At 40.5% G+C, this 136,971-nt stretch overlaps 7 pseudogenes; 2 read left to right on the forward strand and 5 right to left on the reverse strand.

Moving 5' to 3' along the window:
* Positions 1–2,474: 2,474 nt before the first annotated feature.
* LOC140500446 (ferritin heavy chain-like) lies at positions 2,475–5,461 on the reverse strand (annotated as a pseudogene).
* Positions 5,462–18,340: 12,879 nt separating this feature from the next.
* LOC140502302 (ferritin heavy chain pseudogene) lies at positions 18,341–20,017 on the reverse strand (annotated as a pseudogene).
* Positions 20,018–34,863: 14,846 nt separating this feature from the next.
* LOC140500448 (pleckstrin homology domain-containing family B member 2 pseudogene) lies at positions 34,864–35,389 on the forward strand (annotated as a pseudogene).
* A 25,723-nt stretch (positions 35,390–61,112) lies between these two features.
* Positions 61,113–94,937, reverse strand: LOC140500451 (ferritin heavy chain-like; annotated as a pseudogene).
* LOC140500449 (ferritin heavy chain-like) lies at positions 93,804–102,228 on the reverse strand (annotated as a pseudogene).
* Positions 102,229–106,011: 3,783 nt separating this feature from the next.
* LOC140500452 (ferritin heavy chain-like) lies at positions 106,012–118,686 on the reverse strand (annotated as a pseudogene).
* A 15,839-nt stretch (positions 118,687–134,525) lies between these two features.
* Positions 134,526–136,971, forward strand: part of LOC140500454 (pleckstrin homology domain-containing family B member 2 pseudogene) — a 3,479-nt pseudogene continuing 1,033 nt past the window's right edge.

Raw genomic sequence — 136,971 nt, forward strand, 5'->3', positions numbered from 1 at the left:
TTGAGGTCTTGCGGGGCCTGTGACCAATTTATATTTTTCTTGCAGGCTTTGGACATAGGAGTTTTGACTTTGTTGTCTTCATCTGGTTGTACGTTTTGATCTTCTTTGTTACAAAAGTAGGATTCTGTGCTTTTTGATTTTGTTACTACGTTACTCCAGTTATAAGATTTACTTTTTTGCTTACTTTGTAGGTATATTCTTTTTACATGCTGATTCCCTTTATTACTACTATTACTACTTCTACTACTATTACTAGTACTACTACTATTAATATTACTACTACTACTATGACTTCTACTACTACTACTACTACTACTACTACTACTAATACTACTACTACTACTACTATTACTAGTACTACTACTATTAATATTACTACTACTACTATGACTTCTACTACTATTACTACTACTACTTCTACTATTACTACTTCTACTACTATTACTACTACTACTGCTGCGGCTATTGCTGCTGCTGCTGCTACATCAGCTAGCATTTATATAGAGCATAAAGATTTGGAAGCACTTTTTGCATGTGAAATCATGGATCTTTTCAACATCTTTGTATGTTGGGGCATACTATTTCATTTCTGCAGATGAGCAAAGTGAGACTAAGAAAGTTTAAGTGCCTTCATTGTGGTCACATCAATAATTGTCTGGAGAAGGATTTTGTACTCAAGTCATACTGACTCCAAATCTATCTCCTCATAAACTGCATCATCTCATGCTACCATTTATAGGTTTACTTTCCTTACAGATTTCCTCCTTTAACCACTCTTCCCTCCATGTTCTCTATTTCCTTTATGGGTTGATTCACTTTACTTTTTCAGCTTTTAAAAACTTGACAGTCACACCTAACTATTTTCTCTCAGTTCTCCAAGCAGCAGAGAGCAGGCTCGTCCAATTTTTCTCTTTCTTCTATTCTTACCATTGTCTTTCACTTTCTTTTTCTTATGTGATGTACTTTCTGCCTTTCCCTCAGTATTTTTCCTCCCCTTAGACACTTTTTCCCGAATGCTTCTCCAGCTGGAGACCTCATTGGATGGAGTCTACCTCTTCTTCCATCATCTCAAGTCAATCTTCAATTTTTCCTCCAATTTTCCTAAATTTAACCTCCCCAAATTCAGTCTCTGGCCTTCTTCACTCATCTATCTAAAGTCTTCCCTGTCTTCTTTTTATTCCTTTTATCTTTTTTATTTTCTAGTCTTTTCTGTCTTGCTCCATTGGAAGCTGGGTTCCTGGGGTTGTTGTGGTTACCATATTCCAGTTTATTGGTTGGAAATATTGTTTCCCATCACCACTTGCTGCATCTGGAGAAACTTTTGAGTCATGCTCTCTAAAAAATGCTGCTGCTCTTAAATCAATAACTGTCAAAGTGTTCCTGATTCAATTAGCAGACCTCTCATATGACCTGGGATTTTTCCTTCTCTCAGATGGAGGACATTGTATTTTCTTCCCATCTTCTGATTGCAGTAAAGGTTAGAATAACTCCCAAGCATTCTCATTAGTAGCAATTATTGTAGATGATGGAATGCATGCATCCTGAAATGTTCAATGAAGTTTAACTAATACTATTTCTATTTACTAATGTGTAAAATCTTGCATTTGAAATTCTCCCTGAATTATCTACAGCATGACATGCTCAACCATATCTTCCTCCTTGTAACTGGACACCTGCTACACAAACCACCTGTCCTGCCTCAGCACTGGTCCTGTTCACAGAGGACAGGATGTTGACAGCACAGGGAGCCCAATATTTCAATGAAATGAACAGTATGAGGTAGTATAGAGTATATAGCAGTTTGCTCATTAAGACACAGATGAACAACTGGAATAATGATGAAGAATATTAGTGTGGAAAAAGTTATTCCAAAGATTTTGGTATGGACTTGAGCTTTCCACACATGCCTCTCAGTTGAGAAATAAAATCCCAGAGACAAAACCACCATGAAGTGGCCCTTTCTCAGTTCACAAGCTTTTCAATTTGGTAGAGGGTTCACATCTACTGCAACTTATTCTAATTAACCACCGAGCCCTTTGAATTTCATCCTCAAAAGATTAAGCCATGTTATTATTAAATAATATGGTTAAAGAATTTTGAAAATGTCAAAGTGACCTATAAATGCAACTTCAATCTACCCTAGTGGTGTAAGGTAGGAACACCATGTGAGGAATTTTTGATAAACTATTGCATAATATTACACTGTAGATGTAAAAATGAATCATTTATTTAAAATAGAAAAACAGGCTATAAATACATTAACACCAAAGCAGGTTTTAATACCCATGAGTCAACCAAGCTAGGGCACCAGAACTTCCCTCACATCCCTCTCACAGTCTCCCCTATCCTTCTAACTTCCCCCCTACTCTCATCCCCAACCCTACCACACCTCACCCCGCCACATACTGAAAGTTGTATTTGAGTCTAGCTGAGACCTAGGCCCCAGCTCTAGGGGAGCTCATGGTGGGGTCAATAACTCACCCATCTGATGACCACCAAGGGTGTCCCACGTTGATGTCTGACGCACCTCAGATACACTGAGAGGGCTGAGGCAACTGTCACAACCACTCCCAACTGGAATGACTAAGGTCTTCCTGGACAAAAGGAAGGCTGTCCCAAACCAGGTGGGGAAACCTCCAGAAACCAAATCAGTCCTGCTGCTTGAGTACTAAACTCCTGGTCCTCACAGGAGGGGAGTGGGCCTCTCTAAGGCCACAAAAGCCCTCTCCCTGCTGAGAAGTGACTGGCCATGCCTTGTTCTTCCCCTGTAAATGGTATGGTTATCCTCCTCCTCCTCCTCTTCCTACTCCTCCTGTCTTCCTGTTTTTCCTCCTTGCCATCTTTCTCTCCCTCATCTTTCTCTCCTCACCATATTCTTCTTCCCCCTTTTTTCCTCCACTTTTGCATCCTGTCCTCCTCTCTTTTCAGTTCCTGCTTTCTCCTTTTGTTTCTTGTTCTTTTGCCTTCCTTTCCTTATCTTTTTCTTCTTTCTTCACCTTTCTATGCCTCTTTTTTTCTTTTCTGCCTCTTCTTTTTCTCTTTTCTGCCTCTTCCTTTTTTTGTTTTTTGCTTTCTCTTCCCCATCATTCTTTAGTTATAGCATGGAGCCTAGCACAGGTAAACAAGAACTAAGTAAGTGTTTTATCTGTATGTCTATTGAGATATCCCCATTCCACATCAATGACACTCAAGTCCCCACCAACCCTGGCTTCATCCATCATACCCACATACAAGAGTAGCACATGGATAAAAAATACTTATCTGAATACTCTTATTCAAGTACATTTGAATGCATGATAATGGCTATGAGCAAAGTTAGAACCAAGTGACATATACCTCCTATCCCCAGTATAAGTGACTAGCCTCTAGCCAACAGTCTCTGGTCATTTGTGACCCTATTCACAAAATGTCAAAATATAATTGGAGGGAGGAGACTGAGTAATCCAGACTGGAACACTCAGGACTCTATAATAAGAAGCTCACATGCACAGGACATTGGCCAGCAGGACCCCTGTTCAGATACTCTGATGCTAATGAGAATACAATTGATCCTACAAGTCTTTGAACTCTAGAGATAGGACTCAGGTTAAGCAAGGGAGTACCTCAGTGATTAAAGCCTCATGAAATTCACACAACATGGCCCTATCCTTCCTTCACCTGCCTTGTCCACAACTGGCTGTATCTGAAATCAATTGTTATTTAGTACGGATGGCCTCTGGATACTAGTCTCTGTTGACAGCAGCAAAGGAATGGAGAGCAGGGTGACTCAATGTTCAGTCACCAGTTTCCTATCAAAGACTCGTTAAAAATTCGTGTAATCTCCAAAGGAAACTAGGACCTCTCAAACCAGCCATTTAGTCTGAATTTCATCCTTTCTAAAGGAACCAATGCAGGCTTGCTTTAAAGAGGTGGCTTCCCTAGGACACTCATGTTTGCTCACAATGATATTAATTTCACATTCTTCACAAACTGGAAACAAGGACAAAGTATTTCTGAATGATGCTAATCCAACAAACAAACAAATAAGAAAAGAGGATTTAATTTATGAAAGTTCACTTTACCAAAAATAAGTTACCAATGATATAGGACTTAAAAGTTTGCAAACCACACTGTATCTCATTTGATGTTCGTCAGAGCCCTGTGAGGTAGGTGTGGTTATTGTCCCTGTTTTAAACACCAAGAAACTGAAGTGAAGTGATTTGTCTAGGGTAACTCATTTAGTAAATGTCTGAGGCAGCATTTGAACTCAGATCTTTCTGACTCTAGGCTCAGCACCGTTACCGTTCGGGCAACCTTGCTACCATGCCTTCATTTCAGAAAAGCAGCTCTGGATTTTGACAATATCCTCACATGTTATTTATCCTCTTTTCTCCATATTTCTGACCCTTCTCCCTGCTCTAACCTAGCCTTATCATATCAAAATTTACCAGGTCTCTGTCCCATTCACATAGTTCCCTATTCCCCTAAGGGACAACCAGAAACCAGAGAAACTCAACTAAGCTCCAAGTGTTAATGTATTCACCCCTTCCCCAGACAAGCTTGCATATTAACAGGGGCTTCCAGAAACAAAATCCACTTACCTTAGGGAATAAATTATAGAGAGTTTTCAGCTCCATACAAAGAAAGGAATGTCCAATAATGAAGGCTGTCCAAAATGCAATGGGATTGGTCAGTTCATTCTGGGTGCTCTTCACGATCCTGGGGATCTTCAAAGATTTGAGATAAACATTGATTGGGGGTATTGAGTTGTCTTTATTTTTTTTTTTTCATCAGTACCCAGTCTCTTTTTTTGGGATGCAAAGAGTGCCACTTTTCGTACAGATTACGGTCAGATAACCAAAATAGACGTACACTGAAAAACAGGAGGACTCTTGCCCACAGTTCCCAGGTGTGGGGGAAGCCAGGTGTGGCTTAGCTCTCACTGTCACTGTCTCCAAGAGTGTGCTTCTCAAAAAGACATTTCTCCTTGCCAGAATTTGGTGTTCCCATTTTGCACACTTTGGTTACGTGATCACCCACTCGTTTGATGGGCTTTACCTGTTGGTCCAGGTAGTGAGTTTGGATGAAATCACATAAACGGGGTCATTCTTGTCAGTTTATAGCTTGTCCAATTCCAGTAACGACTGATTGACATTTTTTTCCCAGGTCGAACACACTCCATTGCATTCAACCCATTCTTCCAGTCTTCTAGGGCCAGTTTCTTGATTTCTTGCAGGAAGATGTGGCTGCGGGGTTGCTTCTGGAGTTTCATCAGCTTCTCAGCATGCTCCCTCTCCTCGTGGGACTGGTGGAGAAAGTACTTGGCAAAGTTCTTCAACGCTACATTATCTTGGTCAAAGTAGTAAGACATGGACATGTAGACATAGGAAGCATAGAGCTACAGGTTGCTGTAGCGGTTGATGGTGGCCTCTGAGTCCTAGCGGTAGTTCTGCTGCACCTGAGAGGGTCTCGATGTGGTCATGCCAGTGGTGGAGAGTGTGCAGATGTTGGGGCTGAGGCTGTGGAGGTGCTGGGGGCAGCAGAGGTGGGGCCGGGGTAGGTAGTGACTTGAGCTGCGTCTGCTGAGTGAACTGGGGGACAGAGGAAATGTTAGTTACTGGAGGTGAAGGTGGACAGGTGGCTAAGGGCCGCTCTGGCCAGGAATCCGAGCAGTGGGTTCCATACAAGCCCTGTTGAAGAAGTACACCTCAGCGACTCCCCTTCCTTTCGCTTCTGGCCCATTGGGAATATGGCTGAAGAGTCTCTTTGCTGATGAGTTATATGAACTATTTTGGAGGAATTTTGGGTTTACCTTCCAATAATGATTCTGTGACTCTGGAAAAAGACAAGCTTGAAATCGTTTAGTTGGCCAACAGTAGCATGGATTTTGAATTGACGGATCTTGCAGCATGTCTTGAACGTCACAGGATATTGGAAGCCATGCATTTAGGCTTAAGCCAATCCTTGGTGTAAAGCTTTAGAAATGGCTAATATTGTTTCTGTGATTAAATGCCTGTTCTAGGTAAAACTTAGTACTTAGGAAAACAGATAAAAATTCAGTTGTTAGGGTGTTAGCACAATAGCTAACCCTGGAAAATAGCATTGTTGGAGTCAATATGAAAGCAAGACTTGCATGAACAGGTGTATTTAGTTGCAAAGAGTCTCTCTGGAATCTGTTTCCATTTGGAGCAGGAGGATACCTTTGGAAGAGGGATTCTTTTTTTACAGTGACGTTCCTGGAAGTGGGGATTTTTACAAGGATGCTCTTGGAAGAAGGTTTTCTTTTGGTTTGTGTGCTTTTCTTGGTAGTTTTTTTTTTCTTTGTTTTTTTTTAAGGAATGCTAAGTTCTAAACTCAGAGAAAATATTTTAACTGAACATTTGGTGTGATGGAAGGGAGAAAAGAGAGAAAGGGAGCGAGAAACACTTTGGAGATCGTATAGTAAAAAGGTAATAAACGTTGAATTTGCTTATAAAATGAAACCTCGGAAACACTAACAAATAAGAGCTTCAGGCGACCTTTCACTGAGTAATCTCTTCTCATCTATCTTCTTTGTGTTCCAGGCACATTGGCAATGTCCCCTGCCTGGAGGTGCCTGGAGAGTCTGCTGGCAACGTTGCTGTTCCTGGCATCAGGAGAGGGTGCAGGGACTATACTCAGGGAGATGTTTTGGCTTTTTATTTTCAGTCTCCCTCTAGTCCCTCGGTTTCACCGAGGGGTGTGAGTAGCCTGTGGCAACCTGCTCTGTGTAAATGCCATCCAGGGTTTTCACTTCTCAGACCCCAGTGTAAGACTTGGACTTGTGATCCCGGTAGCCCAATTCACTGAAGGTTGGAGACTGGCCCCAGCTGACAGTACTCTCATCTGCAGCCAGGAGAATACAACTCTTCCCACAAGCTAAGCTTCTAATGGTCTAGCCACAGAGGTACTGAAGAGCTTTGGGATACATGGTGCACTCCTGAGAAGTGTTGATAGCTCCCCAGAAAAACAGGCCACCAACTTCACTGAAGGTGAAGGATCAGGTGTAGCTGGTATAGATGGCATAGATTTGCCTGCCTCCAGGACCTGGAAAATCAAAGAGCTTCAGCAGTTGAGGGATCATCTCATCCTTCTGTCCTGCATGGCCCAGCCAGGCATCCCCTCGAAACCCTCAAGAGAAAGCACCTGTCTGAGAATCCAAAACAGCGTGTGATTGGAGCCATAGGCAACATCTCAGAAAACGAAATTGGTGACTGGCAAAATCTGTCCATTTTTTTGTCTTTTCAATGAAAATGGCATCTCAACAAGGGACCAGCTCATAGTCATATTCTGTCCTCCGAGGTCAGGCATGAATTTCCCTTTGGAATTGTGTCCTAGCTGACCATACTGAGAGCACCCAATGGGTAGAGGTTTCCTTTGCAATCCATTCTCATGCTGAATTCAGCCCCACAAGTCTTTTTGGTATTTGGCTGGTCATTGGACATTATCAGTGCGGGGCTGGGGATGGCATTGGTCTGATTGCCAAGGCCAAGTTTTCACATCTTGTTCTCTCTAATTGCAAACCCAGAGCCAGTTTCTGTCAAAGTTAGAATTTGGTTCTTCCCACAGCCAGCAGATACCATCACTTCCTTGCTGAGGACTTCCATGAGTTTGGGGACTTCCATTCTCTTGGTATCACCATGTCCCAGCTGCCCCTTCTCATTTTGATCCTAGCTCCACAGCTCTAGTTCTGTGGTGATGCGGAGACTGTGACCAGAACAGGGGTCAGAGACCACCATCCAAACCTGGATTTTGGACAGTCATTTCTGTGTGGCCCCTACAAGTTCTGCCTCAGATTGCTGTAAGCAGCTTGCTGTTTAGTCACTTCCTTCTGACCAATGTGGTCCCAGTTGCTCACCCACAAAATCAAAAGCTGCCCTCTATACTTAGAACCTTCAGAACTGGGGAGGAGATGATGGGGAGGGTGAAAAAGCCTTGGTCCCCCATACCTCTGCCCCGGCCCCACAGTCATGAACCTCTCCTTGTTGTGATGTGAATCTGTGGTGACACAGCAGGATTTTTACAAGGATGCTGAGGATTCTTGGAGGAGGAGGTTAAAGCAGGGGAAGAGAGTGACATGGCGTTTGCCATCCCAACAGAGGTCTCCTTGATTTGAGGATTTTATGACCTGTGAGAATCCTCCTCTCCTCTTGCTGAGGCCAGGAGAATAACACCCAGGCAGCTGAACTGACTCAGTTCCCAGAGGTCCCCCATGCCTGATGACCCTAGCTTGAGACGTGGTTGTACCACCTTCCTTCTGTCCAGGAACACCCCGCCACCCCAGTTGGGAGTAGTGGAGACAGAAGCCCCAGTCCCTCCGTGCATCTGAGGTGATCAACAAAGGTGAGCCAGACAGCAAGGTAAGCCCCCTTTAGTGGTCAGCAGAGGAGCAAATTATTACCCTTCCATGTTCCCCTGCAGCTGAGGGTTGAGACGGGGCTAGACTCATAACCTTCAGTACCTACAGACTGAGAGAAGCTTTGGTCTTTTCCCTTGGGACATGGGCATTGAAAGGTCTTGGTGTTAATGTGTTTTCCTGGATTTACCCTATTACCTAGCTCTTTCAATTCCTAGATTATTTATACACCTATCCATATCTATATCCATATCCCTATCTACATCTAATCTATATCTGTATCGCTATCTTCATATCTATATTCATATCCACATCTATTATGTGTTCTTATCAATATACCTGTCTAATCTCCATATATTTCTATTTCCATATCTATAGCCAGTCTGTATCAGTACCTATATTTATCTATACCTATATTCATGTCCATATCTATGTCTTATCTCTATCTTTACCTATGGAGGTATATCAGGTTATGTATATTCATATCCATATTTATATCTGAGTCCCTATCTATATCCCTGTCTACTCTGTACATGTTCCTATTTCCATATCCATAACTATATCACATCTCTATCTGTATCTATGTTCGTATCTATATCCATATCTGTATCTGCAATCTATCTATATTATATTTCTATGTGTATCTACATTCAAGTCCATATATTCATATCCATATGCATATGTAATTTGTATCTGAAGTGTATATCTATATTCATGTCCTTATCTATATCTACATATATATACACACATTAACATATATACATACATAAATATGAATGTCTGCTACATGCATGTGCATATTTTCTCTCCATTGATTTAAATTCTTAACCCTAATTCAAGGACAACACAAGAGATTTTGAAGTAATGACAAAAATTTTCCCAACTAATGCGTTATTCTTCAGTTAGATATTTGATCATAATATCCCCTTCCCCTCACACTGTAGGCCCACATAGCCTTTTTAAAAACAGCAGTGAAAGTCATGTATTATATCATGTTTCTTTTCTCTCATTCACATAAATATTCAGTTGCTAAACTCAGCTCACTCTGTCAGGTGGGGTTCTCACAGGAGAGAGTATCAGAAATGATCCCATTTCATTCCTAAGAAATTTCCTAAAATGACATAAGTGGAGGTTGCTTTTATTTACAAATCTGTATTAAGTTCTCAGTTAAGAACCAAGAAGGGATATTTATTGAAACATATAATGTTTTCATCCTAACTTGTATAAAGCAGTCTTTGTGTTCCTGTGCATGCATCTTTAGTTAAAGAGTTTACCTGACTAAAGATTTTTTTCCCTTTCTGCATATTAATTCATGAGTATAAATACTTCTCTCTATCCATTTCTGGCAAAAGGGGGAGAAAACAACCAAAATCACTGTGCTTTTTTAGTTTGCTTTGTAAAAGAGATCTTTCCTTCTTTTCTGATAAAACTACTTTTCTATTAAATGAGGGGAACTAGGTGGCAGCTGGTCTGGAGTCAAGACTATTTAAGTTCAAACCTGGCCCCTGGCACTTTACTGGTGTGTCCTGGGCAAGTCACAGTAAAATGAAAATAATAGTACCTGTCTCCTACAGTTGTGAGGATCCAAGCAAATATCAGTTAAGAGATTAGCACAGTGTCTAACACATAGTGGTGCTTAATCCAAAGTGTGAGGAAATGAAAAGGATGATTTCTCATACATACTCACAAAAATATTTTCTAGAATTCATTAGAGGTAGATAAATTCATTGCCAAGTACTGAAGCAATGAATACCATATGTGTGTATGTATGCATACATATATTGAAATGCTTTAATATTTCTATTATTTTAGTCAGAAAAATCTTGTATTAGTATTAGGTATATGTATATGAATATATTACAAAAATGTTACTCATTATTTGACTATTCATTATTTGAGGCTTCAAAGTCATGAGGCTGCATTTTGTTTCAACCTGGGTTTGCTTGATGGTAGCTGATTAGGCAATGCCCAGTGAGAAAACTTCTACCAGTCAGCGGATCAGCAATTATCTTGCAATTTATGGTCATAGAATATTGCCCAGAGGATTGGAAGGTGAAGTTAACTTTCTAGTGCGTTTTACTGGCAGAATCTGAACTCAGATTTTCTTGCTCCAGAGACCAGTCTGTTATACTGCCTCCCCTGGAAGTTCCTGAAGGAAGCCACAATTGTAACATGAATATATACCCATGAATTCAACACTTTTAATATTAGTTGCCTCCATTCCTACTTAACGCTAACATATTTCCAAGACCATCCTCTTTTGTCTTTGTCTCATCTGGGACCCTGGACAAGTCATTTTTGCCTGAATTACCTTAACTGTGAAATGGGGATGATAATAGCAGTTATCTCCCGCAGTTGGGGGAATCACATGAAGTCATTGTCAATTGGTCATAAAGTTCTTAGCCTTGTGCCTGGCACATCGTGAATTGCTACATAAGTGGGAGTTATAATTATCATCACTATTGTTATTATTTCTACATACAGGAAAAGAACCAAGCCCCACCAGGAGACTGTTGCAAGCTTCAGGGAGTTTCCTATCCGCCATTAGCACTTATGCCACTAGGGGTCAGCAGTGGGTCTAATGCTAGAAAGACCCTCAGACCTAGAGGCACATACACTGAACTGAAAGCACTTTGAGTCCCGTTCTTATCTGTAGAAGACCAAGGGCTAACCCTCAAATTTCATCCCAGTAAAGTTGGCTTCAAATGTGTCCAGTTTGTGTATCGTCAGTTTGTCATTTCTTTGCAGTCCCCTCTAACTTACTATAAGAGCCATCCATTTAGGTTTTGTTGCTAATAAGTGGGGAAGAGTCCCTGAATGCCAATTCAGCTGTTTTTCTCTTTTAAGTAAACGAGTGCTTTTCACCACTACCATGTGATGGCACACTTTGATAAAGAAATGGAGGCTCTTTGGAGTAATATATTTATCTCCTCCACAGTCACTCATCCTTGAGTCCCACCTCCTGAAGCACCTTTTCACATGTAACACAGTCAGAAGCACCTTCTCCTTCATGCAGAGAAACACTGATGAATAAGCAGAGATTCCTGAGTATTCTCCAGAAAAGCTCTAAAATTGTCCATCTCACTTCTGCAAGTATTTCAACAACACAATTTTGTGATGCTTCATTGTCAGGAAGTATACAAAATCAAAAACTAATCACCTGAGCATTTAAGTTAACCTCCTAAGTTTCTCCACCTCATTTCTGTGACAATGTGCTTTCGGTTCAATGACATAGAGTAACAGACTCAAAAGTCCCTGGGACAAGGCAGGTTGACCCCTGAAAGTGACCCTTGCTTCCCTTAATGAACTTCTCAAAATACTGTGTTGACAGGCTGATTGCCATGAGCAGTTATTGTCAAGTGAGCATCAGAGAATTTCAGAGTCGAAAAGAAATCCAGTGACCACTTAATTCAAACGACATACTTGATAAAGGATGAGCATTGCAACTTAACTATCAGCCTCTGGTTCAAGACTTTCAATAAGACCTTCCACTACTCCCAGTGGCAGCCATTCCACTTCTGGAGAGCTCTAAATGCTTGAGCATTTTGCTTTAGATCAACCTCAAATTTAGTCTTAATGTATACATTATTCCCAGATCTGCCCTTGGGGTCAAACAGGACAAATCTAATTTCTCTTCCATAGGTTGGGCCTCTCAAGTACTTAGAGTTATTCTGTTACTCCTTGGTCCTATATTGCCAGGAGAAACAATGTAACCACTTGTTCAACCAATCTCAAGCTGGCCTGTGCTCCAAGCTCTTTATTACGGAAATTAACCATGTCTGGATACTATCCTGCCCATCAACGTCCTTTTGAAATTTGGGGCTCAGAACGAACGCTAGAGTGTAATTGGGCTTTGACCACAGGACGATCACCTCCTTATTCCAGAAGCTTTAACTCTCCTGACATTACAAGTTCACTAATACTCTCAGATCTTTTTCCAGGGAAACTGCTGATTATAGAGGACCTCAAAACTTTATTTCTCACACACAAGTGTTAGACTTACAATGTTTAATCTTATTAGATTTAGCACAATATTCAAGTCATTCAAGATCTTTTCCATTCTTTTTTTCTTTTAAAAAAAAATCAAGATAGTACTTGTTCTTCTCCAGGCCTTCCTTTGCTAAACAGTCTCGTGAATATCACCAGAAGAGGCTCATCAATCTCACCGAGCACTTCCATCTGTGCCCAGGGATGTCATTTACTTAGGCTCCATGACTGGAATTCATCAAGGACATCTCTGATCTCCTCAGTTAATTTGCTAATGAAATAAATTTATATGAATTCATGAATATATAGTATATATTTTCTGAAAGGCCTCTATTTCATTGAATATATATTCTCCCCCTTGAAATAGTATACTCCGTTTTGCTGGGTAGGTGAGTTTGAAGCCTAGAGTTCCTTTGACCTCTGGAATATCCTATTCCAGTATTGTGGAAATACAACGAGGACAACACAAGATCTGGCAGGTTGCACATTATATCATCTCTGCTAACTCTTCTGTTTTCCTGTTTGTATTTCCACAATACACAAATTGTTTCTTTCTTACAGCTTGCAGTATTTTTTCCTTGACCTGGGAAGTCTGAAATTTGACTAAAACATTCCTAGGAGTTTTTCTTTTGGAATCTTGTTCAGAAGGTGATGTGAAGATTCTTTCAATATCTATTTTACCCTCTGGCTCTAGAATACCAGGGCAGTTCTCCTTGATAATTTCTTGAAAGATGGTGTCTAGGTTCTTTTTCTCATCATGGCTTTCAGGCACTCTAAAAAATTTCAAATTGTCTCTCCTGGATGTATTTTATAGGTTGTTTGTTTTTCCAGTGAGATATTTTACATTGTTTTCTACTTTTTCATTCTTTTGATTTTATTTTACAATTTCATGACATTTTATAAAGTCATTAGCTTCCATCTGCTCCATTCTCATTTGTAAGGAATTATTTTCGTCAGGGAGCTTTTGGACCTCCTTTTCCACATGGCCAACACTGGTTTTTCAGGCAGTCTTCTCTTCATTTCTTTTTTTGATGTCTTTTGACATTTGAGTGTTTTGAAGTGTTATTTTCTTCAGTATGTTTTGGGTGGGGTTTCTTTTAGCAAGCTATTGACTCATTTTACATGATTTTCTTACATCACGATCATTTCTCTTCCCAATTCTTCCTCTACTTCTCTCACTTGATTTTCAAAATCCTTTCTGAGGTCTTCCAGGACCTGTGACCAATTCCTATTTTTCTTGCAGGCTTTGGAAGTAGGAGTTTTGACTTTGTCATCTTCTGGTTGTGTGTTTGATCTTCCTTGTTACAGAGTGAGACTCTGTCCTTCTTGGTTATATTACTGCATCACTCCAGTTATAAGGGTCACTTTTTTGCTGACTTTATAGGCTTATTCCTTTTACATGTTTATTCCCTTTCTACCTTCTACTGACTGCTGCTGCTACTACTACTATTGCTACTACTACTACTACTACCACTACTACTAATACTACTCTTACTACTACTACTACTACTACTATTACTACCACCACTACTACTACTACTACTACTACTACTACTACTACTACTACAGCTAGTATTAATATAGAGCACTAAGATTTGCATGCACTTTACATATGTTAAATCATTCAATCCTTTCTACATCTCTGTAAGGTAGGAGCTATTATTTTGCTTTTTCAGATGAGGAAATTGGGACAAAGAAAGTTTAACTGACTTGATGATGGGCAGGTCATCAATCATTTGCTGGGGCAGGATTTGTACTCAGGTCCTACTGACTCCAAATCTAGTACCCTATCCACTGTATCCCCTCATCCCATCCTTCATAGGTTTTCTTTCTTACAGATTTACTTCATTTACAACTCTTCACTCCATGTTCTCTATTTTCTTTAGGGTTTGATTCACTTTACGTTTTGACCTCTTAAAAACTTGATAGGCCTACCAAACTATTTTCTCTGAGTTGTCTAAGCAGCAGATAGGCAGACTTATCTAATTTTTCTCTTTCTTCTATCCTTACCAATATGTTTCATTTTCCTTTTCTTATTTGCTATAACTTCTGCATTTTCTTGAGTTTTCTTCCTCCCTTCCAAGATTCTTTTCTGGATTCTTCTTCATCTAGAGGTCTCATAAAATGGAGTCCACTTCTTCTTCCATCAGCTCAGGTCAGTCTTCAATTGTTCCTCAAATTTTCCTAAATTTCTCTTCCCCAAGTCCAGTCTCTGCCCTTCTTCACTCATTCATCTAAAGTCTTCTCTATCCTTTTATTCAATTTTTTCATTTTCTAGGCTTTTCTGATGTGCTCCTTCAGGATCATGGTGTTGTTGTGATCACGGTATTACAGATTGTTGGGTGGAAAGGTTGTTTGCCATCACCACTTGCTGCACCTAGAGTAACTCCTCAGTCATGTTCTCTAAAGAATGCTGCTGCTCCTAAATCTAGAATTGTCAAGGTGATTCTGATTCAATTAGCAGACCTTTCATGTGACCTGGGATTTTTACTTCTCCTGGAAGGATTCATTGTATTTTCTTGCCATCTTCTGATTGCAGTAAAGGGTAGAATAACTCCCTAGCATTCTCCTTAATAGCAATGATTGTAGGTGATGGAATGCATACATCCCCAAATGTTTAATAAAGTTTAACTAATACTATTTTTATTTACTGCTATGTCTCAGCTTGCATTTGACATTCTCCTCCAAATGTCTGCACCATGACTTGGTCAACCACATCTTCCTCCTAGTGATTGGATACCTGCAATGCAAATCAGCAGTCCAGCCCCAGCACTGGCCCTCTTTACAGAAGACAGGATCTGCAAAGCACAGGGAGCCCAATATTTAAATGAAATGAACAATATTATATGAACAACTTGCATGTTTACACACAGTACAGCAACTATTATAATGAAGAATATTAGTATGAAAAAAACTACTCACACCATCCATTTTGACCATGGACTAGATCTTTCCACACATTCCTATCAATTGTGAAATAAAATCCCAGAGACAAAACCTCACCATGAAGTGCCACTTAACAGCTCACAAGATCTTCTACTTGATTGAGGGTTCAAATCTACTGAAATTTATTAAAATGAACCCCGAGACACTTTGAGTTCTTTCCTGAAAAGATTAAGCCATGTTTACTATTTAATAATATCTGCAAAAGATTTTGAAAATTTCAAAGGTACATATAAATGTAACTTCATTCAACACAAGTAGGGTAAGGGAGGGACAGCTTGTGAGATAGTTTTTATAATCAGTTGTATAACATTGCACTGTAGAGGTGTAAATGGATCATTTCTTTCAAATAGAAAAACAAGGTATGAAGATATTAACACCAAATCAGGTTTCAATGCCCATAAGTCAACCAAGCTAGGACTCCAGAACTTCCCTCATATCCCCCTCACATATCTCCCTTATCCCTTCTAACTTTTCTGCTACTCTCATCACCAACCTTGCCCACCTCCCCCATGTACTGAAAGTTGTTTGTGAGTCTAGCTGAGACCTAGGCCCCAGCTCTAGGGGAGCTCATGGTGGGGTCAATAACTCACCCATCTGATGACCACCAAGGGTGTCCCACGTTGATGTCTGACGCACCTCAGATACACTGAGAGGGCAGAGGCAACTGTCACAACCACTCCCAACTGGAATGACTAAGGTCTTCCTGGACAAAAGGAAGGCTGTCCCAAGCCAGGTGGGGAAACCTCCAGAAACCAAATCAGTCCTGCTGTTTGAGTGCTAAACTCCTGGTTCCAACAGGAGAGGAGGGGCTCTCAAAGGCCACAAACCCCTCCCCCTGCAGGGAGGTGACTGGCCATGCCTTCTTCTTCCCCTGTAGATGGTGTGGTTGTCCTCCTCCTCCTCTTCCTTCTCCTCCTGTCTTCCTGCTTTTACTCCTCCATGTCCTCCTCTCCCTCATCTTTCTCTCCTCACCATATTCCTCTTCTTCTTCTCCCTTTTCTCCTCCACTTTTGCATCCTTTCCTCCTCTTTGCATTTTCTCCTATCTCCTTCCTTTCCTTTCCTTTTGCCTTCTTTTCCTTATCTTCTTGTTTCTTGACTTTTTGTGCCTCTTCCTTTTTTTCGTTTCTGTCTCTTCCTTTTTTCTTTTCTCCTTTCTCTTCCCCATGAGTCTTTAGTAACAGCATGGAGCCTAGCACAGGTAAACAAGAACTTTGTTTTATCCATGTCTGTATTGAGATGTCCCCATTCCCCATCAGTAACACTCAACTCCCCACCTAGTCACATGGATAAAAAAATGCTTACCTGAGTAGTCGTATTCCAGTGCAGTTGAATGGATGAGAATGGGTATTACCAAAGTTAGGACTAAGTGATACATACCCTCTAGCCCCAGTACAAGCGATTGACCTCTAGCCAACAGTCTCTGCTCATTTGTGAACCTGTTCACAAAATATCAAACATAACTGGAGGGAGCAGACAGATTAATCCAGACTGGAAAACTCAGGGCTCTGGATTAAGAAGCTCTCCTGTACAGGACATTGGTCAGCAGGACCCCTGTTAATATACCCTGAGACTAATTAAAAAAGCCATTGATTCCTTCTTCTCCACCTTCCTTCGAGGCTTTGAACCCTAGAGATAGGACTCAGGTTAAGAAAGGGAGCAGCTCAGGGATTAAAGCCTGATGAAAGCCACACAACATGGCCCCATTCTTCCTTCATTTTACCAGTCCAGAACTGGCTGCATCTGATATCAGTTGTTAGTTGGGATGGCCTTCAGGTAATAGCCTCTGCTGACAGCAGCAAATGACTGGAGAGCAGGTGACTCATTGTTCAGTCACCATTTTCTTATCAAAGACCCCCTAAATTTTCCTGTAAACTCTAAAGGAAACTAGGACTTCACAAACCAGCCATATAGCACAAATTTCATCCTTTCTAAAGGAACCAATGCAGGGTTTCTTTAAGCAGTTGGTTTCCCTAGTACACTCTGTTTGCTCCCAAAGATTTTAATTTAGAATTCTTCATGAACTGAAAGCAAGGGTAAAGTATTTCTGAACGATGTTAGTATGACAAATAAGCTAATTCGAAAAGAGGAATTAATTTAAGAAATTTCTTTTTATGGACAGAAAATAATTCACCATTTACATAGGGCTTAAAGGTTTGAAAGCTCACTCTACATGTTGTCTCACTTGATGTTCATAAGAGCCCTGGGAGGTAGGTGCAATTATTGTCCCTGTTTTATACACCAGGAAACTTAAGTGAAGTGATTTGTCCAGGGTAGCCCAGCTAGTAAAGGTCAAGTAGGATTTGAACTCAGGTTTTCCTGACTCTAGGCTCAGCACCCTTACCTGCTGGACCATAGCTACCATGCTTTCATTTCCAAAAGAAGAGCTCTGAATTTTCACAATATCCTCAGAGGGTATTTATTCTCTTTCTTCCCTTTTCCTTCCCCTTCTCCCTGCCTCTGACCTAGCCTTACCATACCAATATTTTGCAGGCCTATGTCCCATTCACTGCCTTCCCTCTTCCCCTAAGGGACAACCAGAACCAGAGAAACTCAGCTAAGGTCCAAGTGTAAATGTATTCACCCCTTCCCCAGACATGCTTGCATATGACCAGGGTCTTCCAGAAACAAAATCCACTTACCTTAGGAAAGAAATTGTAGAGTTTTCAGGTCCATGCAAAGAAAATATTTTCTAATAACGAGGACTGTGGAAAATGCAATGGGATTCCTCAGGTCTTCATAGAGGATCTTCACCATAGTGGTGATCTTCAAACATTCGAGATTACTATTGACTGGGAGTATTGGTTTGTTTTTCGGTTTTTTCTTTTTTTTCATCAGTATCAGGTCAGTTTATTGGGATGTAAATTGTAGTAATTTTTTGGTACAGATTATGATCAGATAACCAAAATATGTATGCACTGAAAGGCAGTAGGAGTCATGCCAACAGTTCCCAGAGGTGGGGAAGCCAGGTGTGACTTAGCTCTCCTAGTCACTGTCTCCAAGGGTGTGGTTGTCAAAAAGATATTCTGTCAGGCCAGAATTGGGGACCCCCATTTCACCCAGGTTGGTAACATGATCTCCCAGTTGTGTGATGGACTTTTAACTGTTCATCCAGGTAGTGAGTTTCAATAAAATCTCATAAATGGGGGCATTCTTGTCATTTGCCAGCTTGTGTAGTTCCAGTAACTACTGACTAACATTTTTTCTCCAAAGGCAGAGCACACACACTCCATTGCATGTAGCCCATTTTCCCATTGTTCTGGGGATGGTTTCTTGATGTCTTGCAGGTAGATGCTGTCATTGGACTTGTTCTGGAGTGTCATCAGCTACTCAGCGTGCTCCCTCTCCTCCTGGAACTGGTGGAGGAAGTACTTGGCAAAGTTCTTCAATGGTCCATCATCACTTTCGAAGTAGTAAGACATGGACATATAGACGTAGGAGGCGTAGAGCTCCAGGTTGATCTGGCCATTGATGGCGGCCTCCGTGTCCTCGTGGTAAGTAAGCTGTACCTGAGAGGGGGTCGATGTTGTCATGATGGAGGTGGAGGCTGGGCGGGGAGTGGGGCTGAGGTTGGGGCTGCGGTGGAGGGGGAGGAGGCGGGCGGCCAGGTGTGTCTGACAGGTGGCTGGTGTGTGAATGAAGGACAGACCAAGTGCTGATTAGTGGAGATGAAGGTGGAGAGGTCGGGAAGGGCGGCTCTCGCCCGGAATCAAACAGTGAGTTCGATTCAAGCGCTGTTTTAGTAGGAAACCACAGCGATTCCCCTTCCCTGCGCTTCTCACCAATTGAGGGCATTGTTCAAAAGTCTCTTTGTTGATGAGTTACATGAATTAGTTCACAGGAATTTGGGTTTTCCTTCCAATATTGATTGTGACACCCGAAAAATAACAGGTTGAAATCGTTTAGCTGGCAGAGAGGAGCATGGATTTTGAGTTCAGCGGTCTTTCAAGATCCCTTAAACCTCTCAGGATATTGGCAGCCATGGATTCTGGCGTAAGTCAGTTCTGGGTTTTCACGCTTTGGAAAAGGCTTAGTACATTCTTCCTATGACATAATACCTGTTCTGGATAAAACTGACTACTTAGGAAACTACATCAAAATTCATTTGTTAGGCTGTTAGCACAACAGCTAGCCCTGCAAGATGTCATTGCTGCAGTCCATATGAAAGCAAATCTTGTATGTATAGATGTATTTACTTGCAAGGAGCCTCTCTGGAATCTGTTTCCACTTGGAGCAGAAGGATGCTTTTGCAAGAGGAAGTCTTTTTTTTTTTTTTTTTTTTTTTATAATGACGTTCTTGAAAGCAGGGATTTTTAAAAGGGTGCTCTTGGGAGAAGGAGGTTTTTTTCTTTTACTTCGTTTTGTTTTTTTAGGAATCCTAAAAGCAAATATTTTAATTGAACTTTTGGCTTAGGGAAAGGGAGAAAAGAGAGAAAATGGGCAAGAAATGCTTTGAAGATGCTAGAGTAAAAAGGTAGTTGACTGTGAATTTGCCTATAAAAGGGAACCTGGGAAGACTAACGAATAGGAACTTCAGGCTACCTTTCACTGAGAAATCTCTTCTTGCCTTCTTTGCGTTCCGGGGCACATTGCCAATGTCAACTGCCTGGAGGGGCCTGGAGAGACTACTGGCAGCCTTGCTGCCCCCAGCATCAGGAGAGTGTGGGGGATTATACTCAGGGATTTTTTGTTTCTTTTCATTTTCTGTCTTGTTCTGGTCCCTGGCATTCATCAAGGAGTGTGAGTGGCCTATGGCAACCTCCTCTGTGTAAACGCCATCCAGGGTTTTCACTTCTTGGGCTGTGGTGGAAGACTTGGGCAATTCACTTTAGGTTGGAGCCAGTCCCCAGTTGATGGTGCTGTCATCTGCAGCCTCGATAATACAGCTCTTCCCACAAGCAAAGCTTCTAATGGTCCAGCCACAGAGGTCCTGTAACAGCTTTGGGATACATGGTGGACACCAGAGGAGTATTGGTAGCACCCCAGAAAAACTGGCCACCTACTTCACCGAAGGTGAAGGAGCAGATGTAGCTAGCATAGATTTGCCTGATCCCCTGGCCTTTGAAATCAAAGTGCTTCACCAGTTGAGGGACCATCACATCCTTCTGCTCTGTGTGGCCCAGCTGGCCATCCCCTCCAAATCCCTAAGGGAAAACACGTTTCTGAGAGTCTACACCCAGCATATGATTGGTGCCATAGGCAACATCTCAGACAACGACATTGGAGACTGGCAAAATTTGTCCATCTTTTGTCTTTTCAATGAAGATGGCAACTCGGCAGAGGACCAGCTCATAGTCATATTCTGTCCTCTGAGGCCAGGCAATGAATTACCTGTCAGAATTGTATCCCAGCTGAGTATATTCAGGGCACCCAAAGGAGTAGAAGTTTCCTTTCCAGTACATTACGATGCTGAATTCAATCTCTCAAGTCACTTTGGTTTTTGGCTGGGCATTGTACATGATTTAGACAGGGCTGGGGATCACATTGGTCTGGTTGCCTAGGCCAAGTTTCCCCATCTTATTCTCTCCAAATGCAAACATGAAGCCAGTAAAGCCAGAGTGTGGTTCCTCCCACAGCCAACAGACAGGATCACTTCCTTGCTGAGGACTTCCATACCTTTGGGGGCTTCCATTCTCTTGGTATCATCTTGTCCCATTCTCATTTTGACCCCAGCTCCATAGCTTTCCTTCCGAAGTGAGGAGGATACTGCAAGTGGCACAGGGGTCAGAGACATTCATCCCCACATAGACCCCTGACAGACAGCCATTTCTGTGGGACACCCACAAGTTCTGCCCCAGATTGCTGTAAGCAGTTTTCTGTTTAGTCTCTTCCTTCTGACCAATGAGGTCCAAGTTGGTTGTTCCCAAAATCAAAAGCTACCCTCTGCACTTAGAGCCTGGGTTGGGGTTGGGAATAATGGGGAGAGGAAAAGGGCCTGGGTCCCCCGCCTCTGCCCCACACTCATGATCCTCTCCTTGGTGTGCTCTGGCTCCATGATGACCAAGAAGGAGTTTTACAAGGATGCTGGGGATTCTTGGAGGAGGAGATTAAAGCAGGGGAAGAAATGACATGGCACTTGACATCCCAGCAGAGGCCTCTTGGATTTTAGGATTTTGTGGCCTGTCAGAATCCTCCTTCCTTCTTGCTGAGGCCAGGAGAATAACACCCAGGCAGCTGAACTGACTCAGTTCCCAGAGGTCCCCGATGCCTGAGGCCCCTGACTTGAGACATGGTTGTACCACCTTCCTTCTGTCCAGGAACACCCCGCCACCCTAGTTGGGAGTAGTGGAGACAGAAGCCCCAATCCCTCTGTGTATCTGAGGTGATCAACAAAGGTGAGTCAGACAGCAAGGTGAGCCCCCTTTAGTGGTCAGCAGAGGAGGAAGTTACTACCCTTCCATGTTCCCCTGAAGCTGAGGGTTGAGACGGGGCTAGACTCATCACCTTCAGTACCTACAGACTGAGAGAAGGTTTGGTGTTTTCCCTTGGGATGTGAGCACTGAAAGGGTTCGGTGTTAATGTGTTTTCCTGAATTTACCTTAGTACCTAACTCTTTCAATACCTAGATTACTTCTATATCTATCTATATATGTATATATCCCTATCTATTTGTAATCTATATCTATCTCCATATCTATATTTTTATATCTATATTCATATAAATTTCTGTATCTGTGTCTATATGTATATCCCTATCTAATCTGCTTATGTTTCTCTTTCCATATCGATCTGATCTGTGTTTATACCTATATCTATGTGTATCTATATCTGTATTCATATACATATCTATGTCCTGATCTTATCTGCTTATGTTTTTATTTCTATATCTATTCAATCAGTGTCTGTACCTATATCAATCTGTATCTATATCTATATTCCTGTCCATATCTATATTGAATCTGTATCTGTATCTATTTTCATATCTATATCAGTGTATCTATGTTCATATCCACATCTATATCTGGGTTCCTATCTATATGCCTGTCTAATCTGTATACATTTCCATTTCCACATATATATCCAATTTGTACCTGTACCTATACCTATCTTTATCTAATCTATATTCATGTCCATTATCAATATCCTATCTGTATCTATGTCTGTATCTATATCCATATCTGTATCTGTATCTCTCTATTTCCACACAAAAACACCTAAGCATATACACGTACACAAACATGCATGTCTGTACATGTATGTGTTCATGCGTATATTCTCTCCATGGATTTAAAATCTCGATCCCAATTAAAGGAGAAGATAAGAGATTCTGAAGCAATAACAAAAGTTTCCCCAATTAGTGTGTTATTCTTCAATGAGATATTTGGTCAAAATGTTCTCTTCCCCTCACACTCTACGCCCACCTATACATTTAAAAAGCTGTGGTGAAAAGCATATGTTATATCCTATTTCTTTTGTCTGACATAAATTTTGATTTGCTAAACACAGCTCACTGACATAGAGGAGGCCTTCTTGCCAAAGAAATAATCAGCAAAGATCCCTTTTCTTTCCTAAGAAAACTCCTAAAATGGCTTGGAGGAGGGGAGGTTGCTTCCATTTTAAAATTTGAATCCATTTCTCAGTAAGAACCCAGAAGGGATATTTATTAAAACATATAATTTTGTCATCCTAACTTGTATAAAGCAGTATTTGTGCTCCTGTGTATGTATCTTTAGTCAAAGAGGTTTCCTTATGAAAGATTTTTTTTTCTTTTCCCATCTTTATTGATGAATTTAAGAGTGAAATTCTTGTCCCCACCCATTTCTAGCAAAAGGGGGAGAAAATAAAAGAGATCTTTCCTTCTTATTTCTTAAAACTACCTTCCTATTAAATGAGGGCAACTAGGTGGCAGCTGATCTGGAGTCAAGACGGAGTTCAAACCTGTCCTCAGGCACTTTCCTTGTGTGTGCTGGGCAAGGCACAGTAAATGAAAATAATAAAACCTATCTCCTAGTAAATGAAAATAATAAAACCTATCTCCTACAGTTGTGGTGAGGATCAAAGGAAATACTGGTTAAGAAATTAGCACAGTGTCTAGCACATAGTGGTGCTTAATCCAAAGTGTGGGGAAATGAAAATGATGGTTTCTCACACACACACACAAACATATTTACTAGAAGTCATTAGAGGTAGATAAATTCATTGCCAAGTACTAATCCAATGAATTTCACATGTGTGCATATGTAGACATACGTATATTAAATGCCTTAAAGTTCCTATTGTTTTAATCAGAAAAATCTTGTATCGGAATAAGGTACAAGTATATGAATACATAAGAATAAGTGTTTCTCATCATTTGAGTATTCATTATATTAGTTCTCAAAGTTATGAGGCTGCATTTTGTTTGAGTATGGATTTCTTTCATGGTAGCTGATTAGGGACCACACAGTGAGAATATTTCAGCCAATCAGGAGCTCAGCAATTATCCAGCAATTTATGGTCATAGAATATTGCCCAGAAAATTGGAAGGTGAAGCTAGCAGTCTAGTGTGTTTTACTGGCAGAATCTGAACTCAGATTTTCTTGCTCCAGAGACCATTGTGCTATACTGCCTCCCCTGGAAGTTCCTGAGGGAAGCCAAAGTTTTCCCATGAATATGTATTCATAAATTTACTTAAAGAATTAGTTGCCTCCCTTTGTACTTAACACTAACATATTTCCAAGACCATCCTGTCTTGTCTTTGATCCTGGACAAGCAATTCTTCCTTTATTGCCTTAACTGTTAAATGGGGCTGATAATAGCAGCTACTCCCCCAGGTGTGGGAATCACATGAAGTGATTGTAAACTGCTCCTGAAGTGCCCAGCATTGTGCCTGGCACAGAGTTAATTGCTACATAAATGGGAGTTATTATTATCCTCACTATTGTTATTCTTTCTCCGTTTGTGTATGGTGTATGGTTGGTTTTGTCATTGCTTGAAGTCCCCTCTGACTTACTAAAAGAGCCATCCATGTAGCATTTGCTGCTAATAAGTGGGGAAGAGTCCCTGAATGCCAATTTCACTGCTTTTCTATTTTAAGTAAACTAGTGCTTTTCACCACTACCATGTGATGGCACACATTGATAATGAAATGGCGCCTCTTTGGGGCAATACATTTGTCTCCTCCACAGTCACTCATCTTTGAGTCCCACCTCCTGAAGCACCTTTGCACATGTAACACAGTCAGAAGCACCTTCTCCCTCATGCAGAAAAGCCCTGATGAACTAAGCAGAGATTCCTGTGTCTTCTCCAGAAAAGCTCTCTAATTGTCCATCTCACTCCTGCAAGCATTCCAACAACACAATTTTGTGAAGATCAAAAACTAGTCCCTGAGCATTTAGATTAACCTCCTACATTTCTCCACCTCAGTTCTCTGTCAATGTGGCTTTACTTCAATGACATATACTAAGAGACTCAAAGTTCCTGGGTAAGGTAGGTTGACCCCAGACCATGACCATCTCTTTCCTTAATTTACTTCTCAAAATATTGTGTTGACAGGCTCATTGGCATGAACAGGTATTGTCAAGGGAGCATCGTAGAATTTCGTAGGTGAAAGGAAACCCAGTGACCCCTTAACTGAAACGACGGAAAAATGGATGACTGGCTTTAACGGAACTCACAGGAGACGCCAAAAGTGGGGTGTTGGGCTAAGGGGATGGAGAGACAGGCAGGGGGAAGAGGGAGGAGGAGGGGAGAGGAAAAAGAAAGGGAGGACTGCATATTTGGTAGTATAGGACTGCAATGTTCTGGGTGTGTGCTTTCCCTGAAGACACAAATATTTCAAGGGAAAGGCATTAAATTAAATCACATGGTAAGAAAAGTCACACTTGTCCCCCCCCAATAAAACCAGGGCATGTTCTCTCATAAATAGATATACCATGAGTGGAAAGAGGAGGGATGTGTAAGGATTCCACCTAAAGGGCAAACTTGTAGGGAAAGTGTGGGGCTGGATTCCATGTGGAGGGGCAGCTCACCCTTGTGATGTTGCAGCAAAATTGATGTCTTCTCAATGTCCCTGTTTCTGCTCAGTATGGGGTCTGTTGGATACATTGTTGCACAAGTTCTCCATTGATCTTGCTATGGCTGCTAGTCATTTTCTCTGAGTTGGGTCTTGATCTGATGGCTATATACTGTGTATGTGTGTATACACACATACATATCCATATTCACACACCACACACATATACATATTTAAATATATATGTAATTATGTATATATATATATAATATTTTCTCCAACTATCGTAATAGTGAGAAAACTCAAGGGTTGCAAATATCTTTCCATGTAGGAATCTAAACAGTTCAACTTTGTAAAGCCCCTTAGGATTTCTCTTTCCTGTTTACCTTTTCATGCTTCTGTTGATTCTTGTGTTTGAAACTCAAATTTTCCATTCAGCTTTGGTCTTTTCAGCAAGAATGCTTGAAAGGCTTCTATTTCATTGAACATACATTGTTCCCCCTGAAATAGCATATTCACTTTTGCTGGGTAGGTGATTCTTGGTTTGAATTCTAGAGTTTCTCTTACCTCTGGAATATCCTATTCCAGTATTGTGTAAATACAATCAGGTCAACACAAGATCTAGTAGCTTGTACATTATAGTATCTCTCCTAACTCTTGTGTTATCCTTACAGTATTTCCACAATACTATAATTGTTTCTTTTCTGACTGCTTGAATTATTCTTTTCTTTACCTGGGAACTCTGGAATTTGACTACAGTGTTCCTGGGAGTTTTCTTTTTGGGATCTCTTTCAGGAGGTCATGCGTAGATTCTTTCAATATTTATTTTACCTTCTGGTTCTTAAATATCAGGGAAGTTCCCCTTGATAATTTCCTGAAATATGATTTCTAGGCTCTTTTTTTTCATCACGACTTTCAGGTAGTCCAATAATTTTTAAATTGTCTCTCCTGAATCTATTTTACAGGTTATTTGTTTTTCAGTGCTATATTTCACAGTGTTTTCTATTTTTTCATTCTTTTGGTTTTGTTTTACAATTTCTTGATTTTTTATAATGTCATTAGCTTTAATCTGTTCCATTCTAATTTTTAAGGAATTATTTTCGTTAGTGAGCTTTTGGACCTCTTTTTCCATTTGGCCAATTCTGGTTTTCCATACAGTCTTCTCTTCAGTTGCTTTTTGGACCTCTTTTGCCATTTGGGTGTTTTAAGGTGTTATTGTCTTCCATTTTGGGGGTGTCTGCTTTAGCAAGCTATTGACTCATTTTACATGATTTTCTTCCATCATTCTCATTTCTCTCCCCAATTTTTCTTCTGTTTGTCTTACTTGATTTTCCAAATCCTTTGTTAGGTCTTCCAGGGCCTGTGACCAATCATATTTCTCTTGGAGGTTTTGGATGTAGGAGTTTTTTCTTTGTTATCTTCTGGCTATATGTTTTGATCTTCCTTGTTACCAAAGTAATATTCCATGCTTTTTGATTTAATTACTACTTTACTCTATTTATAAGATGTACTTTTTTTGCTTGCTTTATATGTGTATTCCTTCTACATGTTTATTCCTTTTATTACTATTACTACTGCTACTACTAGTATTGCTGCTCCTATAACTACTCCTACTACTACTCCTACTACTACTATTGCTGCTAATGCTACTACTATTACTACTCCTCCTCCTACTCCTACTTCTACTACTACTGTTACTACTACTACTACAATTACTACTATTCCTATTACTACTACTACTACTACTGCTACTGCTACTACTGCTGCTGCTGCTGCTGCTATTACTCCTCCTCCTACTACTACTACTATTGCTGCTACTACTACTCCTACAGTTACTACCACTACTACTACTTCTGGTACTACTAGTAGTACTACTGCTCTACAGCTAGTATTTATATTAAGCATTAAGATATTAAATTTTTAGATCTTTGCAACATTTCTGCAAGGTGGGACATATTATTCAGCTTTTGCAGATGAGCGAACTGAGACTAAGAAAGTTTAAGTGACTTGATCATGGGCACATCGCTAACCATTTTCTGGGGTAGGATTTGTACTCAGGTCGTACTGACTCCAGCTCAAGTTCCCCATCTACTTCATCACCTAATCCCAACATTTATAGGTTAACTTTCCTTACAGATTTACTCCTTTGACAACTCTTCCCTCCATGTACCCTGTTTTCTTTACGGGTTGATTCACTTTCCTTTTTCACCACTTAAAAACTTGACAGTCACACCTAAGTATTTTCTCTGAGTTCTCTAAGCAGCAGATAGGCAGATTTATCCAACTTTTCTATTCCTTCTGTCCTTACCAATGTGTCTCACTTTCCCTTTCTTGTTTGCTATACATTCTACATTTCCTTGAGTTTTTTCCTCCCCTCTGGAGAATTTTTCATTGATCCTTCTCTATCTGCAGTCCTCATTAGATGGTTTCCAGCTTTCTTCCATCATCTGAAATCATCCTTCCATTTTTCCACAAACTCTCCTACATTTCAGCCCCGCAAATTCAGTCTCTGGCCTTCTTCATCCCTCCACCTAAAGTCTTTTCTCTCTTTTTTTTTTTCAATATATTCTTTTCATTTCCTCTTCATTTCTGATCTGCTACTTTGGAAGTTCGGTTCCTGAGAATGTGGTGGACACAATATTCCAGATTGTTGGGCGAAAAGTTTGCTTGCCATCACCACTTCCTGCATCTGGTATAACTCTTGAGTCATGCTCTCTAAATAATATGGCTGTTCCTAAATCAGGAGCTGTGAAGGTAGTGTTGATTCTCTTAGGAAACCTCTCATGTGATCTCAGATATTTCCTTTTCTCAGATGGATGTCGTATTTCCTTGCCATCTTCTCATTGCAGTAAATGGTAGAATAGTTTTCAAGCATTCTCATTAGTAGCAATTACTGCAGATGATGTACATGTAGATGATAAACATCCCCAAATGTTTGATAAAGTTTAACTAATACTATATTTACTCATATGTCTCATTCTTCATTTGAAATTCTCCCCAAAATGCCTATAGCATGATTTGCAGAACAGTATCTTCCTCCTAGTCACTAGACACCTGCTACACACACCACCAGTCCAGCCCCAGCGCTGGACCTCTTTCGAGATGATAGAATCTCCAAAGCACAGGAAACCCAATATTGAAATGAAATGAACAGTACTACAGGAGCAATTTGCCTGTTGACACACCCAGAACAACTGGTATGATGAAGAAGAATATTAGTGTGGAAAAAAGTATTGAGAAGGTTTTCACTATGGACTTGAGCTTTCCACAGATGCCAATCAATTGAAAAATAACATCCCAGAGACAAAATCTCACCATGAAGAGGCCCCTTAGCAGCTCACAAGCTTGTAAACTAGGTTGAGGGTTCACATCTACTGAAACTTCTTCTAATTAACCACCAAGCACTTTGAATTTCTTCCTCAAAAGACTAAGCAATGTTATTATTCAATAATATGTGTAAAGAATTTTGAAACTTTCAAAGTTATATATAAATGTAACTTCAATCAACTCAAGTAGGATTAAGGTAGGAACAGCTTGTGAGTTATTTTTTATAATCAGTTGCTTAACATGACATTGTAGAGGTGAAAATGGATCATTCATTTAAAATAGAAAAACAGGGTATAAATACATTAACACCAAAACAAGTTTCAGTACCCACAAGTCAACCAAGTTAGGTCACCAGTATTTCTCTCACATCCACCTTACAATCTCCTCTATCCCTTCTACCTTGCCCCCTACTCTCATCCTCAAACCTGCCCCCCACCCAGGTATTGAAGTTTCTTTCTGAGTCTAGCTGAGACCTAGGCCCCAACTCTAGGGGACCTCATGGAGGGATCAATAACTCACCCATCTGATGACCACCAAGGGTGTCCCACGTTGAAGTCTGACGCACCTCAGATACACTGAGAGGGTAGAGGCGACTGCCACAACCACTCCCAACTGGAATGACTAAGGTCTTCCTGGACAAAAGGAAGGCTGTCCCAAGCCAGGTGGGGAAACCACCAGAAACCAAATCAGTCCTGCTGCTTGAGTGCTAAACTGCTGGTCCCAACAGGAGGCCACAAACCCCTCCCCCTGCTGGGAGGTGACTGGCCATGCCTTGTTCTTCCCCTGTAGATGGGGTGATTGTCCTCCTCCTCCTCCTCTTCCTTCTCCTCCTGTCCTCCTGCATTTTCGTCTCACCATCCTCCTCTCCCTCATCTTTCTCTCATTATATTCCTATTCCTCTTTTCCCTTTTCTCCTCCACTTTTTCATCCTCTCCTCCTCTCTTTCCAGTCCCTGCTTTCTCCTTGCATTTCTTTTTCTCTTTCCTTCTTTTCCTTATCTTCTTCTTTCTTGATCTTTTTATGACCCTTCCTTTTTTCTTTTGTTCTTCCTTATTTCTTTTCTGCTTTCTCTTCCCCACCAGTCTTTCGGCATGGCATGGAGCCTATCACAGATAAACAAGAACATAGTAATTGTTGTATCCATATATCTATTGAGATGGCCCCATTCCCAATCAATGACACTCAACTCCCCAACGACCTTGGCCCCATCTATCACACCCACACTCAAAAGCAGCACATGGATAAAAATTGTTTATCTGAATAATCTTATTCCTATGCAGTTGGATGGATGATAATGGCTGTGAACAAAGTTAGGACTGAATGGTATATACTCCCTACCACCAGTATAAGTGATTCCCCACTAGCCAACAACATCTCCTCCTTTGAGAACCTGTTCAGAAAATGTCCAAACATAAATGGAGGGAGGCGTCAGAGTAATCCAGAATGGAACACTCAAGGGTGTATAATAAGAAGCTCACCTGCACAGGAGATTGGCCCCAGGACCAACGTTCAGATACTCTGAGCCTAATTAGACAACAATGGATTCTTTGTTCTCTCCCTTCCTTCAAGGCTTTGAACCCTAGAGATAGGTCTCAGGGTAAGCAAGGGAGCAGCTCAGTGATTAAAGCCTGATGAAAGGCACACAACATGGCCCCATTCTTCCTTCACCTGCCTAGTACACAACTGGCTTCATCTGTATCAATTGTTATTTAGTAGGGAGTGCCTTCTGGTACCAGTCTCTGTAGACAGCAGCAGGCTGACTCAATGTTCAGTCATGGTTTTTCTATCAAAGGCCCCCTAAAGATTCCCATAAACTTCAAAGGAAACTAGGCCTTATCAAACCAGCCACTTAGTGAGAATTTCCTCCTTTGTAAAAGAACCAATGCAGGGTTTCTTTAAACAGGTGCCTTCCCGAGGTCACTCGTGTTTGCTCACAAAGATGTTAATTTATCATTCTTCACTAACGGGAAGCAAGGACAAAGTATTTGTGCTTGATGTTAATAAGACAAATAAGAAAAGAGGAGTTAATGTATGAAAATTCATTTTATGTAGAGAAAATAATAAATTATCATTATATATGGCTTAATGGTTTGCAAAGTGCATTGTAGATGTTATCTCATTTCATAATGATTTGGTAACAGCCCTGTGAGTTAGGTGCAATTACTGTCCCTATTTTACATACAAGGAAATTGAAGTCAAGTGATTTGTCCAGGGTAACTCAGCTAGGAAATGTCTGAGGCAACCTCTGAACTCAGGTCTTCCTGACTCTAGGCTCAGCACCCTTTCCCTCAGGGCCACCAAGCTGCCATCCCTTCATTTTCAAAAGAGCAGCTCTGGACTGTCACAGCATCCTCCCATATTAATTATCCTTTTAACTTCCTTTTTCTTCCCCTTCTCCGTTCCTTTGACCCAACCTTTTCACATCACAGTTTATCAGATCTGTGCCCCAATCACAGACTTCCCTGTCCCACTCAGGGACAATCAGAAATCAGAGAAACTCAACTAAGCTCACTTAATGTATTCCCTCCTTCCCCAGACATGTTTGCATATAAAAATGGTCTTCCAGAAACAAAATCCACTTACCTTAGGGAATAAATTGCAGAGCGTTTCCAGCTCCATGCAAAGGAAACACTTTCTAACAACGAGGGCTGACCAAAATGCAATGGGCTTCTCAGAATCTTCACCACATTGATGATCTTCAAAGGTTTGAGATAACCATTGATTAGGATGGTGTTGAATAGTCTCTTGGCTGATGAGTTATATCAATTATTTGAGAGGAACTTTTGGTTTTCTTTCCAATACTGATTCTGTGACTCTGGAAGAACAAAAGTTTGAAATCTTTTAACTGGCTGACAGGAGTATGGAATTTGAGTTGAGAGGTCTTTCAGCATCTCTTAAAAGTCACAGGATATCGGTATGTATGTATTCTGCCATCAGTTAGTTCTTGGTTTTAAAGCATTAGTAAAGGCTATGATTGTCAGTTTTACATAAAATGGAGCAGATCCCAGCCCTGCCTTGGCCACCCAGCACTGAAAGTAGCAGATCCAAGCAGGCTTCAGGGACAGAATGTCCCACAGCACCCCAGATCCCTCAACCCACAAGTGTCAAATATTAGTGAGCAGATCCTTTGGACTGGCTGAAAGGGGAACATGATTTCCCCATAGCTCAGGCCTGCTCAGGTGGCAGCAGGAGAGGCGGCAGCAGACAGCGTTCCCAAAGCAAGCAGTAGCCTGCATCCATTGTTGAAGGTCTCATCAGAAAGCCCCTGAGGGAAATGAGCCCTCTGTGGTGGCCCTGTCCCCACCTGAGCAGCTGATCTTAATCTCACAATGAATAGCAGCCTTGCCCCTACCCAAAGCCCCTGAGGCTTGGGAGCAGCTCATTTGAATCTCAGTCCCCAGGTGCTGGCTTGATGGTCATGAGGCCAGGTGGCAGTGGAGAGGATACACTGAAGTCAAGTAAGTGGCTGGGAAAATGCCCAAAAAAGGGAACAAAAATAAGACCATAAAAGCTTACTTTCTTGAGGAACAGGTGTCTGCCCCCATCCTTTCAGATGAGAAAGAACAAGGCATACTGTCACAGGAAGTCAAGGCCTCTGCCTCCAAAGGTAACTTAAACTGCTCTCAGGCAATAGAAGACCTTAAAAAAGAATTTATCAGCTTACTTAAGTTGAACCAAAAAATGTTGAGGAAAATAACAGTTTTAAAAAGAGGCTAACCCAATTGGAAAAAGACATCTAAAAAGCCATTGAGGAGAAGGAGGTTTTAAAAAGCAGAATTAGCCAAATGGAAGAGAAGGTTTAAAAGTTTATTGAATAAAAGAATGTGTTGAAAGAAAGAATTGAGTTCAGGGAAATGAATGACTTTGAGTTAAACCAAGCAGTTAGTAGACAAAACCAAAAATTTGAAAATATAGAAGATAACGTGAAACAACTCATTGGAAAAACAACTGGTCTCGTAAATAGATCCAGGAGAAATAATTTTAAAATGATAGGACTACCTGAAAGCCATGATCCCAAAAGAGTCTAGATATTATTTTCCATGAAATTATCAAGGAAAACTACCCTGATGGTCTATAATCAGAGGGCAAAATATGCATTGAAAGAATCCAGTGATCACCTCCTGAAGGAGACCCAAACAGAGACACTCCTAGGAATATTTCAATATTTCAATAATTTCAATATTTCAAAAATACTCCTAGGAATATTCCAAATTTCAGAGTTTCCAGATCAAGGGGAAAATACTGCAAGCAGCTAGAGAGAAACAATTTGAGTACTGTGGAAATATAATCAGCATAACACAGCATCTGGTAGCTTCAACATTAAGGGATTGAAGGGAATGGGATATTTCAAAAGTCAAAGGAACTGGGATTGAAACCAAGAATCACCTACCCCTCAAATCTGAGGATAATACTTCAAGGGAAAAAAGGGTCATTCAATGATATAGATGACTTTCAATCATTCATGTTGAGGAAAAGACCAGATCTGTATAGAAAAATCTGACTTCCCAAGACAAGAATCAAAAGAAGCATGTAAAGGAAAACAGGAAAGGAAAATCATAAAAGAAACACAAAAGTGAATCTTGAACCAAGTAAATGAGAGCTGGTTTGAGTCCTGATCTCCAGACTCTAGACAGAACAGTTCTGCAGAGATGACCCTGGGGTCCATAAATAGAGGGTTATTTGTTTAGGACACTGACTCCCTAATGAGCCCCCAGACAGCACACTAAATGTGAATGTGCTATCTAAAAACAGAAGTGAGCTTAGGTCCCTCAGGTGACTCTCCTCACCAGCCAGTCCCTGTAAAGCCACCAGTGGAGGTGACCTAGCCCAGGTCACTTCAGATTTCATCCTGTGTTGTTACTGCACAAGGTTCCTGTCTGAAAACACACTCAGGAGCCAGCAGTGGCACCGCAGTATCTTCAGACTCTGGTGAGAAAACGGGTGACTGGCTTTGAGGGAACTCAGAGGAGACTCAACGAAGCATGTGTGGGGATAAGGGAACAGAGAGACAGGGCACAGAAGGGAGGGTGAGTGAGGGAAGAAGAAAAGGAAAGGGAGCACTGCATGTTTCGTAGTGTAGGACTGTAATATTCAAGTTATGTGCTGTCCCTGAGGACACAGCTATTTCAAGGGAACGACATGAAGTTCAATCACATGATAAGAAAAATGGCAGTAGCTCCCCCCCCCCCCAATCCACGCAGGGCATATTCTCTCATAAATAGACACAGTGTGAGTGGGAAGAGGATGGATCTATGAGGATCGTAACTAAAGGGCAACCTTGTAGGGCATGTGTGGTGCTGGGTTCTAGGTGGAGGGGCAGCTGACACTTGTGATGTTGCAGAATAACTCATGTCTTCTCATTTGGCCTGTTTCCTGCTCAGTATGGAGTCTGCTAGACACATTGCTCCACATGTTCTCCTTGTGTTGCGGTGGTTGCTAGTCACATCCTCTCAGCTGGGTTTTTATCTGATGACTACATACATATACCTTGGTACATATATACATATATATATGAGTATGTGTGTACTCACCTAAACATATATATATATATATATATATATATATAAACCCACCACAACACACACACATACACACATGTGTGTATGTATATATAAAATATTCCCTCCAACTATCTTAATACTGAGAAAACTCTCAAGGGTTATAATTTTTTTTCCATGTAGGAAAGTAAACAGTTCAATTTTGGTAAGTCCCTAATGACATCTCTTTCCTGTTTACTTTTTCATGCTTCTCTTGATTCTTCAAAGGAAGTGAATGCAATATTCAAATGAAATGCACAATACTACATCATTGGCATGTTGACACACAACAGAAGAACTGGTATAATCCAGATGAATTTCAGTGTGGAAATAATTATTCAAAACTAATTGACTATTGACTAGAGCTTTCCACACATGCCAATCAATTGACAAATAAAATACTAGAGAAAAAATGTCACCATGAAGTGGCCCCTTAACATCTCACAAGCTTTTAAACTTGGTTGAGTGTTCACATCTACTGAAACTTATTCGAATGAATACCTTGGCCCTTTGAATTTCTTCCTCAAAAGATTAAGCCAGTGTCCAGTAGGGAAGAGCCCGAGCAAGTGCATCCGTCATTTGTCATTCTGACCAGACTCCCACATGAGTTTCGTGGCCAACTGAATTCTCCAGAAGGTGAAAGGATGGCATTTGTGAAGAGTGGTTGGCTGCTTTGACAAAGCACGATCTTGAAGAGGTGGAAAAAATCCTGGTTCGATCTGTGGTCAGATGACCAGCTAATTTATTATGACGACCAGACTAGGTAGAATGTAGAAGATTGACATGCTGGTGGACTGCATCAATATCCAAATGGAAAATGAGTGCTATGATTTTTCAGGCTCCTGAGGGTTAGCCAAAAGACCGCATACTGCAAATTGTTTTCCCTGATGGGACAACTATCAATCTTTGTGCACAAAGTGAAGATGATTGCTTGGCATGGAAATTTGCACTCCAGGATGCCAGAATAAATACAGCTTATGCTGGCTCAGCAGTCATGTATGATGAGACTGCTGTTGCTCCATCTCTTCCTCCTTGTACAGCTTATGCCACACAGTCTCCAGAGGTATTTGGCTATGGTCATTATAATGGTGCATAGCCTCCAGGAACTCAAGTTATCTATGCCTACTAATGGGCAGGTTTATGCGATACCATACCAGTATCCATATCCAGGACCTTATGTACAGCAGCCTGTCAACCATGTCATCTTCTGTAAGCATTACTGGGATCACGATGGAGACCTGGCTCTGGGAATGCTGACTGGGGCACCACTGGCATGGCCTTGGGATCTTTGTTCTGGGTCTTCTAATACATCTTTGCATTTGTATTTTCCAAAATCTGTATTTTGTTTCCTGTGTGCCATAATAATATCCTCTTTTAATACAAAGATTTTTAATGACAGTTGCAATAGTACTTTTAAAGACATCTTAATGATAATTAGTCAGTATAAATTTCAAAAGGTAGTATTGTAAGTGTGCTATTCTTTTGAAATATGAATTAAAAGGATACTTGATCATTTCAAACTCTTTTATAGAACTTAGTTGTATAAGAAAGACTTACTTGAGCTGATTCATTTTGAAGAACATTATCCCTGCAGTTTTAAATGCAGAGCATAAGAGATAGCTTTGTCAACCATCTTAGAAGTATGCTGCTCATATAATGACCCCTGAATATCTGATTATTTCTGGCAGGGAAAAGCTCAAATATTCCAACTGCTAGTTCACAACTTAAGAATTAACTGTGGAACAATCTAGGTGTTGCTGTTGGCATGGCAGGGTGGTAAACTATGCACCATAAAACAATATTGACCTTTTGCACCACACACTCCAAAGAATAGTACCCAAGGCAGTGTTAACACTCCACGTACCTCTGCAGTTGGCTCTATCATTATCCAGTGGTGCTCTCCTGGTGGTCCTGTTTTCTTTGTTGTGAAGGAATTTATTTAATCCTGGAGATTGGAACTGAGAGGTTTCTTGTCAAGAGCTGCCATTCAGGACAAACTTGTAAACAGGACTGGAAACCTATTGTTCTTTGACATAATTCTGAAGCACAGAGAGTTGTAAAAGCAGTTTAGAGGCTGAAGTGATTGGTGTTTGTTTTTCTTTTTGGAAGTCAATACTACCTTTGCATTTAAAAGATGGCAGACATGACTTTTCCCTCCTTGATGTAATCTTTTCTCATGGATCATTTCATGAAATCTGCTTTCCTGTACTTGAAAACCCAAAATGTATTATGTTCCAAATCGACACTTATTTGAAAATGAGAAAGCAATAGGAGGGAAACGGGGGCTCAGGGAAAGAATGAGACGTACATTGTTAGTGAGCAGTCATTCCAGAATTTTTAATGGTGGGATTGCCTCATATGTAGATTGCACATATTTTTTGTTTCTGCTATTATCCATAGTTCAGGCATTTTTGCTTCTTCCTAAACTTTTAATTGAGATTGACTTAAAACCTAATACTTAAAACAACTATACTTAAGGTATCAAGGACATAGGATGAGAGCCATGTTTGTAATATTGAAATAACTCAAGATCATCTTAGGTTACACTTTAAAAATGATGATATCTCTCTCTGAGAGATGTAAAACACTGATGATTGCGCTGTCATGATTAACCAGAGTTATGTTAAAGGAATGGAAGCAATTGAACATACACATGGTTATGGGTGGAAAGATAGCTCCTCTATTTGAACAAGTAGACTGGCACATTTGTTCTCATTAATTCCCATCCAAAGCTTACAATTTGTGGGTATGTTTCTTTGGAACTCAGTGAAATTATGTACAAGAACAAAACAATCAAAATCTATAAACCCAAAACACACCAGAAGACAAAGACCATATGGTGATTTGATCATTACTTCATTTGTTAAAGAAATATTTATTGAATGCCTGCCATGCATAAGACAAAACTACAGTCCTATCTTGTGTCCTAATTTATATATGTCTTTCCCTATTTTCTATGATGTGGGGCTTTTTTCTTTTTAAATCTCATTTCAGAGTTTGAGATTTTCCCCTGTCCCCTATGTAGTGATGATAATTCCCATTAAGTCCATTCTTCGTTATATGCATTCTGTTTTATTTTTTGGATGACTGATAACCTATCATTGATTCCTTCTAGTTTACTACTTCTATGTCTGATGAAACTTAACACTCCATGTCAAATTGAAATCCAAACCAACTATATAATGAACTCCTGGATTCTTGGCAGTTCCCATAGGCCTTTTCTTTCTTTCTTTTTTAACTACAGATGTCTACTTCAGCAGACAAGAAATGTACAAGTGCCATCTTACTTTGTATTTGACAGAGGAGGGAAAAGTCACATGAGGTCTGATTGTATAATCACTTAATTCTTTAAAGTCATTGCCATTAAGGCTTTGAGCTGTATTTAATAAGAATATCAAAATAATAACAATTTAAACAATGTAGTTTATGTGACTCTTCTAAAGCACTCTGAATTGAAGGGATATATTTTCAATTAAACAGCTTTGAATGTTGCAAAAAAAATTAAGCTATGTTTAGAATTAAATAATATGGGTAAAGGAGTTTGGAAATCTTAAATTTACATATACATGTAACTTCATCCAACACAAGTGGGGTAAAGGAGGGACAGCATGGGAGTTATTTTTTATAATCAATTGTATAATATTACACTGTAGAGGTGAAAATGGATCCTTTGTTTAAAATAGAAAAACAGGGTATAAGTACATCAATAAATTAATGAATTAACTGATTAAATTAAGTAATTAACAAGGTATAAATACATTAATAACAAAGCAGATTTCCATGCCCATGAGTCAGCCAAGTTGGAGCACAAGAAATTCCCTCACATCTCCCTCACAGTCTCCTTTATCCCTTCTAACCTTCTCCCTAGTCTCATCATTCAGCCTCTCCCTCACCTCCCTCACCTCCCCCGACCCCCCAGGTACTAGAAGTTGTTTGTGAGTCTAGCTGAGACGTAGGACACAGCTCTAAGGGCCTCATGGTGGGGTCGATAACTCACCCATCTGATGACCACCAAGGGTGTCCCACGTTGCTATTTGGGTCCCCTCAGACACAATGAGAGTCTAGACACAACTGCCAGGAGCACTCCCAACTAGGAAGACCAAGGTCTTCCTGGCCAAGGGGAAGGCTAGCCCAAGGGAAGCCTTCTTTTCCTTCTTAGATCCTTTGAAGACTGTGCTCTTCAAACTCAGGCAGACCTTTTCTGAGCTCTCAGGTCTCTTTGTGTTCTGGTGGTATCCAGTGACAACGCTTACATAATAAAGGGAAAACTGACCAATCCCTGAAGACTTGGAATCAGAATCTTTGAACTGGAGGTAGCCACCTGACTTAGGCCAACTGCCTCCAAATATAATTGAGCACAAGGTATTTTCCTTTGAACACATGGCAACAACAGTTTGGCATTTTATATTTTCTGAGGTCTTTTTCCCTTCTGGCTCTAACTATGGGAGGGCCTGCTCCCTATCCTCCCCCTTTGCCCTCATGCAAATTAGTTAAGCCCTCCCAGATTGATATTTTTGTTATAGTCAATGGTCAATTAGGTCATCTTTTGTCTGCCTTTTGACTTAGGTCTGGCCTCAGTTCAACTGAGGCCTGGGAAAGATCTTCATTTAGAAACACCAAGGTCATCCACTGCTTCCTTAGTCATCCCTGCTCATGTTGACTTTGTTCTTACCACAGGCCTTTGATGACTAAAGAAAAGAGTGAGGGTGACAATTTTGCACAGCTTTACCTCACTTAAATACAATACCCAAAAGAGGACCAGCAAACTTAGGCTACCCACCTCAGAGGGTTGCTGGCAGAAAGGTGCTTTCCAACCTTAAAGCCTAAGGAAAGTAGAGTCACTTTCATCTACCTAAAGGGCTTGCACTATGGATGTCTGAATTAGTGTGCTTATTTCCCACCAAGATATATAGAAAAAGACTCAAAGATAGACACACACACTGCAAGAACTTTTCATCCATCTGGGCACAGTGGTTAGATTTGAAAGGGGGACTTGGTTGGATTCTGTTGGTTCAGGGTACTGCAGACTTCAGATCAATGACACTCAACTACGCCTTCACCCCCATCCATCATACTCACACTCAAGGGTAGCACCTGGATAAAAAATGTTTATCTGAATAGTTTTATTCCAGGACAGTAGGATGGATGATAATGGCTATGAACAAAGTGAGGAGTAATTAATCGATACTCCCTGCCCTCAGTATAAGGAATTAGCCTCTAGCCAGCAGCCTGTGCTCATTTGGGAACCTCTTTATAAAATGTGAAAACATAAATGGAGGGAGGGGACAGGGTAATCCAGACTGGAACACTCAGGTCTCTCTACTAACAAGCGCACATGTACACGACGTTGGCCAGCAGGACCCATGTTCAAATACCCTTAGGAGAATTAGAAAATCTTTGATTCCTTATTGACTACCTTCCTTCAGGGAAGGAGAAACTCAACTAAGCTCACTTAATGTATTTCACCCTTCCCCAGACATGCTTGCATATAAACAGGATCTTCTAGAAACAACATCCACTTACCTTCAGGAATATATTGTCAAGAGTTTCCAATTCCATGCAAAGAAAAGACATTTTAATGATGAGGGCTGTCCAAAATGCAGTGGGATTTCTCAAGGCATCATGGGTGATCTTCACCATAGTGGTGATCTTTAAAGGATTGAGATGACCGTTGATTGGGAGTATTGTTGAAGATTCGTTTTGTAGATAATTTTTGTGAATTAGTTGGCAGGAACTTTGGGTTTTCCTTCCAATATTGATTCTGTGACTCTGGAAAGATAAAAATTTGGAACCTTTTAGCTGGCTGACAGGAGTATGAATTTTGAGTTGAGAGGTCTTTCAGTATCTCTGAAAAGTCACAAGATATTGGCAGCCATGTATTCTACCATAAGTCATTTCTTAGTCTTAAAGCTTTAGAAAAGGTTGATATTCCTTCCATGATTATATGTCAGTTCTAGGTAAAACAAATTCCTTAGGAAAATATATAAAAAATCAGTTGCTAGGCTATTAGCACAATAGCTAGCCCTGTGAAATGTCACTGTTGGAGGGAATATGAGAGGAAAACTTGCGTGAATAAGTGTATTTAGTTGCAAAGAGGCCCTCTGGAATATGGTTCCATTTGCATGAAGAGGATGCTTTTCAAAGAGGGAGTCTTTTTTACAGTGACATTCTTGGAAAGGGTTTTTTTGTAAGGATTCTCTTGAAAGAAGGAGCGTTTTTATGTTAGTTTTATTAGGAATGCTAACTAATCAACTAAGAGGAAATATTTTATTTAAATATTTTTGGTATGATTGGGAAGAAAATGGAGAAAGGGAGGGAGAAACTCTTTGGAGATGATACAATAAATAGGTATTAAATGTTTAAATGGCTTATAAAATATCACCTCTGAAAGACAAACAAATAGTAGCTTTGGGCGACCTTTTCACTGAATAATCTCTTCTCATTGGCCTTCTTTGTGTTCCAGTGGCAATGTTGGCTGCCTGGAGCTGCCTGTAGACAGGCTCCCTGGCAGCCTTACTTCCCCCTGGCATCAGGGGAGGATGCAGGGATTATATTCAGGGAACTTATTTTCACTTTTTCTTTTCAGTCTCTTCATCACCAAATAATATGAGGAGCCTAGGGCAACCTGTGCTATGTAAATGCCATCCAGCATTTTCACTTCTTGGGCCATGGTTGGAAGACTTGGACTTGTGATTGCCATAGCCCAATTCATGGAAGGTTGGGAGAGGCCCCAGCTGATGGTGCTCTCATCTGCTGCTAAGATAATACCGATCTTCCCACAAGCTAAGCTTCTTTATTTTTTATTACTTTATTTGTTTTCAGTGTTCTACCTTCACTTACATGATTTGAGTATTTTCCCCCTCCCTTCCTCTCCTTCCCCCCTAATTTTCCCCTCCCTTCTTGACACAGTATACAATTTTATAGAGGTTCTACTCATACGTTCCTATGAAATACATTTTCGCCTTAGTCATGTTGCAAAGCAGAATTAAAACGAATGGGAGAAATCATAAAACAAATGAAAATGTAATGCAAAAGAAAACGTTTTGCTACATTCTGTGATCGAATTCTGTAGTTCTTTCTCCCGATGTGGAAGGCGTTTTGCCTTAAAAGACCTTTGGGACTTTGTAAAGTCCTTCCATGGCAATGAAGTTCTAAGTCTAGCAGAAAAACTACTCGCACAGTATGGTTCTTGCTGTGTACAAAGTTCTCCTGGTTCTGTTCCTTTTGCTCAGCATCAGTTCATATAAGTCTTTCCAGGCCTCTCTGAAGTCTTCCTGTTCATCATGTCTTATAGTGCAATAGTATTCCATTTCATTCATATTCCACAATATATTCAGCCATTCCCCAATTGATAGGCATCCCCTTGATTTCCAGTTTTGGGTCGCCACAAAGAGCGCTGCTATAAATATTTTTGTACATTTTTGTACCATTTTTATGATCTCTTGAGAATATAGTCCTAGAAGTTGTATTACTGGGTCAAAAGGTATGCGTATTTTTTTTAGCACTTTGGCCACAGTTCCAAATTGCTCTCCAGAATGCTTGGATCAGCTCACAGTTCCACCAACAATGAATTAGTGTTCCAATATTTATCATCTTCCTGTTTTGTCACATTAGCCAATCTGATAGGTTTGATGTGGTATTTCAGAGTTGTTTTGATTTGCATATCTGTAATCAATAGTGATTTAGAGCATTTTTTCTCATGACTATACATAGGTTGAATTTCTTACCGTAAAAGCTGCCTATTCATATCCTTTGACCATTTCTCAGTTGGGGAATGATGTGTATTCTTGTACATTTGATTTAGTTCTCTGTATATTTTAGAAATGAGACTTTTATCACAGATACTATGCAAAAATTCTCAGTTTTCTGCTTCCCTCCTAATATTGATTGCATTGGGTTTGGTTGTGTAAAAACTTTTCAGGTTAATGTAATCAAAATTATCCATTTCATACCTCATAATGCTTTCAATATCTTCTTTAGTCAAAAATTCTTCCTTTCTCCATAAATCTGATAAATACACTATTCCTTGCTCCACTAATTTGTTTATAGTATCAATCTTTATACCTAAATCATATACCCATTTGGAGTTTTCTCTTGTGTATGGTGTCAGGCATTGGTCTATGCCTAGTTTTTGCTACACTGTTATCCAGTTTTCCCAATAATTTTTGTCAGACTGTGAGTTCTTATGCCAGAAGTTGGGGTCCTTGGGTTTATGAAACAGTAGATTGCTATATTCTTTGACTCCTGTGTCTTGAGTATCTAACCTATTCCACTAGTCCACCCTTCTATTTCTTATCCACTACCAGGATAATTTGGTAATTGCTGCTTTATAACACAATTTGAGATCAGATAGAGCTATTCCTCCTTCCCTAGCATTTCTTTTCATTAGTTCCCTTGATATTCTGGACCTTTTGTTCTTCCAGAGGAGTTTTGATATTATATTTTCTAGCTCTAGAAAATGATTATCAGATAGTTTGATTGGTATGGCACTGAACAAGTAAATTAATTTAGGTAGAATAGTCATTTTTGTTATATTAGCTAGGCCTACCCACGAGCAACTGCTGTTTTTCCACTTACTTAGATCTGAGTTTATTTGTGCAAAAAGTGTTTTGTAATTGTATTCATATAGTCCTTGGATTTCTTTTGGGAGGTAGATTCCCAAATATTTTGTAGTGTCTATCCTAGCTTTAAATGGCACTTCTCTTTCTATCTCTTGCTGTTGGGCGTTGTTAGTAATAGATAAAAATGGAGAAGATGTGTGTGGGTTTATTTTGTAACCTGCATCTTTGCCAAAGTTGTTTATTATTTCAATAGTTTTTTACTTGAATCTCTAGGATTCTCTGAGTATATCATTGTATCATCTGTGAAGAGTGTTAACTTAGTTTCTTCTTTGCCTGTTCTAATTCCTTCAATTTCTTTTTCTTGTCTTATTGCTACAGCTAACATTTCTAGTGCCATATTGATTAATATTGCTGACAATGGCCATGCTTATTTCATCTCTGATTCTTATTGGGAATGCATCTAACGTACCTTGATTGCATATAATACTTGGTACAGGTTTTAGATAGGTACTGTTTATAATTTTATGGAAAATTCCATTTATTCCTATGCTGTCCAGTGTTTGTAATAGGAATGGATGTTGTATTTTGTCAAAAGCTTTTTCTGCATCTGTTGAGATAATCATGTGGTTTCTGTTAGGTTTGTTGTTGATATGACCAATAATGGGAATAGTTTTCCTAATACTGAAGCAGCCCTACATTACTGGTATAAAGACTGCCAGGTCATAACGTGTTATTCTCATGAGATGTTGCTGTATTCTTTGTACTAAAATCTTTTAAAAAATTTTTGCATCTCTATTCATTAGAAAAAGTGATGTATAATTTTCTTTTTCTGTTTTGATTCTTCCTTGTTTAGGTATCAAAATCATATTTGTATCATAAAAAGAATTTGGGAGGACTCCTCCTTCCCCGATTTTCCCAAATAGTCTATATAGTACTGGAATTAACTGTTCTTTAAATGTTTGATAATTCACTTGCAAATCCATCTGGCCCTGGAGAATTTTTCCTAAGGAGTTCACTAATGGCTTATTCAATTTCTTTTTTCTGAGATGGGGTTATTTAAGTATTCAACTTCCTCTTCTGTTATTCTGTGCAATTCATATTTTTTTTTAAAATAATCATGCAGCTCATGGATATTGTCAAATTTACTGGCATGTAGTTGGGCAAAGTAATTTGTAATTATTCTTTTAATTTCCTTGTCATTGGAGGTGAGTTGGCCTTTTTCATTTTTGATATTGCTACTTTGGTTTTCTTCTGTCTTTTTTTAAAATCAAGTTGACCAAAAGTTTATCAATTTTATTGTTTTTGTTTCATAAAACCAACTCTTAGTTTTGTTTATTTGTTCAATTGTTTTCTTAATTTTAATTTTATTAATCCTTTCTTTGGTGTTCAGTATTTCTAATCTGACATTTACTTGGGGATTTCCAATCTGTTCGATTTCTCTCTTTTTTAGGCCCAATTCCTAGATATCCTCTTTCTCTATTTTATTCATGTAGGCAATCAAAGATATAAAGCTTCCCCTAAGAACTGCTTTTGCAGTATCCCATAAGATTGGTGGGTTGTCTCATTATTGTCTTTCTCTTGAATGAAGTTGTTGATGGTTTGTATGATTTGTTGTTTAACCCACTCATTCTTAGGATTAGATTATTTAGTTTTCCATTAATTTTTGGTCTATCTTTCCATTGGATTTTATTACATGTGATTTTTACTGCATTATGATCTGAGAAGGATGCATTGAGTATCTCTGCCTTTCTGAACTGGATTGTTCGGATTTTATGCCCTAGTCCATGGTCCATGTTTGCGTATGTGCCATGTACTGCTGAGAAAACAGTATATTCCTTTCTATCCCCATTCAGTTTTCTCCATTGATCTGTCTTATCTACCTTGTCCAGAGTTTTATTCACCTCCTTAACTGCTTTCTTGTTTGTTCTGAGGGTAGACTTCTCCAGTTCAGAAAGGGAGAGGTTGAGGTCCTCCACTAGTATAGTTTTGCTGTCTATTCTTCCTGAAACTCCTTTTACTTCCCTCTAAGATTTCGAATGCTATACCACTTGGAGCATATGTGTTTAGAAATGATATTGCTTCATTGTCCATGGTGTGTTTTAGCAGGATATTGTTTCCTTCCTTATCTCTTTGATTAGATCTATTTCTGATTGTGCTTTTTCTGAGAATAGGGCTGCTACCCCTGATTTTTTTTTTATATCAGTTGAAGCACAATATATTCCACTCCAACCTTTTACCTTCATTCTGTGTCTATCCCCCTAATTTAAATATGTTTCTTGTAAACAACATATTGTTGGATTCTGGTTCATAATCCATTCTGCTATCTCTCTCAGTTTTTTGGGAGATGTCATCCCATTCACATTCCCAGTTATGATTACTATCTGTGTCTTTCACTCTTTATATCTCAAACCCAGGTGGAAGAACTTACCATACTGAAATTATTCTTATTAGATTTAGCACATTATTCAAAGGCAATAAAGATCTATTCCATCCATTTTTTTCCATTTTAAAAAAATTCAGGCCAGTATTTCTTCTTCTCAGGGTCTTCCTATGCTAAACACTGTCACTACCATCATCAACGGTGGTTCAACAATCTCATCTAGCAATTCTGTCAGTTCCCAGAGATGTCATTTTCTTAAGGTCCATGATTTGAATTCATCAAGGACATCTTTGGTCTCCTTATTTAATTGGCTAATGAAACAAATGTCCATATATTCACAAGTATAGAGTATATATTTGTTAAGGGGCATAAATTACCTAATTAGTCATTTTCATTCTATCCTTTCTTCTTCAAAAGTTATTCTTAAACAGAGAAAAAAGAAGTGACTTGATCGTGGTCACATAGCTAATAATTGTCTGAGGCAGGATTTGAACTCAGGTAATACTGACTCCAATTCTAGCTCCCCATCCACTGCATCACCTCATTCCATCTTTTATAGGTAGACTTTCCTTACAGATTTATTCCCTTAAGAACTCTTCTCTCCATGTTCTCTGTTTCCTTTATGGGTTGTTTCATTTTAGTTTTTAACCTGTTAAAAACTTGACTAGCTATTTTCTCTCAGTTCTCTAAGCAGCACATAGGTAGACTCATCCAATTGTTTCATTCCTTCTATCCTTACCAAACTGTTTCAACTTCCTCTTTGTACTTTGCTATACCTTCTGCACTTCCTTGAGTTGTTTCCTTTTTGAAATTTTGTCCTTTATCCTTCTCCATCTGGAGGCCTCAATAGATGGAGTCCACCTCACCTTCCATAAACTCAAGTCAATCTTCAATTTTTCCTCAAATTCTCCTAAATTTCTCCTCCCCAAATTCAGTCTCTGTCTTTCTTCACCGATCCATCTAAAGACTTGTCCATCTTCTTTTTCTTCACTTTATGTTTCATTTTCTAGTATTTCTAGATCTATTCCTTTGAAAACTAGGGTCCTGTAGATATGGTTCCATATTACAGATTTTTGGGTGGAAAGGTTGCATGCCATCACCACTTGCTGCACCTGACCAGGTCTTGAGGCATGCTCTATAAAGAATGCTGCTGCCCCTAAATCAAGAACTGCTCAAGGCGAGGTTGGTTCAATTAGCAGACCTCTTACGTGATCTGGGATTTGTCCTTCTCTGAGAAGGATGTTGTTGCATTTTCTTGCCATCTTCTCGTTGCAGTATAGATTAGCATAGTCCCCAAGCATTCTCATTAGTAGCAATGATCATAGATGATGGAATGCATACAAGCCCAAATGTTCAACAAATTTTAACTAATACTACTGTTCTTATTCACTCCCAGGCCTCACCTTGTATTTGCCATTCTCCCCAAAATATATACAGCAAGCCTAGCTCAACCATATCTTCCTCCTACTAACTGGATACCTGCTACACAATCCAACTCTTTAGCCCTACACTGGACTTCTCTGTAGACCACAGGATCTCCAAAACAAGGGGAGCCCAATATTCAAATGAAATGAGCAATACATCTTGGCATGTGGACACACAAGAGAACAACGGGTATAATCAGGAAGATTTTCATTGTGGAAAAAATTATTCAAAACTCATTGACCATTGACTAGAGCTTTCCACACAGGCCTATCAATTGTGAAAAAAAAATATTAGAGAGAAAAATCTCACCATGAAGTGGCCCCTTAGCAACTCACAAGTTTTTAAACTTGGTTGAGGGTTCCCATCTACTGAAACTTATTCTAATGAACCCCCAAGCCCTTTGAGTTTCTTCCTCAAAGATAAAGCCATGTTCATTGTTTAATAAAATATGGAAACGATTTTGAAATTCTTATAGTTACATATAAATGTAAGCTCATTCAACCCAACTGGGGTAAGGGAGGGACAGCATGCAAGTAAATTTTGTAATCAATTGTATAACATTATACTGTAGAAGTGAAAATGGATCATTTATTTAAAAGAGAAAAAAAGTATAATGCCCAAGAATCAGCCAAGCTAGGCCACCAGAACTTCCCTCACATCCCCCTCCCAATCTCCCCTATCCCTTCTAACCTTCCCTCTACATTCATCACCCACCCTGCCCCCCTCACCTCCCCAGGTACTGAAAGTTGTTTGTTAGTCTAGCTGAGACCTAGGCTCCAGTTCTAGGGGATCTCATGGTGGGATCAAAAACTCACCCATCTGATGACCATCAAGGTTGTCCCACATTGATGTCTGAGTCACCTCAGATACAATGAGAGACCAGAGGCAACTGCCACTACCACTCCCAACTGGAATGATGAAGGTCTTCCTGGACAAAAGGCTGCCTGCTTCAAGCCAGGTAGGGAAACCTCCAGAAAACAACTCAGTCTTGCTGTTTGAGTGCTAAAGTCCTGGGCCCAACAGGAGGGGAGGGGGACTGTCAAAGGCCACAAAACCCCTCCCCCTGCTGGGAGGTGAAGGGCCATGACTTTTTCTGACCCTGTAGATGGTGTGGTTGTACTCCTCCTCTTCATCCTCCTCCCCCTGTCTTACTGCTTTTCCTCCTCACTGTCCTCCCCTCCCTCATCTTTTTCCTCCTCACCATATTCCTCTACTTCTCCCTTTGCTCCTCCTCTTTTTCATCCTTTCCTCCTCTTTCCAGTTCCTGCTGTCTCATTTATTTATCTTTTGCCTTCTTTTCCTTCTTACCTTTTTCTTCTTTCTGGACCTTTTTGTGCCTCTATCTTTTTTCTTTTCAATTTTCTCTTCCTCATCAGTTTCTCTCTTTTCTTTCTCAGCTTCCTCTTTCTCATCTTGATTTTTTCCTTCTCTTCAATTTGCTTTTTCCTTTTTTATTTTCTCTTCCTATTTTTTCTGCTTTCCTTCTTTTTCCTAATCTGTTTCTTCCTCCAGGCAGTCTCAAAATCTCTTTTCTGTTCCCCATCAACATTTCCATCGAAATTAGAGTTTTTTCCTCCTACCTAAAGGATTTGCACCATGCATGTATGAATTAGAATTCTTATTTCCTGCCAAGATACACAGACACAGATGCAAAGGTAGATGAACACACTGCAAGAACCTTACATCACTCTGAGCAAAGTGGATAGATTTGAAAGGGGCACTTGGTTAGACTTTGTTGGCTCAGAGTACTGTCGAATTATGTGCCAACTTTTCCATGGAGCCACACCCAAATTAATAAAATTTCGTTATAGCATGGAGCCTACCATAGACAAACAAGAATTTAGCTAGCATTTTATCAATGTCTCTATTGAAATGTCCCCATTCCCCATCAATGACACTGAATTTCCCATACCCCACCCCCATCCTTCATACCCACATTCTAGAGTAGCACATGGATAAAAAATGCTTAGGTGAATAGTGTTATTACAGTGGAGATAAATGGAAGAAAATGACTATGAACAAAATTAGGGCTAAGTGATGTATATTGCTTATCTGAAGCATAAGTCTCTACCCCACAGCCTTTGCTCATCTGTGTACCTGTTCATAAAATGTCAAAACATAACTGGAGGGATGGGACACAGTAATCCAGACTAGAATACTCAGGGTTCTATATTAAAAAGTTCACAAGCACAGAACCTTGTCCAGTAGGACCCCTGTTCAGATACCCTTAGGCTAATTAGAAAACAATTGATTCTTTGTTCTCTACCTTCCCTCAAGGCTTTCAACCCTAGAGATAGGACTCATTTTAAGCAAGGGAGCAGCTCAGTGATGAAAGCAGGATGAAAGTCACACAACTGGCTGCATTGGATATCAATTGCTTTTTAGTAGGAATGGCTGTTGGGTGCCACTCTCTGTTGACAGCAGCAAAGGACTGGAGAGCAGGATAACTCAATGTTCAGTCACTATTTTTCTATCAAAGACTCCCTAAAGATCCCTCTAAAATTTAAAGGAAACTAGGACATAAAAATACCAGTCATTTAGTGGTAATTTCCTCCTTTCTAAGGAACCAGTTCAGGGTTTCTTTAAGGTGACTTCCATAGTACACTCATATTTGCTCACACAGATATTAATGTATAATTCTTTACAAACTGGAAGCAAGGATAAAGTATTTATGAATGTTGTTGATATGACAAATAAGCAAATAAGAAAACATGATTTACTTTATGAAAATTCATTTTATGTACAGAAAATAATGAGTTACCATGCATACAGGGTTTAAAGTTTTGCAAAGCACACTGCATAGCTTATCTCATTTGATGGTCATAAGAGCCCTGTGAGGTAGGCGCCATGATTGTCCTTATTTTACTTAGAAGGAAAGAGAAGTTAAGTGATTTGTCCAGGGTAACTCAGCTAGTAAACATTTGAGGCAGGATTTGAACTCAGGTCTTCCTATTCTAGGCTCAGCACCCTCACCCTCTCAGCCACCTAGCTACCATGCCTTCATTTCCCAAAAGGCACCTCTGGATATTCACAATATCCTCAGATGTTATTTATCCTCTTTCCTCCCTTTTTCATACACTTTCCTCTGCCTCCAACCTAGCCTTATGACACCAACATTTACCAGGTCTATGTCCCATTCACAGCCTTCCCTGTCCCCCTCAGGTACAACCAGAAACCAGGGATACTCAACTAAGCTCCAAGTGTTAATGTATACACCCCTCCCCAGACATGCTTGTTTGTGAGAAACAAAATCGATTTACCTTAGGGAATAAACTGTAGAGAGTTTTCAGCTCCATGTAAAGAAAGACTTTCTAATAATGAGGGCTGTCCAAAATGCAATGGGTTCCTCAGGTCATCATGGGTAGTCTTGACCACAGAGGTATCTTCACGTTTGACTTAACCACTGAGAGAGGTATTGTTGAATAATCTCTTTGCTGATGAAACTTTGGTTTTTCCTTCCAACATTGATTCTATGACTCTGGAAAGACAAAAGGTTGAAATCTTTTAGCGGACTGACAGGAGTATGGATTTTCAGGGGAGAGGTCTTTCAGCATCTCTTCAGAGTCATAGGATATAGGCAGCCAAGCACTCTGCCCTAAGTCAGTTCCTGGTTTAAAGTTTTAGAAAAGGCTAATATTCCTTCTATGATTAAATGTCAATTCTCGATAAAATTTACTAATTAGGAAAAGCGATAAACATTCAATTGTTAGGCTATTAGCACAATAGCTCGCCCTGTAAAATGTCACCGTTGGGGTCAATATGAATGGAAAACTTGCATGAATAGGTGTATTTATTGGCATCGATTTAAATTCTCAATCCCAATTCAAGCACAAGATAAGAGATTCTGAAATAGGAAGAAACTTTCCATACTTAATGGGATATTCCTCAGTTAGATACTTGACCATATTATACCCTTCCCCTCACATTTTAGACCTACCTCTACCTTTTAAAAGCAGCAGCAAGAAGCGTATCTCATATCCTGCTTTCTTTTCTCTCATTCACATACATTTTTAGTTGCTAAACTCAGCTTACTCTCTCAGGGTTGGCCATTTGGCAGCAGAGATAATCAGCAAGGATTCACATCTACTGAAACTTATTCTAATGAACCCCCATGCTCTCTGAGTTTCTTCCACAAAGGATCAAGGCATGTTTATTATTAAATAATATGTGGAAAGGATTTTGAAAGTCTTAAAGTTACATATAAATGTAAGCTCATTCAAGCCAACTGGGATAAGGGAGGGATAGCATGTAAGTAATTTTTTGTAATCAAATGTGTAACATTACATTGTAGAGGTGAAAATGGATCATTTACTTAAAAGAGAAAAATGGTTCAATGCCCATGAGTCAGCCAAGCTAGGCCACAAGTACTTCCCTCACATCCCGCTCTCAATCTCCCCTATCCCTTCTAACCTTCCCTCTACACTCATCACCCACCCTGCCCCCCCCACCTCCCCAGGTACTGAAAGTTGTTTGTGATTCTAGCTGAGACCCTGGCCCCAGCTCTAGGGGATCTCATGGTGGGTCAATAACTCACCCATCTGATGACAATCAAGGGTGTCCCACATTGATGTCTTTGTCACCACAGATACGATGAGAGACAAGAGGCGACTGCCACTACCACTCCCAACCAAGGTCTTCCTGAGCAAAAGTAAGGCTGCCCCAAACCAGGTGGGAAAACCTCCAGGAACCAAATAAGTCCTGCTGCTTGAGTGTTAAACTCCTGATCTCAACAGGAATAAAAAGGGACTCTCAAAGACCACAAGACCCCTCCCTCTTATGGGAGGTGACTGACCATGCATTTTTCTTCCTCTGTTGTTGGTGAGGTTGTCCTCCTCCTCCTCCTCCTCCTGCTCCTCCAGCCTTGCTGCTTTTCCTCTTCCTTGTTTTCCCATCCCTCACCTTTCTCCTCAACATATTATTCTTCTTAATCTTCTCCCTTTCCTCCTCCACTTTTTCATCCTTTCCTTCTCTCTTTCCAGTTCCTGCTTTCTCCTTCCTTTTCTTTACCTTTTCTCTTGTTTTTCTTCTTATATCTTTCTTCTTTTGTGACCTTTTTGTGCCTCTTCCTTTTTTCTTTTCTGCTTTCTCTTCCCCATTACTCTATCTTTTTATTTCTCAACTTCCTCTTTTCCTTCTTGATTTTTCTTTCTCCTCTTCAATTTGCTTTTTCTTACTCATTTTCTTTTCCTCTTTTTTCTCCTTTTTTTCTTTTTGCTAATCCATTTCTTCCTCCTTGCACCTCAAAATCTGCTTTTATGAACCATTGACATTTATTTTTTCTTCTTCGTCCTTTTTTTTCTAATATATTTAGCTCTAATTCCACAACATATTTTGTTTTCTACATTTTCTCCTCTTGCTCCCCCTACCCCAAGAGCTTCTTGGAAGTCTGTGCTCTTCCTATTCAGGCAGACCCTGTCTGAGCTCTCAGGTCTCTTTGTGCTCCCATGGTATCCAGTGACAATGCTTACATAATAAGGGGAAAACTGACCAATCCCTGAAGAACCCAAATCAGAATCTTAGAGCTGGCAGGAAACACCTGACACAGGCCAGCTGCCTCCAGCTGTATTGGAGGGTGTTCTATCCTTTCACCAAATGGCAAGCAACAGCCTGTTGTTTTTTATTTTTCTGCAGCCTTTTTCACTTCTTATACTAACTATGGCAGGATCTACTCCATATCCTCTCCCTTTCCCCTCAAGCAAATTAATTAATTCAAGATTGATACTTTTGTGATAGTAAATGGTAAATTACACCATCTTCTGTGTTACTTCTTACCTAGCTCTTGCCTCAGATCAGCTGAGGCCTGGAAAAGACTATGATCTGAAAAGACAAAGGTCATCCATTGCCTCCTTAGTCATCCCTGCTCATCTTGACTTTTGCCTTTGATGACTAAAGGAAAGAGTGAGGGTGACAATTCTGAACAGCTATACGTCATTTAAATGCAAACCCAAGGAGAGGACCAGGAAACTTAGGCTACCCACCTCAGAGGGTTGCTGCAGAAAGGTCCTTTGAAAGCATTACAGCCTAGAGAAATTAGAGTTATTTCCATCTAGCTAAAGGACTTGCACATATGATGTTTGAATTAGTGTCTTTATTTCCTGCCACGATACACACATATACTCAAAGATAGAGAGGAACCTTCCTGCCATCTCTGCATAGTGGTTAGATTTGAAAGCAGGAGCTGGTTGTCTTGTGTTGGTTCAGGGTACTGCAGAATAAGAGGCCTACAGTTCCTTGGAGCCACACCCACATTGTCAAACTGTAGTTATAACTTGGAGCCTAACACAAGCAAATAACTTAGGAAGTGTTTTATCCATCTCTCTATTGAGATTCCCCATTCCCCATCAATGACACTCAACTTCTGCCCCACACACACCCCCACCCATCATACCCACACTCAAGAGTATCACATGGATAAAAAATGCGTACCTGAAAGTCTTATTCCAGTGCAGTAAGATGGATGATAATGGCTATGAACCAAGTTAGGTCTAAGGGATATATACTGCCTTCCTCCAGTATAAGTGATTACCCTTTGACTAACACCCTCTGCTCATCTGTGAACCTATTCATGAAATGTTAAACATAACTGGAGGAAGGGGACACAGTAATCCAGACTGGAACACTCAGGGGTCTATATTAGGAAGATCACATGCATAGGACATTGGCCAACATCACCCCTGTGCAGATACACTGTGGCTAATTAGAAAGCAATTGATTCCTTTTTGTCTGCCTTCCTTAAAGGGTTTGAACCTTAGACACAAGACTCAGGTCAAGTAAGGGAGTAGCTGAGTGATTAAAGCAGAATGAAAGCCACACAACATGACCTCATTCTTCCTTGACCTGCCTTGTCCGTAACTGGTTGCATCTGATATCAATTGTTATTTAGTAGGGATAGTCTTCTGGTACCAGTCTCTGTTGATAGCAGCCAAGGCCAGAAGAGCAGGGTGGCTCAAGGTACAGTCACCATTTTTCTATCAAAGACTCCCTAAACATCCTTTTACACTGTAATGGAAACTAGAACTTATCAAACCAGCCATTTCGTGGGAATTTCCTTCTTTCTAAAGGAACCAATGCAGGGTTTCTTTAAATAGGCGACTTCCCTAGTACACTTGTGTTTGCTCACAAAAATATTAATTTTGAATTTTCCACAGACTGGAACCTAGGAAAATGTATATCTGAATGATGCTAATAAGACAAATAAGCAAGTAAGAAAAGAGAATTTAATTTATGAAAATTCACTTTAGAACAATAATAATGTTAATATTTATATAGGGATTAATGGTTTGCAAAGTGCATTGCACACATTATCTCATTTGATGTTCATAAGAGTTCTGTGATGGAGGTGCTATTATTTTCCCTATTTTACATACAAGGAAATTGAAGTTATATGATTTGTCCAGGGTAACCCAACTAGTAAATGTTTGAGGTAGGATGTGGACTCTGGTGTCCCCGACTTTGGGCTCAGCAACCTTACTGCCTGGGCCAACTAGCTACCATGCAGTCATTTCCCAAAGGTAACTGGATTTTCACAATATCCTGAGATGTTGTTTATCCTCCTTCCTCCCTTTTTCTTCCCCTTTTCCTTGCCTCTGACCTAGCCTTATGACATCAAAATTTATCAGGTCTATGTCTCATTCACAGCCTTCCATGTATCCCTAGGGTACAACCAGAAACCAGAGAAACTCATCTAAGCTACAAGTATTAATGTACTCCCTCCTCCCCCAGACATGCTTGGATATAAAGAGTGTCTTCCGGAAACAAAACCCACTTTTCCTATGCAATAAATTGTAAAGTTTTCAGCTTCATGCAAAGAAAAGACTGTCTATTAAGGAGCGCTGTCCAAAATGCCATGGAATTCCTGACATCATCATGTCTGATTTTCACCGTACTGGTGATCTTCCAATGTTTGAGATAATCATTGATTGGGGTATTGTTGAAGAGTCTCTTTGTTGATAAATTCTATGAATTAGTTGGGAAGAATGTTGGGTTTTCCTTCCAATATTGATTCTGTGACTCTGGAAAGAGAAAAGGTTGAAATCTTTTAGCTAGCTGAGAAGTATGGCTTTTGAGCTGATAAGTCTTTCAACATCTCTTAAAAGTGACAGGATATTGGCAGTCATGTATTCTGCCAAAAGTCGGTTCTGGGTTTGAAAGCTTTAAAAAAGGCTGATATTCTTTCTATGATGAAATGTCAGTTCTAGATAAAACGTACTAAGGAAAATAAATAAAAAGTTCAGTGGTTAGGTTATTAGCACAAGAGTTAGCCCTGTAAATTGTCACTGCTAGATTCAATAGGAAAGGAAAACTTGCATGAATAAGTGTATTTAGTTGCAAAGAACCTCTCTGGAATCTTTTCTCATTTGGGTAAAGAGGATGATTTTGAAAGAGGGAGACTTTGTTAAAAATATCATTCTTGGAAGAGGGAATTTTTATATGGATGCTCTTGGAAGGAGGGTTTTTTTATGTTTGTTTTTTAGGAATGCTAACTCATCAACTAAGAGGAAATATTTTAATTAAACATTTGTGGTAGGAGAAGGCAGAAAAGAGAGAAAGGGAGAGACAAAACCTTTGGTGATCCTACAGTAAATCAGTAGTAAACATTGAATTTGCTGATAAATTGGAACCTCAAGAAGACTAAGAAATAGCAGCTTAGGGCCACCTTTTCCTGAATCTGCCTTCTTTGTGTGCTACTCTTCCCACATGCTAAGCTTCTAATTGTCCAACCACAGAGGTCCTACACAGCTTTTGGATACATGGCAGACTTCTGAGAAGTGTTGGTAGCACCCCAGAAATACAGGCCACAAATTTCACTGACAGCAAAGGAGCAAGTGTAGCCAACGTAGATTTGTGTAGCCCCACAGGGGTAAAATCACAGAACTTCACCAGGCAAGGGAATTTCTGCTCTGCGCAGCCCAGAAGGACATCCCCTCCAGTCTCCCAAGAGAAAACATGTTTCTGAAAGTCTAGAACTAGCGTGTGATTGGTGCCACAGGTTATGTCTCAGACAATGACATTGGGGACTTGCAAAATCTGTCCATTGTTTTCTTTTCAGTGAAAATGGCTATCTAAATGGAACAACTCACAGTCATATTCTATCATCTGAGGCCTGGTAGTGAATTTCCTGTTTGTATTGTGTACCAGCTGACGATATTGAGGGTACCCAAAGGAATAGAGGTTTCCTTTGCAGTGCATTATCATACTGAATTCAGCCCCACAAGTCACTTTGGTATTGGCTATGGCATCGGTTTGGCTGCTCCATCTTATTCTCTCCAAAAGCAATACAGAGCCAGTTTCTGTCAAAGCTGGAATGTGGTTCCTCTCACAGGCAGCAGAAAGGATCACTCCCTTGCTGAGGACTTTGTTGAGTTTGGAGGCTTCCACTCTCTTGGTATCACCATGTCTCAGCTGCCCCTTCTCATTTCCACCCCAGCTGCACAGCTTTCCTTCTGTTGTGATGAGGAGACTGTGAGCAGCACAGCACCTGAATCTGGTACAGACAGCCCTCCACCCAAAGACCCTGTGGGAATTGAAGGGCTGATTAAATCTGAGCCCTGAGTGGCAACCCTGGGAGATCTCAGCCTAAAGCCCCTGGGGGAATTGAGTCACTAATTTGATCTTCAGCCCTGAGCTCCACCAGGGGTGAAGAGGAGCACTGGTGGTGGACCTGGTGGAAGCACTGGAGAGGGAATTCAATTACAGATTCTTGGCAAAAAATTTTTGGTTGCTTCCAGACCAGAGTTCAGGTCAGGAGAGGAGTAAACACCTTTCCCTTGATTGTGCCACAGGAGGAACTGAGAATATACAGGTGCCCAGAATATACCCTTCTCTTAACAGTGGTCAGGAAACCGGCTGCGAAAATTCAAGAAAAAAAAGGGAGAAAAGGTAACACAATATATAGAAGGTTACTTTTGTGGTGAACATATATTTTCTTCCATCTTTCAGATGAGGAAGAACAAAGCATAACATCAGAGGAAGTCAAGGCTTATGCATCCAAAACCCCCAAAATAAATATGCAAAGGTCTCAGGCCATGGAAGAGCTCACAAATGATTTTGAAAATCAAGTAAGAGAGGTGGAGGAAAATTTGGGAAGAGAAATGAGAATGCTTCAAGAAAATCAAAAAAAGGAAGTCAATAGCTTGTTAAGGAGATCCAAAAAAATGCTACAGAAAATAACACCTTTAAAAATAGTCTAACTCAATGGGTGAAAGACTTCCAAAAAGCCAATGAGGAGAAGAATACTTTACAAAGCAAAATTAGCCAAATAGCAAAAGAGGTTCAAAAGGTCACTGAAGAAAATACTTCTTTAAAAATTAGGATTGAACATGTGGAAGCTAACGACTTTATGATAAACAAAGAAATCACAAAACAAAACAAAAGAATGAAAAAATAGAAGATAATGTGAAATCTCTCATTGGAAAAACAACTGACCTTGAAAATAATTCCAGGAGAGACAACTTAAAAATTATAGGACTACCTGAGAACCATGATCAAAAAAAAAGAGCCTAGACATTATCTTCCATGAAATTATCAAAGAAAACTGCCCTGATATTCTAGAAGCAGAGGGCAAAATAAATATTGAAAGAATCCACACATCACCTCCTGAAAGATATCTGAAAAGACAAATTTCCAAGGATACTGTAGCCAAATTCCAGAGTTCCCATGTCAAGGAGAAAATATTACAAGCAATTTGAGTATTGCAGAAAGAAAACTAGCAAAATGCAGGATCTGGCAGCTTCTACATTAAGGGAGCAAAGGGCTTGGAATATGATATTCCAGAACTCAAAGGAACTGGGATTAAAACCAAGATTCACTTACCCAGCAAAATTGAGTATAATACTTCAGGGGAAGAAATCGTCATTCAATCATGTAGAGGACTTTTAAGCATTCTTGATGAAAAGACCAGAACTGAATAGAACATTTGACTTTCAAACTCAAGAATGAAGAGAAGCATGAAAAGATAAACAGGAAAGAGAAAACATGTAGGACCCTCTTTCTCTCTATGTGTGTGTGTTTGTGGTTGTGAGTGTATGTTTGGATATGTGTGAATAATGCCACCAACTACCCAGATACTGAAAAAAGTTTCAAGAGTTACAAATATTGTCTTTTCATGTAGAAATGTAAACAGTTCAACTTTAGTAAGTCCATTGTGAGAGACCTTTCCTGTAGGCCTTTCAGGTCACCCTGGGCTGGAAACCTTCTCCACTTTGTTGTTCTGTGGTTTCTGCTTCTCTCGAATTTGTTGACAGTCATTCCTTACAGGTATTTTATGTGCTGTGGGGGAAGAGTTAGTGTATGTGCATATTTCTAATCTGCTGTCTTGGCTTCACTTCCAAGCATTCTTGATGAAAAGACCAGAACTTAATAGAAAATTTGACTTTCAAACACAAGAATCAGGAGAAGCATGAAAAGGTAAACAGGAAAGAGAAAACATAAAGGAGTTTCTAACATTGAATGGTTTACATTCCTACATGAAAAGACAATATTTGTAATTCTTGTGAGTTTTCTCAGTATTTGCGTAGATGGGGAGATTATAAGGTTCAATTTTTGCCTTTCTTTATATCATGAAGACTTAACATATATAAAAGTGCTTGTTGACTTGATTTGTCTGAAATCTCTACCAAGTGAAAGAGCACCAGACATGGGGTTAGAAGAAACACATGCTAACTTCATGACCTCAGACAGTTTCTTCTCTGGGCCCCAGTTTCTTCATATCCAAAAGAGGAAAACTGAAATGTTTCTCTACCAATCAATTTTCTAGTTCTTAAGGTATGAGCCTATTATTTCGCCCACCCCTGAAGCAGGAGACTACCCTCTCCCTTTTGATCCCCTTACCCTCCATCCTCCTTTCTCTTCTTTCCCCACCCAAACCATCACTTTCTAAGTTATGTCATACTCATCTGAAGGTAAGTGACCTTCTGTGCCCTTTTTACATTCGTGTAGCCAAGCAACAAGCAAAGAAGTATGGGCAAAGAAAATATAATCAAGATAAATGTTAGAAAATGAACAAAGGGAAGTCACTAACATGAAGCAGTATTGAGGTAGGCTTCTTGCAGTACAAGGCATTTTGGTTGGGACTCTAAGAAAGACCTGGAAGCCTGGAAATAGATGGGAAGAGAGAGAATTACCATTTCATTGGAGCATTGGCAGGGCAACCAAGTTGTTTGTTCCAAGATACCTATGTATAGAATTATAGAAAGTATTTGTTTAAAGGACTGATATTCAGCCATGTACACCTAGGGAATATTGAATTCCTAATGACTCAAGCACCAGCTAGAAATGTGTTTAAGCCGAGCAGAGTTTTGGTAAAATTAGGCAGTGGACGAAGTAGATTGTGTTAAAATTGTACTTTATTCTGGTCCCCTCTTTCTAATCAGTCTGCTCAGTAAATTTATAGGTAATTGGTATAAAGGGACAATAGCAGGAAGTGAGATTGCAAAGAGGATCCTGAAAGCCATGTACAAACTGTCTCAAAGGTCAAAGGAGCATGATTTGCACATTGTATCATATGTGAACCAAAATTCATATCTTCGTAATATGTCCTGGATCAGGGGAAACCATCTAGGTGGTGATGTCAAGGTTGTGATCCCGTGATATGGGAATTCCAGACGAAATCCAGCCTCCATAGTTCCAGATCAGCTGATGACTTTGAGATGTTGTGGATATGTCAATGGACTATCTCCAAAGTGTCATAGAGAGTTGGTCTGTTTCCACAAAAAAATAAACTCTTGTCTCTTCCCCAACCCCAGTACTCTTCTATTTGAATCAGGTTCATGCTGGCCACCTCTAGTCCATGTTTACTTGAGTCATATTCTCTTCCTCTCCCTTTCCCTATCCTTTACTCCACACCATCTGCCTTCCTTCACCACTCCATTTCCATGAGATCTGTCTCTGTATCACTCTTCACCATTTGACTCTTTCTTTACAGACTTTTTGCCCCCATATTCTGTTTAATGAAAGTGTAATTGCCACATCCTGTCTCACTGTCAATTTATGGTGTTTTCTGGCAAGTACCCAAAATACTGGACATGCTTGCCCCCATTTCATAATTTCATCAATTATCAACTCATAGATCTTCAACACCTCAAGCCTCCCCTATCCTTTCCAGACTTGGTCATTCTCTGACCACTATCAGATGCCTGAAAAGCTTATGCTGTATACACATCCCTTCGATATCTTTCAAAACCTATTCTTGGGAAAGAATGATTCCCTTAAATATAAAGGACTAATTTAAAAACTATTCTCCTTTAGGAGGGAAAAGGGCCAATTGGTTTTTGTAATGTAGTAGACTGACAAAGCATTTATCTAATGAAATAGAATTCTAAGTAGTATTTGAGTCCTGCACTTCTTGAGGTGGGGGAGGCATTTTGGGGGAGGAGACAGCAGGGTAAAATAATAGTGTTCAGAATGGTTGCCTTAGAGTGGGTTGTACCAGAAGTTATTTAAAGTTATACTTCATGGCATGCCTTGGCTTAGAATGGAGAATTAGTGGGATCACTGAAGGGGAAGGTGCACGTTTTTGTTCACCATAAGACAAGGGTCCAACAAGGTTGCCTTAAGAAGTAACAAGATCTCCATCATGAAGAATGTTGGAGCAGATTTTGGATGAACACCAAACATACAGAGACCCGTGAATAAAGTAGGGATGAGTCCAACTACATGAACTCTGCAGTTTTTTCTAATTCTGAGTATTGTATTTTCTGATTATATAAATATTTTTTCCACTCTGAGATATATGAGGTTACAAATTTTGCTACCTAAAGTTTGTAGGCTTTAAGTTGTGAAATAAAAGCATATTTTTCATTACACAAAGTCTCTGAAAGCCTGAATCATCTCTAAAACAAAAAAACAGTTATATGTAGTAGTGTCAGATTTCTTTTCAAAGTGTTGTTGAGAATGTACTTTGTTTAAGAAGTGTCTTTTGTTGCACTGACTGAACTGTGCTCCTCACATACAATCCCAGAAAAGAAAGCTCTCAAGAGCAGGTGGTGAATTTAAGTCAAATTGAGTAGAATTGTACTCATATTGTTAGAGCTAGAAAAGAGTCCAATTCCCTCATTTTCCAGAAGAAACAATGAGGGACCAGGAAGGGAAAGCAATTTGCTCAGTGACTGCACCATGAGGTAATTCTTCTGCCTCCCAGCTCAGTTCCTCTCATTGCACCACATTACATTTCTATCTCTATGACTGGGGAATTACTAGTTACCCAGTCACATGGGTGCTAATGTAGAAGTGGGTTGTTTTTTTTTATTGTTCAGTTGTTTTTCATTTGTGTCTGACCCTTCATGACCATATTTAGAGTTTTCTTGGCAAAGATGTGAGAATGCTGTGCCCTTTCCTTCTCCAGTTCATTTTACACATGAGGAACCTGAGGCAAACTGGGTTAAGTGACTTAGTCAGGGTCACACAATAAGTGTCTAAGGCCAGATTTGAACTCAGGAAGATAAGATCCTGACTTCAGACCCAGCAATCTATTCATTGTGCTACCTACTTGCCTGAAAGTGAGTGATACCTAACTTAACTAGAACTTCCTTTACCTGAACTGCTAACTTTAGGTTTATCATTGCTCAGCTTTCCTAGGAATAGTATTCAAAGACTAAGTGTTCAGGTAGTGATTCCCTCAGCCATTCTCCCATATATACCCCCAGCAGCACTGGTGCATCGTCATCTAAAGTGGGGAAATGAATTTGAATTTTTATTTAATTTCCATGATACAATACATTCAGTACAAATCAGACAAAGAGGTACATCCAGACCCCTCTGATCTTGCATTCTAAGAAGTCTGGTAATAATGAGGTCTCATGTGTGTGTAGCAATTCTAACTTTCAAAGCATCTTCTTTACTTTCTCAATCAATTTTCCCATCGCACCTGTGGGGGGATATGTAGAAGAGTCATTATTATGATTCAACAGGTGAGCCATCCTAGGCTTTAGAGAGTTTAAATTTGGAATAATATAGATCTAGATGACCTGTTTATGGTGTTTTTCACTGATGAAGGAAACAAATAATTGTCCGTGGGCTGCCCTGGAAACAGCATTGTCAAATGGCTTTCCCAAGAATCTCTTCTTTCTTCTGAAACTCCCTGCGAGGGAAGCAACAGACTCTTCATTGCTGTTTTCTTCAGAGCTTGAGCTCCTGCTTTCTAAACCAGTGGGAGGCAAAGGCCATTCATGGTGACTGTCTTCACACAGTGCTCCATTCTCCTGGCGCCTGGATCTACTCCAGAACCTGTGACTCTCATTGAAGTCTGCAGCAGCCATACACTGATCACAGGAGCACAGAAGCTTCTCACACAGATTCTGCCCTCTAGCTAAAGAAGCAAAGGGAAAACAATGGACAGGTCAAAATGTTACAACCTTGTCACCAAGAATAATTCTTGAGTATACAGTAAAACTTTATCTTTTACCAAGCCTTTCTTTACAATAGCCTTGGGACACAGGGAGTATGATATTATTACCCCCATTTTAAAGATAAGGAAACTGAGTCTCAGACAGCTACATGACTTGCCTGTTGCTAGAAAGTAACTGGCAGTATCTGGATTCAAACTCAGATCTTCTCAGATTTGAAGTTGAGCACTCTTTCTACTTCATCAACTCTTACATAGAAATTTGTTAACTAGAATGCTTCTTCAAGCATAATTTTGTATTATATAATGTGTGGAAATGGAATCCCCTGCTGGATTACAAACTCCCTGAGGAGTTGGAAGGCACTTTGGAGATAGTCTTGTCTAGCCCCTGCCTAAAGCAAAGCTCTCATCTATAGCTACTTTAACAGGTGAGCAGACAGCCTGTGCTTGAACCCTCCCACTCATGGAGAACTCCCACACTAACTTACAAAGCAGCTTAGTCCACTTAAGCATGACACTCATATTTAGGAAACTTTTATGTTTTTCCAATGTATTCTTCCTTATAAATTCTACTCAGTAGTCCTAGTTTTGCCTTCTAGGGGCAAGTAAAAGAAAACTTTGATTTCTCTTCTGCATGGCAGCCCTTAATAGATTTGAAGATCCCTGTTTCTTCATCTAATTTGGTCTTCTTTCCTGCAGTCTAAACATCTCCAATTCCTTTAGCCAGTCATATAGTAAGGCTTTCAGTTCCCTTACCATCCTAGTCACATTTCTCTGGACATGCCCAAACTCATCTGAGGTCTTTGTGTTGTGCGATGCAGAGAACTAGGCACAATAAACCAGCTGTATTATGACTGGTGTGGAGGAAGACAGAATGATCACCTCCCTTACTCAGCATACTGGTCTTTCCCAATTTGTATGTGTGCTAGAACCAAGTATAGTTATCTTTACACAATAGGTACTGAATAAATAATTAACTGAATTTATTGAATTTCAAGGTGGGATAGGACTGGCATTTGCCCTATTTGGACATAGTCATGTCTCAAGGCTTCCCTGTGTATCAGATAGAGATTCACAGTTACTACTAGGCGCAGATGACAAAGATAAGTGCCAAGGTACATTGTAACTATAAAGCCTTCCCCACCAAGCAGCATGTACTTTCTCCTCCTCCACTTCCCAGCTTGCTTTTATATATTCTCTTCACAGACTGGAATGGAAGCCCCTTGAAGGCACAGGCTTTCTTTTTAATTGTATTTGTATCACTAGCACTTGGCACAGTATGTATGTATGTATCGTTTATCTCTCTATCTGTCCTCTCTTGAAAGAGTTACAGGAATGCAAACTATAATTATTCATCGTATTGTAAGTATTTCCCCTGGTAGCCTAAGCTGCCCTTCATATGTGAGTTCTTTGATCAGATCCTGATTTTCAGTTCTCATCTCTTAACCATTCCAGGCTTCTTTCTCTCTTACATATAGCCTTTGGTTTAGCCAAATTTATTCACTGAGCTTCGTCTTGTACTTTCTCCACTCTCCATTTTTTTCACTTGCAAAACTTTCTTTTCCAGTTCCCCAAAATCTTTGCATTTCTAAATCCTATCCATTTTTCAAAAGTCAATTCAAATCTCATCCACGAAGATTTTCCCCAATGAAACTTTCCAAGTCTGATCCTTACTTTTCACCTTTTGCTACCTGGCTTCTACCCTTGTCATTCAACTGAAACAAACATGATACTTTTATACCAGGTCCAACTCCAATTTTACTTCTTCCATGAAGACTTCTCCGATGATCTCAGCTGAAAGGGATCTCTCTTCTCTTTGATCACCTGAAAACAATTCTACTAGGCTTTGCTAAGTGGCTACCCTGCTGGAAACACTGTCTTTGCCACTCATTTGACCCATGGCATATGATGCTTTGTATTGTAAATTCTTATTTGTCTATGTATGCTCCTTGAAGGCAGGACTCTTTCTATTTTTTCCTTTTTATGCTCAGAGTTGAGCACTGTGTAAAGTGCATGATAGGTACGGAAGGAATGTTGATTGGTTGAGTATCTCCTGTGCCATATGACCAGTGACTTAGGGACAGGGGCTCTCCATTCTTGGAACAATAGACCCTTACATTGGAAGTCATCACAGAGGTAGCTTACACCACTCTACCCCTGAGCAGCCTATTTTATTTCCTCTATAGATTCCCCAGTAAGTGGTCATCCAATTTCTACTTCCATTGACAGGGAAATTGTTATAACCCGAGGAGGTGACTCATTTCACTTAAATTTCCACTAAAATTTCCCTAATATTTCTTCTCAATCTGCCTGTCTGCAATTTTTTTCAGTTGTTTTTAGTTCTGTCTTCTTAGGTGAAGCAAAGCAAGTATAAGCCTTCAACATTCCATTCCTTCATGTATTTGGTAATAGCTCTCAGGCTGCACTAAAGTCTCCTCAGCTCCAGTTTAGACATTCCTACTCCCTTCAACTGGCTTCATCTCATATCATCTCCATGCCTTGTATACTTCTTAATAGGCCTCAGAGTGTCTGAAATATATAACTGATGTTCAATGAACATTCTTGGCTTCATGCATTGAGGAACAGTGCTTTCAGGTGGAGCTGTTGTCATCTGAAATAACAACTTCATGGAAGTAGGAACTTCAGAGTCATCTAGTCTTGTTCCTAAGTGAAGCATAAATCCTGTCACCATAGGATGATGGTGACCATCCAGCCTCCATGTGAAGATCAAAATTCAGAGCAAAACAAGTAGAAGGAGGAGAAGAACATTCACAATGATGACAATAACCCAGACAAGGCAGTCAGGCTCAGATCAGGCACAATAACCAGTCTTTGGAGAGCACATAACAAACTCATCTGACAGAAAGCTAAGGGACCATGGAGGCAGAATATAGATGTATTATGGGACCATGTTTTGTCAATGGATATGAATTAATTTTGCTATTTGTATAGAGAGTTGGGGGTGGATGGGGAATAACAATTGTGTAAAAAACAGGCACCAGTAGAACTTTTAAAAATTCAGGATAGTTAACATTTGCATTATTTGTAGTCTTCTTAGGGTTTGTGTAGTTTCTTTTACTTTGTTAATTTTTCTTGCATTTTTCCTTATTGCATAATTACTTTATAAAATACTTTAAATTTATTTTATTGTGTATTTACACATACATCTATACATATGTATGTATATATACATACAAACATAAATATATATATATTTTTTCTTGTGTTTATTTCCTATTGCTTAACAGATTACTCAGCTGTTTGGAGGGAAGGGCCATGTGAACATGTGGCAGGTACTCAATGATTCCCTGCTAGCTTGACCTAGGATCGCTTACATTTTATTTTCTGATTCTCCCCTGTCACTTTGGATGCTGTACTCCTCTCTCTCAGCCAAATTTCTTCCCTATTTCCAAGCAACAATGATGTGAAAAGTACCACCTACAACAAAGCAAAACCTTTACTGTTCAAAAGTACCAAGTGTCCAGGCACAACTTTGTTTTCTCTTAAAAACAAACTCTCCCTCCCCCACCCCTGTCTCTCTCTCCCCCTTTCTCTCTGTCTGTCTCTCTCTCTCCCTTCCCCACCTCCCTCTCTGACTCTCTGTCTCTCCCTTCCCCCACCCCCGCCGCCTCTCTCTCTCTCTCTCTCTCTCCCTCCCTCCCTCCCTCCCTCCCTCTCTCACTCGCGCACACACACACACACACACACACACACACACACACACACACACACACACTCACACACACATACAAAGCTATGGAGCTCTGATCTAAAAGTATTCCTGATCCTGGCTATCTTGATGAGTCAGGACTTAAGTGCAATGAACCAATGCCAGCTGACCTTGTGCCAGTACTGGGTCCTGACATTGCATCCATATCACATATCTATAATCCCACATACCTATCCATGGGATCACTTGGGTCTCCCCTTCCTTCTTGACCACAGTCACAACCAGAAGATTCAAATTCCTCTGGACACCAAGATGTCAGACAAAAGACCATTTCTTCAATCTGAGGCATCTCCTCCTTGACTTCTCCACTGTCTCCCAGTTGCACAAAAGTGAATCTGTCACAATCTAATTTACAAATAAAAGAAAAAGCAAATCAAATATTCATCTTTTGGGACATCACAGGATCTGAGTGTAAACACAGTGAAATCCTTGGCAGTCTATAAAAGATTGTTCTAGAAAGACCTTTTCAAAGCAATAGGACTTGGAGTCAAAAGACCTGGCCTCTAGCCTTCTTTCTGATATTGTGTGACCTTGGGAGAATAACATTGTTTCTCAGTCCCTCAGCCTTCTTATCTGTAAGGTGGAGACCACAAAAACAGAATTAGAGATGGAAGGGACCTTAGAGGTCATCTAGTTTAACATGCTCATTTTACAAATGAAGAAACTGATGCCCAGAGGGATTAAACTGCTTAGGTTCAACACTGCTAGTCAGTTTCTTAGATGGGATTTGAACATCTGTCTTCCAAACTCCACTCCACTGTTCTATCCATTATACTCTTCTGCTTCTCCTAAATAACCAAGCAATAATCTGTCAACAAACATTTGTTAAGTACCTACTATGTGTCAGGCATTGTGCTAAGTACTGGGGATACAAGAGAGCAGAAAGACAACCTCTGCCTTCCAGGAGGATGTGTTTTAACTAATTTTTCCTTTATTTTTAACATTCTTTTTATAAATTGTGTTCAAATTCTTTTTCCCTCCTTTTCTTCTTCCTCTACGAGCTAATACAGAGTGAAATCAGTAGAACCTGGAGAACAATTTATATCATGGCAACTTATTCTATTCCAATGGGGATCTCCAGACCAAGCCTGGAAGGCTTCATGCACACTGTCTGAATAGGATGATGGCATCTCATGCAGAGCAGGCCTTACATGTGGGTGCACTGGGTGAACGGTACTAGAAGAGTCTTGTCCCTACAAAAATGTCTTCCATGTTGGCCCAGGGTGCCTGAAATTACCCATAGCTTACTCCTTAAGGAACTGAAGGTCGTTATTAAAATGCTGATGTGCCACAGGTTACAATCAAGCTCTGTGGAAACTAGTATTGCTTTTTGGAGACAGAAGTAAGCAACTTTTCGATAAAGGCAAAAGTGTTTTTGATTGATACATGTAATTATGGGGAGATGAGGTTAGTGGACATGCACAGGACATCTTCTGAAGATTAACTGCTACATATTCAAAGTCTAAATAAGGTTTTAAACTGAAGTCACTGAGGCTGACTCATCCCAAGTGTGGGAGAAGAATTGTAAAAGGAGGGAGGCTTTGTTTTAGTGGTGGGGGGCTGGTCCACTGATGAATGCTCCTATGGGTAAAGAGATATGAGGGGAGTTCTTTGAAACGAGATGGGGACCATGTGCTGCGTGTTGTTTACAGTGCTTGAAAAGATGTCCTGCATTGAGACTGCCAGGAATTGGAATTTTTCAGTTCAGTTCATTTCAATAAACATTGAATACATCCCTACTGTATGCCAGGCACTGTGCTAAATGCTGGGGTTACAAATGAGGAAAAGACAATCCCTGCCCTCAAGGAGCTTGTAGTCAAATAGAAGATACTTTTTGTACTGGGAGAGAAGACCAACAGGGAGCATTATAAACACATTGTATACACACCAAAAATGCACCCAGTGCTGCTGCTTTTTTGTGTTAATAAACTCCTTTTATCTTATTTCCTGAGTTTGCCTTACAGACCAGGGTCAGGCCCTACAGAGATACTCTCTATCTCTCTGTCTGTTTGTCTGTCTCTTTCAAACACACACGTGCACACACACATATGTACATGTATTATATACAAAAATGTAGCTTCACACATATGTATGCATGCATTATATACACACATGTAGTTACACACACATATATACACATGTATTATGTACACATGTAGTTAAACCAAACATAGCCACCTTGGATTGAACATTACAATGCTGCGAGTTTGGAGCTCAGAATCCAAACCCTCCTTCCAGTGATTTAATGGCTCTCTCATATCTATATGGGCAGCAGGTGCTCTCTCTAATCAGATCCAAGGACAGTGCTGGTATTCCTACTCACCTTTTCCTCTTGTCTCCTTAGGGATCAGTTCCAAAGCCTGAACGTCTGGGTCCCCACATTTAAGGCCAGACAAGGCACTTGTTACTCCCTTCGTTATGGAGACAGGCTGCATGGGACCTAAAAACACAGAGATGATAGCTCCTATAGAAACTATTAGGCAGATTAGTCAGGGGGCCCTCCCTAAATGCAGAGACATAAGCTGGGTCTATCCAAAAGACCAAGATCCTTCCTTCTGATGTCACAAATGCTGGGCAGACAACTCTAAAGTTCTCACCCATGGGAATTCATTAGAACTTAGTAAAGAGTGAATGTCTCCTCTGTGCCCTCTAAGGTTTTATTGTTTTGTTCCTTGTCCTTATTTGGAGGTTCTTCCTTTGTACTGCTAATGGCCTTCCTTCAGTGGGCGTTGTGGTTAGAATGATGAGATGATTTAGAATGACCCCAGCAGGGAGAGCAGCCTGCTTGGAGTCAGGTGCACTGGGTTTGAGTTCTAGTCCTTACCAACTGTATTCCCTTTGACAAATCCCAGCACCTCAGTAAGTTCTCGTTTCCTCCTCAATAAAACAGAGATAACAACATGAAATCTGAACTTCACAAGGGAGTACGATTACTTCTCATACAGGGAGTTTGGCTTTTTGATCCCACAAGTCATTTCATTAACCATCTTTGTACCTTTGAAAGGCTGTCCCCCACTGTCCCCCAGGACTGGGACACACTCTCTCCTGACCTTCCACTTTGTAGAATCTTTCCTTCCCTCCAAAGTCTGGCTTAAATGCCACGTTCCATGTGAGGCATCTTCTGATTTCTCTAGCTGCTACTGCTGCCTTCCAAATGACCTTGCATTTATTCTGTATATACTTATAGATATACATATGATGCCCTCTTTCCCCTACAGATTTTAAATTTCTGGGGGCAACGTAGGATTTCATTTTTGTCTTTGTGTCTCCACACCTAGCACAGTGCCTGGAATATATCAGGTGCTTAATAAGTACTTGCTTGCCTGCATACACATAAACTACTTTGAAATAACAGAGAAAAAATATGTCCATATATATGTGTGCGCACACACACACAAACACATATATGTGGGGGGTTACTGCTCTTACTTTCGTACTTGTATGATTTCATCAATATGGATAATTCATTTCAGTGAGTAGGATGTAAGCTATTCTGCCAAACCCAACCTTCTCATTTCATCTTACTGTTGTCCAAGGACCTCCCATAAATTCCCCGAAGAAGAGCTCTGCCCAATCTGCTAGGAGTCTCTCCCTGCTTCTTCTTACATTGTTATGGAAGTGGAGCATGCGGGTTGTCCACTGGTTGTCTCTCACTCTTTCTATGACCATCTCCTTTCCAGATCATGGACTCTTTGGTGATGATCTACTTCCTTAGGCATAATTCTTCATATTACATAGTACAACATGCTTCTGAATATCAGGTAGCTCTCCATTGCTCTGTGGCTTACCCTCAAATGTAACGTTTTTGGAGAACATGGAATTCTATAATTCGGAGTAATATATCATCACTGGAAGAATACTGAAAAAAGGACGGTGTATAACCATACTCATATGTGTATATACATATATACAATGTGTACCCAAAGGACATGTGTTTATACAGATTGTGGGTATGCACTCAATATACATGCATGCACAGTGTGCACGCATACATATTCACACATAGGCACATGTGTGACTTGTTCAGGCTCATACAATTAATGAGTATCTAAGGGTACATTTAAACTCAGGTCTTCCTGGCTCCAGGTCCAGTGCTTAATCTACCATGCCACTTAGCTTTATGTGTGTACCACCATGTACATGGAAATACACATATATGTATATGAAACTGGACTTGGAGTAAGATCTTGGTTCCAAGACTACTTCAGACCCTTAACTGCAGTGTGACTTTGACTAGGTCCCTTCACCTCTCTGAGGTTCAGTATCCTTGTCTGTAAAATGAGGTCAGACTTGAAGCCCTCTCACCTCCCCTTTTACCTCTAGATAGAATATTTAATGATCTCGTTAACTACAGGTCTCAACCTAGCGTACATTCTTCCTCCCCTTATCCTGCATTCATCTCATTTCTAATGAGTGACTCTAAAGTTGTGGGACTTTAACCTATTAGTACAATGTCAGCTATAAATAAGGATATCTGGAAGGATTCAGCATTTACAGGACATCCCTCTTCCATTGGGACTCAGAGCGGGACATCCTTTATGACAGGAGCAAAGACCTTTGGTGGCCACTCATCGTTCTGCTTTAAGCCTCATTCAATGTGATAACTAGTTTTCTTACAGTCACCTATGTTGTTACAAGACTCCTGTAAGTTTTCGATCAGGTACAGGAGATATCTTATTGGAGGGGAGCCAACAAAAGGGGCAGTTTGCTCTTCTGAGTCAAATAGTTAATAATTTAAAAAATGAGTACACTGGGATTTTATAGTTTCTGCACTTTTCAGTCAACTATATGACTGCAGACATGTGATCCTCTATAGGATAATTTGCCAAAGTCTACTTGATACCTTCTTATACCATCTTCAATAATATCCTCTAGTCTAGTCCAACCTAATAATCTTATGTATAGATCTGGCCATGTAGCTTCACTGATCAACTCTTCAATGAAGCAGTATATCCTGTCAAATTAGAGATAGTCTGTGTGGCATTCAAGGCGTTAATAATCTGGTAGCATCTTACCTTTCCTGCTTATCTCATTCTCTTCTCCCCATCTATACCTGTTTTGCTCCAGTCAATCCAGACTACTCTACGTCCTTCTTTGAAAACACTTCGACTTCTGTTTCGGCCATTCCAAGTCTCTGGGACTGAATCCTTGAATGTGTGTCCATCTTATTCCCATGCAATATTGATTGACATGGGGAAGTAGGTTCAGGGACTAGAAAAGTGTTTGTATTTTCTCAGTTGCCTTTCGGAAATTTGTGGGGTGGAGCACAAATAGGGGTATTATAATAAAATTCTTGATTTTTCTAAGCATTTGGCATCATCCCATCCTTCAGACAACTTAAGAATCCCCTAACTGCAATCTGTGTTAACTCTAGCACGTATCTCCTCTGTGTAGAGTCCTGGTCTACTCTGAACTCTACTTCCATATGTTATACATTGGAGATTTTAATATTAAAGTCCCCACATAGTGACTTTTCTGTCACCGACAGACAAAAGAGTTTGTAATAAAAATCTTAACAGGTGTTTTCTATTTTTTTGTCTGCTGCTCTCCTAGATTTTAATCTTTAAATAAATAGTCTGACTATGATCTGGCTTAATTGCGTCTCACTATGCCTCCTGCAAAAACTCACTTTTCCCTTCACTGGAAAATATCAGTAGCCAGTATTTTATGGTCTATTAAAATACAATAAATTTCATTTCTAAAACAGTTATGTGAAGCTCACTATATCCAAGTCTCCTCACTCTTCTCAAAATATTTATGATCAATGGGCATGAGGCTTCTGTATAGCCTTCAAGGTTTTAGCTTTGCTTCTGTCCTCCATGTTTTCCACTCAGATGAGTCCTTAAGCAGGAATCTGGGTGTTTGGAAGTTATAGACGAGCATCAGGAAGGGGGGAAAATTGAGAGGGATTAGATGCTACAGCACAGGAATATTAAAAGCTATAAAAGCAAAGTTCACATGATATATATCTCTCTACAGTTTATAAAAATGGCTTCTTCATAACTGCCTTGTGAAAAATGTAAGGCAGAAATTATGACTTCCAGTTTACAGATGATTAAACTAAGGCCCAAAAAAGGTATTAAAGCAGAAAGAAAACTGGACTTGGGACTTAAAGAGATTCATTCAAATACCTGCTCTGCCAATTACTCTGTGTGATCCTGGGCAAGTCATATGACATTCAGAAGGGTATTTCTCTACTTTGGGGGTTGGAGACATCCTTCCCTAGGAGCTAGATCGCGCAACTTGGGTTTGGGCTCAAATACTGAGGTTTAATTTTCTCATATATAGCATGAAAGACAATGATATTAGAAGCTCAACATGATAGTTGGCAGGAAAAAGTTTGCAAATATTAAAATTGATGGCTTTTTGGAGAAAATTTCTTCATTTTTCAAATAAGGGTTGACTTATATAATCCCTAAAGTCCATTCCACCTCAATATGGTGTTAAATGTCTTTCAGGTGTAATCTCTTCTCTCACCCAAGGTCTCTCCTAGCTTCTAGTCTTTTTTATTTTTATAATCAACCATTTCAGGAACCTGGAAATATTTCACTATGAAACAATGTACCGATAATACCTCAATAGACATAAAATGTGGATAAATCTTCAGAGACAAGATTTTCATAATTCAGCAGAGATTCAGATCCCATAATGACGTGTTCCCTGCCTCTTCTGAGGCTGAAAAGAAAAGAAATTCTTAAGACATGACACCTGTCTTCTCACCAAGGACAAACTATTGTGATTTTAGCAGGTGTAAGCATAGGATTCCTAATGTTCTGACAATGCTCTCCTCTGCTAGGGAGCTTAAGTAAGGGAATCAAGGGAATCTGCAGACACAGGTGGCATGGGAAATATTTTGCTAAAGAAAAAACGTGACCCCTAATATTGTAGATCTACTTAAAGCCAAGAGAATTCCATTCCAGAACCAGAGTATTTAATTGCTCAGTTAAGAGTTATAAGAAATTTTAGACTTGTAAAATGTGAAGGAGTCCTTAAGATATCTTATTCAACCTGCCAATTTTGAATATTAAAGGCTCAAGGCCGAGAAAGTTCACCCAGGCTGTAACTGTAAGGTCCCAGACTTGAGCCTGAGCCTACTCCTTCTCACCTCTTTGTAATTTTTGCTATACCTCTTCTTGGTATTGTTCACTTGTGTCTGACTGTGGCCATGTGGAACATACAGTCCATGAGGTTTTCTTGGCAAAGGTAATGGAGTGGTTTCTTGTTGCCTATCCCCAGTGAATTAAGGCAAATGGTGGTTAAATGAATTGCCCAGGTTGATAGAGGTGGTAGGGTCCGAGGCTGAATTTGTACTCAGGTCTTCTGATCCCAGGCTCAACACTCTATCTCCTGATACATCCCCTACTCCCTGCTTTAATTTAGCCTTATCATATGAAAATTGACCAGGTCTATATCCCATTCACAGCCTTCCCTGTCCCCTTGGGGGACAAGCAGAAACCAGAGAAATCAATTAAGCTCCAAGTGTTAATGTATTCACTCCTTCCCCAGACAGGATTGCATATGAACAGGGTGCTCCAGAAACAAAATCCACTTACCTTAAGGAATAAATTGGAGAGTTTTCAGCTGCATGCAAAGAGAAGTCTTTCTAATAATGAGGGCTGTCCAAAATGCAGTGAGATTCTTCAGGTCATCTTGGGTGATCTTTATCATTGTGGTGATTTTTAAAGATTTGTGATAAGCATTGACTGGAGATATTTGCTTATTTTTCTTTTTCTTTTTCTTTTTTTTTTTTTTGTTGCATTAGTAACTAGTCACCTTATTGAGATGTAAATGGTTGTAGTTTTTTGGTACAAATTCTGGACAGATAACCAACACATGCATGAACTGAAATACAGTAAGAGTCATGCCCACAGTTCCCAGGTCTGGGGGAAGCCAGGTATGACTTAGCTCTCATTGTCACTGTCTCCAGGGATGTGCTTGTCAAAAAGAGATTCCTCCATGCCAGAATCTGGGGCCCCCATTTTGCCTGGGTTGTTTACAGGATCACCCAATTGTGTGATGGACTTTACCTGTTCTTCCAAGTAGTGGATTGCAATGAAATCACATGAATGAGGGTCATTCTTGTCAGTTGTTAGCTTGTGCAATTTCAGTAATGACTGACTAACATTTTTTTCCAAGTGCAGAGCACACTCCATTGCTTTCAGCCCACTCTCCCAGTCACCTCAGTGTGGCTTCTTGATGTCTTGCAGAAAGATGGGGCTGCCAAGCTGGTTCTGGAGTTTCCTCTACTGGGACTGGTAGAGGAAGTACTTTGCAAAGCTCTTCAGCGCTACATCATCTTGGTCAAAGTAGTAAGACATGGAGAGTTAGACATAGGAAGAGTAGAGCTGCTGTTTGATATAGTGTTTGATGGTGGCCTCCAAGTCCTGGTGGTAGTTCTGCCTCATCTGAGAATGGGCCAATGTGGTCATGGCAGGGGTGGAGGCTGTGTAGTGGCTGGGGCTGAAGTTGAGGAGGTGGTGGAGGTAGCAAAGGCAGCTGAAGCCAGGGACCAGGGGCTGGGGGTGGCTGAGCTGCTTCTGCTGCATGGAAGGGAGGATGGACTAAGTGTTGGTCAGTGGAGGTGTAGGTGGACAAGTGGGTAATGGCAGCTCTGGGTAGAAATGGAGCAGCAACTTCTGTATAAGCACTGTTGATGTAGGAAACCTTGGAGACTCCCTTTGCCTGCTCTTCTGGTCCATTGGGAGTATTGTTGAAGAGTCTCTTTGTTGATGAGTTATATGAATTATTTCAGAGGAACTTGGGGTTTTCCTTCCAATATTGCTTCTGTGACTATGGAAAAATAAAAGGTTGAAATCGTTTAGCTGGCAAAGAGAAGCATGGATTGTGAGTTCAGGGTTCTTTCAGCATCCCTTCAACATCACAGGATATTGGCAGCCATGTATTTAGCTGTAGGTCAATTCTTGGTTTTAAAGCTTTAGAAAAGGCCAGTGTTGTTTCTATGATTAAATACCGGTTCTAGACAAAACTTAGTACTTAGGAAGCTAGATAAAAATTCAGTTTTTAGGCTGTTAGTACAATAGCTAGCCCTGGAAAATGTCATTGTTGGAGTTCATATGAAAGCAAAACTTGCATGAGTAGGTGTATTTAGTTGCAAAGAGCTTCTCTGGAATTTCTTTCCGTGTGGAGCAGGAGGATGCTTTTGGAGGAGGGATTCTTGTCTTAGAGTGAAATTCTTGGAAGTGGGGATTTTTACAAGGATCTCTTGAAAGGTTTTTTTTTTTGTTTGTTTATTTATGTTTCTTCGTTTTTGGGTTTTTTTTTTTTATTTCTGGATGGAATTTCCAAGATAAAGTGAAATTTCAATGTGTCTGACTGTGGCTGATCACACCAATATGAGCTCAGAATGCTCTACCACAGGTGGGGCACAGAGAGTTCATGTGAATATTTGGGGTAAATATTCCAAATTTCCGCATCCTGTGTTTGCTTTGTGCTGTCTCTAGCCTGCTTTGCTCAAAGTGCACAGCACCCTTTCTGATGTGGGCATGCCATGCTGAGTGGTCCTCTTCCAGTGTCTCCAATGTTGCACAGTCAAATCCAAAGTTCTTGAGAGTGTTCTGGTATCGTTTCTTACAGCCACCGTGTGATCTCCTGACCCATGCGAGTTCTCCATAAAATAGTGTTTTTGGCAAGCCAACATTTAGCATTCAAACATCTTGGCCAGCTCTTCACTGTTACACCCTCTGCAACATAGTTTGAGTATTTGGCAGCTCAGCTCAAGGAAGGACTTCAGTGTCTGCTACCTTATTCTGCCAGGTGATCCTCAGAATCGTCCTAAGACAGTTCCAGTGGAAGCAATTCAGTTTCTTGGCATGGTATTGGTAGACTGTCCATGTTTCACAAGCACGCAACAATGAGGTCAGCGCAATAGCTCTGTAGACTTTCAGTTTGGTAGTCCATCTGATACCTCTCCTCTCCCAAATTTTTCTTCAGAGCCTTACAAACACTGAGCAAGCTCTGTCAGTGTGTGCATCAACCTCATTGTCAATGTGTTCATCCCTGAAAGTACACCACCAAGATAAGTGAACTTATTCACAGCTTTCAAAACTTCTCCATTTGTTATAACTTATGGTTCCATGTACAGATAGTGTGGTGGTGGCTGATGGAGTACCTGTGTTTCCTTGGTATGAATTATTAGGCCAAAATTAGCACAGGCAACAGAGAATTGATCCATGCTTTGTTGCATCTCAGCTTCAAAGGCTGCATTGAGTGCACAATCATCTGAAAACAGAAAATCATGCATCAACACTCCCTCCACGTTGGTCTTGTCTTGCAGCCTTTTCAAATTGAAGAACTTACCATCAGTATGGTAGTTGACCTTGATGCCATGCTCATCCTCATTGAAACTGGTAGGGGAAGTATTTTGCAAAGTTCTTCAGCGCTACATCATCTTGGTCATAGTAAGACATGGAGAGTTAAACATAGGAAGAGTAGAGCTCCTGTTTGATACAGCGTTTGATGGTGGCCTCCAAGTCCTGCTGGTAGTTCTGCCTCACCTGAGAATGGGCCAATGTGGTCATGGCAGGGGTGGAGGCTGTGTAGTGGCTGGGGCTGAAGTTAACTATGCAAACTAAATGAAGCCAGGAAGCCTTTGTCAATGAATGTTTGTGTAGGTCAATGGAGAGAACACTTGATTGCATATCAGAAGCTTGTTCTTGAATTCTGGATCCCTGCTATTAAAGCACCATGTGACATTCAGAAAGACATTTCTCCACTTTGAGGATTGGAGTCATCCTTCCGTAGGAACCAGTTTGCAGAACTTGGATTTCGGTTCACATACCAAGCTTTTATTTTCTTATCTGTAGCATGAAAGATAATGACATTAGCAGCTCAACATGATTGTTGAGAGGAAAAAATTGCACGTATTAAAATTTATGGTTTTTTAGAGAAAATTTCTGCATTTTTCAAATAAGGGTTGACTTGGATAACCCCTAAGGTCCATTCCACCACACTGTGGTATTAAATTTCTTTCAAGTGTAATCTCTTCTCTCACCCAAGGTCTCTTCTAGCTTGTAGTAATTTTTATTTTCATAATAAACCATTGCAGGAACCTGGAAATACTTCACTCTGACACAATGTACCGATTATGCCTCAATAGAAATAAAAGGTGGATTAATCTTCAGAGACAAGATCTTCAGGTATTCAGCAGAGATTCAGAGCTGATAATGACATTTCCTCTGGCTCTTCTGAGGCTGCAAAGAAAATAAATTCTTAAGACATGACACCTGTCTTATCACCAAGGACAAACTATTGTGAGTTCAGCAGATGAAAGCATAGAATTTCTAATGCCTTGACAATGCTCTCCTCTGCTAGGGAGCTAAAGTAAGGGCATCAAGGGAATCTGCAGACACAGGTGGCATGGGAAATATTCTACTAAAGAGAAAATGGGACACCTACCATTGTTAGATCTATTTAAAATCAAGAGAATTCCATAAGAGGACTGGAGTATTTAATTTCTCAGTTAAGAACTGTAAGAAATTTTAGACTCATAAAATGTGAAAGAGTCTTAAAATCTCTTATTCATCCTGCCAATTTTGAATATTAAAGACTCAAGGCCCAGAAAGGTCACCTAGAAGGTAAGTGTAAGATCCCAGACTTAAGCCCAGGCCCACTCATTCTCAGCTCTTTGTGTTTTCTGCTATACCTCTTCTTGGTATTGTTCACTTGTGTCTGACTGTGGCTATGTGGACCATGCAATCCATGGGGTTTTCTCGACAAATGTAATGGAGTGGTTTGCCATTTCCAAACCCCAGTGGATCAAGGCAAATGGAGGTTAAGTGAATTGCCCAGGGTGAAAGAGCTGGTAGGGTTTGAGGCTGAATTTGTACTCAGGTCTTCTGATCTCAGGTCAACACTCTATCTACTGATAAATCCTCTACTCCCTCCTTTAACATAGTCTTATGATATGAAAATTTACCAGGACTATGTCCCATTTACTGCCTTCCCTATTCCCATAAGGGACAAGCAGAAACCATAGAAACTCAAATAAGCTCCACCATTTGTATTCACCCCTTCCTCAGACATGATTGCATATGAACAGGGTCTTCCAGAAACAAAATCCACTTACCTTAGAGCATAAATTGCAGAGTTTTCAGCTCCAAGTAAAGAGAAGACTTTCTAGTAACGAGGGCTATCCAAAATGCAATGAGATTCCTCAGGTCATCCTGGGTGATCTTCATCATTGTGGTGATCTTTAAAGATTTGAGATAAGCATTGATTGGGGATATTAGGCTTGTTTTTCATTTTTTTTTTTGCTTGTTTTTGTATGAGTAACTAGTCACTTTATTGAGATGTAAATGGTGGTAGTTTTTTCGTACAAATTGTGGCCACATAACGAAAATATACGTGCCCTGAAAGACAGGAAGAGTTATGCCCACAGTTCCCAGGTGTGGGGGAAGACAGGTTGGCTTAGATCTCATTGTCACTGTCCCCAAAGGTGTGCTTGTCAAAAAGATATTCCTCCATGCCACAATCTGGGGCCCTCACTTTGCCCAGGTGGGTTAGGTGATCACCCAGTTGTTTGATGGACTTTACCTGTTCATCTAAGTAGTGGTTACAATGAAATCACATAAATGGGGTCATTCTTGTCATTTGTCAGCTTGTGCAATTCCAGTTAACGACTGATTGACATTTACTTCCAAGTGCAGAGCACACTCCACTGCATTCAGCCCAGTCTCCCAGTCTTGGTGTGGCTTCTTGATGTCTTGTAGGAAGTTGGGGCGCCACGCTGGATCTGGAGTTTCATGAGCTTCTCAGCGTACTCCCTCTCCTCCTGGGACTGGTAGAGGAAGTACTTGGCAAAGTTCTTCAACACTACATCATCCTGGTCAAAGCAACAAAACATGGACAGTTAGGCATAGGAGGCATAGAGCTCCCGTTTGATCTAGTGGTTGATGGTGGCCTCCAAGTCCTGGTGCTATTTCTGCTGCACCTGAGAGGGGGCCGATGGGGTCATGGCAGCAGTGGAGGCTGTGTAGTGCCTGGGGCTGAAGTTGGGGAGGTGGTGTAAGCAGCAAAGTCAGTGGAGGCCAGAGGCCAGGGGAGGCTGAGCTACTTCTGCTGTGTCAAAGGGAGGAGGGACGAGGTGTTGGTTATTGGAGGTGGAGGTGGACAGGTGCGTAAGGGTAGCTCTGGGCAGAAATCAAGTAGCGGGTTCTGTATAAGCCCTGTTGAAGTAGGAAACCTCAGCACTCCCGTTCCCTGCTCTTCTGCCTGATTGGGAGTATTGTTCATGAGTTACATGAACTATTTCAGAGGAACTTTGGGTTTTCCTTCCAATATTGATTCTGTGATGCTGGAAAAACAAAAGGATGAAATCGTTGAGTGGTCCAACAGCAGCATGATTGTGAGTTCAGGGTTCTTTCAGCATCCCTTGAACATCACAGGATATTGGCGGCCATGTATTTAGGTGTAAGTCAGTTCTGGGTTTTAAACCTTTAGAAAAGACGAATGTTGTTTCCATGATTAAATGCCTTTTCTAGATAAAACTTAGTACTTGGGAAACTAGATAAAATTTCATGTTGGGATGTTAGCACAATAGCTAGCCCTGGAAAATGTCATTGTTGGAGATCATATCAAAGCAAAACTTACATGAGTAGGTGTATTTAGTTGCAAAGAGCCTCTCTAGAATCTGTTTCCATGTGGAGCAGGAGGGTGCCTTTGAAAGAGGGATTCTTTTTTTTTCAGTGACGTCCTTGGAAGTGGGGACATTTACAAGTATGCTCTTGGAAGAAAGTTTTTATTTGTTTGTTTGTTTGTATGACTTACGTTTGTTTTGGTTTTTTTTTTTGGATGGAATTTCCAAGATAAAGTGGAATTTCAGTGTGTCTGACTGCGGCTGATCACACCAATATGAGCTCACAATGCTCTGCCACAGGTGGGACACAAAGAGTCAATGTGAGTATTTGGGGTGAATATTCCAAATTTCCATATTCTGCATTTGCTTTGTGCTGTCTCAATTCTGCTTTGCTCAAAGCGCATGGCACCCTTTCTGATGTGGGTCTGCCATGCTGAGCGGTCCTGTGCCAGTGTCTCCAACGTTGCACAGATAAATCCACAGTTTTGAGAGTGTCCTGGTATCATTCCTTCAGGCCACCATGCGATCTCCTGCCCCTTGCAATTCTCCATAAAATAGTCTTTTTGGCAAGTCAACATTTTGCATTCAAACATATTGGCCAGCCCATCAGAGTTGCACCTTCTCAAGCATAGTTTGAATACTTGGTAATTAAGTTCTAGCAAGGACTTCAGTGTCTCCTAACCTATCCTACCAGGTGATCCTCAGAATCTTCCTAAGATAGTTCCAATGGAAGCGATTCAGTTTCTTGACAAGGCACTGGTAGACTTTCCTTGTTTCACAAGGACACAACAATGAGGTCATCACAATGCCTTTGTAGAGTTTCAGTTTGGTAGTCAGTCTGATACCTCTTCTCTCCCAAACTTTTCTTCAGAGCCTTCCAAACACTGAGCTAGGTCTGTCAATGTGCGCATCCACCTCATTGTCAATGTGTTCATCCCTGGAAAGTACACTACCAAGATAAGTGAACTTATTCAGAGCTTTCAAAACTTCTCCAATTGTTGTAACCAATGGTTTCACTTACAGATAGTGTGGAGGTGGCTTATGGAGCACCTGTGTTTTTTGGCATTAATCATTAGGCCAAAATTAGCACAAGCAACAGAGAATTGATCTGTGTTTTGTTGCATCTCACCTTCAGAGGCTGAATTGAGTACACAATCATCTGCAAAGTGAAAATTATGCTCCAACACTCCCTCCACTTTGTTCTTGGCTTATAGCCTTTTCAAATTGAAGAACTTGCCATCAGTACAGTAGTAGACCTTGAGGTTTTGCTCATCCTCATTGAAAACATTAGTCAACATGGTTGAAAACATCATGCTAATAAGCATGGGAAGAAGCAGATAGCCCTGTTTCACTCCACTGGTGACTAGGAAGTCACGAGAGCTTTGTCCATCGTCCAGAACCAGAGCAAACAAGCCATCATAAAACTGACATACAATACTGATGAACTTCTTTGGGCAATCAAATTTTGACTTAACTTTCCTTAATCCCTCACCAGTAACAGTGTCAAAGGCCTTGGTCATATCTACAAATGGTATCCATCATCATACTCATCAGAACAAATGGAAGCATAATTTTCATCCACAGAATGGAAATGAATCAGCTGCCTGTTGAATGAAACAAGTCATGATGAAGAGTATTTGCTCAACTCAGTACAATTCAGTTCAATTAAACAAATATTAATTATGCAAACTCAATGCAGCCAGGAAGCCTTTGTCAATGGAAGTCTGTGTAGGTCAGTGGAGAGAACACTTGATTGCATAGCAGAAGCCTGTCCTTGAATTCTGGATCCCAGCTGTTAAAGTACGATATGACATTTAGAAAGACGTTTCTCCACCTTGAGGGTTGGAGTCATCCTTCCCTAGTAACTGCTTTGCAGAACTTGGATTTGGACTCAAATACCCAGATTTAATTTTCTAATCTGTAGCATGAAGACAATGTCATTAGCAGCTCAACATGATTGTTAGAAGGAAAACGTTTGCAAATATTAAAATTTTTGTTTTTTTGGAGAAAATTTCTTCATTTTTCAAATAAGCGTTGACTTCCATAACCCGTAAAGTCCATTCCACCACAACATCATGTTAAATTCTTTCAAGTGTAATCTACTCTCTCACCCAAGGTCGCTTCTGTCTTCCAGTAGTTTTCATTTCAATAATAAACCATTGCAGGAACCTGGAAATATTTCACTCTGACACAATGTACCGATAATACCTCAACAGACATAAAATGTGGAAAAATCTTCAGAGATAAGATTTTCATATATTCAGTAGAGATTCAAACCTGATAATGACTTCTTCCCTGGCTCTTTTCAGGCTGAAAAGAAAAGAAATTCTTTAGACATGACACCTTGTCTTATCACCAAGGACAAACTATTGTGAGTTCAGCAGGTGAAAGCATAGGATTCTTGATGCCCTGACAATGCTGTCGTCTTCTAGGGAGCTTAGGTAAGGGAATCAAGGGAATCTGCAGACGCAGGTGGGAAGGGAAATATTCTACTAAAGAGAAAACAGGACAACTACCATTGTTAGATCTACTTAAAACCAAGAGAATTCCATAGCAGGAATGGAGTATTTAATTGCTCAGTTAAGAATTTTAAGAAATTTTAGAGGTGTAAAATGTGTAAGAGTTCTTAAGATGTCTTATTCAACCTGTCAGTTTTCAATATTAGAAACTCAAGGCCCAGAAAGGTCACCCAGCTAGTAAGTGTAAGATCTCAGACTTGAGCCTGGGCCCACATTTTCTCAGCTCTTTGTGTTCTCTTCTATAATTCTTCTGGGTGTTGTTCACTTGTATCTGACTATGGGCATGTGAACCATACAGTCCATGGAATTTTCTTGGCAAAAATAATGGAGTGGTTTGCCATTTCCAAACCCCAGTGGATTAAGGAAAATGAAGATTAGGTGAATTGTTCAGGGTGATAGAGCTGGTAGGGTCCGAGGCTGAATTTGTACTCAGGTCTTCCGATCCCAGGCTCAACACTCTATCTACTGATAAATACCCTACTCCCTGCTTTAACATAGCCTTATCTATGAAAATTTGCCAGGTCTATGTCCCATTCATAGCCTTCCCTATTCCCCTAAGGGACAACCAGAAACCAGAGAAATTCAACTAAGCTCCAAGTGTTCATGTATTAACCCCTTCCCAGACATGATTGCAATATGAACAGGGTCTTGAGAATCAAAATCCACTTACCTTAGGGAATAAATTGTAGAGTTTTCAGCTCCAAGCAAAGAGAAGACTTTCTAGTAATGAGTGCTGTCCAAAATGCAATGGGATTCTTCAGGTCATCCTGGGTGATCTTCATCATTTTGGTGATATTGAAAGGTCTGACATAAGCATTGATTGGGGATATTAGGGTTGTTTTTCATTTTTTTTTGTTTGTTTTTCTTTTTTTTTATTATTACCTAGTCACTTTATTGAGATGTATATGGTCGTAGTCTTTTGGTAGAAAGTACGGCCAGATAACCAAAATATGCATGCACTGAAAGACAGTAAGAGTCATGCCCACATTTCCCAGGTGTGTGGGAAGCCAGGTTGCCTTAGCTCTCATCGTCACTGTGCCCAAGGGTGTGCTTGTCAAAAAGATATTCCTCTGTGCTAGAATCTGGGGCCCCCATTTTGCCCAGGTTGGCCACTGATCACCCAGTTGTTTGATGGACTTTACCTGTTCGTCCCATAGTGGGTTTCAATGAAATCACATAAATGGGGTCATTCTTGTCATTTGTCAGCTTGTGCAATTCCAGTAATGACTGATTGACATTTTTTTCCAAGTGCAGAGCACATTCCACTGCATTCAGCCCACTCTTTCAGTCACCTTGGTGTGGCTTCCTCATGTCTTGCAGGAAGATGGGGCTGCCAAGCTGGTTCTGGAGTTTCATCAGCTTCTCAGCATGCTCCCTTTCCTCCTGAGACTGGTAGAGGAAGTACGTCACAAAGTTCTTCAATGCTACATCATCTTGGTCAAAGTAGTAGGACATGGAGAGTTAGACATAGGAGGCATAGAGTTCCCGTTTAATCTAGCAGTTGATGGCAGCTTCGAAGTCCTGGTGGTAGTTCCGCTGCACCTGAGAGGGGGCCGACGTGGTCATGGCAGCAGTGGAGGCTGTGCAGTGGCTGGGGCTGTATTTGGGGAAGTGGTAACGGCAGCAATGGCAACTGAGGCCAGGGGCCAGGAGCTGGGGGTGGCTGAGCTACTTCTGCTGCATCAAAGGGAGGAGGGACAAAGCGATGTTTAGTGGAGGTGGAGGTAGACAGGTAGGTAAGGGGCCCTCCGGGGAGCAGTCGAGAAGTGGGTTCTGTATACGCATTGTGGAAGGAGGAAACCTCAGAGACTCCCTTTCCTTGCTCTTCTGGTTGATTGGGAGTATTGTTGAAGAGTTTCGGTGTTGACGAGTTATATGAATCATTTCAGAGGAACTTGGGGTTTTCCTTCCAATATTGATTCTGTGACTCGGGAAAAATAAAAGGCTGAAATCGTTCAGGTGGGAAAGAGGAGAATGATTGTGAGTTCAGGTTTCTTTCAGCATCCCTTCAACATCACAGGATATTGGCGGCCATTTATTTAGCTCTAGATCAATTCTTTGTTTTAAAGCTTTAGAAAAGGCTCCTGTTCTTTCTATGATTAAATGCCTGTTCTAGACAAAACTTAGTATGTAGGAAACTAGATAAAAATTCAGTTGTTAGGCTGTTAGCACAATAGCTACCCCTAGACAGTGTCATTGTTGGAGTCAATATGAAAGCAAAACTTGCATGAGTAGTTGTATTTAGTTGCAAAGAGCCTGTCTAGAATCCTTTTCCATGTGGAGCAGGAGGATGCGTTTGGAAGAGGGATTCTTTTTTTACGGTGACGTTCTTGGAAGTGGGGATTTTTACAACGACGCTCTTGGAAGGTTTTTTTTGTTTTTTTTGTTTTTTCTTTTTTTAGGAATGCTAAGTCGTCAACTAAGAAGCAATATTTTAGCTGAACATTTGGGTTGGGAGAAGGGAGAAAAGAGAGAATGGGAGTCAGTAAAGCTTTGGAGATCATACAGTAAAAACGTAGTCAACGTTGAATTTGCTTATAAAATGCAACCTTGGGAAGACCAACACATAAGAGCATCGGGCAACGTTTCACTGAGTAATCTCTTCTCATCTGTCTTGTTTGTGTTCCAAGGCACACTGGCAATGTCCACTGCCTGGAGGAGCCTGGAAAGCCCGTAGCAATGAATTTCCCTTCAGAATTCTGTCCCAGCTGACCACATTCAGGGCACCCAAAGGAGTAGAAGTTTCCTTTGCAGTCTGTTATCATGCTGAATTCAGCCTCACAAGTCACTTTGGTATTTGGCTGGCCATTGTACGTTATCTGGGCAGGCCTGAGAATGGCATTGTTTTGGTTGCCAAGGCAAAGTTGCCCCATCTTGTTCTCTCCAAATGCAAACATGAAGTCAGTTTCTGTTAAAGCCAGTGTGTTTGCTACCACAGTCAGTGGACTCCATCACTTCCTTGCTGAGCACTTCCATGAATGTGGGGGCTTCCACTCTCTTGGTATCACCATGTCCCATCTCCCCCTTCTCATTTCAATTCCAGCTCCACAGCTTTCCTTCTGTGTTGATGAGTTGACTGTGACCAGCACAGGGGTCAGAGACCATTGGCCAAACCTGGGTCCTGTACAGACAGCCATTTCTGTGTGGCCCCCATAAGTTTTGCCTTAGATTGCTGTAAGAAGTTTGCTGTTTAGTCACTTCCTCCTGACCAATGAGGACCCAGTTGGTCAACCCCAATATCCAAAGCTGCCCTCTGCACTTAAAGCTTAGTTTGGGGGTGGGGGAGTTAATGGGGAGAGGGAAAAAGCTTGTGTCCCTCACCCCTGGCCCCCAGTCATGATCCTCTCCTTTGTGTGCTCCACCTCTGTGATGACCAAGAAGGAGTTTTACAAGGATGCTGGAGATACTTGGAGGAGGAGCTTAAAGCAGGGGAAGACAGTGACATGGCGTTTGCCATCCCAGCAGAGGCCTCCTGGATTTGAAGATTTTATGGCTTGTGAGAATCCTCCTCCCCTCTTGCTGAGGCCAGGAGACTAACACCCAGGCAGCTGAACTGACTCAGTTCCCAGAGGTCCCCAGTGCCTGAGGCCCCTGGCTTAAGACATGGTTGTACCACCTTCCTTCTGTCCAGGAACACCCCGCCACCCAAGTTGGGAGCAGTGGAGACAGAAGCCCCAAACCCTCGGTGTATCTGAGGTGATCAACAAAGGTGAGCCAGACAGCAAGGTGAGCGACCTTTAGTGGAGAGCAGAGGAGCAAGTTACTACCCTTCCATGTTCCCCTGCAGCTGAGGGTTGAGACAGGGCTAGACTCATAACCTTCAGTACCTACAGATTGAGAGAAGGTGTGGTGTTTTCCCTTAGGACATGGGCACTGAAAGATTTTGGTGTTAATGAGTTTTCCTGAACTTACCCTATTAGCTAGCTCTTTCCATTCCTAGATTATTTATATACCTATCAACATCTATATCCATATCCCTATCTACATCTCTATCTTCATATCTGTATCTATGCACATATATTCATATGCATATCTATGTCTATGTCCCTATTTATATATCTCAGTCTAATCTCCATGTTTCTATTTCCATATCTCTGTCCAATCTGTATCTTTACCTATATTTATCTATATCTACATTCTTGTCCATATCTATAGCTAATCTCTATCTGTATCTACATATCTATATCAGGGTATCAATATTCATATCCATATTTATATCTGAGTCCCTATCTATTTCCCTGTCTAACCTGTGTACATTCCTATTTCCATATATATATATATATATTCAATCTATATCTGTACATATACCTATATTCATGTATATTTATATTCATGTTCATGTCAATATCACATCTATATCTATATTTGTTTGTATCTATATCCATATCTCTATCTGTATCTATCTATATCATATCTGTATGTGTATCTATATCCATGTGCATATCTTTATATCCCTATTCATATGTAACTTGTATCTCAAATGTATATCTATATTCATGTCTGAATCTATATCTAATCTCTATTTAGGACTGTATCTACCTATATCCATACATAAACATACACATGCACCAGTATGTAAGTCTGCTACAGGTATGTGTATGCACATATTTTCTTTCCATGGATTTAAATTCTTAACCCCTGTTCAAGGACAAGACAAGATTGTGAAGTAATGACAAAAGTCTCCTTGGTTAATGTGTTTTTCTTCCATGAGATATTTGATCATAATATCCCCTTCCCCTCATACTGTAGACCCACCTAGGCTTTTTAAAAGCAGTAATGAAAAAAATATATTGTATCATGTTTTTTTCTCTCATTTGCTAAACTCAGCTCACTCTGTGGGGGGAGATCAAGACTTCTGGCAGGAGAGATAATCAGAAATGATCTCATTTCTTTCCTAAGAAAATTTCGAAAATGACGTGAGGGGAGGTTGCTTTCATTAAAAATCTGTGTTAAATTCTCAGTAAGAACCAAGAAGGGATATTTATTAAAACGTATAATTTTTTCATCCTAACTTACATAAAGCAGTCTTTGTGCTCCTATGTATGACTCTTTAGTTAAAGAGGTTTCCTCATTAAATATCTTTGTTTTCTCATTTTCCCATATTTATTGATGAATATAGGAGTGAAATACTTCTCCCCATCCATTTCAGGGAGAAATGGGAGAAAACAACACCAAAAATCACTATTCCTTTTTGTATCCTCTGTAAAATGTATGTTTCCTTGTTTTCTGCTAAATCTACTTTTCTATGAAATGAGGGCAATGAGGTGGCTGCTGGGCTGGAGTCAAGACTACCTAAGTTCAAACCTGGCCCCTGGCAGTTTACTGGTGTGTCCTGGGCAAGACACAGTAAAATGAAAAGAGTAATACCCATATCCTACAGTTGTTGTGACGATCAAAGGAAATATTGGTTAAGAGATTAGCACAGTGTCTTGCTCGTAGTGGTGCTTAATCCAAAGTGTGGGGAAATGAAATGGATGGTTTCTCACTCACAAACACACAAACATATTTACTAGAAGAAATTAGAGGTAGATAAAGTCATTGCCAAGGACTGAACCAATGAATTTCATATGGGTATGTATGTACACCGTCATATATTTAAATGTCTTATGATTTCTATCATTTTAGTCAGAAAAATCTTATGGTAGAATGAACCATATATATGCGAATACATGAAAATAAATACATGTTACTCATTATTTGAGTACTCATTATCTGAGGCCTCAAAATTATAAGGCTCCATGTTGTTTGAGCCTGGCTTTGTTTGATGGTAGCTGATTAGGCAATGCCCAGGGAGAAAACTTCTACCAATCAGAGGATCAGCAATTATCTTGAAGTTTATAGTGACAGAATATTGCCCAGAGGATTGAAAGGTGAAGTTAACTGTCTAGTGTGTTTTACTGGCAGAATCTGAACTCAGATTTTCTTGTTCCAGAGTCCAGTCTGTTATCCTGCCTCCCCTGGAAGTTCCTGAAGGAAGCCACAATTGTAACATGAATATATGTTCCTGAATTCACCATCTATAAAATTAGGTGCTACCATTCCCGCTTAACACTAACATATTTCCAACAACATCCTGTTTTGTCTTTGTCTGATCAGGTGACCCTGGACAAGTCATTTTTCCTTTATTGCCTTAACTGTCAAATGGGGATGATAATAGCAGCTCCCTCTCCCAGTTGTGGGAATCACATGAAGTAATTGTAAACTGCTCATCAAGGGCTTAGCATTGTGCCTGGCACAGAGTTAATTGCTACGTAAATGGGAGTTATTCTTATCATCACCATTATTATTTCTACATACAGGAAAAGAACCAAGCCCCACCATTACACTGTTGCAAGCTTCAGGGAGTTTCCTATGTGCTACTTGCACTTATACCACTAGGTGTCAGCAGTGGGTCTAATGCCAGACACCCTCAGACCTAGAGCCACACCCCTTGAACTGAAAGCACTTTGAGAGCCCTATTCCTGACTGGAGGAGACCAAGGGCTAACCTTCAGATGTTGTCCCACTAATGTTTGCTTGAAATGTGTTCCATTTGTGTATGGTTAGTTTTCTTATTGCTTTGCAGTCCCCTCTAACTTACTCTTACCAGGACATAAGAGGCATCTATTTAGCATTTGCTAATAATAAATGGGGAAGAGTCCCTGAATGCCAATTCAACTGTTTTTCTATTTTAAGTAAACGAGTGCTTTTCACCACTACCATGTGATGGCAAACATTGATAATGACATGGCGCCTCTTTGGAGCAATACGTTTATCTCCTCCACAGTCACTCATCTTTGAGTCCCAACTCGTGAACCAGCCTTTTCACATGCAACACAAAGACAGAAGCACCTTCTCCCTCATACAAAAAAGCACTGATGAACTAAGCAGAGGTTCCTGAGTATTCTCCAAGGAAACCCTCAAATTGTACAACTCGTTCCTGCAAGTATTCCAACAACACAACTTTGTGATGTTCCATTTTCAGGAATTATAGAAGATCAAAAACTGGTCACTTGACCATTTAAATTAACCTCCTAAATTTCTCCACCTCAGTTCTCTGCCAATGTGATTTTATTTCAATGACATATAATCACAGACTGAAAGGTCCCTTGGTCAAGGCAGGTTCACCCCTGAACGTGTCCATCGCTTCCCTTAATGAATTTCTCAAAATATTTTGTTGACAGCCTCATTATCATGAGCAGTTATTGTCAAGGGAGAATCAGAGAATTTCCAAATTAAAAGAAACCCAGTCACCACTTAATTCAAACTACATACTTGATAACATATGATGATTGTCACTTAACTGTCAACCTCTGGTTAAAGACTTCCAACAAGACCTTCCACTACCAACAATGGCAGTCATTCCACTTTTGGATAGCTCCAATTCCTTCAGCATTTTTCTTTAGCTCAAACTCAAATTTAGGCTTAATGTATACATTGATTTCAGGTCTGCCCTTGGGGGTCAAACAAAACAAATCTAATTTCTCTTGCATATTTTGGGCCTTTCATGTACTTAAAGAGAATTATTCTATTACTTCCTGTTCCAATCTTGCCAGGATAAACACTTTAACCACTTGTTCAGCCAATCTCAAGGTATCATGTGTTACAAGCTATTTATTATGAAAATTAACCATATCTGGATACTGTCCTGCCCATCAACATCCTTCTGAAAATGTGGGCTTCAGCAAAGAACACCAGACTATTCTTTGGATTTGACCAAGGGATGATCACCTCCTTATTCCAAAAGCTTTACCTCTCTTTACATTACAAATTCACTAATCCTCTCAGATCTTTTCCCAGGCAAACTGCTCAATATATAGTACCTCAGAATTTTATTTCTGAAATGCAAGTGTCAGATTTACAATATTGAAATTAATCTTATTATAATAAGCACAATATCCAAAGCCAATTAAGATCCCTTCCATTCTTTCTTTTCCTTTTAAAAAAATATCAGGACAGTATTTATTCTTCTGAAAGCCTTCCTTTGCTAAACAGTCTTACAAATATCAGTGACTGGTTCAGCAATCTTACCTAGCAACTGTATCAGTTCCCAGGGGTGTACTTTTCTTAGGCTCCACGATTCTAATTCATCAAGGATATGTCTGACATCTTTACTTAATTTGCTAATGAAATAAATTTGTATAAATTTATGAATATAGAGTATATGTTTCCTAATTGGTACCAATTTGCTAATGAGCCATCTTGATTCTGTCCCTTCTTCTTCAAAGGTTTCTCAAGCAGAGAAAAACGAAAGAGTAATAACTGGGCAGCTCTGTCTTTTTTCTACCTTTGTCCAGTTTTATCTCATCTGCTCTGGGTAATGGGCAGCAATCCCTAGTTTCATCTTCATCTGAGACTTTCCCTTCTGATCCTTCCCCTTGCCATGACCGTTTCTCTTCAGTTGATGAGGGCTCCTCTTGTCTTGACAGCTCTCTTGGTCCACTCTCAATTCCTGCTTTGATTCTCTTCGCAAAGACGTCTGCTACGTTGTACGTAGGCAACATGTGGTTCCAAGGTGTTTATTGTCAATGTGGGGACCTGCCTGGGATCCTGGACAATCTTGTAGACTCTCAAGTTGCACAGATTTCCATCTTCTTGGTCTTCGATGGCTTCCTATGGATCTATGATCATGTGTGGTCCTGTCACACCAAGATTTCTTACCACAACTCCATAATAGGCTGAAGACCTCAACAATGATCTGTGTTCTCCACACATTTGCCCTTTAGGTGGGACCCCTTCCAATATGTCATCTTCCCATTCATGCTATGTCTCTATGAGTGAATATGCCTTGGTTTTGTGGAGCGTACTTGCACTTTTTATTTTTTTACTGCATTACTCCTTTGGTAAGATATACTTTTTTGCTTACTTTATAGGTATATTCCTTTTACAAGCTTATTCCCTCTTTTACTACTAATATTACTGCTACTGCTACTACTACTACTACTAGTACTACTACTACTGCTACTACTACTACTACTACGACTATTACTACTACTACTTATATTACTATTCCTACCTCTACTACGATTCCTACTACAACCACTACTACTGCTACTACTACTACTACTACTAGTACTTATATTTCTATTCCTACCACTACTACTATTCCTACTACTACTTACTGCTACTACTACTACTACTGCTACTACTACTACTGCTACTACTACTAGTACTACTACAGCTAACATTTATATAGAGCATTAAGATTTGTAAGAACTTTATACATGTTAAATCACTTGATTCTTTCTACACCTCTGTATGTTGGGAGCTGTTATTCTGGTTTCTCAGATGAGGAAATTGGGATAAAGAAAGTTTAAGTGAGTTGATCATGGGCACATCGTTAGTAATTGTCTGGGGCAGGATTTGTACGCAGGTCATACTGACTCCAAATCTAGTACCTTATCCACTGCATCAACTCATCCCATCCTTTATAGGTTTACTTTCCTTACAGATTTACTCCTATAACAACTCTTCCCTCCATGGTCTCTTTTTCCTTCACAGGTTGATTCACTTTATATTTTAACCTCTTAAAAACTTGATAGTCACACTTACCTATTTTCTCTGAGTGCTCTAAGCAGCAGATAGGCAGACATCCAATTTTTCTGTTCCTTCTGTCCTTACCAGTGTGTTTCACTTTCCTTTTCTTATTTACTATACCTTCTGCATTTCCTCGAGTATTCTTCCTCCCTTTTGAGACTTTTTCCTTGATCCTTCTTCATCTGGAGTCCTCATTAGATGGAATCCAACTCTTCTTCCATGAGTTCAAGTCAATCTTCAATTGTGCCTCAAATTTTCTTACTTTCTTCTCCCCAGTTCCAATCTCTGGCCTTCTTCACCCATCCATCTATAGTCTTCTCTGTCTTCTTTTTATTGAATTTATTTTTTCTTTTCGTAATCTTTTCTGTCCTTCTCTTTTTGAAGCTGGGTTCCTGGGGATGTTGTGGTCATGATATGAGAGATTGTTGGGTGGAAAGGTTGTTTGCCATCACCACTTGCTGCACCTGGAGTCACCCCTGAGTTATGCTCTCTAAAGAATGCTGCTGCTCCTAAATCAAGAACTGTCAAGGTGATACTAATTCAATTAGCAGACCTCTCCTGTGATCTGGGATTTTTTCTTCTTTCACGAGGATGTCATTGTATTTCCTTGCCATCTGCTGATTGCAATAAAAAGTAGAATATTTCCCTAGCATTCTCCTTAGTAGCAATTATTGTTGGTGATGGAATGAATTTGTCCCCAAATGTTTAAGAAAGTTTAACTAATACTATTTTTATTTACTCATATATCTCCTTTTGCATTTGACACTCTCCTCAAAATGTCTATACCATGACTTGCTCAGCCATGTCTTCCTCCTACTGAGTAGACACCTGCTACACAAACCCGCTGTCCAGCCCCAGCACTGGCCCTCTTTACAGATGACAGGATCTCCAAAGCACAGGGAGACCAATGTTCAAATGAAATGAACAATATCATATGAGCAATTTGCATGTTGACAAACTACAGAACAACCATTAAAATGAAGAAGAATATTAGTGTGGAAAAAATTTTTCACAACTTTTTAACTACGGACTAGAGATTTCCACACATTCCTATCAATTGTGAAATAAAATCCCAGAAACATAACCTCACCATGAAGTGGCCTCTTAGCGGCTCACAAATTTTTGAACTTCATTGAGTGTTCACATCTACTCAAAGTTATTCTACTGAATCCACAGACCCTTTGAATTTCTTTCTAAATATATTGTCATATGTACTATCAAATAATATTTGTAAAATATTTTTAAAAATTCGGAGCTGCATATAAATGTAACTTCATTCACCCCAAGTAGGGTAAGTGAGGGACAGCATGTGAGTAATATTTATATTCAATTACATAACATTATACTGTAGAGGTGAAAATGGATCATTTAGTTAAAATAGAAAAACAGGCTATAAATACATTAACACCAAAGCAGGTTTCAGTGGCCAAGAGTCAAGCAAGCTAGGGCACCAGAACTTCCCTCACATCCTTCTCACAGTCTCCCCTAGCCCTTCTAACTTCCCCCCTACTCTCATCACCAACCCTACCCCACCTCGCCCCACCACGTACTGAAGGTTGTACCTGAGTCTAGCTGAGACCTAGGCCCCAGCTCTAGGGGAGCTCATGGTGGGGTTAATAACTCACCCATCTGATGACCACCAAAGGTGTCCCACGTTGATGTCTGACGCACCTCAGATACACTGAGAGGGTTGAGGCGACTGTCACAACTACTCCCAACTGGAATGACTAAGGTCTTCCTGGACAAAAGGAAGGCTGTCCCAAGCCAGGTGGGGAAACCTCCAGAAACCAAATCAGTCTTGCTGCTTGAGTGCTAAATTCCTGGTCCCAACAGGAAAAGAGGGGGAGCCTCTAAGGCCACAAGACCCTTCTCCCTGCTGAGAGGTGACTGGCCATGCCTTGTTCTTCCCCTGTAGATGGTGTGGTTGTCCTCCTCCTCCTCCTCTTCCTTCTCCTCCTGTCTTCGTGCTTTTACTCCTCCATTTCCTCCTCTCCCTCATCTTTCTCTCCTCACCATATTCCTCTTCTTCTTCTCCCATTTCACCTCCACATTTGCATCCTCTCCTCCTCTTTGCATTTGCTACTCTCTCCTTCCCTTACTTTGTGTTTTGCCTTCTTTTCCTTTTCTTCTTCTTTCTTGACCTTTTTGTGCCTCTTCTTTTTTCTTTTCTGCCTCTTCTTTTTTTCTTTTCTGCTTTCTCTTTCCCCTCAGTCTTTAGTAATAGCATGGAGCCTAGCACAGGAAAGCAAGAAAGTAGGAAGTGTTTTATCCATCTCTCTATTGAGATGTCCCCATTCCCCATCAATGACACTCAACTCCCCCCAAATAGCCGCGTGGATAAAAAATTCTTATCTGAGTAGTACTATTCCAGTGCACTTGATTGGATGATAATGGGTATTAACAAAGTTAATAATAAGTGATAAATACCCTCTAGTCCCAGTATAAGTGATTAGACTCTAACTAACAGCTTCTGCTGTCTTGTAAAAATATTCACAAGATGTCCAAATATAACTGGAGGGAGCAGACAGAGTAATCCAGATTGGAACACTCAGGGCTCTGTATTAAGAAGCTCACCTGCACAGGACATTGGCCAGCAGGAACCCTGTTCAGATACCCTGAATGTAATTAGAAAACCCATTGATTCCTTCTTCTCCACCTTCTTTCAAGGCTTTCAACCCTAGAGATGGCACTCAGGTTAAGGAAGGGAGCAGCTCAGTGATTAAAGCCTGATGAAAGCCACAAATCATGGCCCCATTCTTCCTTCACTTGCCTCATCCACAATAGGCTGTATTTGACAGCAGCTGTTATTTAATAGGGATGGCATTCAGGTACCAATCTCTGTTGACAGCAAGAAAGGAGTGGAGAGCGGGGCAACTCAATGTTCAGTCACCAGTTTCCTGTCAAAGACACCCTAAAGGTTCCTGTAAGCTCTAAAGGAAGCTAGAACTTGTCAAACCAGCCATTTAGTGCAAATTTCCTTCTTTCTAAAGTAACCAATGCAGGGCTTTTTTAAGCAGGTGGCTTCCCTAGTACACTCATGTTTGCTCACAAAGATGTTAATTTAGAATTCTTATGAACTCGAAGCAAGGACAAAGTATTTCTGAATGATGTTAATAACACAAATAAGCATTTAGAGACGAGGAATTAATTTATGAAAATTCATTGTAAGTACAGAAAATAATAAGTTACAATTTATATAGGACTTAAAGGTTTGCAAAGGAAAGTACATGTTTTCTCACTTGATGATCATAAGAGCCCTGGGAGGTAGGTGCAATTATTGTCCCTGTTTTTCACATAAGAAAACTAAAGTAAAGTGATTTGTCCAGGGTAACCTAGCTAGTAAATGGGTGAGGTTGGATTTGAATTCCGGTCTTCCTAAGTCCAGATTCAGCACCCTTACCATCTGGACTACCTTCCTACCATGCCTTCATTTCCAATAGAGAAGCTCCGGATTTTCCCAATATCCTCAGATCTTATTTATCCTCTTTCCTCCATTTTTCTGACCCTTCTCCCTGCCTCTGATCCAGTCTTATCACATAAAAATTTTCCAGCTCTATGTCCCATTCACAGCCTTCTCTCCTCCTATAAGGGACAACCAGAAACCAGAAAAACTCAACTAAGCTCCATGAGTTCGTGTATTCACCCTTGCTCCAGGCATGCTTCTATACAAACAGGGTGTTCCAGAATCAAAATCCACTTACCTTAGGGAATAAATTGTAGAGAATTCAGCTGCATGCAGAGAAAACACTTTCTAAGAATGAGGGCTGTCCAAAGTGCAGTGGGATTCCTCAGGTCTTCATGGCCGATCTTCACCATAGTGGTGGTCTTCAAACGTTTGAGATTGCTATTGAATGTGGATATTGGAACGTTTTGTTTTTTCTTTCATAAGAACCAGGTCATTTTATTGGAATGTAAATGGTGGTAGTTTTTTGGTACAGATTATGGTAAGATAATCAAAGTAGGCATGCACTGAAATACAGTAGGAGTCTAACCCACAGTTCCCAGGTATGGGGGAAGCCAGGTGTGACTTAGCTGTGTCTCCAAGGGTGTGCTTGTCAAAAACATATTCCTCCATGCCAGAATTGGCAGGGGTGGGGTGTATTTTCTGCAGCTTGGTTACGTGATCACTTAGTTGTGTGATGGACTTTAACTGTTTGTCCAGGTAGTGGGGTTTCCATAAAGTCATGTAAATGGGGGTCATTCTTTTCCTTTGACAGCTTGTGCAGTTCCAGTAATGACTGACTGACATTTTTTTCCAAGGGCAGAGAACATTCCATTGCATTCAGCTCGCTCTCTCAGTCTTCTTGGTTGGGTTTCTTGATGTCTTGCAGGAATATGCAGTGGCTGCACTTGTCCTGGCCTTTCATCAGCTTCTCCGCATGCTCCCTCTCCCAGTGGGACAGGTGGAGGAAATACTTGGCAAAGTTTTTCAATGGTACGTCATCTGGGTCAAAGTAGTAAGACATGGACAGGTAGACTCAGGAGGCTTAGAGCTCTTTGATCTGGCGGTTGATGGCGGCCTTCGAGTCCTGGTGACAAGTCTGCTGTACCTGAGAGGTGCTCGATGTTGTCATGATGCAGGTGTAGGCTGTACAGAGGCTGGGGCTGAGGCTGGCGTGGTGGAGGGAGAGGATCACAGGCAGGGGCAACTATGCAACTGGCTGGTGGGCGAATGGGAGGATGGACAAACTGTTGATTAGTGGAGATGAAGATGGATAGGAGGTAAGGGTGGTTCTGGGCAGGAATCAAGCAGCTGTTTAGATTGAAGCACTATTATAGTGGGAAACCACAGTGATTCTCCTTCCAGCTGATTGGGGGCAGTGCTGAAGAGTCTCTTAGTTGATGTGTTACATGAATTTGTTCAGAGGAACTTTGGGTTTTCCTTCCAATATGGCTTGTGACTCTTGAAAAATAAAAAGTTGAAATCCGTTAGCTGGCCGACAGAAGCGTGGATTTGAGTTCAACAGTCTTTCAGTATCTCTTAAACCTCACAGAATATTGGCGTCCATGCATTCTTCCATGTCACTTCTTGGTTTTAACGCTTTAGGAAGGCTTGTTATATTCTTACTATGATATTATATATGCTCTATATCAAACTTACTACTTAGGAAAATAGATAAAAATTCAGTTGTTAAGTTGTTAGCACAATAGCAAGCCCCGCAGAATGTCATTGTTGCATTCAATATGAAAGCAAACCTTGCAGGAATAGAAGTATTTAGTTGCAAGGACCCTCTCTGGAATCTCTTTCCATTTGGAGCAGGAGGATGCCTTTTGAAGAGGAAGTCCTTTTTTTCTTACAATGAGGTTTTTGGAAGTGGGAGTTTTTACAAGTGTGGTCTTGGTAGAAGGAGGTTTTTTACTGTTGTTTGTGTTTTTGTTTTTCTGAGAATCCTAAGTAGTCAACTAAGAGCCACATTTTAATGAAACATTTGTGGTAGGGGAAGGGAGAAAGCAGAGAAAGATGGAGAGAAACACTTTGGAGATCCTACAGCAAAAAGGGAGTTGACGATGAATTTGGTTCTAAAAGGGAACCTGAAAGACTAACACAGGAGCTTTGAGATCTTTTCCCTGAGGAGTCTCTTCTCATCTGCCTTCTTTGTGTTCCTGGGCACATTGACAATCTCGACTGTCTAGATGGGCCTGGAGAGCTGGCTGACAGCCTTGCAGCCATCAGGAGAGGATGTCAGGATTATGTACAGGGAGGTTGTTTTGCTTTTCCATTTCATTCTGGCTCTGGTTCCTGTTGTTCAATAAGGATTTTGAATAGCCTATGGTAACCTGCTTTGTGGCAGCTACGTTTATACACTTCTTCCCACAAGCAAAGCTTCTAATGGTCCAGCCACAGAGGTCCTGAACAGCTTTGGGATACATGGTGGTCCCCTGAGAAGTGTTGGGAGCACCCCAGAAAATCTGGCCACCAAGGTGAAGGAACAGATGTAGCTGGCATAGATTTACCTGGCCCCTGGCGTGGGAAATTAAAGAGCTTCACCAGATGAGTGACCATCTCATATTTCTGCTCTGTGAGACCCAGCTGGCCATCTTCTCCAAACCCCCAAGGGAAAACAGGTTTCTGAGAGTCTAGAACTGGAGTGTGATTGGTGTCACAGGAAACATCCCAGACAATGACATTGGGGAATGGGAAAATCTGTACAATATTTGTATTTTCAGTGCAGATGGCAACTCAGCAGAGGACCAGCTCACAGTCATATTCTAAACTCTGAGGCCATGCAATGAATTTCCTGTCAGAATTGTGTCCCAGCTGACCACATTCAGGGCACCAAAGGAGTGGAGTTTTCCCTTACACTCCATTATCATGCTGAATTCAGCCCCACAAGTCACTGTGGTATTTGGCTAGCCATTGTACATTGTCTGTGCAGGGTTGGGAATGGCATCCGTCCGGGTGCCAAGGCCAAGTTGCCCCATCTTGTTCTCTCCAAATGCAAACACAGAGCCAGGTTCTATTAAAGCTAGAGTGTGGTTCCTTCCACAACCAGCAGACAGGATCATTTTCTTGCTGAGGACTTCCATGAATTTGGGGGCTTCCACTCTTTTGTTATCACCCTGTCCAAGCTGCAATTTCTCATTTCAACCCTAGCTCCATAGCTTTCCTTCTGTGGTGAGGAAGAGACTGTGAGTGTCACAGGGGTTCAGAGACCTCAGTCCATACATCGACCCCAGACAGGAGTTTCTGTAAGGTCCCCACAAGTTCTGCCCCAGATTTCTGTAAGCAGTTTGCTGTTTAGTCACTTCCTTCCAAAAGATGAGGTCCCAGTTGGTTGCTCCCCAAATCAAAATCTGTCCTCTGCACTTAGAGCCTGCATGAGAGCAGGGAATAATGGGGAGAGGAAAAGAGCCTGGGTCCCCTGCACCCCTGCCCCTGCCTCACACTCCTAATCCTCTCCTTGGTGTGCTCTGCCTCTGTGATGACGAAGAAGGAGTTTTACAAGGATTCTGGCGATTCTTGGAGGAGGTGGCTAAAGCAGGGGAAGACAGTGGCATGGCTTTTGCCATCCCAGCAAAGGTTTGAGGACTTTATGGCCTGTGAGAATCCTCTCCGCCTCTTGCTGAGGCCAGGAGAATAACACCCAGGCAGCTGAACTGACTCAGTTCCCAGACGTTCCCAATGCCTGAGGCTCTGGCTTGAGACATGGTTGTACCACCTTCCTTCTGTCCAGGAACACCCTGCCACCCTAGTTGGAAGTAGTAATGACAGAAACCCCAATCCCTCCGTGTATCTGAGGTGATCAACAAAGGTGAGCCAGACAGCAAGGTGAGTGACCCTTAGTGGAGAGCAGAGGAGCAAGTTATTACCCTTCCATGTTCCCCTGCAGCTGAGGGTTGAGATGGGGCTAGACTCATAAACTTCAGTACCTACAGACTGAGAGAAGGTTTGGTGTTTTCCCTTGGGACATGGGCATTGAAAGGTTTTGGTGTTAATGAGTTTTCCTGAATTCACCCTATTACCCAGCTCTTTCAATTCCTAGATTATTAATATATCTTCTCATATCTGTATCCATATCCCTGTCTATATCAAATCTTTATCTGCATCTACCTCTATCTCCATAACTACTTCAGTGTATCAATTTTCATATAAACATTTATATCTGTTTCTCTACCTATATCCCTGTCTAATCTGTTTATGTTTCTCTTTCCATATCTATCTCATCTGTTTCTATACCTATATCTATCTATATCTATATTTATATACATGTCCATATCTGTACACCAGTCTCATCTGCTTATGTTTCTGTTTCCATATCTATCCAGTCTGTGTCTCTATATATCTATATCTATATTCATGTCCATATCTATATCTAATCTGTACCTATATCTATCTTCATATCTACATCAGTGTATCTATATTCATATCCATATCTATATCTCTGAACCTATCTTTATCCCTGTCTAATCTGTATATGATTCTATTTCCACATATATATCCAATCTGTATCTGTACCTGTACCTATCTTTATCTACAGCTATATTCATGTCCATACTGATATCTCATCTGTATCTATGTCTGTATCTACATCCATATCCATATCGGTATGTGTATCTATATCCATGTGCATATATTCATAACCCTTTGCTTATATAATCTGAATCTAAAATCTCTATCTATGTTCATGTTGATATCTGCATCTCATCTGTGTCTATATATGGATCACCTATATGCATACGTAAACACATACACATACACAAATATGCATATCTGCTTCATGTATGTGCATATGCATATTTTCTCTCCATGGATTTAAATTCTTGACCCCAATGCCAAGACAAGACAAGAGATTTTGAAGCAATGACAAAAGTTTCCCTAGTTAATGTGTTATTCTTCCATTAGATATTTGGTCATAAGGTCCCCTTCCCCTCAAACTCTCGGCCCATCCAACCTATTTAAAAGCAATAGTGAAAAGCTTATGTTATATCTTGTTCCTTTTCTCTCATTCACGTAAATTTTCCATTAATAACTCAGCTCTCTCTGTCGGGGCGGGAGGCTCCTGGCATGAGAGATAATCAGCAATGATCCCTTTTCTTTTGTAAGAAAAATCCTAAAATGGCGTGGGGGTGGAGATTTCTTTCATTGAAAAATGTGAGTTCACTTCTCACTAAGAACCAAGAAGGGATATTTATGAAAACATATAATTTTATCATACTAAGTTGTATAAAGCAGTTTTTGGGCTCCTGCGTATGCATCTTTAGTCCAAGAGGCTTCGTCATTAAAGATTTTTTGTTCTTTTCCCATATTTCTTGATGAATAAAAGAGTGAAATACTCTTCCCATCCATGCTGGCAAAAGGGGGAGGAAATAGCCAATAAAATCACTGTGCTTTTTTAGTTTGCTTTATAAAAGAGACCTTTCCTTCCTTTCAGTTCAAATTCCCTTTCTATTAAATGAGGGGAACTAGGTGACAGCTGGGCTGGAGTCAAGACTATCTAAGTTCAAACCTGGCCTCTGGCACTTTCCTGGTGTGTCCTGGGCAAGACACAGTAAAACGAAAATAATAATACCTATCTCCTACAGTTGTAGTGAGGACCAAAGGAAATATTGGTGAAGAAATACTGGTGAAGAAAATTAGCACAGTGTCTAGCACATGGTGGTGCTTAATCCAAAGTGTGGGGAAATAAAATTGATGATTTGTCATATACACACACAAGCATATTGACTCCAAGTAATTAGAGGGAGATCAATTCCTTGCCAGTACTGAACCACTGAATTGCACGTGTGCGTATGTATACATACATATATTAAATGCCTCATTCTTCCTATTATTTTAGTCAGAAAAATGTTTATTAGAATAAGTTACACGTATATGATTACCTAAAAATACATGTAACTCATTACTAGAGTATTTATTGTCTGAGTTCTCAAAGTTAGGAGGCTGCATTTGGTTTGAGTTTGACTTTGTTTCAGGGTAGGTGATTAGGAATGCAGTGAGAAAACTTGTACCAATCAGAGGATCAGCAATTATCTTCCAACTTATGGTCACAGAATATTGCCCAGACGATTGAAAGGTGAAGTAAACTGTCTAGTGTGTTTTACTGGCAGAATCTGAACTCAGATTTTCTTGCTCCCAGGACCAGTCTGTTATACTGCCTCCCCTGGAAGCTGCTGAGGGAATTCAAAGTTTTAACATGAATTCATAAATTTACCACTTATAAAATTAGTTGCCACCATTCGTACTTAACACTAACATATTTCCAAGACCATCCTGTTTTGTCTTTTTCTGCTCTGGTGACCATGGACAAATGCTTTTTGCCTGAATTCCCTTAACTGTAAAATGGGGATGATAATATCAGCTGTATTCCATATTTGTGAGAATCAAGTGAAGTAATTGTAAATTATTCCTGAAGTGCTTTGCATTGTGCCTGGCACAGGGTTAATTGCTACATAAATGGGAGTTATTCTTATCATCTCTATTGGTATTATTTCTACATAGAGTAATGGATCCAAGCCCCACCATTAGACTGTTGCAAACTTCAGGGAGTTTCCTATGTGCCATTAGAACTTATGCCCCTCGGGATCACAGAGTGTCTAATGCCACACACCCCTTCAGACTTAGAATCCACAAACCCTGAACTGAAAGCACTTTGAGAGCCCTGTTCCGGTCTGTATTTCGGTTGAAAAGTATCCAATTTGTGTACAGTTTGTTTTGTCATTCCTTTGCAGGTCTCCCTGACTTACCAAAAGAGACATCTATTTCCCATTTGCTGCTAATAAGTGGAGAAGAGTCCCCGAATGTCAATTCAACTGTTTTTCTATTTTAATTAAACTAGTGCTTTTCACCACTACAGTGAGATGGCATACTTTGATAATGAAATGGCGACTCTTTGGAGGAAGATATTTATCTCCTCCACAGTCACTCATCTTTGACTACCAACTCCTGAAGCACCTTTTCACATGCAACACAAAGTCAGAAGCACCTTCTCCTTCATGCACAAAAGCCCTGATGAACTAAGCAGAGTTTCCTGGGTATTCTCCAAAAATCCCTCAAATTGTCCATCTCCTGCAAGCATTCCAAGAAGACAATTTTGTGATGCTCCATTGTCAGAAATTAAACAAAATCAAAACCTAGTCACCTGAGCATTTAAAATAACCTCCTAAGTTTCTCCACCTCACTTCTCTCTCAACGTGGTTTTACTTCAATGACATATAATAACAGATTCAAAGGTCCCTTGGACAAGGCAGGTTGATCCCTAAACGTAACCATCTCTTTTCTTAATGAGCTTCTCAAAATATTGTGTTGTGTTGACAGGCTCATTGTCAAGGATGATTCATAGAATTTCAGAGTTGAAAGGAAACCCAGTGACCATTTAATTCAAATTACAGAAAAATGGGTGACTGGCTTCAAGGGGACTCAGAGGAGACCCAAAGAGGGGGTTCTTGGGATAAAGGGATGGAAAGACAGTCTGGGGGAGGAGGAATGAGGAGGAAGGAGGAAAGGAAAAGGGAGGCCTGAATGTTTGGTAGTGCAAGACTGCAATGTTCAGGTTGTGTGCCTTCCCTGAGGACACAACTATTTCAAGGGAAAGGCATTAAATTAAATCACATGGTAAGAAAAATCATAATAGCCCCACCCTCCCCCCCAATATAACGAGGCTATATTCTCTCATAAATAGACACAGCATGAGTGAGAAGAGGAGGGATGTGTAAGGACTGCACTTAAAGGATAATCTTGTAGGGAAAGTGTGGGGCTGGGGTCCATGTGGAGGGGCAGCTTACTCTTGTGATGTTCCAGAAAAACTGACATCTTCTCAGTGGGCCTGTTTCCTGCTATGTATGGGGTGTGTTGGATACATTGTTGCACAAGTTCTCCATTGATCTTGCTCTGGCTGATAGTCATTTGCTCTGAGTTGGGTCTTGACCTGATGGCTATGTACATGTACATACGGGCATAAATACACATATGTGCATATGTGTGTACATACATATATATATATTCACACTCCATAAACGTATGTATGAATATAATATTTCCTCCATCTATCCTAATACTGGGAAAACTCTCAAGGGTTACAAATATCTTTCCATGCAGGAATGGAAACAGTTCAACTTTAGGAAATCCCCTATTATTTCTCTTTCCTGTTAAGTTTTCATGCTTCTCTTGTTCCTTGTATTTAAATGTCACATTTTCTATTCAGCTTTGGTCTTTTCATCAAAAATGCTTGAAAGGCTTCTATTTCACTGAATATGTATTTTTCTCCCTGAAATATTATACTCACTTTTGCTGGGTAAGTGATTCTGGGTTTGAATTCTAGAGTTCCTTTGACCTCTGGACTATTCTGTTCCAGTATTGTGGAAATACAGTCAGGTCAATAAGAGGTCTAGCAGCTTATACATTATAGTACCTCTGCTAACTCTGGTGTTATTAATATTGTATTTCCACAACACTCGAATTGTTTCTTTCTCACTGCTTGCAGTGATTTTTTTCCCTGATCTGGGCCCTCTGTAATTTGACCACAATATTCCAACAAGTTTTCCTTCTGAGATCTCTTTGAGGAGGTGATGGGTAGATTCTTTCAATATGCATTTTACCCTCTGGTTCTGCAATATCAGGGTAGTTCTCCTTGATAATTTCTTGAAAGATGATGTCTAGACTCTTCCTTTGATCATGGATTTCAGGTAGTCCAATCACTTTTATATTATCTCTCCAGGATCTGTTTAACAGGTTGCTTGTTTTTCCAATGAGATATTTTACATTATTTATTATTTTTGAATTCTTTTGGTTTTGTTTTATATTTTCTTGATTTTTCATAATGTTATTAGCTTTCATCTGTTCCATTCTAATTTTTCAAGAATTATTTTCTTCAGGGAGATTTAGGACGTCCTTTTCCATTTGATCAATTCTGGTTTTTCAGGCAATCTTTCTTCATTTCCTTTTGGATGCCTTTTGCCATTTGTGCATTTTTAGGTATTATTTTCTTTAGTATTATTGGGGGCATGGTCTCCTTTGGCAAGCTGTTGACTCATTTTACATGATTTTCCTCCATTTTTCTCAATACTCTTCCCAATTTTTCCTCTACTTCCCTTACGTGATTGTCAAAATCTTTTTGAGGTCTTGCAGGGCCTGTGACCAATTTATATTTTTCTTGCAGGCTTTGGACGTAGGAGTTTTGACTTTGTTGTCTTCATCTGGTTGTACGTTTTGATCTTCTTTGTTACAAAAGTAGGATTCTGTGCTTTTTGATTTTGTTACTACATTACTCCAGTTATAAGATTTACTTTTTTGCTTACTTTGTAGGTGTATTCTTTTTACATGCTGATTCCCTTTATTACTACTACTACTACTACTACTACTACTACTACTACTACTACTACTACTACTACTACTATTACTAGTACTACTACTATTAATATTACTACTACTACTATGACTTCTACTACTATTACTACTACTACTTCTACTATTACTACTTCTACTACTATTACTACTACTACTGCTGCGGCTATTGCTGCTGCTGCTGCTACATCAGCTAGCATTTATATAGAGCATAAAGATTTGGAAGCACTTTTTGCATGTGAAATCATGGATCTTTTCAACATCTTTGTATGTTGGGGCATACTATTTCATTTCTGCAGATGAGCAACGTTAGACTAAGAAAGTTTAAGTGCCTTCATTGTGGTCACATCAATAATTGTCTGGGGAAGGATTTTGTACTCAAGTCATACTGACTCCAAATCTATCTCCCCATAAACTGCATCATCTCATGCTACCATTTATAGGTTTACTTTCCTTACAGATTTCCTCCTTGAACCACTCTTCCCTCCATGTTCTCTATTTCCTTTATGGGTTGATTCACTTTACTTTTTCAGCTTTTAAAAACTTGACAGTCACACCTAACTATTTTCTCTGAATTCTCCAAGCAGCAGAGAGCAGGCTCATCCAATTTTTCTCTTTCTTCTATTGTTACCATTGTCTTTCACTTTCTTTTTCTTATGTGATGTACTTTCTGCCTTTCCCTGAGTATTTTTCCTCCCCTTAGACACTTTTTCCCGAATGCTTCTCCAGCTGGAGACCTCATTGGATGGAGTCTACCTCTTCTTCCATCATCTCAAGTCAATCTTCAATTTTTCCTCCAATTTTCCTAAATTTAACCTCCCCAAATTCAGTCTCTGGCCTTCTTCACCCATCTATCTAAAGTCTTCCCTGTCTTCTTTTTATTCCTTTTATCTTTTTTATTTGCTAGTCTTTTCTGTCCTGCTCCATTGGAAGCTGGGTTCCTGGGGTTGTTGTGGTCACCATATTCCAGTTTATTGGTTGGAAATATTGTTTCCCATACCACTTGCTGCATCTGGAGAAACTCTTGAGTCATGCTCTCTAAAAAATGCTGCTGCTCTTAGATCAGTAACTGTCAAAGTGTTCCTGATTCAATTAGCAGACCTCTCACATGACCTGGGATTTTTCCTTCTCTCAGATGGAGGACATTGTATTTTCTTCCCATCTTCTGATTGCAGTAAAGGTTAGAATAACTCCCAAGCATTCTCATTAGTAGCAATTATTGTAGATGATGGAATGCATGCATACTGAAATGTTCAATGAAGTTTAACTAATACTATTTCTATTTACTAATGTGTAAAATCTTGCATTTGAAATTCTCCCAGAATTATCTACAGCATGACATGCTCAACCATATCTTCCTCCTTGTAACTGGACACCTGCTACACAAACCACCTGTCCCGCCTCAACACTGGTCCTGTTCACAGAGGACAGGATGTTGACAGCACAGGGAGCCCAATATTTCAATGAAATGAACAGTATGAGGTAGTATAGAGTATATAGCAGTTTGCTCATTAACACACAGATGAACAACTGGAATAATGATGAAGAATATTAGTGTGGAAAAAGTTATTCAAAAGATTTTGGTATGGACTTGAGCTTTCCACACATGCCTCTCAGTTGAGAAATAAAATCCCAGAGACAAAACCACCATGAAGTGGCCCTTTCTCAGTTCACAAGCTTTTCAACTTGGTAGAGGGTTCACATCTACTGAAACTTATTCTAATTAACCACCGAGCCCTTTGAATTTCATCCTCAAAAGATTAAGCCATGTTATTATTAAATAATATGGTTAAAGAATTTTGAAAATGTCAAAGTGACCTATAAATGCAACTTCAATCAACCCTAGTGGTGTAAGGTAGGAACACCATAGGAGGAATTTTTGATAAACTATTGCATAATATTACACTGTAGAGGTAAAAATGGATCATTTATTTAAAATAGAAAAACAGGCTCTAAATACATTAACACCAAAGCAGGTTTTAATACCCATGAGTCAACCAAGCTAGGGCACCAGAACTTCCCTCACATCCCTCTCACAGTCTCCCCTATCCCTTCTAACTTCCCCCCTACTCTCATCCCCAACCCTACCCCACCTCACCCCGCCACATACTGAAAGTTGTATTTGAGTCTAGCTGAGACCTAGGCCCCAGCTCTAGGGGAGCTCATGGTGGGGTCAAGAACTCACCCATCTGATGACCACCAAGGGTGTCCCACGTTGATGTCTGACGCACCTCAGATACACTGAGAGGGCAGAGGTGACTGTCACAACCACTCCCAACTGGAATGACTAAGGTCTTCCTGGACAAAAGGAAGGCTGTCCCAAACCAGGTGGGGAAACCAAATCAGTCCTGCTGCTTGAGTGCTAAACTCCTGGTCCTCACAGGAGGGGAGTGGGCCTCTCTAAGACCACAAAAGCCCTCTCCCTGCTGAGAGGTGACTGGCCATGCCTTGTACTTCCCCTGTAAATGGTGTGGTTATCCTCCTCCTCCTCCTCTTCCTACTCCTCCTGTCTTCCTGTTTTTCCTCCTTGCCATCTTTCTCTCCCTCATCTTTCTCTCCTCACCATATTCCTCTTCCCCCTTTTTTCCTCCACTTTTGCATCCTGTCCTCCTCTCTTTTCAGTTCCTGCTTTCTCCTTTTGTTTCTTGTTCCTTTGCCTTCCTTTCCTTATCTTTTTCTTCTTTCTTCACCTTTCTGTGCCTCTTTTTTTCTTTTCTGCCTCTTCTTTTTTTCTTTTCTGCCTCTTCCATTTTTTGTTTTTTGCTTTCTCTTCCCCATCATTCTTTAGTTATAGCATGGAGCCTAGCACAGGTAAACAAGAACTAAGTAAGTGTTTTATCTGTATATCTATTGAGATATCCCCATTCCACATCAATGACACTCAAGTCCCCACCAACCCTGGCTGCATCCATCATACCCACATACAAGGGTAGCACATGGATAAAAAATACTTATCTGAATACTCTTATTCAAGTGCATTTGAATGGATGATAATGGCTATGAGCAAAGTTAGAACCAAGTGACATATACCTCCTATCCCCAGTATAAGTGACTAGCCTCTAGCCAACAGTCTCTGGTCATTTGTGACCCTATTCACAAAATGTCAAAATATAATTGGAGGGAGGAGACAGAGTAATCCAGACTGGAACACTCAGGACTCTATAATAAGAAGCTCACATGCAAAGGACATTGGCCAGCAGGACTCCTGTTCAGACACTCTGATGCTAATGACAATACAATTGATCCTTTGTTCTCTACCTTCCTACAAGTATTTGAACTCTAGAGATAGGACTCAGGTTAAGCAAGGGAGTACCTCAGTGATTAAAGCCTCATGAAATTCACACAACATGGCCCTATTCTTCCTTCACCTGCCTTGTCCACAACTGGCTGTATCTGAAATCAATTGTTATTTAGTAGGGATGACCTCTGGATACTAGTCTCTGTTGACAGCAGCAAAGGAATGGAGAGCAGGGTGACTCAATGTTCAGTCACCATTTTCCTATCAAAGACTCGTTAAAAATTCGTGTAATCTCCAAAGGAAACTAGGACCTCTCAAACCAGCCATTTAGTCTGAATTTCACCCTTTCTAAAGGAACCAATGCAGGCTTGCTTTAAAGAGGTGGCTTCCCTAGGACACTCATGTTTGCTCACAATGATATTAATTTCACATTCTTCACAAACTGGAATCAAGGACAAAGTATTTCTGAATGATGCTAATCCAATAAACAAACAAATAAGAAAAGAGGATTTAATTTATGAAAGTTCACTTTACCAAAAATAAGTTACCATTGATACAGGACTTAAAAGTTTGCAAGCCACACTGTATCTCATTTGATGTTCATCAGAGCCCTGTGAGGTAGGTGCGGTTATTGTCCCTGTTTTAAACACCAAGAAACTGAAGGGAAGTGATTTGTCTAGGGTAACTCATTTAGTAAATGTCTGAGGCAGCATTTGAACTCAGATCTTTCTGGCTCTAGGCTCAGCACCCTTACCCTTGGGGCAACCTTGCTACCATGCCTTCAGTTCCAGAAAAGCAGCTCTGGATTTTGACAATATCCTCACATGTTATTTATCCTCTTTCCTCCATTTTTCGGACCCTTCTCCCTGCTCTAACCTAGCCTTATCATATCAAAATTTACCAGGTCTCTGTCCCATTCACATCATTCCCTATTCCCCTAAGGGACAACCAGAAATCAGAGAAACTCAACTAAGCTCCAAGTGTTAATGTACTCACCCCTTCCCCAGACAAGCTTGCATATTAACAGGGTCTTCCAGAAACAAAATCCACTTACCTTAGGGAATCAATTGTAGAGAGTTTTCAGCTCCACACAAAGAAAGGAATGTCCAATAATGAAGACTGTCCAAAATGCAATGGGATTGGTCAGTTCATTCTGGGTGCTCTTCACCATCCTGGGGATCTTCAAAGATTTGAGATAAGCATTGATTGGGGGTATTGAGTTGTCTTTATTTTTTTTTTTCATTAGTACCCAGTCTCTTTTTTGGGATACAAAGAGTGCCATTTTTCGTACAGATTACGGTCAGATAACCAAAATAGACGTACACTGAAAAACAGGAGGACTCTTGCCCACAGTTCCCAGGTGTGGGGGAAGCCAGGTGTGGCTTAGCTCTCACTGTCACTGTCTCCAAGAGTGTGCTTGTCAAAAAGACATTTCTCCTTGCCAGAATTTGGTGTTCCCATTTTGCACACGTTGGTTACTGTGATCACCCACTTGTTTGATGGGCTTTACCTGTTCATCCAGGTAGTGAGTTTGGATGAAATCACATAAACGGGGCCATTCTTGTCAGTTTGCAGCTTGTCCAATTCCGGTAATGACTGATTGACATTTTTTTCCCAGGTCAGAACACACTCCATTGCATTCAACCCATTCTTCCAGTCTTCTAGGGCCGGTTTCTTGATTTCTTGCAGGAAGATGTGGCTGCAGGGTTGCTTCTGGAGTTTCATCAGCTTCCCAGCATGCTCCCTCTCCTCGTGGGACTGGTGGAGAAAGTACTTGGCAAAGTTCTTCAACGCTACATTATCTTGGTCAAAGTAGTAAGACATGGACATGTAGACATAGGAAGCATAGAGCTACAGGTTGCTGTAGCGGTTGATGGCGGCCTCTGAGTCCTGGCGGTAGTTCTGCTGCACCTGAGAGGGGTTCGATGTGGTCATGTCAGTGGTGGAGAGTGTGCAGATGTTGGGGCTGAGGCTGTGGAGGTGCTGGGGTCAGCAGAGGTGGGGCCGGGGTAGGTAGTGACTTGAGCTGCGTCTGCTGAGTGAACTGGGGGACAGAGGAAGTGTTAGTTAGTGGAGGTGAAGGTTGACAGGTGGCTAAGGGCCGCTCTGGCCAGGAATCTGAGCAGCGGGTTCCGTACAAGCCCTGTTGAAGAAGTACACCTCAGCAACTCCCCTTCCTTTCCCTTCTGGCCCATTGGGAATATGGTTGAAGAGTCTCTTTGCTGATGAGTTATATGAACTATTTCGGAGGAACTTTGGGTTTCCCTTCCAATAATGATTGTGTGACTCTGGAAAAAGACAAGCTTGAAATCGTTTAGCTGGCCAACAGGAGCATGGATTTTGAATTGAGGGATCTTGCAGCATGTCTTGAACCTCACAGGACATTGGAAGCCATGCATTTAGGCTTAAGCCAATCCTTGGTGTAAAGCTTTAGAAATGGCTGATATTGTTTCTGTGATTAAATGCCTGTTCTAGATAAAACTTAATACTTAGGAAAACAGATAAAAATTCAGTTGTTAGGGTGTTAGCACAATAGCTAACCCTGGAAAATAGCATTGTTGCAGTCAATATGAAAGCAAGACTTGCATGAACAGGTGTATTTAGTTGCAAAGAGTCTCTCTGGAATCTGTTTCCATTTGGAGCAGGAGGATACCTTTGGAAGAGGGATTCTTTTTTTACAGTGACGTTCCTGGAAGTGGGGATTTTTACAAGGATGCTCTTGGAAGAAGGTTTTCTTTTGGTTTGTGTGCTTTTCTTGGTGTTTTTTTTTTTGTTTTTTTGTTTTTTTTTAAGGAATGCTAAGTTCTAAACTCAGGGAAAATATTTTAATTGAACATTTGGTGTAATGGAAGGGAGAAAAGAGAGAAAGGGAGCGAGAAACACTTTGGAGATCATATAGTAAAAAGGTAGTAAACGTTGAATTTGCTTATGAAATGGAACCTCGGAAACACTAACAAATAAGAGCTTCAGGAGACCTTTCACTGAGTAATCTCTTCTCATCTATGTTCTTTGTGTTCCAGGCACATTGGCAATGTCCTCTGCCTGGAGGAGCCTGGAGAGTCTGCTGGCAACCTTGCTGTTCCTGGCATCAGGAGAGGGTGCAGGGACTATACTCAGGGAGATGTTTTGGCTTCTTATTTTCAGTCTCCCTCTAGTCCCTCGGTTTCACCGAGGGGTGGAAGTAGCCTGTGGCAACCTGCTCTGTGTAAATGCCATCCAGGGTTTTCACTTCTCAGACCCCAGTGTAAGACTTGGACTTGTGATCCCAGTAGCCCAATTCACTGAAGGTTGGAGACTGGCCCCAGCTGACAGTACTCTCATCTGCAGCCAGGAGAATACCACTCTTCCCACAAGCTAAGCTTCTAATGGTCTAGCCACAGAGGTACTGAAGAGCTTTGGGATACATGGTGCACTCCTGAGAAGTGTTGATAGCTCCCCAGAAAAACAGGCCACCAACTTCATTGAAGGTGAAGGATCAGGTGTAGCTGGTATAGATGGTACAGATTTGCCTGGCTCCAGGACTTGGGAAATCAAAGAGCTTCAGCAGTTGAGGGATCATCTCATCCTTCTGTCCTGCATGGCCCAGCCAGGCATCCCCTCGAAACCCTCAAGAGAAAGCACCTGTCTGAGAATCCAAAACAGCGTGTGATTGGAGCCATAGGCAACATCTCAGAAAACGAAATTGGTGACTGGCAAAATCTGTCCATTTTTTTGTCTTTTCAATGAAAATGGCATCTCAACAAGGGACCAGCTCATAGTCATATTTTGTCCTCTGAGGTCAGGCATGAATTTCCCTTTGGAATTGTGTCCTAGCTGACCATACTGAGAGCACCCAAAGGGTAGAGGTTTCCTTTGCAATCCATTCTCATGCTGAATTCAACCCCACAAGTCTTTTTGGTATTTGGCTGGTCATTGGACATTATCAGTGCAGGGCTGGGGATGGCATTGGTCTGATTGCCAAGGCCAAGTTTTCACATCTTGTTCTCTCTAAATGCAAACCCAGAGCCAGTTTCTGTCAAAGTTAGAATTTGGTTCTTCCCACAGCCAGCAGATACCATCACTTCCTTGCTGAGGACTTCCATGAGTTTGGGGACTTCCATTCTCTTGGTATCACCATGTCCCAGCTGCCCCTTCTCATTTCGATCCGAGCTCCACAGCTCTCTTTCTGTGGTGATGAGGAGACTGTGACCAGAACAGGGGTCAGAGACCACCATCCAAACCTGGATTCTGGACAGTCATTTCTGTGTGGCCCCCACAAGTTCTGCCTCAGAGTGCTGTAAGCAGCTTGCTGTTTAGTCACTTCCTTCTGACCAGTGTGGTCCCAGTTGCTCACCCCCAAAATCCAAAGCTGCCCTCTGTACTTAGAACCTTCAGAATTGGGGAGGAGATGATGGGGAGGATGAAAAAGCTTTGGTCCCCTGTACCTCTGCCCCGGCCCCACAGTCATGAACCTCTCCTTGTTGTGATGTGGATCTGTGGTGACACAGCAGAATTTTTACAAGGATGCTGAAGATTCTTGGAGGAGGAGGTTAAAGCAGGGGAAGAGAGTGACATGGCGTTTGCCATCCCAACAGAAGTCTCCTCGATTTTATGACCTGTGAGAATCCTCCTCTCCTCTTGCTGAGGCCAGGAGAATAACACCCAGGCAGTGAACTGACTCAGTTCCCAGACGTCCCCCATGCCTGATGACCCTAGCTTGAGACGTGGTTGTACCACCTTCCTTCTGTCCAGGAACACCCCGCCACCCCAGTTGGGAGTAGTGGAGATAGAAGCCCCAGTCCCTCCGTGCATATGAGGTGATCAACAAAGGTGAGCCAGACAGCAAGGTAAGCCCCCTTTAGTGGTCAGCAGAGGAGCAAGTTATTACCCTTCCATGTTCCCCTGCAGCTGAGGGTTGAGACGGGGCTAGACTCATAGCCTTCAGTACCTGCAGATTGAGAGAAGCTTTGGTCTTTTCCCTTGGGACATGGGCATTGAAAGGTCTTGGTGTTAATGTGTTTTCCTGGATTTACCCTATTACCTAGCTCTTTCAATTCCTAGATTATTTATACACCTATCCATATCTATATCCATATCCCTATCTACATCTAATCTATATCTGTATCGCTATCTTCATATCTATATTCATATCCACATCTATTATGTGTTCTTATCAATATACCTGTCTAATCTCCATATATTTCTATTTCCATATCTATAGCCAATCTGTATCAGTACCTATATTTATCTATACTTATATTCATGTCCATATCTATGTCTTATCTCTATCTTTACCTATGGAGGTATATTAGGTTATGTATATTCATATCCATATTTATATCTGAGTCCCTATCTATATCCCTGTCTACTCTGTACATGTTCCTATTTCCATATCCATAAGTATATCACATCTCTATCTGTATCTATGTTCGTATCAATATCCATATCTGTATCTGCATCTATCTATATTATATTTCTATGTGTATCTACAAATCTAATTTCTCTTCCATAGGTTGGGCCTCTCAAGTACTTAGAGTTATTCTGTTACTCCTTGGTCCTATCTTGCCAGGAGAAACAATGTAACCACTTGTTCAACCAATCTCAAGCTGGCCTGTGCTCCAAGCTCTTTATTATGGAAATTAACCATGTCTCGATACTTTCCTGCCCATCAACGTCCTTCCGAAATTTGGGGCTCAGAACCAACGCTAGAGTGTAATTCGGCTTTGACCACAGGACAATCACTTCCTTATTCCAGAAGCTTTAACTCTCCTGACATTACAAGTTCACTAATACTCTCAGATCTTTTTCCAGGGAAACTGCTGATTATATAGGACCTCAAAACTTTATTTCTCACACACAAGTTTTAGACTTACAATGTTTAATCTTATTAGATTTAGCACAATATTCGAAGTCATTCATGATCTTTTCCATTCTTTTTTTCTTTGAAAAAAAATCAAAATAGTACTTGTTCTTCTCCAGGCCTTCCTTTGCTAAACAGTCTTGTGAATATCACCAGGAGAGGGTCATCAATCTCACCGAGCACTTCCGTCTGTGCCCAGGGATGTCATTTTCTTAGGCTCCATGACTGGAATTCATCAAGGACATCTCTGATCTCCTCACTTAATTTGCTAATGAAATAAATTTATATGAATTCATGAATATATAGTATATATTTTCTGAAAGGCCTCTATTTCATTGAATATATATTCTCCCTCTTGAAATAGTATACTCCGTTTTGCTGGGTAGGTGAGTTTGAAGCCTAGAGTTCCTTTGACCTCTGGAATATCCTATTCCAGTATTGTGGAAATACAATCAGGACAACACAAGATCTGGCAGCTTGCACATTATATCATCTCTGCTAACTCTTCTGTTTTCCTGTTTGTATTTCCACAATACACAAATTATTTCTTTCTTACAGCTTGCAGTATTTTTCCCTTGATCTGGGAAGTCTGAAATTTGACTACAATATTCCTAGGAGTTTTTCTTTTGGAATCTCGTTCACAAGGTGATGTGAAGATTCTTTCAATATCTATTTTACCCTCTGGCTCTAGAATACCAGGGCAGTTCTCCTTGATAATTTCTTGAAAGATGGTGTCTAAGTTCTTTTTCTCATCATGGCTTTCAGGCACTCTAAAAAATTTCAAATTGTCTCTCCTGGATGTATTTTATAGGTTGTTTGTTTTTCCAGTGAGATATTTCACATTGTTTTCTACTTTTTCATTCTTTTGATTTTATTTTACAATTTCATGACATTTTATAAAGTCATTAGCTTCCATCTGCTCCATTCTAATTTTTAAGGAATTATTTTCGTGAGGGAGCTTTTGGACCTCCTTTTCCACATGGCCAACACTGGTTTTTCAGGCAGTCTTCTCTTCATTTGTTTTTTGGATGTCTTTTGACATTTGAGTGTTTTAAGGTGTTATTTTCTTCAGTATTTTTTGGGTGGGGTTTCTTTTAGGAAGCTATTGACTCATTTTACATGATTTTCTTACATCATGATCATTTCTCTTCCCAATTCTTCCTCTACTTCTCTTACTTGATTTTCAAAATCCTTTCTGAGGTCATCCAGGACCTTTGACCAATTCCTATTTTTCTTGCAGGCTTTGGAAGTAGGAGTTTTGACGTTGTCATCTTCTGGTTGTGTGTTTGATCTTCCTTGTTACAGAGTGAGACTCTGTCCTTCTTGGTTTTATTACTGCATCACTCCAGTTATAAGGTTCACTTTTTTGCTGACTTTATAGGCTTATTCCTTTTACATGTTTATTCCCTTTCTACCTTCTACTGACTGCTGCTGCTACTACTACTATTGCTATTACTACTACTACTACCACTACTACTAATACTACTCTTATTACTACTACTACTACTACTATTACTACCACCACCACTACCACTACTACTATTACTACTACTACTACTACTACTACTACTACAGCTAGTATTAATATAGAGCACTAAGATTTGCATGCACTTTATATATGTTAAATCAATCAATCCTTTCTACATCTCTGTAAGGTAGGAGCTATTATTTTGCTTTTTCAGATGAGGAAATAGGGACAAAGAAAGTTTAACTGACTTGATGATGGGCAGGTCATCAATCATTTGCTGGGGCAGGATTTTTACTCAGGTCCTACTGACTCCAAATCTAGTACCCTATCCACTGTATCCCCTCATCCCATCCTTCATAGGTTTTCTTTCTTACAGATTTACTTCATTTACAACTCTTCACTCCATGTTCTCTATTTCCTTTACGGTTTGATTCACTTTACTTTTTGACCTCTTAAAAACTTGATAGGCCTACCAAACTCTTTTCTCTGAGTTGTCTAAGCAGCAGATAGGCAGACTTATCTAATTTTTCTCTTTCTTCTATCCTTACCAATATGTTTCATTTTCCTTTTCTTATTTGCTATAACTTCTGCATTTTCTTGAGTTTTCTTCCTCCCTTCCAAGATTTTTTTCTGGATTCTTCTTCATCTAGAGGTCTCATAAAATGGAGTCCACTTCTTCTTCCATCAGCTCAAGTCAGTCTTCAATTGTTCCTCAAATTTTCCTAAATTTCTCTTCCCCAAATCCAGTCTCTGCCCTTCTTCACTCATTCATCTAAAGTCTTCTCTATCCTTTTATTCAATTTTTTTCATTTTCTAGTCTTTTCTGATGTGCCCCTTTCAGGATCATGGTGTTGTTGTGATCACGATATTACAGACTGTTGGGTGGAAAGGTTGTTTGCCATCACCACTTGCTGCACCTAGAGTAACTCCTCAGTCATGCTCTCTAAAGAATGCTGCTGCTCCTAAATCTAGAATTGTCAAGGTGATTCTGTTTCAATTAGCAGACCTTTCATGTGACCTGGGATTTTTATTTCTCCTGGAAGGATTCAATGTATTTTCTTGCCATCTTCTGATTGCAGTAAAGGGTAGAATAACTCCCTAGCATTCTCATTAGTAGCAATGATTGTAGGTGATGGAATGCATACATCCCCAAATGTTTAATAAAGTTTAACTAATACTATTTTTATTTACTGATATGTCTCAGCTTGCATTTGACATTCTCCTCCAAATGTCTGCACCATGACTTGGTCAACCACATCTTCCTCCTAGTGATTGGATACCTGCAATGCAAATCAGCAGTCCAGCCCCAGCACTGGCCCTCTTTACAGAAGACAGGATCTGCAAAGCACAGGGAGCCCAATATTTAAATGAAATGAACAATATTATACGAACAACTTTCATGTTGACACACAGTAAAACAACTATTATAATGAAGAATATTAGTATGAAAAAAGTATTCACACCATTTTGACTATGGACTAGATCTTTCCACACATTCTTATCAATTGTGAAATAAAATCCCAGAGAAAAAACCTCACCATGAAATGCCACTTAGCAGCTCACAAGATCTTCTACTTGATTGAGGGTTCAAATCTACTGAAATTTATTCTAATGAACCCCCAGACCCTTTGAGTTTCTTCCTGAAAAGATTAAGCCATGTTTACTATTGAATAATATCTGCAAACGATTTTGAAAATTTCAAAGGTACATGTAAATGTAACTTTATTCAACACAAGTAGGGTAAGGGAGGGACAGCATGTGAGGTAGTTTTTATAATCAGTTGTATAACATTGCACTGTAGAGGTGAAAATGGATCATTTCTTTCAAAGAGAAAAACAAGGTATGAAGATATTAACACCAAATCAGGTTTCAATGCCCATAAGTCAACCAAGCTAGGACTCCAGAACTTCCCTCATATCCCCCTCACATATCTCCCTTATCCCTTCTAACTTTCCTGCTACTCTCATCACCAACCTTGCCCACCTCCCCCATGGACTGAAAGTTGTTTGTGAGTCTAGCTGAGACCTAGGCCCCAGCTCTAGGGAGCTCATGGTGGGGTCAATAACTCACCCATCTGATGACCACCAAGGGTGTCCCACGTTGATGTCTGACGCACCTCAGATACACTGAGAGGGCAGAGGCGACTGTCACAACCACTCCCAACTGGAATGACTAAGGTCTTCCTGGACAAAAGGAAGGCTGTCCCAAACCAGGTGGGGAAACCTCCAGAAACCAAATCAGTCCTGCTGCTTGAGTGCTAAAGGCCTGGTCCCAACAGGAGAGGAGGGGGCTCTCAAAGGCCACAAACCCCTCCCCCTGCTGGGAGGTGACTGGCCATGCCTTCTTCTTTCCCTGTAAATGGTGTGGTTGTCCTCCTCCTCCTCTTCCTTCTCCTCCTGTCTTCCTGCTTTTACTCCTCCATGTCCTCCTCTCCCTCATCTTTCTCTCCTCACCATATTCCTCTTCTTCTTCTCCCTTTTCTCCTCCACTTTTGCATCCTTTCCTCCTCTTTGCATTTTCTCCTATCTCCTTCCTTTCCTTTTCTTTCGCCTTCTTTTCCTTATCTTCTTCTTTCTTGACTTTTTGTGCCTCTTCCTTTTTTCGTTTCGGTCTCTTCTTTTTTCTTTTCTCCTTTCTCTTCCCCATGAGTCTTGAGTAATAGCATGGAGCCTAGCACAGGTAAACAAGAACTTTGTTTTATCCATGTCTGTATTGAGATGTCCCCATTCCCCATCAGCAACACTCAACTCCCCACCTAGTCACGTGGATAAAAAAATGCTTACCTGAGTAGTCGTATTCCAGTGCAGTTGAATGGATGAGAATGGGTATTACCAAAATTAGGACTAAGTGATACATACCCTCTAGCCCCAGTATAAGTGATTGGCCTCTAGCCAACAGTCTCTGCTCATTTGTGAACCTGTTCACAAAATATCAAAACATAACTGGAGGGAGCAGACAGATTAATCCAGACTGGAAAACTCAGGGCTCTGGATTAAGAAGCTCTCCTCTACAGGACATTGGTCAGCAGGACCCCTGTTAATATACCCTGAGACTAATTAAAAAAGCCATTGATTCCTTCTTCTCCACCTTCCTTCAAGCCTTTGAACCCTAGAGATAGGACTCAGGTTAAGAAAGGGAGCAGCTCAGGGATTAAAAACTGATGAAAGCCACACAACATGGCCCCATTCTTCCTTCATTTTACCAGTCCAGAACTGGCTGCATCTGATATCAGTTGTTAGTTGGGATGGCCTTCAGGTAATAGCCTCTACTGACAGCAGCAAATGACTGGAGAGCAGGTGACTCATTGTTCAGTCACCGTTTTCTTATCAAAGACCCCCTAAATTTTCCTGTAAACTCTAAAGGAAACTAGGACTTCACAAACCAGCCATATAGCACAAAATTCGTCCTTTCTAAAGGAACCAATGCAGGGTTTCTTTAAGCAGTTGGTTTCCCTAGTACACTCTGTTTGCTCCCAAAGGTTTTAATTTAGAATTCTTCATGAACTGAAAGCAAGGGTAAAGTATTTCTGAATGATGTTAGTATGACAAATAAGCTAATTAGAAAAGAGGAATTAATTTAAGAAATTTCTTTTTATGTACAGAAAATATTTCACCATTTACATAGGGCTTAAAGGTTTGAGAGCTCACTCTACATGTTGTCTCACTTGATGTTCATAAGAGCCCTGGGAGGTAGGTGCAATTATTGTTCCTGTTTTACACACAAGGAAACTGAAGTGAAGTGATTTGTCCAGGGTAGCCCAGCTAGTAAATGTCAAGTAGGATTTGAACTCAGGTTTTCCTGACTCTAGGCTCAGCACCCTTACCTGCTGGACCATAGCTACCATGCTTTCATTTCCAAAAGCAGAGCTCTGAATTTTCACAATATCTTCAGAGGGTATTTATGCTCTTTCTTCCCTTTTCCTTCCCCTTCTCCCTGCCTCTGACCTAGCCTTACCATACCAATATTTTGCAGGCCTATGTCCCATTCACTGCCTTCCCTCTTCCCCTAAGGGACAACCAGAACCAGAGAAACTCAGCTAAGGTCCAAGTGTAAATGAATTCACCCCTTCCCCAGACATGCTTGCATATGACCAGGGTCTTCCAGAAATAAAATCCACTTACCTTACGAAAGAAATTGTAGAGTTTTCAGTTCCATGCAAAGAAAATATTTTCTAATAACGAGGACTGTGGAAAATGCAATGGGATTCCTCAGGTTTTCATAGAGGATCTTCACCATAGTGGTGATCTTCAAACGTTCGAGATTACTATTGACTGGCAGTATTGGTTTGTTTTTCGGTTTTTTTTTTTCATCACGATCAGGTCAGTTTATTGGGATGTAAATTGTAGTAATTTTTTGGTACAGATTATGATCAGATAACCAAAATATGTATGCACTGAAAGGCAGTAGGAGTCATGCCAACAGTTCCCAGAGGTGGGGAAGCCAGGTGTGGCTTAGCTCTCCTAGTCACTGTCTCCAAGGGTGTGGTTGTCAAAAAGATATTCTGTCAGGCCAGAATTGGGGGCCCCCATTTCACCCAGGTTGGTAACATGATCTCCCAGTTGTGTGATGGACTTTAACTATTCATCCAGGTAGTGAGTTTCAATAAAATCTCATAAATGGGGGCATTCTTGTCATTTGCCAGCTTGAGTAGTTCCAGTAACTACTGACTAACATTTTTTTTCCAAAGGCAGAGCACACACACTCCATTGCATGTAACCCACTTTCCCATTGTTCTGGGGATGGTTTCTTGATGTCTTGCAGGAAAATACTGTCATTGGACTTGTTCTGGAGTTTCATCAGCTTCTCAGAGTGCTCCCTCTCCTCCTGGAACTGGTGGAGGAAGTACTTGGCAAAGTTCTTCAACGCTGCATCATCACCTTCGAAGTAATAAGACATGGACATATAGACGTAGGAGGCGTAGAGCTCCAGGTTGATCTGGCCGTTGATGGCGGCCTCCGTGTCCTCGTGGTAAGTATGCTGTACCTGAGAGGGGGTCGATGTTGTCATGATGGAGGTGGAGGCTGGGCAAGGAGTGGAGCTGAGGTTGGGGCTGCGGTGGAGGGGGAGGAGGCGGGCGGCCAGGTGTGTCTGACAGGTGGCTGGTGCGTGAATGGAGGACAGACCAAGTGCTGATTAGTGGAGATGAAGGTGGAGAGGTCGGGAAGGGCGGCTCTGGCCCGGAATCAAACAGTGAGTGCGATTCAAGCGCTGTTTTAGTAGGGAACCTCAGCCATTCCCCTTCCCTGCGCTTCTCACCAATTGAGGGTCTTGTTCAAAAGTCTCTTTGTTGATGAGTTACATGAATTAGTTCGCAGGAATCTGGGTTTTCCTTCCAATATTGATTGTGACACCCGAAAAATAACAGGTTGAAATCGTTTAGCTGGCAGAGAGGAGCATGGATTTTGAGTTCAGCTGTCTTTCAAGATCCCTTAAACCTCTCAGGATATTGGCAGCCATGGATTCTGGCGTAAGTCAGTTCTGGGTTTTAACGCTTTGGAAAAGGCTTAGTACGTTCTTCATATGACATAATACCTGTTCTGGATAAAACTGACTACTTAGGAAACTACATCAAAACTCAGTTGTTAGGCTGTTAGCACAACAGCTAGCCCTGCCATATGTCATTGCTGCAGTCGATATGAAAGCAAATCTTGTATGTATAGATGTATTTACTTGCAAGGAGCCTCTCCGGAATCTGTTTCCACTTGGAGCAGGAGGATGCTTTTGCAAGAGGGAGTCTTTTTTTTTTTTTTTTTTTTATAATGACGTTCTTGAAAGCAGGGATTTTTAAAAGGGTGCTCTTGGGAGAAGGAGGTTTTTTTCTTTTACTTCGTTTTGTTTTTTTAAGAATCCTAAAAGCAAATATTTTAATTGAACTTTTGGCTTAGGGAAAGGGAGAAAAGAGAGAAAATGGGCAAGAAATGCTTTGAAAATGCTAGAGTAAAAAGGTAGTTGACTGTGAATTTGCCTATAAAAGGGAACCTGGGAAGACTAACTAATAGGAACTTCAGGCTACCTTTCACTGAGAAATTTCTTCTTGCCTTCTTTGTGCTCTGGGGCACATTGCCAATGTCAACTGCCTGGAGGGGCCTGGAGAGACTACTGGCAGCCTTGCTGCCCCTAGCATCAGGAGAGTGTGGGGGATTATACTCAGGGATTTTTTGTTTCTTTTCATTTTCTGTCTTGTTCTGCTCCCTGGCATTGATCAAGGAGTGTGAGTAGCCTATGGCAACCTCCTCTGTGGAAACGCCATCCAGGGTTTTCACTTCTTGGGCTGTGGTGGAAGACTTGGGCAATTCACTTTAGGTTGGAGCCAGTCCCCAGTTGATGGTGCTGTCATCTGCAGCCACGATAATACAGCTCTTCCCACAAGCAAAGCTTCTAATGGTCTAGCCACAGAGGTCCTGTAACAGCTTTGGGATACATGGTGGACACCCAAGAAGTGTTGGTAGCACCCCAGAAAACCTGGCCACCCACTTCACCGAAGGTGAAGGAGCAGATGTAGCTAGCGTAGATTTGCCTGACCCCCTGGCCTTTGAAATCAAAGTGCTTCACCAGTTGAGGGACCATCACATCCTTCTGCTCTGTGTGGCCCAGCTGGCCATCCCCTCCAAATCCCTAAGGGAAAACACGTTTCTGAGAGTCTACACCCAGCATGTGATTGGTGCCATAGGCAACATCTCAGACAACGACATTGGGGACTGGCAAAATTGATCCACCTTTTGTCTTTTCAATGAAGATGGCAACTCGGCAGAGGACCAGCTCATAGTCATATTCTGTCCTCTGAGGCCAGGCAATGAATTACCTGTCAGAATTGTATCCCAGCTGAGTATATTCAGGGCACCCAAAGGAGTAGAGGTTTCCTTTCCAGTACATTATGATGCTGAATTCAATCTCGCAATTCACTTTGGTTTTTGGCTGAGCATTGTACATTATTTAGAGAGGGCTGGGGATCACATTGGTGTGGTTGCCAAGGCCAAGTTTCCCCATCTTATTCTCTCCAAATGCATACATGAAGCCAGTAAAGCCAGAGTGTGGTTCCTCCCACAGCCAACAGACAAGATCACTTCCTTGCTGAGGACTTCCATAACTTTAGGGGCTTCCATTATCTTGGTATCATCCTGTCAAATTCTCATTTCAACCCCAGCTCCATAGCTTTCCTTCCGAAGTGAGGAGGATACTGCAAGTGGCACAGGGGTCAGAGACATTCATCCCCACATAGACCCCTGACAGACAGCCATTTCTGTGGGACACCCACAAGTTCTGCCCCAGATTGCTGTAAGCAGTTTTCTGTTTAGTCTCTTCCTTCTGACCAATGAGGTCCAAGTTGGTTGTTCCCAAAATCAAAAGCTACCCTCTGCACTTAGGGCCTGGGTTGGGGTTGGGAATAATGGGGAGAGGAAAAGGGCCTGGGTCCCCCGCCTCTGCCCCACACTCATGATCCTCTCCTTGGTGTGCTCTGGCTCCATGATGACCACGAAGGAGTTTTACAAGGATGCTGGGGATTCTTGGAGGAGGAGATTAAAGCAGGGGAAGAAATGACATGGCACTTGACATCCCAGCAGAGGCCTCTTGGACTTTAGGATTCTGTGGCCTGTCAGAATCCTCCTTCCTTCTTGCTGAGGCCAGGAGAATAACACCCAGGCAGCTGAACTGACTCAGTTCCCAGAGGTCCCCGATGCCTGAGGCCCCTGACTTGAGACATGGTTGTACCACCTTCCTTCTGTCCAGGAACACCCCGCCACCCTAGTTGGGAGTAGTGGAGACAGAAGCCCCAATCCCTCTGTGTATCTGAGGTGATCAACAAAGGTGAGTCAGACAGCAAGGTGAGCCCCCTTTAGTGGTCAGCAGAGGAGGAAGTTACTACCCTTCCATGTTCCCCTGAAGCTGAGGGTTGAGACGGGGCTAGACTCATCACCTTCAGTACCTACAGACTGAGAGAAGGTTTGGTGTTTTCCCTTGGGATGTGAGCACTGAAAGGGTTCAGTGTAAATGTGTTTTCCTGAATTTACCTTAGTACCTAACTCTTTCAATACCTAGATTACTTCTATATCTATCTATATATGTATATATCCCTATCTATTTGTAATCTATATCTATCTCCATATCTATATTTTTACATCTATATTCATATAAATTTCTATATCTGTGTCTATATGTATATCCCTATCTAATCTGCTTATGTTTCTCTTTCCATATCGATCTGATCTGTGTCTATACCTATATCTATGTGTATCTATATCTATATTCATATACATATCTATGTCCTGATCTAATCTGCTTATGTTTTTATTTCTATATCTATTCAATCAGTGTCTGTACCTATATCAATCTGTATCTATATCTATATTCCTGTCCATATCTATATTGAATCTGTATCTGTATCTATTTTCATATCTATATCAGTGTATCTATATTCATATCCACATCTATATCTGGGTCCCTATCTATATGCCTGTCTAATCTGTATATGTTTCCGTTTCCACATATATATCCAATTTGTACCTGTACCTATACTTATCTTTATCTAATCTATATTCATGTCCATTATCAATATCCTATCTGTATCTATGTCTGTATCTATATCCATATCTATATCTGTATCCCTCTATTTCCACACATAAACACCTAAACATATACACGTACACAAACATGCATGTCTGTACATGTATGTGTACATGCATATTTTCTCTCCATGGATTTAAATTCTCGATCCCAATTAAAGGAGAAGATAAGAGATTCTGAAGCAATAACAAAAGTTTCCCCAGTTAGTGTGTTATTCTTCAATGAGATATTTGGTCAAAATGTTCTCTTCCCCCCACACTCTAGGCCCACCTATACTTTTAAAAAGCTGTGGTGAAAAGCATATGTTATATCCTATTTCTTTTGTCTCACATAAATTTTGATTTGCTGAACACAGCTCACTGAGATAGAGGAGGCCTTCTGGCCAAAGAAATAATCAGCAAAGATTCCTTTTCTTTCCTAAGAAAACGCCTAAAATGGCTTGGAGGAGGGGAGGTTGCTTCCATTTAAAAATTTGAATCCATTTCTCAGTAAGAACCCAGAAGGGATATTTATTAAAACATATAATTTTGTCATCCTAACTTGTATAAAGCAGTGTTGGTGCTCCTGTGTATGTATCTTTAGTCAAAGAGGTTTCCTTATGAAAGATTTTTTTTTCTTTTCCCATCTTTATTGATGGATTTAAGAGTGAAATTTTTCTCCCTCCCCATTTCTAGCAAAAAGGGGAGAAAATAAGAGATCTTTCCTTCTTATTTCTTTAAACTACCTTCCTATTAAATGAGGGCAACTAGGTGGCAGCTGATCTGGAGTCAAGACAGAGTTCAAACCTGTCCTCAGGCACTTTCCTTGTGTGTGCTGGGCAAGGCACAGTAAATGAAAATAATAAAACCTATCTCCTACAGTTGTGGTGGGGATCAAAGGAAATACTGGTTAAGAAATTAGCACAGTGTCTAGCACATAGTGGTGCTTAATCCAAAGTGTGGGGAAATGAAAATGATGGTTTCTCACACACACACACAAACGTATTTACTAGAAGTCATTAGAGGTAGATAAATTCATTGCCAAGTACTAATCCAATGAATTTCACATGTGTGCATATGTAGACATACGTATATTAAATGCCTTAAAGTTCCTATTGTTTTAATCAGAAAAATCTTGTATTGGAATAAGGTACAAATATATGAATACATAAGAATAAGTGTTTCTCATCATTTGAGTATTCATTATATTAGTTCTCAAAGTTATGAGGCTGCATTTTGTTTGAGTATGGATTTCTTTCATGGTAGCTGATTAGGGACCACACAGTGAGAAAATTTCAGCCAATCAGGAGTTCAGCAATTATCCAGCAATTTATGGTCATAGAATATTGCCCAGAAAATTGGAAGGTGAAGCTAGCAGTCTAGTGTGTTTTACTGACAGAATCTGAACTCAGATTTTCTTGCTCCAGAGACCATTGTGCTAGACTGCCTCCCCTGGAAGTTCCTGAGGGAAGTCAAAGTTTTCCCATGAATATGTATTCATAAATTTACTTAAAGAATTAGTTGCCTCCCTTCGTACTTAACACTAACATATTTCCAAGACCATCCTGTCTTGTCTTTGATCCTGGACAAGTAATTCTTCCTTTATTGCCTTAACTGTTAAATGGGGCTGATAATAGCAGCTACTCAACCAGGTGTGGGAATCACATGAAGTAATTGTAAACTGCTCCTGAAGTGCCCAGCATTGTGCCTGGCACAGAGTGAATTGCTACATAAATGGGAGTTATTATTATCCTCACTATTGTTATTCTTTCTCTTTTTGTGTATGGTGTATGGTTGGTTTTGTCATTGCTTGAAGTCCCCTCTGACTTACTAAAAGAGCCATCCATGTAGCATTTGCTGCTAATAAGTGGGGAAGAGTCCCTGAATGCCAATTCCACTGCTTTTCTATTTTAAGTAAACTAGTGCATTTCACCACTACCATGTGATGGCACACATTGATAATGAAATGGCGCCTCTTTGGGGCAATACATTTGTCTCCTCCACAGTCACTCATCTTTGAGTCCCACCTCCTGAAGCACCTTTTCACATGTAACATAGTCAGAAGTACCTTCTCCCTCATGCAGAAAAGCCCTGATGAACTGAGCAGAGATTCCTGTGTATTCTCCAGAAAAGCTCTCTAATTGTCCATCTCACTCCTGCAAGCATTCCAACAACACAATTTTGTGAAGCTCCATTTTCAGACATTATACAAGATCAAAAACTAGTCCCTGAGCATTTAGATTAACCTCCTACATTTCTCCACCTCAGTTCTCTGTCAATGTGGCTTTACTTCAATGACATATACTAACAGACTCAAAGTTCCTGGGTAATGTAGGTTGACCCCAGACCGTGACCATCTCTTTCCTTAATTTACTTCTCAAAATATTGTGTTGACAGGCTCATTGGCATGAGGTATTGTCAAGGGAGCATCGTCGAATTTCGTAGGTGAAAGGAAACCCAGTGACCCCTTAATTGAAACTACGGAAAAATGGATGACTGGCTTTAACGGAACTCAGAGGAGACGCCAAAAGTGGGGTGTGTGGCTATGGGGATGGAGAGACAGGCAGGGGGAGGAGGGAGGAGGAGGGGAGAGGAAAAAGAAAGGGAGGACTGCATATTTGGTAGTACAGGACTGCAATGTTCAGGGTGTGTGCTTTCCCTGAAGACACAAATATTTCAAGGGAAAGGCATTAAATTAAATCACATGGTAAGAAAAGTCACACTTTCCCCCCCCCCCCAATAAAACCAGGGCATGTTCTCTCATAAATAGATACACCATGAGTGGGAAGAGGAGGGATGTGTAAGGATTCCACCTAAAGGGCAAACTTGTAGGGAAAGTGTGGGGCTGGATTCCATGTGGAGGGGCAGCTCACCCTTGTGATGTTCCAGCAAAATTGATGTCTTCTCAATGTCCCTGTTTCTGCTCAGGATGGGGTCTGTTGGATACATTGTTGCACGAGTTCTCCATTGATCTTGCTATGGCTGCTAGTCATTTTCTCTGAGTTGGGTCTTGATCTGATGGCTATATACTGTGTATGTGTGTATACACACATACATATCCATATTCACACACCACACACATATACATATTTACATATATATGTGATTATGTATATATATATATAATATTTCCTCCAACTATCCTAATAGTGAGAAAACTCAAGGGTTGCAAATATCTTTCCATGTAGGAATCTAAACATTTCAACTTTGTAAAGCCCCTTAGGATTTCTCTTTCCTGTTTACCTTTTCATGCTTCTCTTGATTCTTGTATTTGAAACTCAAATTTTCCATTCAGCTTTGGTCTTTTCAGCAAGAATGCTTGAAAGGCTTGTATTTCATTGAACATACATTGTTCCCCCTGAAATAGCATACTCAGTTTTGCTGGGTAGGTGATTCTTGGTTTGAATTCTGGAGTTTCTCTGACCTCTGGAATATCAGATTCCAGTATTGTGTAAATACAATCAGGTCAACACAAGATCTAGTAGCTTTTACATTATAGCATCTCTCCTAACTCTTGTGTTATCCTTACAGTATTTCCACAACACTATAATTGTTTCTTTTCTGACTGCTTGAATTATTTTTTCTTTACCTGGGAACTCTGGAATTTGACTACAATATTCCTGGGAGTTTTCTTTTTGGGATCTCTTTCAGGAGGTCATGCATAGATTCTTTCAATATTTATTTTACCTTCTGGTTCTAGAATATCAGGGAAGTTCCCCTTGATAATTTCCTGAAAGATGATTTCTAGGCTCTTTTTGTTAATCACGACTTTCAGGTAGTCCAATAATTTTTAAATTGTCTCTCCTCAATCTATTTTACAGGTTATTTGTTTTTCAGTGATATATTTCACAATGTTTTCTATTTTTTCATTCTTTTGGTTTTGTTTTACAATTTCTTGATTTTTTATAATGTCATTAGCTTTAATCTGTTCCATTCTAATGTTTAAGGAATTATTTTCGTCAGTGAGCTTTTGGACCTCTTTTTCCATTAGGCCAATTCTGGTTTTCCATACAGTCTTCTCTTCAGTTGCTTTCTGGACCTCTTTTGCCATTTGGGTGTTTTAAGGTGTTATTGTCTTCCATTTTTGGGGTGTCTCCTTTAGCAAGCTATTGACTCATTTTACATGATTTTCTTCCATCATTCTCATTTCTCTCCCCAATTTTTCTTCTGTTTGTCTTACTTGATTTTCCAAATCCTTTGTTAGGTCTTCCAGGGCCTGTGACCAATCATATCTCTCTTGGAGGTTTTGGATGTAGGAGTTTTTTCTTTGTTATCTTCTGGCTATATGTTTTGATCTTCCTTGTTACCAAAGTAATATTCCATGCTTTTGGATTTAATTACTACTTTACTCTATTTATAAGATGTACTTTTTTTGCTTGCTTTCTAGGTGTATTCCTTCTACATGTTTATTCCTTTTATTACTATTACTACTGCTACTACTAGTATTGCTGCTCCTATAACTACTCCTACTACTGCTCCTACTACTACTATTGCTGCTAATGCTACTACTATTACTACTCCTACTCCTACTCCTACTTCTACTACTACTGTTACTACTACTACTACAATTACTACTATTCCTATTACTACTACTACTGCTACTACTGCTGCTGCTGCTGCTGCTATTACTACTACTACTCCTCATACTACTATTGCTGCTACTACTACTCCTACAGTTACTACCACTACTACTACTTCTGGTACTACTAGTAGTACTACTGCTCTACAGCTAGTATTTATATTAAGCATTAAGATATTAAATTTTTAGATCCTTGCAACATTTCTGCAAGGTGGGACATATTATTCAGCTTTTGCAGATGAGCGAACTGAGACTAAGAAAGTTTAAGTGACTTGATCATGGGCACATCACTAACCATTTTCTGGGGTAGGATTTGTACTCAGGTCGTACTGACTCCAGCTCAAGCTCCCCATCCACTTCATCACCTAATCCCAACATTTATAGGTTAACTTTCCTTACAGATTTCCTCCTTTAACAACTCTTCCCTCCATGTTCCCTGTTTTCTTTAGGTGTTGATTCACTTTCCTTTTTCACCACTTAATAACTTGACAGTCACACCTAAGTATTTTCTCTGAGTTCTCTAAGCAGCAGATAGGCAGATTTATCCAACTTTTCTATTCCTTCTGTCCTTACCAATGTGTCTCACTTTCCTTTTCTTATTTGCTATACATTCTACATTTCCTTGAGTTTTTTCCTCCCTTCTGGAGAATTTTTCATTGATCCTTCTCAATCTGCAGTCCTCATTAGATGGTTTCCAGCTTTCTTCCATCATCTCAAATCTTCCTTCCATTTTTCCACAAATTCTCCTATATTTCAGCTCCCCAAATTCAGTCTCTGGCCTTCTTCATCCCTCCATCTAAAGTCTTTTCTCTCTTCTTTTTTTCAATATATCCTTTTCATTTCCTCTTCATTTCTGATCTGCTAGTTTTGAAGCTCAGTTCCTGGGAATGTGGTGGACACAATATTCCAGATTGTTGGGTGAAAAGTTTGCTTGCCATCACCACTTCCTGCATCTGGTATAACTCTTGAGTCATGCTCTCTAAATAATATGGCTGTTCCTAAATCAGGAGCTGTCAAGGTAGTGTTGATTCTCTTAGGAAACCTCTCATGTGATCTCAGATATTTCCTTTTCTCAGATGGATGTCGTATTTCTTTGCCATCTTCTCATTCCAGTAAATGGTAGAATGGTTTTTAAGCATTCTCATTAGTAGCAATTACTGCAGATGATGTACATGTAGATGATAAACATCCCCAAATGTTTGATAAAATTTAACTAATACTATATTTACTCATATGTCTCATTCTTCATTTGAAATTCTCCCCAAAATGCCTATAGCATGATTTGCTCAACAATATCTTCCTCCTAGTCACTAGACACCTGCTACACACACCACCTGTCCAGCCCCACCACTGGACCTCTTTCGAGATGATAGAATCTCCAAAGCACAGGAAACCCAAGGTTGAAATGAAATGAACAGTACTACAGGAGCAATTTGCCTGTTGACACACCCAGAACAACTGGTATGATGAAGAAGAATATTAGTGTGGAAAAAAGTATTGAGAAGGTTTTCACTATGGACTTGAGCTTTCCACAGATGCCAATCAATTGAAAAATAACATCCCAGAGACAAAACCTCACCATGAAGAGGCCCCTTAGCAGATCACAAGCTTTTAAACTAGGTTGAGGGTTCACATCTACTGAAACTTCTTCTAATTAACCACCAAGCACTTTGAATTTCATCCTCAAAAGACTAAGCAATGTAATTATTCAATAATATGTGTAAAAAATTTTGAAACTTTCAAAGTTATATATAAATGTAACTTCAATCAACTCAAGTAGGATTAAGGTAGAAACAGCTTGTGAGTTATTTTTTATAATCAGTTGCTTAACATGACATTGTAGAGGTGAAAATGGATCATTCATTTAAAATAGAAAAACAGGGTATAAATACATTAACACCAAAACAAGTTTCAGTACCCACAAGTCAACCAAGTTACGTCACCAGAATTTCTCTCACATCCACCTTACAATCTCCTCTATCCCTTCTACCTTGCCCCCTACTCTCATCCTCAAACCTGCCCCCCACCCAGGTATTGAAGTTTCTTTCTGAGTCTAGCTGAGACCTAGGCCCCAACTCTAGGGGAGCTCATGGAGGGATCAATAACTCACCCATCTGATGACCACCAAGGGTGTCCCACGTTGAAGTCTGACGCACCTCAGATACACTGAGAGGGTAGAGGCGACTGCCACAACCACTCCCAACTGGAATGACTAAGGTCTTCCTGGACAAAAGGAAGGCTGTCCCATGCCAGGTGGGGAAACCTCCAGAAACCAAATCAGTCCTGCTGCTTGAGTGCTAAACTGCAGGTCCCAACAGGAGGACACAAACCCCTCCCCCTGCTGGGAGGTGACTGGCCATGCCTTGTTCTTCCCCTGTAGATGGGGTGATTGTCCTCCTCCTCCTCCTCTTCCTTCTCCTCCTGTCCTCATGCTTTTTCGTCTCACCATCCTCCTCTCCCTCATCTTTCTCTCATTATATTCCTCTTCCTCTTTTCCCTTTTCTCCTCCATTTTTTCATCCTCTCCTCCTCTCTTTCCAGTCCCTGCTTTCTCCTTGCATTTCTTTTTCTTTTTCCTTCTTTTCCTTATCTTCTTCTTCTTTCTTGATCTTTTTATGACCCTTCCTTTTTTCTTTTGTTCTTCCTTTTCCTTTTCTGCTTTCTCTTCCCCATCAGTCTTTAGGCATAGCATGGAGCCTAGCACAGATAAACAAGAACATAGTAATTGTTGTATCCATATATCTATTGAGATGGCCCCATTCCCAATCAATGACACTCAACTCCCCAACGACCTTGGCCCCATCCATCACACCCACACTCAAAAGCAGCACATGGATAAAAATTGTTTATCTGAATAATCTTATTCCTATGCAGTTGGATGGATGATTATGGCTATGAACAAAGTTAGGACTGAATGGTATATACTCCCTACCACCAGTATAAGTGATTCCCCACTAGCCAACAACCTCTCCTCCTTTGAGAACCTGTTCACAAAATGTCCAAACATAATTGCAGGGAGGCGTCAGAGTAATCCAGAATGGAACACTCAAGGATCTATAATAAGAAGCTCACCTGCACAGGAGATTGGCCCCAGGACCAATGTTCAGATACTCTGAGCCTAATTAGACAACAATGGATTCTTTGTTCTCTCCCTTCCTTCAAGGCTTTGAACCCTAGAGATAGGTCTCAGGGTAAGCAAGGGAGCAGCTCAGTGATTAAAGCCTGATGAAAGGCACACAACATGGCCCCATTCTTCCTTCACCTGCCTAGAACACAACTGGCTGCATCTGTATCAATTGTTATTTAGTAGGGAGTGCCTTCTGGTACCAGTCTCTGTAGACAGCAGCAGGCTGACTCAATGTTCAGTCATGATTTTTCTATCAATGGCCCCTAAAGATTCCCATAAACTTCAAAGGAAACTAGGCCTTATCACACCCGCCACTTAGTGAGAATTTCCTCCTTTGTAAAAGAACCAATGCAGGGTTTCTTTAAACAGGTGCCTGCCTGAGTACACTAGTGTTTGCTCACAAAGATGTTAATTTATCATTCTTCACTAACGGGAAGCAAGGACAAAGTATTTGTGCTTGATGTTAATAAGACAAATAAGAAAAGAGGAGTTAATGTATGAAAATTCATTTTATGTAGAGAAAATAATAAATTATCATTATATATGGCTTAATGGTTTGCAAAGTGCATTGTAGATGTTATCTCATTTCATAATGATTTGGTAACAGCCCTGTGAGTTAGGTGCAATTATTGTCCCTATTTTACATACAAGGAAACTGAAGTCAAGTGATTTGTCCAGGGTAACTCAGCTAGGAAATGTCTGAGGCAACCTCTGAACTCAGGTCTTCCTGACTCTAGGCTCAGCACCCTTTCCCTCTGGGCCACCAAGCTGCCATCCCTTCATTTTCAAAAGAGCAGCTCTGGACTGTCACAGCATCCTCCCATATTAATTATCCTTTTAACTTCCTTTTTCTTCCCCTTCTCCGTTCCTTTGACCCAACCTTTTCACATCACAGTTTATCAGATCTGTGCCCCAATCACAGACTTCCCTGTCCCACTCAGGGACAATCAGAAATCAGAGAAACTCAACTAAGCTCACTGACCGTATTCCCTCCTTCCCCAGACATGTTTGCATATAAAAATGGTCTTCCAGAAACCAAATCCACTTACCTTAGGGAATAAATTGCAGAGCGTTTCCAGCTCCATGCAAAGGAAACACTTTCTAACAACGAGGGCTGACCAAAATGCAATGGGTTTCTCAGAATCTTCACCACATTGATGATCTTCAAAGGTTTGAGATAACCATTGATTAGGATGGTGTTGAATAGTCTCTTGGCTGATGAGTTATATCAATTATTTGAGAGGAACTTTTGGTTTTCTTTCCAATACTGATTCTGTGACTCTGGAAGAACAAAAGTTTGAAATCTTTTAACTGGCTGACAGGAGTATGGAATTTGAGTTGAGACGTCTTTCAGCATCTCTTAAAAGTCACAGGATATTGGTATGTATGTATTCTGCCATCAGTTAGTTCTTGGTTTTAAAGCATTAGTAAAGGCTATGATTGTCAGTTTTACATAAAATGGAGCAGATCCCAGCCCTGCCTTGGCCACCCAGCACTGAAAGTAGCAGATCCAAGCAGGCTTCAGGGACAGAATGTCCCACAGCACCCCAGATCCCTCAACCCACAAGTGTCAAATATCAGTGAGCAGATCCTTTGGACTGGCTGAAAGGGGAACATGATTTCCCCATACCTCAGGCCTGCTCAGGTGGCAGCAGGAGAGGCAGCAGCAGACAGCGTTCCCAAAGCAAGCAGTAGCCTGCATCCATTGTTGAAGGTCTCATCAGAAAGCCCCTGAGGGAAATGAGCCCTCTGTGGTGGCCCTGTCCCCACCTGAGCAGCTGATCTTAATCTCACACTGAATAGCAGCCTTGCCCCTGCCCAAAGCCCCTGAGGCTTGGGAGCAGCTCATTTGAATCTCAGTCCCCAGGTGCTGGCTTGATGGTCGTGAGGCCAGGTGGCAGTGGAGAGGATACTCTGAAGTCAAGTAAGTGGCTGGGAAAATGCCCAAAAAAGGGAACAAAAATAAGACCATAAAAGCTTACTTTCTTGAGGAACAGCTGTCTGCCCCCATCCTTTCAGATGAGAAAGAACAAGGCATACTGTCACAGGAAGTCAAGGCCTCTGCCTCCAAAGGTAACTTAAACAGCTCTCAGGCAATAGAAGACCTTAAAAAAGAATTTAGCAGCTTACTTAAGGTGAACCAAAAAATCTTGAGGAAAATAACAGTTTTAAAAAGAGGCTAACCCAATTGGAAAAAGACATCTGAACAGCCATTGAGGAGAAGGAGGTTTTAAAAAGCAGAATTAGCCAAATGGAAGAGAAGGTTTAAAAGTTTATGGAATAAAAGAATGTGTTGAAAGAAAGAATTGAGTTCAGGGAAATGAATGACTTTGAGTTAAACCAAGCAGTTAGTAGACAAAACCAAAAATTTGAAAATATAGAAGATAACGTGAAACAACTCATTGGAAAAACAACTGGTCTGGAAAATAGATCCAGGAGAAATAATTTTAAAATGATAGGACTACCTGAAAGCCATGATCCCAAAAGAGTCTAGATATTATTTTCCATGAAATTACCAAGGAAAACTACCCTGATGGTCTATAATCAGAGGGCAAAATATACATTGAAAGAATCCAGTGATCACCTCCTGAAGGAGACCCAAACAGAGAAACTCGTAGGAATATTTCAATGTTTCAATAATTTCAATATTTCAAAAATACTCCTAGGAATATTCCAAATTTCAGAGTTTCCAGATCAAGGGGAAAATACTGCAAGCAGCTAGAGAGAAACAATTTGAGTACTGTGGAAATATAATCAGCATAACACAGCATCTGCTAGCTTCAACATTAAGGGATTGAAGGGAATGGGATATTTCAAAAGTCAAAGGAACTGGGATTGAAACCAAGAATCACCTACCCCTCAAATCTGAGGATAATACTTCAAGGGAAAAAAGGGTCATTCAATGATATAGATGACTTTCAATCATTCATGTTGAGGAAAAGACCAGATCTGTATAGAAAAATCTGACTTCCCAAGACAAGAATCAAAAGAAGCATGTAAAGGAAAACAGGAAAGGAAAATCATAAAAGAAACACAAAAGTGAATCTTGAACCAAGTAAATGAGAGCTGGTTTGAGTCCTGATCTCCAGACTCTAGACAGAACAGTTCTGCAGAGATGACCCTGTGGTCCATAAATAGAGGGTTATTTGTTTAGGACACTGACTCCCTAATGAGCCCCCAGACAGCACACTAAATGTGAATGTGCTATCTAAAAACAGAAGTGAGCTTAGGTCCCTCAGGTGACTCTCCTCACCAGCCAGTCCCTGTAAAGCCGCCAGTGGAGGTGACCTAGCCCAGGTCACTTCAGATTTCATCCTGTGTTGTTACTGCACAAGGTTCCTGTCTGAAAACACACTCAGGAGCCAGCAGTGGCACCGCAGTATCTTCAGACTCTGGTGAGAAAACGGGTGACCTCAGAGGAGACTCAACAAAGCATGTGTGGGGATAAGGGAACAGAGAGACAGGGCACAGAAGGGAGGGTGAGTGAGGGAAGAAGAAAAGGAAAGGGAGCACTGCATGTTTGGTAGTGTAAGACTGTAATGTTCAAGTTATGTGCTGTCCCTGAGGACACAGCTATTTCAAGGGAAAGACATGAAGTTCAATCACATGATAAGAAAAATGGCAGTAGCTCCCCCCCCCCCCCAATCCACGCAGGGCATATTCTCTCATAAATAGACACAGTGTGAGTGGGAAGAGGATGGATCTATGAGGATCGTAACTAAAGGGCAACCTTGTAGGGCATGTGTGGTGCTGGGTTCTAGGTGGAGGGGCAGCTGACACTTGTGATGTTGCAGAATAACTCATGTCTTCTCATTTGGCCTGTTTCCTGCTCAGTATGGAGTCTGCTAGACACATTGCTCCACATGTTCTCCTTGTGTTGTGGTGGTTGCTAGTCACATCCTCTCAGCTGGGTCTTTATCTGATGACTACATACATATACCTTGGTACATATATACATATATATATGAGTATGTGTGTACTCACCTAAACATATATATATATAAACCCACCACAACACACACACATACACACATGTGTGTATGTATATATAAAATATTCCCTCCAACTATCTTAATACTGAGAAAACTCTCAAGGGTTATAATTTTTTTTCCATGTAGGAAAGTAAACAGTTCAATTTTGGTAAGTCCCTAATGACATCTATTTCCTGTTTACTTTTTCATGCTTCTCTTGATTCTTCAAAGGAAGTGAATCCAATATTCAAATGAAATGCACAATACTACATCATTGGCATGTTGACACACAACAGAAAAACTGGTATAATCCAGATGAATTTCAGTGTGGAAATAATTCTTCAAAACTAATTGACTATTGACTAGAGCTTTCCACACATGCCAATCAATTGACAAATAAAATACTAGAGAAAAAATGTCACCATGAAGTGGCCCCTTAACATCTCACAAGCTTTTAAACTTGGTTGAGTGTTCACATCTACTGAAACTTATTCGAATGAATACCTTGGCCCTTTGAATTTCTTCCTCAAAAGATTAAGCCAGTGTCCAGTAGGGAAGAGCCCGAGCAAGTGCATCCGTCATTTGTCATTCTGACCAGACTCCCACATGAGTTTCGTGGCCAACTGAATTCTCCAGAAGGTGAAAGGATGGCATTTGTGAAGAGTGGTTGGCTGCTTTGACAAAGCACGATCTTGAAGAGGTGGAAAAAATCCTGGTTCGATCTGTGGTCAGATGACCAGCTAATTTATTATGACGACCAGACTAGGTAGAATGTAGAAGATTGACATGCTGGTGGACTGCATCAACATCCAAATGGAAAATGAGTGCTATGATTTTTCAGGCTCCTGAGGGTTAGCCAAAAGACCGCATACTGCAAATTGTTTTCCCTGATGGGACAACTATCAATCTTTGTGCACAAAGTGAAGATGATTGCTTGGCATGGAAATTTGCACTCCAGGATGCCAGAATAAATACAGCTTATGCTGGCTCAGCAGTCATGTATGATGAGACTGCTGTTGCTCCATCTCCTCTTCCTTGTACAGCTTATGCCACACAGTCTCCAGAGGTATTTGGCTATGGTCATTATAATGGTGCATAGCCTCCAGGAACTCAAGTTATCTATGCCTACTAATGGGCAGGTTTATGCGATACCATACCAGTATCCATATCCAGGACCTTATGTACAGCAGCCTGTCAACCATGTCATCGTCTGTAAGCATTACTGGGATCACGATGGAGACCTGGCTCTGGGAATGCTGACTGGGGCACCACTGGCACGGCCTTGGGATCTTTGTTCTGGGTCTTCTAATACATCTTTGCATTTGTATTTTCCAAAATCTGTATTTTATTTCCTGTGTGCCATAATAATATCCTCTTTTAATACAAAGATTTTTAATGACAGTTGCAATAGTACTTTTAAAGACATCTTAATGATAATTAGTCAGTATAAATTTCAAAAGGTAGTATTGTAAGTGTGCTATTCTTTTGAAATATGAATTAAAAGGATACTTGATCATTTCAAACTCTTTTATAGAACTTAGTTGTATAAGAAAGACTTACTTGAGCTGATTCATTTTGAAGAACATTATCCCTGCAGTTTTAAATGCAGAGCATAAGAGATAGCTTTGTCAACCATCTTAGAAGTATGCTGCTCATATAATGACCCCTGAATATCTGATTATTTCTGGCAGGGAAAAGCTCAAATAATCCAACTGCTAGTTCACAACTTAAGAATTAACTGTGGAACAATCTAGGTGTTGCTGTTGGCATGGCAGGGTGGTAAACTATGCACCATAAAACAATATTGACCTTTTGCACCACATACTCCAAAGAATAGTACCCAAGGCAGTGCTAACACTCCATGTACCTCTGCAGTTGGCTCTATCATTATCCAGTGGTGCTCTCCTGGTGGTCCTGTTTTCTTTGTTGTGAAGGAATTTATTTAATCCTGGAGATTGGAACTGAGAGGTTTCTTGTCAAGAGCTGCCATTCAGGACAAACTTGTAAACAGGACTGGAAACCTATTGTTCTTTGACATAATTCTGAAGCACAGAGAGTTGTAAAAGCAGTTTAGAGGCTGAAGTGATTGGTGTTTGTTTTTCTTTTTGGAAGTCAATACTACCTTTGCATTTAAAAGATGGCAGACGTGACTTTTCCCTCCTTAATATAATCTTTTCTCATGGATCATTTCATGAAATCTGCTTTCCTGTACTTGAAAACCCAAAATGTATTATGTTCCAAATCGACACTTATTTGAAAATGAGAAAGCAATAGGAGGGAAA

The sequence above is a fragment of the Notamacropus eugenii genome, chromosome 4, assembly GCF_028372415.1.
Source record: "Notamacropus eugenii isolate mMacEug1 chromosome 4, mMacEug1.pri_v2, whole genome shotgun sequence".
Taxonomy (NCBI): domain Eukaryota; kingdom Metazoa; phylum Chordata; class Mammalia; order Diprotodontia; family Macropodidae; genus Notamacropus; species Notamacropus eugenii.